General features: G+C 40.1%; 1 protein-coding gene and 1 long non-coding RNA gene across 2 annotated transcripts; both read left to right on the plus strand.

The window, feature by feature from the left end:
- Positions 1-889: 889 nt before the first annotated feature.
- Positions 890-96,718, plus strand: LOC309593139 (mucin-5AC-like; the record flags this gene model as incomplete). The annotated part of the gene is made up of 57 exons (XM_082317295.1): positions 890-985; positions 1,158-1,229; positions 16,213-16,411; positions 54,863-54,934; positions 56,547-56,618; positions 57,605-57,866; positions 58,888-59,002; positions 59,480-59,570; positions 60,256-60,380; positions 60,594-60,810; positions 61,157-61,282; positions 62,345-62,462; positions 63,312-63,450; positions 65,168-65,278; positions 65,701-65,770; positions 66,560-66,697; positions 66,784-66,948; positions 67,691-67,785; positions 68,794-68,920; positions 69,494-69,749; positions 70,365-70,414; positions 71,061-71,161; positions 71,290-71,441; positions 71,985-72,123; positions 72,225-72,338; positions 72,670-72,849; positions 73,356-73,595; positions 74,185-74,341; positions 74,931-75,059; positions 75,377-75,518; positions 76,778-76,821; positions 76,921-77,124; positions 78,413-79,813; positions 80,114-80,344; positions 80,645-80,875; positions 81,176-81,406; positions 81,707-81,937; positions 82,238-82,468; positions 82,769-82,999; positions 83,300-83,530; positions 83,831-84,061; positions 84,362-84,592; positions 84,896-85,126; positions 85,427-85,657; positions 85,961-86,722; positions 87,044-87,274; positions 87,578-87,808; positions 88,643-89,407; positions 89,732-89,962; positions 90,263-90,493; positions 90,815-91,249; positions 91,458-91,681; positions 92,536-92,710; positions 92,892-93,142; positions 94,596-94,779; positions 95,166-95,364; positions 96,355-96,718. 57 exons carry the CDS (start codon positions 890-892, stop codon positions 96,716-96,718), a joined length of 12,543 nt encoding a protein of 4,180 aa, XP_082173421.1.
- A 438-nt stretch (positions 96,719-97,156) lies between these two features.
- LOC309593050 lies at positions 97,157-98,555 on the plus strand. Its single transcript, XR_014228712.1, has 3 exons — positions 97,157-97,230; positions 97,601-97,632; positions 98,474-98,555. It is a non-coding gene; the product is annotated as an uncharacterized lncRNA (long non-coding RNA).
- Positions 98,556-144,179: the final 45,624 nt, after the last annotated feature.

Genomic DNA, 144,179 nt, shown 5'->3' on the forward strand with positions numbered 1-144,179 from the left:
TGGAAGAGTTTAGTTTCACTTGGATTATTGCACTGACAGGGTCCATGAGCAAAACAAATGAACAGACAAAATGTACCCAGAGCCAAAATGCAGATTCAAACACTCCTGGCTATGATTTGGGTTAAGACGACATCATCATCATCATCATCATCATCATCATCATCATAATGCCAAATCCCCAAGTGCTCTCAACTAATGCCATTCCTGTGAAGACGTCCAGCAAAGTTTCTGATTTTCAGTCATTGTCCAGAAAGAAAAAAATGGTTTACCTCATGTAGGTATTTTCTCACTGCACATGAAATCAGAATTTTCTTGACCAGTTTCTCCTGTCTGGACAGAAATTAGTCAAGGGTAATGAAGAGCTAGGCAATGATTCTGAGTATCTTCTAATATTATAAATGTACATAATTCCTTGTTGTACTAAAACATCATGTTCATAGCTCTTCTGTATAATAAGAGATTGAGACAATTCATTGTGTAAAATCTCCGTTTATACGGAGAGAAAAACAAATGTGTGCATAAATGGACTTGTACATATACATATGCATATGTGACTATAGATATAGGCAGCTTAATTTCTTTTCCTAGGTCTTTCACTTGAACCTTCACTTGTCTGATCTGCTCAATCTTTCTCTTTTTCTATAAAATACATGTATTTAGCATTTTTTTCTTGAGTGTCTGTTGCTCAAAATGATTAAGGACTATAAAGTAGTTTATTAAAATAAGTTAAAAGAACATAGCTTATTTAGCCAAAGATTCAAAAGGGGTTATGACATTTCTTTGTATACACAAAAGATTTGAATCTGAAGTGGGGAGAAGAACGATGCAAAGAGAATGATGCAAACTGGAAACTGAAGTAGGCAAAATATCAGACAGTGATAAACCAATCATGACCTCGAAAGTACCAAGTCTGGCATTGGTCCAAAAGGCTATTAGAAAACTAAATAACTTGAAGATGGAGCTCAATCCCTACAGAAGGGTTGAGGTAAGTTTGGAGGAGAAATCCTGGAAATAGACTTTACAGATGTGATACCTCCTCCCTCCCCCCTCCTCACAATAGCTCCAGGGAGAAGGAGAGTGTTGAAGGACGGAGTAGGAAGCAATCGTTTCCCCCATGTCCATTCATGCATGATTTGGGTTCCATGTGTGTTTTTCAGATTCTGAAGTCCTGGATACTGGGCAGAGCTAAGAAGGTGCAGCAGTGCTCGTGTGGCATTCGCCTCTCACAGGTACCCAGTTGCTGTAACCTGTTTGCACACAGAGAATTAAAACAGATCTTGAGCAGAGAGGAATTTTTTTCTCACTGAAGTACATTGGAAGTGGTTGTTGGGTTTGGGAGGTTTCTCCTCTTTTCTCTGATATGGGTGCGATTCGTCAAAGTCAATGTACATAGCAAAACCTACATCCCATTCTTTTCTGTATCTTTTGCTCTGTTCCTCATTATAGGATGTCTTTAAAGGTATAGGCTCTGGCTAGGCTGTTTTGTTTATGCTTTCCTGATTTATGACCTCCAGGTGAGTTTCCGCTAGGAAAACAGTTTTTCAAAATTATGCCTTTAATGTGATATCCATTCAAGAGGCAAGGCAAATGTTTTTAGGAAATAAAATATAGTAGGGCACAGTGACATTTGAAATTTATGCCATCTCCCCTATGCAGCAATAGTGACAAGCAGACATCTGCTCCAGCATTTCCATGAGGTCTTCTGCCTACATAGCACTCTTTATTTTATTGACAGCTCCATGCTCACTTTAGAGCTTTATCCTGCTATCACTGCATTGAATGAAAAGTTGAGATTTTCATGCAACCTGTCAACATCAGCTATGTTTCCTTTAAGACAGGCATCAGAGGACTCTGAGGCTTGTCATGAAATAGTGAGTGATGACAAGCCTGGCTTTAAGTGTATAGGTTCTTTCACATGAAGAAATTTTATGCAAGTGGAACCTATTCCCTGTTTTCTTGGTGGATTTCTGATAGGTTCACTGTGCCCTGATTAATTTGTCTTTTCTTGTGTGTAACAGCATTACATGTACCAAACTGGCTAGCCTCTACAAATCATTTGCTACATGTTCTTGGAAAGATATCAAATCCAGAAAGAAGTCTAATTAACCTTTGCGGTCAAGCTGATAAGGCACAAACTTACCTGAAGCAGTAACACTGGCTAAATACAGATGGTTAAGCTTGATGAGGACATGAGTCATCAATATGTCCTTTAAGATTTTACTTCCCTCTACATATCATTTTGGCAGTCACGTTTTATGATATCTCCCCTGCTATGAAATTTTAGATAGATGCAAATTCCTGGGAGGTCTGTGTCATGCAGTTTAAATCTCTGCATATTTCTACCCAAGGAATGAGAAATTATCATCTGATGCGTTTCTCTGGCCTCATTTTGCTGTTTGAATCATGGTGCTTCTGGCATATATGTACTGGTGAATCCTCTTGGGAATCCTTTTGGATGAAAGATATTATCCAAATGTAAATTTTAACTTGTTAGAAATACCACTTCTAAATTTGTGTTAGGAATTATATGAACAGATGTTTGAAAAGCATGGCCAATTCCCTTTGAAGTGCAAGACATAAGCAAGTGCTGTTGCCTGCCTGATTTGAGCCTAGAATAATAGGAATTCAGGGAGCCCAGGAGTTAAAAGCAAAGAATACTGGAAAAGATAGGCAAGGTCTGTAAGAGTCCCCACCCCCTACCTTCTCTTTTTTAGAGTTTTTTTTTCACTTTCTCTTTTTTTTAGGAAAAAAGAGACATCATGAAAGAAACTAGTTGTTGTCTTCTTTCAAAGCCTATCACATTCCCAAAGAGTCTGGCCACTACCTTCATCAGCTTTGTTTACAGCTTTAAATTTCCCATGTACCTCCACTGCTTTCTTGATAACGCAGCCTCCAGCAGTCTCCATCTCCGTCCACCCTAAGAGCTGCTGCTCATCAAATTCACTCATTTTGCACTACTGAGAACAGGATGCTGCTGCATCTGCTACATGTTTGAAAAGACCTGACTTGTCCCAAAGACTTGAGTCATTTTTACTATGTTCTTTAAGGATGCATAAACTGATTTATAAACACAGGTCTAGAAACAATCTGTGTGCCAGAAATGTTCAGTCTTGTTTTGGAAGTAGATTAGAACCTGCCTTCAATGTACAACATTTCTGCAATTGCCAAAGAATGAAGATCACTTAAAAGTTGTCTCTGCTGATGTTCAGAGTTGTCTTGTTTTGCCTTCTACCAGCCACCCTCCCCCATTTACATCGGATCCAATATTCTGTACTGAACCCATACATACTATGTGCATTTCTTCAGGCAGCACCAAGATTCCTGCCAAAGGCCACATGATGCCAAAGGGGCATCACCTTGCCATGTGATCTCCATTCCTGTGAGGAACACCTCTGCAGACACTTGCTTCTCCTCCATACATCTCTCTACCCCATGCAGAATGCGAGAGATGGTATGATGACAGGTCAGAAGCCAGGAACAAGGAATTATGCAATTCCTGTCCATCGGCTTTCTGTGTTAAGATCTGCATGTGGGTAGACTCCAACCCCGCAGACACTGGCTGGAAAGTCAGAAGCAGCCGGGTCAGTCTGCTATGTGGAAGTGACCAGATCTTCCACTGTGGTCAGGCTACACTGCTGTTTGAGGTCAAGTAAAAAAACTTAGGGTTGCAATGAAAGGCAGATAGTGGCCCAAGGCCAACATTAAGGACAATGTAATTTTGATTACAGCTACAGCTTTACTGACATAGCAGAATTATGCAAAACCGGGTAAGAACACACGTACACAGATTCTTCACTGAATGCATTCATTGGGTCACCCCACTATTTGCAGTGGTTAAGCTTTAGGCAAAGCAGCAAGGTGTTGGTCTCCTCCAAAAAAGTTTTCCCCAGTGACAGTCTCTACTGTTGACATAGCTGGAGAAAAAAATGCTTGTCTTTCACTTCCCTTAATCCTGCCAGTTTGTAATGCTACACAGTTAGGACAAAAATGAACCAGAATGAGAATGAAAACTACTGGAATAAATGTTCTACTATCTAACCTGCAGCATTCTCTGCACTTTAAGCACAAACACACCCCCAGTAATAACACTATCTCACATTAATTCAGGGCCTTTCGTCCTCTACAGCTTCACAAGCTGTTTTAAGAATATTGTGTGGATAGGTGGTTACCATTTGTAGGCAATGCAGAGCACAGAGAAACACTGCAGAATAGAGGATAATAATAGTACTATGTTTAGTTGAAAATATGAGGCAAGTTTTCCACCCATGAAAATTCCTCCAAACTGGAATCAGACCACCATGGGCTTAGTATCTTCTCCTTTACTGAATTTACCTCTGATCATCAATTTTTATCTGTGTAATTGTTCTTTCAGAAAAGCATCATCTTCTAATGATATGCATCATGGATGGGAAACAATGGTCTCATGCTGGGATAAAAGGTGAACGAGTCACCTACTGAATTGTTTATGCCACCCATTAAGGGTCTCTGAAAGGTGCTATTACAATACAAAATGGCTGACATTACACTATCAGACTCTATCCAGCAAAAATAAGTACAGGAATCACAGATACCATGCATACTTGGTGGCACTGAAAACTAAAGAAGCAAAATGTCAGAATCTTTGCTAAATTCAGATATGCAATTGTTCTCCGAGTTACTTTCCTGAAAGTATAATTACTTCCCCGAAACTATAATTACTTCCCCTTTACTAATGTTTTTATCAAAACTTCATGTCCCTCATGACACTGGGAAACTCATAAATACACACACAAATGAAAAGATATCCAAAACAAAACTCTTATGGGCTGGTCTTAACAATCAACATCTGAACATATCTCTCAGGTCTTTGTTCTTGTAGAGTCCCTTTAAAAACCTTGTGTTTTTTGACAGTTATTATCATAGCAGTTCTGCTCTAAAACACAGTGAGGTCAAGTGGAGCCTTTCCATTGATTTTATTGGCATTTTTATCAAGATCACCATGCTGTATTTTCCATTGGAACAAATCAGGAAGTATATGATTTTGTACGTACATTACTGACTTTTCAATGGATATGAGCCAATGGCCACTTCTGCTTTGCTTACCCAATTTTTGATACTTTAGAAGTCAAGACTCTTGGTATTTTTAGCTGCTGCTTTAGTATCAAACAAACAAACAAACAAACAAACAAACAGCTATGTGGCAAATTACTCTAGAGGTTGGAGTACGGTTCCACATCTTTTTAAGTATTACTGGTATGGTAAAAGTACACTTAGGAATGTAGAGATCATCTTGAAGATATCAGGTGTTACCCCACTATCTTCAGTGATTAAACGTTAGAGACCCCAGAAGAAAAAAGAGCAATATGGTCAAAACTTCCTTCTAAAGACCTTCCCTAATCTCTACTACTGGCATTCATTTTGACCAACACACACTGCCATATAATCTCTATCAATATTTACTTAGGCCTTGCTGTTGGTTCACTGTTTTTACCTAGACAACAAGATTCATGGCAACATTCACGTATCATAATCTAATCACAGATGAGATACTGTAAACGAGGTTTACGTGACTGTACTAGAGTGGCTCAACAGGTTTTGGTCCATGTCTAGTACACTTCTGAGTGCTTTTGATTTACAGTGACATCCCATCAGATTTCCATCCAGAAGGGCATCTAATATCTAATATTGGTTTGGAAACTTCCTACAGCAACCAGTTCCTACTTTGCCTCAGCAAATTCCTCCTATAAAAGGTTTATTTATTTATTTATTAATCACATGCAATAATTGGTGTTTTGAACAATTTGGAAGATCCTTTATTATTTGTTTTGCTTTTTTGTTTTCTCAAATCAAAGTAACCTGTCAGTGAATTAACTGGATGCAACTTTCTTTACAACTCTGTTGACCTGTTTTCACAATAAACTTTCAGGTGCCTGCCTGTTGTTGGCCCAAGGGTGAGAAACTGAGCTTTACTTCCTCAGGTGGGACATGCTCCAAAAACCAGTTACTGTGCATCTTTCCATTGACTTCAGTGAACTTATTGTACATCGCTCATTCTTTGGCCACATGTCTACTTATTGATCAAGGCCTTTAATATGTTATCAAACCAAAAGGTGTTAGCAGGTGTTCTGCCTACATCCATACACAGATTGACCTGCTAGCTGTGCATCAGGAAGATGAAAAGGGATTCAAACAGCCAATTTTTTGTTGAAGTTAACGAATGCTGCAGTATTATCTATGTTAGAGGAGTTTCTCTTTTCTGCCAATCAATTTCATTCAATGTTGCTCAAGACCTAACTGAAATCTACGAGGCTGAAACAAATTCAAGGAAGGCTGATGCCCTGGAGAAATTACTGACGGATTTGTTTGAGGAAATAGAAGTTTAAGCCCCTTTGGAGATAATCTCAAAAGTATGAAAAAGATTTTATGCAATTAGTCAAAGATATAAGCATATATGACTATGCCCACAAACACTGAGGAAGCTTGGGTCTACCTCTTGTGAAAATAATATTTTTACTGTGGACTATTAATCATCAAAAAGAAGAAATAAATCATCATCAGAACAAACTAGATAATTGCATATAAGTTATCTCAGTTTGTTTCTTTAGCTGCACTTTCAGCTAATTCCAGTTTCTTGGATTATGTGGAAAAAGGACAAAAGTGTAATGAGACTGTACAATTTTCGAGAAAGTCTAGCAGTACTGCACTCCTTACACAATCTCTTTTCCATGAGCCCTGAGACCACAACTTTTATGATAAAGTTAATCCAACTTTCTTTCAGTACTATGTTATGAATCCTATTATGTGAATAGTGCTATAAAAGAGCCCGTTTCTGTCCAGACATTGCAAAAGGAGGCATAGGCATCCAGTACAAACACTGCAGATATCCAACAGGGGGTACGATGAAGCCCACCTTTTTTCTTTTGTCTAATTAATTACATTCTAGAAATAGTAGCCATATCTATAAACTGTTATCATTCTTACAGATCTATTGGGAGGCACTCCTTTATGTCATACCCTTTCATTCAATATTGTTAACATAAAAATATGCAATACAATGTAGTGAGGTTTGTTATGGTTACTAAAGATAAAGATCTACACATTCACCCCCTGCCTTTTCTGAGGCAACTTTAGCCTGATGGTTTTGTTCCTCCATGCATGGGTACAGTATCTCTTGGTACTAGTAAGTCAATGGAGTAAATACTATGCCAAAGGGAGAATGATTGTTATATGTGGCTATCTTTAAGTGTCGTGCACAGTCAGAGAAGCAAGGGAGAAGCTGTATTTCCCATCTACACTCCTAGCTCAATGGATCACAAGGTCTGAATCTGGCTGATCTGGGTTGCAACAGCACAGAGCAATCTGTAAATCCCCATATTAAATCACTCTGTTAGGAAGAATTTTGACAAATATCCGAAAGTCAGTAATGCACATATGTCTTCATCACATAGAAGCTGAAACATGGACTACATTGATGGTGTGGTGCAGAACAAATTTTCAGGATTTTCTTGGATTATGTGAAACATGTTCCCCTAATGAAAAGTAAATATTATAGATATAATAAAGATAAAAATCCAGTGCCCACCTCAAGGGTTGGACAGTGAGGAGTAAAGATATGCCAGATGGATGACTGCCCAAGTGAACTGCACTGCAGCCTCTACATAGGTGAAAATTCATTATTCATAAGTATGTAAAATCATTTGACTTTTTTATAAAACATTGGTTCATCTGACTTGTGGGCAAGTTCATGTGGAGAAATACCCATCACTTCAATTAAGAAAAATAATGGGTCATATTCTCCTGTGGCATGATTTGTCATTCCTGCACCAGTACAGTCCATTGTGTGACCATGATGATAGCAGTATAGAGGTATTACACTCTATTGTAAGTGGTCCCCCTTAGTACAGAAATAAATCCTATAAACACACCACATGTATACTGCTCAAATTATAGCCATTCTGCATTTTCTGTTCTGGTAAAGGTGTACGACTTCTACATACAGACAAAGCAAATCTGAAGCAAAACCAACCAATCAAAAAACACTGTCTACTTGGAAGGATACATGTAAAATTTAGCAAAATAAGCAAGGTTATGAGGAAAAAACCAACATGTTGCATGAGCTGTGGAACAAGAACGCCTGGTTTCATGCAGATCTGCATTATTGGTGATTAGTTCCTGGCTTCTCTGATTACAAGGGTTGAGCTCACACAATGGCCTTTCCTTTAATAGGGACATTCTTTCTTTTGCATGACCCCCTATTTTCATGGAGCTTGCAAGAATCTAGGGCCTCTGGGATTGCATACCTCTGTCAGATTTCACTGAAATGAGCCACTGACCTCAGGTGTTGTCTGGGAACAGCAGGTGAATAGACAGACAGACCCACGCTGCGTCACTGAATGACCTTAACTCGCACAAAAAAGCCAACTGAAATAAGAAGAAAAAAGATATTTTATTCAATACAGTAGACAGATGGAAGCAGCAGGTTTTTATATTCACTTAAATGTGCATTTGCCCAATATTCTTTTCTGTTCCTTCTTCTGTTCCCAAGCCCAGTACCTCAGTGAAATGGAGCACCATAACCTGGGGTAGAAAAAGACCTTAAAGGCAAAGATGCAAAAATGCCATTAGCACAGCTGAATCTCCAGAAAGGCCCTGTGGCTTTCAGCAATCTGTTTCCTGACAGGTCCTGCAGCAGACCCAAGGGAGGGGTGACCAGTGCTGAGCAGTGAGGTGTAGCACTGATGCACAGCTTTCTTGGCAAGCCTAAGGCCACCATGTAGAGCAGCAGGGTAGAGAACCCTAGAGGTAGGCTGAGGAGCAGTGAAACAAGATAGCTATGAAAGGTTTGTTGCTTTGCCTGTGCAAGAAGGGAGCCCAAGCTTTCCTCCCACACCAACTCTTTGTACACTCCTGGGCAATGAACTTCACACAGCTATACAAAGAGTCCCTTTTCCTGGTAAATCACACAGGGACCTTCCCGCTCCCCCAGGATCAATTGTCTTGTAAGCACAAAGGAAAGGTGTAAAAAGCCTTGCTGGAGAGAGAAGGAAATCCTTGAATGAGACTCCCCAGCAAAGGATGACCACACAGTCAACTCTGTGCCACGTGCTTTGCACACCTTGTGGGTGCATCTCTTCCAAACTCTCCTTGTTCCCAGACAGTATCTTGACTTGCAGTGACAAGGATCAACTGGCATACGTTGGAGCAAAATACATTGGTTGTAATGTGGCATTTCCCTCCCAAGATCCCCTTCAGTCTTGTGTGACACAGAAGCAAAACAGACCCAACAATGAAGACCACTCTTTTCAGCCCATCCTCAACAAATAGCTTCAGTTCCTCATTAATTTCCAAGATGTAGAAGAGACAACACCTTCCATGCGGGAGCCACATGATATCACTTTGTGTTCTGCCACCTGGGACTGTTTCAATTGCAAATCAATTAGAAGTATTTAGGTTGTTTAAAAAAAAAAAAAAAAAAAAAAAAAAAAAAAAGTTACAACTTTAGCCTGCCAATGTTTTGTATCTCTTTAGAGTACAGAAGTAGCCAGTAACCCTGTGTATCCCATGCCAGTTTTAGAGCAAAAACTTGCAGCAGCTTTCCAGATGCTGTAACAAGGGACACAGAGTACAAGTTACTGAAGTTGGTCTTGCTGAATGAGCCCACTTAAATCCAAATGGGATATAAATCCATAAGATCTTGACTAGGTCTTACCATCCTGCAACACACTTTCCATGAGCAATTGCCTCAGTATCTTACAGCTTTCTGGGGAATAGGCTGTAATTGCTGTAATTTGATTTGAGGACTGTCAATGAGCAGCTTTAGGACAGAAGGGGTGGGGGTGGGAAAATTATTTAAAAGGTCTGTTGTCATTACCTTGATTTGGGATGTTGACTTAGAAGAATTGCAGCAGATCTCAAGGATGAAGCTCTGCAGGGGCACTGAACCTACTGACTAAGGACATGTTTATTACTGGGGTGTTAGATTACAGTTAATAGAAAGGAAGGAATGAGTTTTTCTGGTCAATACATAACAACCTTTCTACTAAGACATAAACAAATCCTTGTGCAATTGCCAAGTGACTTTTTTCTTTTTCCGTGTCTGTGAAAGCATTTTGAACATTACAAGTGGCCACTTTGCTGACATTAAGAATGCATCTCACCGAAAACTGATGGTCACTGCTGAAACAGCAATCAAAGTGTTGCTTGGACTTCTATCCAGTGATAAATAAAACAGAGGAAACAACCATATGGACAGCATGGCTCTATTTCTTGAACAATCCAAGTCTAAAAATGACATCAAAAAGGAGGACTTCGGGGAAAGGATCGGAGTATAGACTAATTCAATGTGACTGTACCAGGTCTATATTTTCTTCCTTGTGTACGTATTCTATACAATAACTTACAATAATAGTGTTCCCAGCTTTACTACTTTACTGTCTCTGCTTTTCAGCAAATATAACTAAACTATGACTATTTGCCTTCAGCTGTCACCAGAACACAAATACTTTAAGTTAGTATCTGCTGTATATACCTAGTTACAGATTTAATTAACACAGTAACTGAATAGAAACACAGAGCAACCACTTTGCAGAAGGCTCTTTTCACCTAACTTTGGGAATCTGAAGTCTGGGCAAATAAGACCACATAAACGCCTCACTTTCCCTATCCTAGTCACCCCGAGAGAGTGATCATCTTCTAGAGGTGCTCTCTGGACTAAGGGAGGTCTGTATGAACCCCTACGGCCAGAGAGCTGTCTTCAGATGGGTCAGGTTAAGTGAAAGGAGTCCTGCTTAACATGACAGCATATATCCTTAGAGATTTTAGCTTATGTAGAAAATATAGATACTTTTATAAATCAGCTTCAGCAGTACAGGCTAATTTAGATTAATTTTACATAGGTTTTGTGGTATGCCTGCACTTTGCTGCTGTTGGAGTGGCAGCAGGGTAGACATGCCTTTAGGAAATGGGATGTCAGTTTGTTTGGTGATTTGTGCAAGGTGTTGAGAGTCCTGAAGCCTTGACAGTGAATATGCTGAGTGTAGGCTGGGTACCACTTGGTGTACGCTGTTCAGTACTACTTGAGTGTACTACTTGTTTAGTAGTTTATAATGCTTTTTTAAAGTAATACAAACAACAGAAAACAAAGCCATGAAACAAACCAGACACTACATAATGAATATCGTCATGTTCTAGGTTCTTTCTGAAATTCTCAGATCTCTCATTTAAAAAAAAAAAAAAAAAAAAAAAAAAGCAGCTGGTCTCTGCACATCAGCAATATTTTCTTAAATAAGTGCTATGGTCTAAAATGCAGCACAAAATCTTGAAGGTATTGTTTCCCTTCCTTCTGCACTATGTAGAAAGAATTAGAAACTATTCCTGTTTATCTGGCATTTATCTCAAACATGAGTGAACTACCAAAAGTAAAAAGAAGCTATTTGTAGAGAACAAATATCTGTTTCCTTATCTACTTTTTCTTCAGGCCACTGAATTTTAACTGGCAAACAAAAATCGTTTTGTGGCTCTGAGACTTATCAGTCTTCATCGGAAACGTTTATTTACAAGCAGTTTCTCAAAGTTGACTGTATTATATGGTAAATTCAAGTGTTTTATAAACTAAAAGTCAGCACTTAAGCAAACTGATAAAACAACATTTACGTGAACAGTAGCACATCTATGCTTTTGACCCAGCATGTTTACTTACAGATGGAGTATTAGTCTCAACCTAGAGGTTTCATTACACTACAGTAGCAGAGCTATTTCAGAGATTGACAAAGCTAGCTCAGTCTAGCCCCAGGGTAAAAAATATCAGGGATTCCCTTGGTTCATTAGAGGTACATAGAGAGGTTCATACAGAGCATGCTGCGTCTCCACCCTTACTCACTCGTCACCCTGAACTCCACCAGAATTACCAACCCCTGCCACAAGCTTGTCACCCTCCATGTCTCTACTGCTCTACCACATATTTTCTCTCTTTGGAATGTCACTGAAGCTCCTTTACATAGGGCAGCTACGTGGCAGCTACATCCACATCAACAGCAGTAAACAAAGTGGCTAGTTCACCCCGAAGCCCCTAACCCCATGCACTGGGTGGCCAGGTCTCTCTGGCCAGTAGACAGATACTGAAGATACCCTTCTACAAACCTTCAGGCTCCATTCCCTGAGGAGAGGTAGGAGTAAATTCCTCTTATTGGTGAGCTATTCCTTTTTGTTGTCTGTTGTGAGGTTTCTTGCACTTTCCTTGACAGCTTTCTTGCACTTTCCACTTGGCCAATCATTGCCAAAGGCAACTTACAGGATTTGCAGGCTTAGCTGCTGGAATTAGTCTGATGCACCGCTTTGTAAATGTGTTCTTGGTGTTTTCCTACCATAACTGCTTTGCAGTAATTCCCAAGAAATCACAGAAGGGCTTCTTGGACTGCCAGCACCAACCAGACTGTACGTGGAATCTGCCAGCACCAATTCCTTCTTATGCCTCTTACCCCAGAGAGACGAAGAGGCAAGAAGGTCCTGGGAGGCCAGAGCATGGATAGGAGAGACAGGCAGTTCCAGCCTGTGGAAGACTGAATCCCTGTGAGGGAGGACATCTCCCTCTGTGAGCACTGAAGATGACTTTGGATTCAGATTAGGGTTCCTTTCTCCTCAGTTTTCTTTAAATCTGAACAATGTCTAACTTAGAGAGCTAAAGGATAAAAAATATCTCTTTCATAGTATATCGCCTTAAAAATATGCAGATCAAAGGCATATAGACTGAAATTAGTGTGCAAACTGACGTCCCTTAGAAGCTTTGCCTGTGCATACAGTTTATTACAAACACAGATCCAAATCTATCAAGACATTGAGATTTAAAAAAAAAAAAACATGAGAAAATGAAAACTTAGCTTGAAAAATCAATCTAACAAGAAATCCCAGTGTCTTCCAATCTTCACGTTTGTTGGCTTTTCAGTAGAAAAGCTTATTCATATTTCTCCTCCTTACCTATGTTTACCTTAAAACCCATCTCCCTACTCTTTCTTGGGGGATGCTTATATTCTCAAATTCCAACATAAATAATTGGTCTTTTTGTGCCCATGTAGATGTAGTTCAGTAGTGTTTTAACATGCTTTTCAGTCTGTCAGCACTGCCTTGTGAGCACATTTGATCTCAGAGGTAGATGGCAGAGCCGCTCCCCCACTTAGTCTTTCTCTTTAGTCAATGCAATTCCTAAGACACATGTAATATCTATTAGAGACAGTGCATATCTTCGTCTTGCAGCTGTGGTTGGAACTTACCTTAACAATCACACAAACACAAAACTAGAACCAGGAAAGAAGTTGCACTTTCCTGTTACATAGTTTCTCCATCGGTAGCAAAGCCTCACAAAACCTCTCAGTGGGGAGTTAAACTGTGACATGGAGCATATCTCCATGAAACATGTAAAGTTAGAGAGTGAATAGACCAGGTCCTCCACTGGCTAAAGCTCAAGGTAAGCCTAGTGAAACCGAAGCAGCTGGGGTTGCTGACAACAATTGCAGATACAGCCTGTTCAGGTGCCTCCTTCAAGGCATGCCCATTCTTTCTTACCTTTTTGACAGAAATGAGGTAGAGAGGCCATATAAGCCAGGAAGGATCTCCAGGATTCCCATGTACCAAATAATTTTATTTCACTGTGGCAGAAAAGAGTCAAAGGACAAACTGCATAAGGGTTGTAGAGTTGTATCCACCTAGGCATCTGATCTGAATCTGAATTCTCTCAGTGCCAGGAGGCACACAAGGCGCGAACATCGTTCTTCCACTTTGATTGGTCTGCAGCTGCGTGCTCTGGAGTCCCAAGGGCCACAGCGCAGTCTTCTGTTGGTTTTTTCCTCAAGACATGACCGATCCAGTTCCATCTCCTCCTCCTCACTTCATTACTGATTTTCTCCATCTCCGAGTTGATGCTCGTCGTTTCTGCAACTTTTTTTTTTTTTTTTTTCCGGGAGGAGGTAGTTGGCCTCCTGCCCAACCCCCATGACTTGGAGGGCCAGTGGTTTTTCTGTCAGGGTGGCCTTCCCTTAGGCTGCGTTGGTTCGCGGCACCTTCTTCAATTTTATCCGGTGCACCCTCCAGAGAGGGATCCCCTATCCACCACCCAGGGGACGCGCCTTCTAGCCGTGCAGCCCCAGCCGAAGGTCCACCTAGGCATGCTGGAGATTAACTCCTGTTTTACATATCTTTATGTTTCTTGTGTTTACTTCTGTCATGTAATTTTTGCAATCTTGATCTGTTGAACTTGTTTTCTGTTTGGTAACTTTTATGATGTGTTGTCACCTTGGCTAAACATATAGATAAAATAAAAAGTTGGGAGGAATAATATAAATAAGGTTATTACCATTTAATAAGTGAGTCACAGTTATATGAAATACAGGGGCATGGGGCATCAGCTATGTATAAGTCAGTAAGGCAAATACAATCTTGGGCTTCATTACACTAACAAGAAAAATAGTATTAGTCACCTCTATCCTACCAGAAACAGAAAGACATTATTTCATATCAAAATGAAACTCATTTCACTATTAATTTTCCAAATTTTTTGATAAGCAGAAGGTCCTTTTATTGAAAACCAGACTTTTAACTCTTCCATTTACCTTTCTCAATCCCATTTTTGGGAAAAAATCTTCCTCACAAAGTCCATAGCTTACAAAAAATCTGAAATAGGGAAGATGGAAGGAAACATAATCAATTCTAAGGACAGCTCTTGCAGGCTGCTCTTCCTCTCTTCCTCCCAAAGCCGTGGTCTTTTTTTTTTTTTTTTTTTTTTTTTTTTTTTTTAACAGTCTTACTCTTTTCTTTAAATATGAGTGATCCAGAAGAGTTATCCAGGACAAATGTGCAGAGGGACCTGTATCTCACTCTGTGAAACTGCAGACTTTAGAATTTTGAAGCTGCTCTGGGAAAGAGAAACACACAATCCATTTGCTACAGGTTTTGGTCTCTTCTTTCAATTCAAATCATTTTTGAAATGGCTTTCTTAATTTTTTAAGCTGCCTCTGAATTTGTTGCATCTGTCCTCACTTACCTGGTCCCCAGCATGCTTTACTCCTTGCCTGTATTATCCCAAAGCAGAAAGACCAACAACCCTTGTTCATTCCCTGTTTGCCCCTTCCCACCTTCTAACACCACAGGCTGTCACACCATACTCTCTGCTACTATGCTAATGCTAAGGGAGCTCTGTTTTAAAAAGAAAATCAGGATGCCAGATCTGGAAATGTCTCCTGTAACACATCTTTAATAAGTTAACTGGAGACTAGGAAGTGAACTGAAGGAAGCTGGAGCTGAACATTACCCATGCTGAAGTTGTGGAGTTAAAATAGTCCCTCAGGCAAATGAAAACAAAAAAATTGTATTATTTCCTGTATTGTGTTTTCCAGAAAACCTTTTTGTTGTGACTGAAACGCAACTAGAGACTTCCTTCTCAACTGCTGAAGGACTTATTGAGGCGGCCCTTACAAATGCATAACTTTGCAGAACCAGGAAGAGAATCTGAATCCCCATGTCACACACAGTCTACAGTAAAATTTACACTGATATTAAGGCAACCCAACACCCCCTCTCCACCATCCCATCACATTACTTGACAAATCCACCAGAAGGACTGACCCTCACATAGCACTTTGATAAATCATTCATGAACAAATTTTCTTTCACCTTTACATGTGGATTAGGAAGAGGGGAGGAAAGGGGAAAATGTGGATGTCGTACCAGGAACAACACAAATGCAAATACTGTCGCATGGAGAGCTGAAATTGCCCAGCCTGCTTTCCCAATTTATCTAGGAGCTATACATGCATTTGAGAAGGTGTGTCTGTTTGCTGCCTTTTCTGCCTAATACATCAACAGAAATGCCTGCATCATGTCTGCTCTCTATCAAGCATTTGACTGAGGAAATAGTACTTCTTCACCTACAGGCATTCAAACCTAAGTTCCAGAGTGTAAAGTCATTTCTTGTGCACTATGGGGACAACAGAGCAGTCTCTGTTTCCTGAAAATGTTGGTCAATATGACTTAACTTTCAGATAGTAGCATGTTAAAGGGGACTATTTCTTGTACAAGGCTGAAGACTGGCAGGAAGTCACCTATGGGACTGCGCTTTGAGCATGTGACAAAGCCAAAATACTGTCCAGAAGATGGACTAACTTCAGCAAGGAAGGGAGACCCCAGTTTGCAGGGAGACAAGAAGGGCTGATGTAGAACCCTTGTGTACAACGCTGTGTTGTGCAGGTTTTTGTTTGGGTGAATGTCATGGTAGTTATGTTCATGGATTCACCTGGGAAAAGCTGCCTTGGAGATCAGCAGAGGCTGCAGAACCTGTATGCTGTTCCCACAGTTCCCCCTGTACCAGAAGTATCAAAACTTGTGCAAATAAAGACCAAGCTTACCTCCAAAGGTCCCAAGTCCATGAGAAGAAACCTTGGACCAGGTTTGCAACGTACTTATCTTGGGAGGAAAAGCAGCTGCTGAGAGCTCCCTGGCTCAACACACGTCTGTAAGAGGAAGCAGTGCTCGTTCTCTCCCACAGACAGGCCTGAGGCAGCATCTTCATGTACGAATTAGGTCCATCATTATTATTTTTACTACAGTGTGCACCCTCATGGTAATGCACTGGATTTTGCTCCTCAATATTTCACTTTGAAGCCCATCCTTGTGATTTTGTGCAAACGCTTGCTTACTTTCTGTGCAGAGAATCTGCTATGGTATTTCTGAGAAATGCACATTTCAACACATAGCTTAAGAAACAAAAAAGCTGAGAAGGGGCATGACATCTGAATTTGACTGTAATTGGGTCTGAACTGTTTCCCAAATAAGATGCATAGTGAAAAATACATAGAAACAAAAGAAAGTGACCCCATTGGGGAAATGGAGTGGTAAGATTCTCTATAAAAATGAAAGAAGAGATTTCAGGAGCATTTCTCTCCATAGCTATAACTGATGAGTGACAGTGGAAAGCAAGACAATGAGAAAGCAGTCTTATTTCTGAGAGTGGCAAGTTCTGATGCACCGTATGCAGCACAAGCTGGCTCTGAAACTGTATTGTTTTTTTTGTGGGATTCCTCAAGTTTTGTATCTCTCAAAATAACCTCCTAAACACACTGGTTTTAACCTTGTGAGCCAAAGAGAAAACTGCAAAAGAACTGACTGAATACTGAAGAAACAATTTTGAAATTAGGAGTTAAGAATTAACCACAAAGAGTTTGCCAAACAACAGAAAAATTTGAAGTTCAGACTGAATTTATAAAGGAGGAATAGCAGTTCAATAAAAGTACCAGGAACAAAGACCTGAAAGTAGGAAGATGAGTGAAGCTCTCGAAGTCACAGACAAGCAAGAACATTACCTTGGTGTGCACAGATGGCAGTAGTGCACGATGAGGGATGACCACAGTGGATTCATTCAGTTCCAGGGCAAAAAATCTCCTGAACAGTAGTTGCACAAGCATTGCACCTAATAAAGTCTGGTTTCCTAGAGGGTTCTGTCTTCTTGGTCCACTGAAACTCCAATTGTGTTACCCTAAAGGGAATTTTAATTGAACTACACTAACATTATTCATCCCAGCTAAGAATGTTATGAAGGTGCCAGTCAGTATATACATCTTAGTAGACATCACAAAATCCACCTGTCAGGTCAGAGGTTTTTAAGGTGTGTGACAATGAAGTTTTGTTTCCAACATATAAGCATTTTGATGTTAAGATGTCATGTTGATTCCCTGTGCAATAAGGGGTAAATTAATATTGAAGCTTCTCCTGTAGTGGAAGGTCTTTAACAGAGATATCCTAATCGAGTTTCTTTCTTTTACTTGGCTAATTTCTGTAGCCTTACAGAAACTTGAGACATCTAGCCATCTGCCAATTTGATTGAAATTGGCCAAAGGTCCTGAAAATGTTCTGGGAAACAGACAGATGTTTACACCAGCGGACACATTATTATTGTATAACACATATTGCATAGATAAGAGGTCGTTATTTAAACAGGGGATCTTTTCTACTAACTCCTGACGGTAAAGGTTGGAGTGATTTGACTGACCAGGATTATTTCTCTTTTCTGGATATATTCACAAGGCTTTGGCAAGTGCCCTTAGTAAAGCAGAGCACGTGTCTGTGCATAGTCACTGCTGCTTCTGGAAAACACTGTTTCTGCAGACACAGGTTGGCTTGTGTTCAGCAAGGCCAGAAAATACTATCAGTTTTTGAATGTTCACAGGGTCAAACATTTGCATAGCTGCCATATTACTCCAGGGAGGGGAAAAAAAAATGAAAGCATTTCCAGGAGAAACAAAACTGCAGGACAAGAATGGGGTGTGTATAATTTGTAAAGATCTCCACAACTTCTGGACTCCCATCGTCTAGTTTTGATTAAGCATTTCCTTACTGCTTAATTCCAGAGCTAATAAATATGGTCTCAGTTCTCTATGATTTCCATTTGCTGCTGCTTTTGCTATAAATGTACATTGGCCCTCATTTGTTTGATAACAAGGTCCTATCCTGACTCTTCCTTGATATTTACTTCTTGCAAAATAGAAACTTTTTATGTCTACAACATTCCTAGTTCACTTTACACTAGAATGTTTCTGGGATGGGTTTATCGTCCACAGCTGATAACAAGTGAAAGGTATGCCATGGATGGCTCATCTAACTTAATGTGCCACCACCCCCTCTGGACACTTTGGCCAGGATAAATCAGATAGTACATCTTCTACCAGTAATGGCTAATGACTGCTTTTCAACGCACTATTAAGCATTTTGGGATCCATGCAGACCCATTGTATACCTGAAGGATTTCTCACTGCTACCAGACTATAAAATTACCAGTGTGACCATGCTAATTGGGGAAGTCTTCCTCTTCTTTACAGATTTGCCAGTACAATCCTCCGTGCCTTTGTTTGTACATATACGTGTATATATATTTACATGTATCTATTACATATGATATGGTATGATGTGATATGATTAGTATAATCTCAAAGGTGCCTGGTCCTAACTTCACCAGACTGCCTCCTTGCCATATGTCCTTGCATCCTGGTACAATTCTGGGCAGGGCTCATCGTTATGGTACTCATGCCTCAGGTCTTATATTGATGTCCTGAGTTTTAATCCAGTTTCTGTTGTGTTGCTGCCCAGTAGTGAGTGGTACTCTCATCCAGAAGGGGCAATGTGAGCTATCCCATTAGCTTTCAACTGTATTTGCCCACTGTCTCAGAATGCTTTTATTGTACATTGTCCCACCTATCCACGTACTGCCAGTACTATTTATATCTTATCAACCTCCTGGGCTGCATTGGGCAGAATCTTGCCAGCTGGTTGAGAGAAGGAGGGATCTTTCCCCTCTACTCAGCACTGGTGAGGTACCTCCAGAGTGTTGTGTGCAGTTCTGGGCTCCTTGGTACAGGAGAGATATGGAGCTATTGGATCAAGTCCAGCAAACAGCCACAGAGATGATTAAGGGACAGAAGCATCTGTCACGTGAGGAGAGGCTGAGAGAGCTAGGACTGGTTAGCCTGGAGAAGGGAAGACTCATGAGGTGCCTTAGCCTTGTGTATAAATACCTGAAAGTTTATTTTCTTGCTGTTTTTCATGTTCCAGGAAGTTTCTAAACTGCTTATTGTAAGGTATGGCTGAGATATCCCAGAAGAATAATATATCTTACACATGCCCTGTTCTCACAATATTCTGTAAGTATCTTCTGCTATTCACCTGGTTATTCACACTTTTTAGGTTCTTATATTTTCAGTAGAATATTTGTTGGACCATAGTGTCCACATTCTTGGTGTAGGTCTCTGTTCCACTTCTGGAGATCCTACAGATGTTCCCTTGGTCTGCACTTCTGCCAGCAATGGCAAGTGGCTGTTTTGATCCCACACCTGCCTGATCTATCTAGATTGTAGTTTGTATCTGACATCATGCTCCCCCAACACTGCAAGTGCTTTTCTAGGCTCTTTCTTCCTTCAAGGCCTGCTGTCACTTTTCTGCCTTCAGGCTCGCACATAAATTATTCTGAAGACTTGTAAGATTATGTACTGTTCAAGCATTTTACTGAGGCATGATTGATGTATGAACAGAGAATATTTAAAGATTATTGTATAGTTGTATATATTGTTGTATATATCGTTAGAACTGCTACTTGTTTGTTAACAACTGCTTTTCTGATCAGCTGAGTCAGCTAAGGGGGTTTTTGTGCAAGAAACAATGATTCTAGTGTCAAATGTCTGCAGATACCTATTCCACCTAAGCATTGCTTGGGCAGTGTGACATTTAAGTGAATATACATAGTTCAGGAGACCTGAAAATACGAAAGGGACCAGAGGTGAAAAAGAAGGCTCTGATTTAAATGAAGGACATGACCTAATCCACACTTAATCTAGGAATGGACACAGGGCTTTGATTGAAATAAGGAGGTCCTGGAAGGACCGAATTTTGATCCAACAGTCTTTGCCTAAGAGAGGGGATGTTTTTTAGTATCTTCTAAAATAGTTGTGAAAGGTTGCTATCAGAGGAAATACTCTCTAAACTGGGTCTCAGCTCATGAAGTAAAACTGTAGTCATCCTAACAGTAAAAGCCAGCTTAGTGACAGGAAGGTTTTAAACAGATGGGCTTGAATCTTAAAAAAAAAAAGAAAAAACAAACCACCAAACAAACCAAAAAAACCCCAACAACAAAAAAACCCCAAAGTAGCACGGTGCTTTCTGGTTTGCCTGAATGTTGTTAGGCAGGGTGGAGGATGTTGTTAGGCAGGGTGGAGGTAGGCTTATCCCAAGCCCCAGTGCTCCACCAACGGCTTCCAGAACCCCCTGGAACTCCTGCTGCCACCACAAAACACTGCTGGTTACTAAGGAGCAAAAACCTCACTGCCATCTACATCAGTGCTATCAGAAGTTTTTGTTGTTTAAACTGAAACAGAAAAAAGGGACACATCTCCTTTCTACACAGGTGCTTTGTTAAGGGCCATGTTAGTAAAAGTTCAACACTGATCCTCAGATTAGATTCCAAGGGAACAACAAAAGAACCAAACTATGAAACAAACTACATGGGATTTTCCCCATAGGTGTTTCCACCCTTGGAAATGGGAACGTAAGCCCTAAGTATGTCTCACAATACGTATCAAATTTTCCATTACTTTGTGATAGTGATGTGTGACAACAGTTTCACAGAGGGAAGGGCTTGGCCACGTTGTGGGAATAATGAATATATTTTATGATCTACAGTTACTGGATTACATAAACAAGGAAAACCTTGTTTCCAGTTACAGGGAATTTTTCTCAAATTTGGTATAAATTGCTGACATTTCTGGTCAGAGAACTTATAAACCAGCATGTACATCTGTGATCTTAACACTCAAGTTTCTGCATTACCTTTTTTTTTCTTTTCCTTTTTTGACTTCTAAAGATGGCAAAAATACAAAAGCCATAAGGATACTCGAAAGGAAAGTGAACCTTCTGATACCAAGTCTTTAGAAAACTGATCCCTACAAGCAGATGGGCCCCACCTTGCAGCAAATTGAACAAATAAAGAATAATTTATCTTTAGGTGCAATAAGCATTATACGAAAGTTTGCCGAAGGCTGGATAATTCCATAAAGCTGCTCAACAAGAAGCCAGAAGTGATTAGAAATGAAAGATCTCACAACACCACCCTAAGTACTCAGCTTTTAATCAGATTATCAGACAGCAGGGCTTTTCTTAATTGATATAGCCTTTTATCGAATGAGGGTGTTATCTCATTGGTGAGGTCATAAAATATGAGTCACACAGAGTCAATAGGATAACTAGCACAAAGGCGACACTATGCATTATAGAGGCTAAAAATATTGTAGGTCTTGTAGGTGCTGTTTACTTTAAGGCAACTGGTGAGAGTTGTGGCCCTCTTTGACCTTCAGAAAAAGCTGTTTTAACCTCGTTTTAAGCTATGTCTACTGTTCAGAGTAATTCTGCTAGTCATGATTTGATATTGTTGCCTTGGGAATGCTGTGTAACATTTTGAATTCAGGGCATAATTTCTCATAAACAACTGTAGTTCCACTGATTTTCAGTTGCTACATAGCTGAGATTTTGATTTAGCTAAGCTGAATGCGTTCTCTGAACACTGAGTTTTGTGTTGTTAAACTGGCAACAAACTCACTCATATTAGGTAAAGAAAAATGAACATTATGAATGAAGTATTTCACAGTTTTACCAAAATTTTATCTTCAGAATGTCTGCCAGTCAGCACTGGACTTATTACATTGGAGATCTGGCTGTGATGACTCCTGGTTTCATAGCTGAATTCTTGTATGACTTTTGGCAAGACTCTGGCTTTGATTTTGTACAACGGTTAGGTACCTAACTCTTTGGTGTTGTACTCCTGCATGAAAACCAGTGCCTTAGAGTTTTCTTAGCTTCCTATTTTTTTTTTTTTTTTTTTGTCTATAAATTAAAGAGAGAATGAGTCCATAAACAAAACCAAGGCATTCAGCTAACACTTAGGAGAATCCTAGCAAAGCCCGCTGATAAAAAAATACTTCCAAACTGGTGCCATCACCTAGCTCCTAATGCTTTAAGTCAGAGAAAACAATGAACTGTGTTACAAGAGCCAGTCACAAGATCAGCATGCAAACAACTTTCTTTCTGAAATTATTTTTTAAACCAAACCAAAAATCTTTGTTTAAAACATCTTGTGTACATATTGGAAATGTTTTGTTTCACTTTCAGGCCCTTAATAATGCTTTTAAACATAGAATTATGCAAATATAAAAGGCAGAAAGAAAGGGGATTTTTCTTATCGTAGAATATCTCAAGTTGGAAGGGACCCATAAGGATCATCAAGTCCAACTTGTTGGTGTCTAATTCATCGGTGGTGGTAGTTAGACACCCATCTTTCAGGAATTAATTTCAACCTGACAAATACACACAGAGCAGAAGTGCCCAACTTCTTGTTACAGTGTGCTGGATTTCATTGTACAGCATCCCTAGCACATAGAGTACAGAGCAACTCAGCTTCACTGTTTCATTACAAACACCATCAGGGGTTGGCTTACCAGGCATACTGAGACTATGACTTCTCCCACCTTTCTTTCCACTTAGTTACTTAATGCAATGGCTTAATGTCAGCCACATCAAGTGTAATGTTTTGTCTTATGCCAGAAATGGTGTTAAACATGTCCAATGGATAAATAACTTTGTTCTGTTAAAAAGGAGCAACAGCAGCTTCCAAGCAGCAATGCAACAAGAATGACCAGAAGAACAGAAGGTATCAGCTGACACAGGAAATTAATAAGCCTTAAAGATGAAACAAATTACGTTCATTATAAATTTGCAAGGAAAAAAAACCTCCCAGTGTACCCTACAAAATGACCTGAAGCTTCAGCTTCAAGTAAGGTAAAAACCGCAAAAGACCATCCCACACACTACTAAAGCCAACAGACTGCAAAGGAAGCATTCACAGTTAACATAGGTGCCTCAGATCCCTAATTGTATTATCAGAGAATCTGAATGGTCTTAAGAGAATCAGAAACCCTAAGCAAAGAGCTTCTCCCTGCCACTGACTGAACAGCTTAAGATTATACTGAACAAATTTCTGCCCTCCTAGACAGAAGTAAATCCCAACTACCACCTTACTGCCATTAGACCCATTCTGTGCATACTGCCCTCAACAGATCAGGTAGTAGAGCACTGCTTAAGTCAACATTGACATTATTGATGAAAAGATTGTGTGCAATAAAAAAAAGAGATCATTCAGCTAAGAAGCCGAAAGTTTAATTTGAATGTCGATTCTTAGATTTGAAAGCTCCACTGTCCTTACAAAGGCACTCCAGCAAAGCCAGAAATCGATTCCCTGTTTCAAGACATATGCATATGCACAGAAGTTCATTGTATCACTGGGTAACTGTGTCATACTAAAGACCAGTGTAGTAATAAATTTTAAAGAACATTAGTTCACTTAGTTGGTGTATGTGAGATAATAAATAAACAGTATATTGTCCAAATGAGAACTGGATAATCTCAAGTTACAGAGGTTTATCCTAATAATGAAGTACAGGTACTGAATGGCTTAGAGAATTAATACTGAAATGTGAAGTCTTATTTCTACCACACTGAGACAACTCTGAGCCTTAGCTCCATTGACTGTGATTTATCATCTCCCAACTGCTATGTGGTACAGTTCAACCTATGCTGTAGTTCAGTGGCTTCCTATTAGGACAACTGCTATCAAACCGCAACATTGCTAACAGCCTTCCAGAAAGGCAGCTCTTTATACGGTCATGTAGAATGACCTAATTTCCAGGTTTCCAAGGAGGTGAATGCAGCTCAGCTTTTTAGGTATGTTGCTCAAGCCTTATGCAGATTACACTGAAAGAAGTACTCAACCCACAGATTTTTATGATAGCATCTTTATGCCAGCAGGGAAGCAATGGGTGTGTTTCTGGAGAATTTCAGGCAGAGTTTGAGCTCATTGCCTGACTGGAAGTCACATAGCCTGTGTTAATAGCCCTTGCAGTGGTAAATAATACAGGTGATACCAAGGTAAGACAAGAGCAAACAACCCAATCAATCTCTCTTTCACCTCCTCATTCCACAGGCTTGAATTCTTCTCCCACTATCAATGGGACAAAGTGAGCCATTGCTGAGGGCTATGGCAATAGTGTGGCTGGCTCAGTTGTACAGCAGTAGCCATCATGAGGTTCTAGGTTTTCTGCCATCTCCCAACTGGCGAACTCTGCAGCAGCAGTAAATAGTCATAAAACTCAACTTCAGGGTTGCAATACAGACACCTGAGCTGGAAGATCACGTTCCCTCTAAAGTCAATGGAGGGAGTCGAGCTCCTCCAGGGGAATATTTACAGCATCAAACTTAGCATCTTGCTATTCTCCCCTAGCGGTGGAAGACGTTGGATACTGCTACATGAACACATGCACCTGGTGCCCTTCACAAGTATCTGGCATTGCCTGTGGTTTCACAGGTAGAAGGACACAAATTCCCCTGTTCATGCATCACAGGTATCCTGGGCCATTTAAAGGGCCACAAGGCTTTTTCATTGGCACTATATTGAGGCAACTAAATCCTACTTCTGGGGTCTAAAGAAGGATGTCCAAAATCAGGCTGTGCCTGGGAGTCCCCAGTTCTCCCAAGTGGAAAAAAATGACAAAGTGCTGAGGGAAGGAAGCATTTGTTCTCATTCTTAAGTAACAGCTCCTCAAGTAGTTTTCTTGAGGGATAACATGTTCCACTTTCAGCCCTGTTTGGAAAACAGAGAGGGCACAAGAATGTACAAAAATGTAAAGGACAAATATGATGTGATGCATCATCTATAACCATAAAAATGGTGCATCATCCATCCAAGCCCAGTCTTTTCTGGCCCACTGTCAACAGAGCCCATGGAAAATTCTATCTCCTGTTTTCAAGCCGTATAGACAATAACAGCCTGAATTTCCAAGCCTAAGTTATTGGTAGTCACAGGTACAGAGTAATTAAACAGATATATCAAGAGATAATATTTTTTAGTTCATTTGTCAAAGATTAAAAGGGAGAATTCTTGAAGAATGAAACAGGGACTACCCTTTTTCCAGATTATTAACATGTGATGTCCTCCCAACATGCTTGCTAAGATGAATACCAAATATAAATTATTGCTGCTGAATATTTATACTTTGATGGAACTATATTTGCTGTACTAGAGGGTGCAGCAAGAGGAGGAGTCCTGCTCTTGGTATTCTGCCTCACTGGAAGGTATTAGGTGTACAAGCACAGTGAGTTTCTATGGTCTTTGAAATCCACTTTGGCTTGGACAGTTATGTCAATGACTCATACCTGCTGAGGTTGAATTCTCATTGCAAGTATAAGCCCACTCCCCGAACAGTCTGGGAAACCCCTTCTGTAACCCCTGACAGAATTGCAATAGTATCCATAGTCTCTTAAATTATCCCATAAAAACGTAAATAAATTGTATCTACATCAACAAAGCTTGCAAAATGAAATGATAAACAATCATTCATGGAAAGCAAGCTGACAACCAATACATTTTCCCTTCTCTTACACCAAGAATGTAAGAATATACAGTGTTCCATTCTTTGAGCCTGTTGAGTCCATTTTAATATTACAGGAAATAAACTAAATTGAAGTATCTTTTCCATTCTTTGGTGTATATTAAAATTTACACCGTTAAGTATCTAGGAGGTGCTACAGTGGTCTAACAAATTCAACATCCTGGTGCAAAAAATCTCACATCAGCCAAGTAAACAATAGCTTAACCACACTGTAAGTTTCTATCTAATTCCTGTCAATTAATAATCAGCAAATGACGTATGTAGCTTATCTAACAGAACTGAAGACATTCATTGTCCATATAGCTGAGCAATTAATGTCTTTCTGAATTTTACCTTACTTGTAGATCTCCCTTTTCTATCATTACAAACATTTTCCAAATCATATCTGGCTTCATGATATGAGAGGGAACTTTCAGCTGGCTACTAATGCTTTAAATTCTCTGTGTTGGTGAATAAAATGCAATGTTTTCTTTTAGATTGACTCTTATAAGTGTACTTTAAAAAGGAGGAAGTCACATTTTATGGATCTATAACTTTATTTTTCACCAGCTTGTTATTTTTCCCTTATCTGTGTTTATTCTCTTCTTTATGGAAAAAGATCTCATGAACTCCATATAACCACTCTGTGACAACACCTTCTGATGTGATGACAAACCAATGTACTTGCTCTTGGAACCGTAATGATCCACTGTATCATCAGAAAAGCCAGTCACATAAAACAAAGACAGGATTCCCATCTCTAGATGAAATATAATGGTTTACTAAAGATCAATCCAACCAATTTTCTACCAAAATGCAGCAGCTTCAGCTTTTAGAAACCTATCCACGTTTCAGAGAGGTCTTTAATCCTGTGTTTACATATATCATCTTGGGTCAATTGGGATCTGACTATGAACTTTTCTCGTCACTAAAATAAAGCCTGAAATCCACTGCCAGGCATGAACATTGCAAGCACCCCAAGCTTGAAAATTACATGAAGTAATAAAATGAACATTCTCATTAAAGAAAAATAATTTTCTCCTGTTTTCAAGTCAACTTGCAGGTAAGTTAAAGAAAAGAACTCAAGCTAAGAAACTAAAAAAGAAAAATAAAGTCACAGTAAATGACTGGGAATGAGAACTGCTCACTTGAAAACTACTGTATTATTGAGTTGGTATGTTTTACCACATCTGCAGCTAGTAAAAAAAGCTACAGGTATGTGCACTGTAAACAAACTGGATCTTACAAAATATGTCCCTATTTGCCACCTCACATCTCATGCACTTTATAACGAAAACTACTCAACCTTTTTTGAGTAAAACAGCATATGTTTCTTTACTAACAATGATTCAGAGCAACAAGCTGTTGCGAGAATCTATAGGATCTCATTTTCATGTTGCTTCAAATATTTGTTCATACTTCAACCAAAAAGAAATAGGGATTTCCAGGCAGAGAGAGACTGCAATAAACAAGACCATGTTTAAGGGTTCAGTGTGTTTGTCACCTGGACAAAATCCACCCATGGATTGGAAAGCCCTTAATTACAGTTCAGCCTAGAGACTAACAGGGCTCTGCAGGCCAACAAAAGTTGGCAGGTGAGCAATCTGCCAAAAAGTTCAATGCAGAACAGAAGAAAAATTAATGTTGAAAATATATACTGGCAAGTCTAATTATTCCACATCCCTGGTGCCATTAACCTGGGAAGTCAGATGTTAGTTCCTCCCTTACAAGAAATCTAACTGAGTTTCTACACCCTCATACTCATTGCACTCACAGCCCAGAAGGCCAACCGTATCCTGGCCTGCATCAAAAGAAGCATGGCCAGGAGGCTGAGGGAGGTGATTCTGCTCTGGTGAGACTCCCACCTAGAGTACTGCATTCAGCTCTGGAGACCTCTGTACAAGAAAGAAATGGACCTGTTGGAGCAGGTCCAGAGGAGGGTCACAAAAATGATCAGAGGGATGGAATACCTCTCCTATGAAGAAAGGCTGAGAGAGTTGGGGTTGTCCAGCCTGGAGAAGAGAAGGCTCTGGGGTGACCTTATTGCAACCTTTCAATACTTGAATGGGGCTTATGAGAAAGATGGGACAGACTTTTTAGAAGGGCCTGTAGCGATAGGACAAGGGGTAATGGTTTTAAACTAAAAGAGGGTGGATTTAGACTAGATATAAGGAAGAAATTTTTTACAATGAGCGTGGTGAAACACTGGAAGAGGTTGTCCAGAGAGGTGGTAGATGCCCCATCCCTGGAAACATTCAAGGTCAGGTTGGACAGGGCTCTGATCAACCTGATCTAGTTGAAGATGTCCCAGCTCATTGTAGGGGGGTTGGACTAGATGACCTTTAAAGGCCCCTTCCAATCCAAATTATTCTATGATTCTATGGTTCTTAAGTCCTGGTTTCAATTGCTCACTCATATTGCATGTATGCCAGCTTATTCCCAGGCTCTTTTCGGAAACAGACTGAGTCCACCCAGGGTGAAACCTGAATTTGACAGATACCTCCATTTGGGAACTTCTCTCCCAAGGCACAATGGAGAAACCCATGTTAGGACGAGCCCCCTGTAACCTACATGGTCCTTTATCATTATCCAACCAGGTCTTAAATCATCAAATGTCCTAGTCCCATGCCCAAGGTTCACAACTCAAGTGTTTGGCATCATGCTTTAAGACACCACTCACCCCTCTCGTTGATTTGTGCACTTTAAACTGAAAAAGGCTCAAACCAAACATAGAATGATTATGTTTTAGTAACACAGAAGCCCCACATAGCACCCAGAGGAAATCAAGATCAAGACCTTCCCAACATGAATGTGGCCAGTCTGCTCCAGAGGAAATTAGCCTTGGCAGTCAGAGATTGTTTGGATAATGTCTTTAGCTGTGAAGGCTCACATCAGATTTTTGTTTCCTCCTTTGATTTCTCCAAGGGCATCTCCAAGCCCTTCTTCTCTTTAGGACAAATATAATAATAAAAAGACAGAGGCTCTTTTACTTTCATATTTTGTCTTGTACTTTTGGGTTTATATCCTGTTACTTTTCTGCTCAGTGTTGGCATAGGGATGTGGCGCAGAAGTAGTTTCACTTTACTTTCGAAAGTTCAGATGAGTGGCAAATGGAAAAATCAATGAAGAAACAACCCCACATATGATTAATTTTAGAATAATCAGTGGACAGGGGCTTAAAAACTTTTTACAATGGAATTAAAGTAAGTAACTGAAATTTTTTTACATTTTGTTAGAAAACTGGAACTAGCTGTTTTCAGATGAGAAGAACAACCCCCTTTTTTTGTTTTGCTCTGTGGGGCTGCTGCCTAAGAGATGGATATGTCAAGTTATCATTCACAAGCCTCTGCAATATTGGCATCTGTGGAGGTCAGATGGGACATCTCCAGCCTGCCCATCAGTTGTGGCAGACCTCATTTGTTGTCATGTGATCATGCACATGAGGACAATTGATTCCAGCACTGCCGTGCGTGCCTTTAACCAGGCTGTGTTGCTCACCATTTGTTTGTACAGGAGGAAGCATTAGGTGGTGTGGGCACCACTTACTTCCTGCACAGCTGCTCCTCGTCTCTTCAAGGGAATGGAGCCAAATAGGAACAACTGTGAATGTGGACCGTGCCAACAGGATACAAGCGGCCCACCTCTGCGGACACCATTTCTTTTTTTTTCCAGGAGCTGATGTGTAGTCAGTGTTATCATAAAGGAATATGGCTTGCCACTGGCCATGGGTGCACACAAGCTGACCGACTGGCCCCATGGGCTCTGAGTGCTGATACCAGCCATGCAGAATTGAATCCTGTAGTCTCCCAAAAGATTTCCACCTCCCTGTTAACCCTGAGTGATGGTGGCTTTCTGTTGGTGGGCATGCCCAAGGGTATCAACGTAAAGATTCTTACCGACTGCTTGGACAGAGACCCTAAACGTATCATCATGAAGGTGAAGCCTTTGCTACTTTGGAGTTAATAAGAATAAGTAAGAGTCCTATTATTGACTTTCCCAAGGCCTCTCTCTCTTGAACAAGTCAAGTCAATACTTTAGTGAGATGATTTTATATAGCTGGTTAAAAAAAAAAGAAAACTAATGAAAACTTTTATCTTCTTTTTGTGACCACAGATGTCTATTTCTTGTAATACATTCTATATGTTGTCAGGAATACAGACTTTTAAAAACTGAACTGAAAACTTGATTTGGGGCATAAGGAAAACATCTGGAAAACACTAACTATTCTGTCCAAAGTGGTGTGGGCTCATCACCTTCTCTAACTACACCATTTGAACATGTGAGAGGTACCATGTACCTTTTCCATGCTCCCACAATTTCCCCAAGCAGTTATTTTCTCTGACGTATCTGAGTGCAGACTGTTATTGCTGATACTCTCCCCTTGCTACCAGGAAGAGGCTGAATCATCACACAAAAAATAGCCTAAGTTGCATTCCTCTTTCACCATATCACTTGCTTGGTCAGACTATGCTGCAAGAGACAGAGTGTGGGTAATAAAACCATGTAAGTAGCAATGGCGAGTAAAGGGGGGGGTGGGGGGTGGAGGGGAGAAAACGCATGCTGGTTTTTTTATCAGTTCATCTAGCCAGGGGCATCAGATAAACATAACCATTGACACAGAGATTTGTTGAGTTGGAACATCACCCAGGCTTGGCTTTTGGCACCAGTACAGGAAGAAGTAAGATTGTCCGACTCAGTAACTTCGAATGGGTTTCTATTTCTCTGGTTATTAACTGGCATCTGAGAGCTGCTAAATCAGTGAATTGTTATCATATTTGGGTCTGAACTCAGCAAGCTTGACTTGCTCATCCAGTTACTGTTGCATGTGCTTTGACATCAACTTTAGTAAGGAAGAGGATCTGAACCAGGAACTCCTATAAACAATTTTTCTTTCAAATCAGATTAGCAAGTCAGAAATACCAAGTGACGAGAAGGCTTCCTTCACAGACTTCCTTTAGCAGTCCTGAGCCAATGACATCAGGAGGACACAGGCCTTCATATCCACCCAAACAGGTAGAAAAGTTGATTTACTGTCATCATGAAAGCTACAGTTTTACCTTCACTTCAGCAAGCTATGGAACATAATTAGAGATGTATTAAAGTCAGACATACCTTCCTGATTTTAAAAAAGAAAAGAAAAAGGTGTTTGGAGGAAATGTTCACCCCAAATCTGGATTAAAAAAAAAAAGGGAAAATATATGGCGGAGGGAATGAACCTGTAATGACTTTGCTTGCTGGTTTTGACATTAAGGTTCTTCACAGGCAAAAAGTGAGCTTTCCAAGCAAGCAGATGGAGAGCTGCTTCTTTTGGCTGGGGGTGAAGGAGATATAGGGATAGAAGCAGAAGAGTTGTATCTTTTTTGAAGTGGACTGGTTGCTAGAAAGATCTTTTTAGCAAAATTATCCTGGCATAATATTCCTGACCAGTTCTTCTAGTAGCAGCCCTTGTATTGATAGGAATCTAGCAACTTAGAGATGCTCAGCAAGAGACTCAGAAAGGTCCATGCTTTGAAGTGTGGTATGCTGACTGTATAGCTGCACATAGGCATCACATCTACAAAATATACTCTTTGAAGAGCCAGATACACTGAAGCCTGTGGTTCCTCATCAAGCAGGCATGCAAGACATGCTGAGGAAGGAATATTTGGCGAACATATGGGAGAGCAGTTTCTCTTCTAAAAATAACAGAACAGTTTCCCTTTCTTTTCTTCTGTTGAACTCTGATGATACTGGCCCATCTCAGGATCTACATCCTTTTTTTGGGCTGGAGCTCCAGGATGAAAAATCAGAGTGAAAGCAGGAGGATATTATGAGCAATTTAGGAAACTGCAAGTATCCAAACTGCTCCCAACTGAAGAGAGAGCTGTCCAGCCTAAGAATTTTCATCCTTATGTCTTTTCTTTTCCATCTTTCCCCCAAAAATTTACCTTACAAATATCTTCAGACCATTGCCATTACAAAAACATTACTGCTACATTTTAAAATTTCTCTATATAGCAAATATGCAATAATAATAATTCCAAAGTGTAGGATATTTCTACTATAGGCATCACATTAAAAGCTCTAGCATCTATAAAACTGGATGGGTTATTTTCCAAAAAACAGTTTACAGAAGGGATTTCACATGCATTCTGGTTTACATTGGTCTAACACAACCTTTCACACCTAGCCCATAGCATCCTACCCAAAGTGGAATCAGGAATTACACAGACGAGGTGAAAAACTTGGTGTGAAATGCACTTAACTGAGTCTCTGAAATCCAGCACTTAAATTCTTGCTCCTTCTCTATTAAGAGTGGAGAGAGGCTCTCCCAGGAGGTCATTCAGCCCACCTAAAATCTGACTGGAACACGAAGTATAGCTAGACCTGAAGTTACCATTCTGTAGCAAACACCGTTAAAGCAGCATTCAGAACTGGCTTCTGACACCTGACCCAGGAAGATCAGTGTTGCTCCTTTGACTTGATCTATTTTAACTCACATTATACTGCTGGAAAAATAGAACTAAGCCCTGTACATCCAGTATTTTCATGCACAAGCTCTAGTTAGGGTTGTCATCTGTCATCAGTGTGGTGGGTCATTACCCACAGGTATGGTGTTTCTTCTGTCAATATTTGTTCAAGTCTGCAAATAAGTGGATTACCTGCATGTATATGTTTTTGTGATGGTTTGCATGTTAAATTTGTTGTTATCAGATCACAGAGGGTGTAACACAAATTTAACTACATTCATTTCAAAGAGATAAGCTCCTTTCTCACCCTGGTGATTTACCACAGACTGTTCACAGTAATATCATCTCTGGGACAGAGACAAGATCAAAAGACAAAATAAATGACAGAGCAGGAAAAAATTCTACTTCTTTTACTTTTCTAGGTATAATATACAATAACATAGCCAAAAGATTTTTCATCAGAATAATTTTTAAAGATAAAAATGGCTTTTTGAGTAAATGTAAAAAAAAATTCCAAAGGAAATGAAAAGAAAAAAACTCAAGAGAAATGCCTTTTTTTCCATTCTCATTTTCATAAACTTCTGAAAGGTCAGGGAGAAGAATGCGCTGAAGATGTTAATTTGACACTTCTCACACATCTTTATTACATATCTGGTGGAAAGGTGATTTTCCACCATGCTTTCACTGTATGAATTTTCTTACAGCAGTGGTTCCTACTTTAAAGTGAGCAGAGCTTTAAGGGAAAGAGTCACAGAGGTGAACAGAGGATTACACACTTTTCTGTCATGCCTGGAAAACAACCTATAGCACCTACCTTACTAAGCTGTCATGGAAGTCAAAATTGTGTTGAGCCATTAAATCAGGATCTTCCAGTCAATGGGAGAGTTTAGGTGCCTTTGAGGTTCCTGGTTCAGCATTAACCTCCATTTTCAGACAGTAAATGGTGGAGGTTCCTGACTTCAAAGGAAATAAGTATTTGCATTCATATCCTAGTACAAGAATGGTATATTCCACTGATGGTGAGGGAAACTTTATTTGGACTTGGCTGTGAATATTCATTCTTTTGAACCTATAAAGGGGACTTTCAGAGATGCTTACAGTCTAAATGCTTTCTTGAGCAACACCTGCTCTAACTCAGAAGTAAAGCCAAGGAATTTGCCAGATACAAGGACACTGAAATGCTGCACATGAAATGAGCAGCACGTTGAGACATTAAGTTCCAAGTGGGCGATGAAGTCCATTTTTAATGCTACACAGCACTACAGTAAGAGCTACCAGTAGTGGGCATTCGGAGAAGCACTTGCACGTGCTTGCACTACATTATGATAGCAATGAATATGAAAAAAAAAAGAAAAAAATATGTACTTCAAAAATAATCAGGTGAAAGGGATGAAAGAATGGGGGATTTTGCAAGTCTATAAAAGAAAAATAACCATAATTCTAACTATCATCTTTACTCCTGTACCTTATATTTATATATTTGCTTTTAATTTTTCTCTGTTTCCTGTTAATATGAAAATAATGCCTTTCACAAGCCACTTCCATTAGTTTTGTTCCCAAAGGAGTTTATTTCAAATTAAACTATATTTCTGCTTCTTTTACCCTTATTCCTTCTTCTGTCCATATTTTTCCTTTAAAAAACTATGAATTTCTTTTTCTAATTTATTTTAAACCAGGCAACTTTCTGCTTGATATTTTCTTGGCTAATGTCAACTGACTTTTTTCCCCTTCTTTATAAGTCCCTTTTTCTTTTTATGAGCTTCTGGCTTGCTTTCTTCTGATATACATATACCTATCTCAAGCCCTTTATTGTAACATTTATGGATTTCATATACGTGCACTCTACTGTCTTTATATGCTTTTTGTGTTCTCTTTAAAGGAAAGTACTTCCCTCTTTATTTTTCCACACACTGCTAACATTTTTATTGGCCAGAGATAGAAAATATCCCTTTGACACATTAGTGTGTCAAAGGTAAGAGTAAATGAGTTTGCTTTATTTTATTAGATATTAAAAATGGTTTACCTGTTTCTTAAAAAAAGTTGATTGATACTTTTTTTCTCTATACCGCAACCCATTACAATTATCATCTATGAAGTGTCCATGCTGCTATGGCTTCATACCTCTTCTGATTTTGGCTGCAATTCTAACATGCAAATAGCCGCACAATCAGCTTATTCCCAAAAATCAGGTGAAACAACCATAGCTGGTAGGCAGCATAACTTCTGTCTCTTTAGAAATATTTTAGCACATCAGCAAAAACAATTGTTCAGTGGAGGGCTTACATGCTTTAAGATTTTTTCCGCTTTCTCCCTTCCCACTACTGGTGATGCAGCTATCCCTCCTCCCTGGACTCACACACAAAATCCAAAGAGCAGGCCCAGATGGTGAGCTCTTATAGGTAAGCTCCACAACCTCCAGGACAGCAGGAACCTGTCACTAGATGCTGTGCCAGGTAATAGGCTGAAGTGTTGCTTCTGCTCCTCTGCACAGCAAGTATAGAAATACAGTGCAGCCCTGCATCCTTGGGAAGGTAAAACTGTTTTATCCAATAGCTTTGGGCTTTGGATCTGAATTTTGGGAGGAGTTGCTGGCTAGGAGACTCTCATTTTGAGAAATGCAACTATGAAATCATGGGGACTTCAGACATAGTTAAACTGGGGTGTGTTAAATCTGTTAAGGTCTACGCATCTTTTTGTACCATGGAGCATTACCTGGGGAGGGGTGATTAGTGCAAATTCCAAAGGGATAAACCACTTGCATAAGCTCAGCTTCTTCCCAGAGATCTGCATATGATCCACCACCCATCTGCATATGCACAGGCCTAATAGGAAGATAAAGACCTGTGTTGACATGGAGCAGGGATTCTTATTTAATCCTAGAAGTGACATAATGTTATTTCAGGAAGCCACTGAGCAGAACAAGGATACCATACAGTTAATTTGTGACCTCTGATTGTATATCTGTATACAGATGGAGATGAGTTATTTCTTTATGAGCCGTTCTTGTAATTACTCCTTACCATCAAAAGGTGTTGTCACCAGTGAACAAGGTCATTGCATCTGAAAGAGCTGAATGCAGGTGCTGAACCAAAGTTAGCTGTGCTAAGACTCTGTTAAGGTAAGAAGTTACTGTCACAAAAATTCTGGACTAGGAGGGGAAATGAGAAGTCATGTCTGGAGATATCTTGAGATTTGACATAGGGACCATGAAGAAAGCCAAGGGAAAAGAGGAAGAATATGTGCCATTTCTTGACTTCTATATTCATGATGTATATTACATATTGAGAACTCTAAACATTATCCTGTGTGCTTTGTTCTGAAATATCTAATCTTTTTTTTTTTCTTTTGATGAGAAACATGTTGTGTAACTGGGCTCCATAAAAGAACACATAAAAGTAGTATGCAAGGCTTGTGCCTAGGAGCAGCTAGCTGAATACTAGTCTCAAGCCAGTAAGAAATGTAGTTAATTACTAGCCAAAGATCTGTGATTTTGAAATATTTAAATACATGCTATTGTGAAAGGCAAGAATAATTTGGAGTAAGACCTGCTTAAATATTAGTAATCCACCAAACTTTAGAAATTAATCATAAACCCTCCCTAACACTAGAACTTTTCCTCCTTTACAGTGTGAGAAGGATAGAGTAGGATATCAATAAGGAGTGGAAATTCAGGAAATTATGTAAACTAGTGGCTGTAACCACACTAGGAAATCTGCAGTCCCTCCTGAATTCCACCACAGACTTTTGTGAGGGCAAAGAACAAGCTACCTGACTGCTCTTTCTCAGTATTCACATCTATTCAGAGTGTGAGATGGACTAGGGAGGGACTAAATTTCACTCTACATGTGTGTGATGCTCAGCATTATGGGGTTTTAACCCGCAGGTCTTTGAAATTATAATAACAAAAAAAAATCACATACTGTTATCCTTTTTACCTGAACTGAATTCTGTTCTGTTCCAGTTGCTGTTTCAGATTACTACCCAGCAAGATCCAAGAGCATGGCCTTGCCTCCATTCACTTCTTTCCTTTAGGCTGCTGCTTTCAGCCTGGCAGTGGGAGGATATGGGGTCCCCTTGATCCTGAGTATTTTCTTTTTGGTGCTCCTGTTTCTGTTCCAGGGAGGGCAGAGCTTTTCAGCAATTTATTCAGAGCTTCTCCAAAAGATTTTCACCTGTTTGCCACAAATCAAAAGCACCATGCTACTAAAACACATGTTCACAACTCTTCAAACTACCTTACATGGAAAGCCAGCAATTCCATTTTCATTGTAGCTTTTGAATCCTTTTTTTATCTGACATCATAACTAAATGTTTAAAGACTTATCAGTGAATCCCACTACACTTAAAAAACCCCTAGCATCTTATCTGCAAACTTGCTTAAATGACATCACCCCAGTATAAAAGCAGCTATTTTCCAGCCTTTTTCATTGCTGCTATGTTCTTCTCTTTCTTCTTACTCCTTTCAACCCAGTCACTGCTTCCTTCCTCCCTCTCACCTCCTGGCTGTCTTCCTCTCAGCCCAGCCCTCTCCCTGCTCCTCTGACCTCTGCAAACTCACCACAGCAGAAATGTCTGGAAGCCTGGGATCAACCTCCCAGCCTGCACTGAGAAGACCAAAAGTGTTTATGATGAGATTGTTCTCTGCTCCAAATCTCATTTTTCCTGTTGGCACAGCAAACGTTGGGAACTAGTGATCTGCGTAGCACTGTCAAATCTGCAATTACAAGCATTATTGCAAAAAAAAAAAAATAAAAAAAAGAAGGTCAGTGTCAAGACTATTCTTCACTCTGAACATTGTTCCCTATTGACATGGCTGCTGAATCAGCAATAAACAGTGGCTGTCGGTGTGAGCACTGGTTGAGAGCCTCTTCCTACAGCACCATGATACAGTGAATACATCTTGAAGAAGGTCCTTGTGGACCTCTTTATTCCCTGAAGAGCTGTTTCTACAAATGGTACATGTCTTGTCTCGCTCAGGTCTGTCATAACAGAGAGAGAAAAAAAAGGAGAAACATTAGCTGTGGGTGACTGACTGAACACAAATAACTGGAGGGTAAAGAGGTTTAAAATGCAGCTCATTTCCCTCTTTGACCTAGTCCCAGCCCTAACTATAACATCTTGGAGGTAAATGTTCAGAGGGAGCAGAGATTTTTCCTGCAGGGTATTTTCATTTTGCACACAGTTTCATTAATTTCTCCTTTTATGAGCATCTTATGCAATGCCGTGAGCCTGGCAGAATGGGCTGTGGCAGGGTGTTTTGGCATTTCAGTTTCACACTTGCTCCTTCCAGTCAAAGGAATGCCTCCAAGAGAACAGGTGTGTAGTGGCTGAACTGATCAGCCAATTTCACACACACATCCACTTTCATTGGACCTGGATAAATATCTGCAGTCATTCTTCGCTAATATTTACTCGAAGAGTTGTCCTCTGTGCGTACTCCATGGAACAGTTGCACTATACCCTGCTTCCACACTTCCTAGACTTTGCGCTTGCTTTTAACTAAGACCATTTTCCCATACACTATTACTTGCATGCGATCCACAGCCTGTTTTGCTGTCTATTGTTTTGTTCTTTGGTTGCAAGACCTTTGTGGCAGAGAGAAATATTTTGCCCTGTAATTACATGCCTGGCAGAGCAGAAGTTTGGCCTGAGACTAGAAGATAGATATATATATATAGAAGAAGAAGAACAGCAGTTCAGCTTCTCAGTGAACACTTCAGCTTCTCATGAACAGCATGTTCACAACTTCATACCACCTTCCACAGCAACTTACTCAAGACTGTCTGTAGGTAACCCAACTCCTTCTCGTTTTTTCTCAGTTCACTGCTCCTGTACTGGGCCATCTTCACTCAATTCCCAACACTTCATTTTTACTAGACACATGGCCTGAGCCATGTCTTATGAAATAACATACCTTTACCAGCCATAAATGTGGAATATGCAGAACCCAGTCTGTAACCAGAAGTAAGAGAAAAGACTGTGATCCAGATCCAAACTTTCTCAGGCTTTTGGAAGATGTAAATTATGGTTTCATTGTTAATGGTCAGGTGTACATCTGAATTGCCACAGTGGAGGGCAGAGAGTCCTGGTTTAGCATCTCTTTTAAAGGTTAGATCTAGTGGATGTGTGCTCCTCTCTTACAGTACATCATGGACCAGACTCATAATTAAATCAACAGAGCTAGATTTAAATAAGTAGAAGAGGGCTGGTTTACAGTACCCAAGAATTTACCTCCATTAATTTTTGGTAACAGAATAGAAATTTTCCAGACGGGTACTTCCGAACAATGGTTTCCTATGACATTTGATGTAAATATTTATTCAAATTAATGTCAATTTTTCAGTTTTTTTGGCACAATTTGTACCAGAACAGTATTACAAAACTGCAGGACTGTCACAGGTGTAGGAATAACACATGCTATTGTCTTTGGCTTAAATTTAGTTTTCATGGATAGACAGCAAAGAATATATACCCTGCTAGAATCCTGCTTTAACTTAAATATTTAGAGGGCTTAAGTGTGAGACTGAAGTGTAGCACAACCTTTGTTCTGAATTCTCATTTAAGGGACCAATGTAATCCCTGGTTTAGGGAGATCACATATTAGAAATACAGGTCTTCTATAGCTAGGTGTTCTATATATCTTTTTTGAGCAGCTTAAAAATTGTCTATACACTGATATAATAATCATTTCCCTCTATGGAGTAGGCTAAATGCAAACCTAGTTCTATGTGCTTGTAAATCAAAGTCAGTGGATTTATGCCCATTTATAAAAAAACTGAGCTAGACAGTAGTTACTCTGCCAGGTCTAACTTGCAAATTTAACTGAACTTTACCTCAAGTCCTAGTTTGACTTACTTTATATTTTTTTTTCCTTTAGAAGAGAATTTTTCAGTCTTTCCAAAGGACTCATCTAAGTTATAAATATCTTTATCTTATTTTTAAATACATTACTACACAATTAAAACCCAAATTAAAAATTGTCAGCAGGATTTCCTCTAATTCACTGTCTGTAAAATTCAGCAATTGTCTCAGAGATCACAGCTTTTCAAAGGTTACTGTCTCTTGCCTTGCTGGCTGCAGAGCTAGTGCGATGGTCAGATACCTCTGGAAGGCTGGTTATCAAAAGGGATATTAAATGAGATCAGCAAATGGCACGGGAAACAATTTTACAAAGCAGCCAGAGGGTCTGAGCTGGCAGAAAAAGCCAGTGTTAGCTGGTCTAGGACACTGCCTTCCTTGCTTCAGCTAGTTAAGGTTCAATAATCAAACAGCAGATGAAAACAGAAACCTTAAGAGTTCTGCAAAAAACCCTACTTCCACCCCACTATTCATATGAAAAATTGCATTTCTATGCAATGCATTTCTATGCTTTCATATGAAAACAGCATTTCTCTAAGGGTTTGCGTATTCCCTTAATCTTATTTGAGACCAAGATGATTTTCGTCTCCTCCAGCAAGATATCTGCATGACTGATGTGCCTTCAGGCAGCCTTTCTTGTTGTCTCACCTTTTGGGAGACTAGAGCTCTCCTTCCAATCTTTTGCACTACCGGTTGCTACATGCAGCAAGAGACTGAGGTGCCTTGCTACAAACACTAAGTACTCCATCATCTGTGTCCTTAATTGAGTGGAGAGATGCAGCACTTTCAGGCAATTCACCTTTTGCCTTTGAAATCTCTGCTGGGCTCCTCTGCTTCTTTCGAGTTGGATCTTACTGGCAAATCCTGTTTCCCTCTCAAACAGCATTGAACATGACTCTCCTATGTAGTTCCAAGATGGCATTATAGTGTGGAAAGCACCACTTCCACACATTTTCCCAATGTAAGAATCACATTAGAAATGTAACCTAAAATTTTTTCCATGATAAGGTAGGTATTATTTTCTGTACTTACCAAAAGCCACTTCCCAGCTGGCACCTTGAACAAATATGGAAACTTAAACAAATAAAAGTAGACAAATATTCTGTAGCTCCCAAAGATGGCAGATACAAATAGGTGATCTGGAAGCTGTTCATTGAAACAAATAATTGTCAGAATAAGCACCTCTAGCCACAACCACTGATCGTTAAGTTCATGTGAATGCAGAATTTCCTCATTCAGTGGTATTTGAAAATGAAATTGACTATGGTGAAAAGGGTCAAAACCTTCCTCCCTCATATTCTGACCCTACCAACTAGAAAAATGGCCTTTTTCCCCTTTGTGCCACAAAAGGAGTCTGTTTCATCCAAACTGCCCAGTTCTATCTCCCTCAGCAGCATCACTCTATTCTCATACGAGCTTTGCTCCTTGAATCCCTACTTCACTCCCTGCCAGTACAGAAAAACTTCTAAAGAGAGACTCTGCCTTTCCCCAGTTGCAGAGAGTCTTGCTGCCTCCCTGTACGTAGCAAGCCTGCCTTGTAACCGTGCTAGGGACATAGTCAGGACTCGTCAGGAAAATCTCTGCCAAACAAGTGGGAAATGAGACTTGGAACAAGGCTTGATTTGGACTGAATTTAACTGGGACAGCACCAGATTATTTTCCGAATTTAAAGTACTACTTTTCCAAGCAATGAAAATGCACGATCTTGTCAACAGAAAGTCACACGCTGCAGGTAGTCACAGAATAATTACACAGATGTTTGACATAATTAATTACAAGGACTATAGGGTCAATATATTTCATTATTTCAGCCATAGATTTTACTACAGATAAAGACAGAATACACTTCGCAATCTGGAGTTTAACCTGACCATGGTGTTTTGGTTCAAAATAGAGTTAAACTTCCTGACTGAAATATGTTGATCTGCAAGTGAATGTAATTATGGAAAAACCTGGGGCATATGCAGTGGCAAGGCAATAATAATTTATTAAACTAATATAGCAAATTATTAGTAAATATTATACTAATATCACAAATCATCCTAGTTCTTTGTATGAACATATAAATCGGTATGTGTTCTGAACATAGTTCCATTCAGTATTTAATTCGTGATTTGGATAATGGCATTTCTTGATGATACCAACCTTGGATGGGCAACAGGCACTCTGGAAAAAAGAATTGGCATCAAAATTAGCCAGATAAATTGGAAAAATCTGGAACATAAAAACTATTTGAGCAGTTGATTTTGGGTTGGCAAAGGGAATTTAGGAATTGCAGAGGTGCCAAAAAGCCGAAAAAGTGCCAAAAACCAGCCAGGAAAGTGGCACAGTTTGCTATAATTCCAGTTAGCATGTTAGTAAAATAGCATCATATTACTTCCATTCAGTTATTCTCTGTTTACCATTGAGGAAGTTTGAAACACTTATGCTTCCAGAGCACTTCTGCACAATCTTACGTATGCAAGCTGCCAGGAGCATATACTGCAGCTTCATCTTTATTAGAGAAATTCTCAAATCAAACTTCAATCTGTGACTACCAGTGGTTCTTGCAATGATTACATTTCCTGCTAGCAATAGTAGAGCGTCAGGAATCACCATCAGACTTATGGCTATCTTCAAATAAAGTCAAGGATGTACTAATAAGAGCCAAAGTGTGGGGGACATGAGAAGCAATTGCCAGTAAGCTGGATAGCTGCATAACTCTCTAAATACATTATTAATTGTAAGGGTAAACCCTCTCTTTAAGCTCGAAGATGTTACTTGCAGGTTATGGTAGTGACACATGATGGAAGATGTCTGTTCATAACACCTTCAATTCAGCTCAGCCCCTCTCAATTGCATTTCCAGAAGATGCTCTTTTAGCTCACCTTAACTAGTGTTACAATACCTTCAAGAAACAGTGTGCTGTAAGCAAATCTCTTTTGTAATTGTAGCCAGAGCTTAAGATGCAACTTTACCATTCTACAAGATACTACTAACAACTATCATTCCTTCCACTTTTCCTTCTTTATCTCCCAAAACTCCCATCAGAGGGACACAAGAAAATTCTCTGCACACCTGCCAGGGCACATTCTGTGGCAGCGCTTCCAACAAGGGTAGTTTTATTCTTTGTGTTTATTGGAATGAAGAGAAAAAGCAATGCAAAGGAGATCTTTATCTGGAGCTGTTTCTCCAATACTATGTATCACACCATTTCTTCCCTGGTTTGAATAGGCGCATGTCAAGAAGGCTGCCGACAAAAGCATTTTTTCAGATTTCCAGTATTTCAACAAATACTGTTTTCACATATGAAATGTGGCTCTGAGTTTTAAGTGCCTTGTTTTCAGGGAATGGCAAAGGGAAGAGTGATTGAACTCATGCACTCAGAGTTTGGGCACTTAAAATCTTTATCAGTGCCATAGCTCTGGCCTCCACCCTTACTTAGCAGTTAACCTGCTATCCTCTGTTATTAAATACTGAGCTTTGTTATACACTGCCCTAGACAGTGGCTAGGTTTGTGGTGTATTTAAAATTTTAATAGGATTTGTCCTAGCTAATCTTATATGTTGGAACTGTACAGTGTAAAGCAGTCATTGCTCTTTACACAGGGAAAGTGTTCTTAGACCCATTTATTTACCTAGTCATTTCCAGTTCTGGCTCTGACCAGGTTTCTCAGGTGTTTCTACTCTATTCCTTTATTTACCAAGGTGGGAACCAGCACAAATCACCATCCCTTCAATACCTCTGATTTTTAAACTTCTGAGCTAGAAGCCAACTGTGTATATCTATTTTTACTTCAGAAGTTAAAAAGACTCATGTTCCAAGCCCATGGAATTTCCCCCTATCTTCAGTAGCGGAAAAGTAGATTGTCAAAGTAGATTGCTTATCAGGGTGGCTCATCTCCCAGGACCGCTGAATTTAATGGACTGCACAACACAGAAATAATCATTACTGGCTGTAGACCTGAGGGCAAGCTGAGCAAAGGTTTTGCTTTTGGCTTTGAGAACTGCATAGTAAGTTTTGTGAATATCTGAGAAGGAATCCTTCAGTGGACAAAGTTTAATTGAATTATCAGAAGATTTTATAGGTCAGATACACCAAAACCTGTTTTGACTACCTAAGAATCTAGGCTATTAGAATGCTGCATGAGAGAAAATGTACAAAACTTGCATTATGAACTCTTAGTAATACTTATAAGTTCAGCTTGGAACCACTAGAGGGGAAAGTGATTGCAGTAAGAAAACATCTTGTATTTCCTCAGCTAGCTTAATCAGTGTAAATACAATGAGTTCATGTGAGCCATGACAAGCTGGTTCAAACAGGGGTCTATCTTGATGGAGCTTCAAACCATAACGTGCATAAATAGCTCAGTAATCATTAAGCATTATACAAATTGTAAGACCGAACACTACATCATTTAAGGCTTTTGATACACCACTGTTGCAGCAAAGTTGAAATACACCACAAAGTCTAAAAGAGTATGCTGAAGTGACCGTTGTACAGCTCCAATGTTGTGAAAACACCTTTGGTTACATGCAACCCAAACGATTCCTAATACACTGAATGGCTTCTCTCACTTTTTTCACCTACAAGCAGTATTTTGTCTTGATCTGATCCACCTTCACTTTGTGTGGTACAAAACTGGACTGAGTTCCTGGGAGCTGAAACTCTCCATGAAAAACAAGGCAGTCAAACCTATTTTAGCCAAATTTTAACATCAGTCTTTTAGCAAACTGACTTAGTGCTCAGCTGGGCAATGCTTCAGCTGCTGATGTATGTATGCTTACTCCCCTCGACTCTTCCCTTAGAAAAATAAGACTCTGTCATTTAGCAATGTTGAGTATATAACAACTAGAACAGCTTATCAACAGACACAGACAATTCTCTGTCATTGGGAATCTCTGAGCCAAGAGTGGATGTTTGCCTAAATGATTTGCCCTAAATCAAATGTAAATTGGTAAGTTACATGAAAAAAGTACAGAATAAAAAGTGTATGAGAGTGTAGACTGGGTTATAGAGGAGGTCTGGTTCAACAAAAGTGACCACAATGATCTCTGATGGCTTTAAATCTTTGAGTCTTGAAATGTACTAGAAGTTGTTTTGAATATCATTGAAAGAGCATGGAACTCACATGCAGGTTTACTTCTGTGCAGCTCAACTGAGTTATGCTGAACTACTTTGAAAGTACACCAGCATAAGAGACTTGAGTTTCCTGGAGTCTTGAATTCAATCCAAAACCTGTAAGAAAAGAAAGTGCTCCCCACCTGTTTGCAAGAATGATTCAGAGAGAACAAATGAGCATACAAAGGAGTTCCAAAACTGCAGGATCCACACCATAAAAGCAAACTTACTTTTCCTGTTTCTCTTCTTGTTGGACAGAAACAGAAAATGGAGGTGGACAGCCTTCTGGATTGTGCTTGTTTCAGAAAGCTTAAGAGCTCACTGTCTGCCATGAAACACATGTCAAATTTTTCTATTTCTTTCTAAGGATTGTAGCAAACTAATTTATTTGTTCCTTTTTGTACAGACAGAAAAAATGTTTCCTCATTTCATGACAACATTTTCTCTATCAAAAATGTTATTACCTTGATAAAGCTAATAACGGAAGACAACCCTTTGTGTCAATATTAATCTGAGATAAACTTCAATAAGAAACCCTACTTAATTTTCAATTTCCAAAAAAGTCAGCCTTTTTAAGAAATAAGTTTTGCAGCCATTTCTATGAACACGTAACTAATTCTACAACGGACAAGCATTCTTCAGATTTCTTCAGCATCCACTGCATAGAGATTGTAAGATTGTCAGTTCAGATCTGCCTTCAATGTATTCATTATTGCATATCTTATTTGCTTTAGTGCAGTGTTTTCTACCTGGAGTGTCCAAAACACTTTCCAGAAACAGTAACAACATTCCAGTTTTATTAAGAGGGGAATGGATAAGTGTTGAGCTTAGTTTGAGTCAACAGTCAAAAGCTTGCTCTCCACAAAATTACTTGAACTTATTCAACAACAGGGCTTAGTGCTTTCGCCAATAAGCAGGATCAGTCACGAAACTGAAACATAAATAATATATTGCAGCCAATAAGTTAAATACATTCTAGCACAAATTACTCTTGTTCTATCACATACCATATTCTCAAAAGAAGGAAAAAAAGCACTGAAGACACATAAAGAACTGACAGAGGGGTGTTTCCCTAAAGGTAGTTGTGGGGCAATGTAAACAGGAGATAAATGTGCTTTGTTGTGTTGCACAAAAGGAATCATAGCTCTTCTACTCTGTACCTGTATAATGGCTTCAGCCCACAAGCATGTATCAGAACTAATCACACACAGAGTAAGTCTTCAGATAGCATAATGTAGGACAAAAGTATCAGGAAGATAAAATTTGACAAAAGAAATTCCACATATTCCACCTTACCACAATGGCCACTGTATCAAGAGACAGGTGAGACACAAAAGAAGATCAAGTATTTGAAAACTGAGAGAAGCAAATGAAAAGGTAAATCTATCCTCTAGAAATGAAGTACTTGAATACCATTTTTATTATGAAAACTAGGAGAATTTGACGCTGTCCAGGGAATCTAGAAATATCATTATTTTGATTTCTAGGGCAACTGTAAACAGTTTCTAATTTAGTTTTACTTTCATAATCAGCTCCTCACCAAATTCTGCTTCAGATCTGAAGTCTATGTGTGATTCTCTCTGTTCACTTTATTACTAACAATGCAGACTCTGCCTGCATTCAGTCAGAAATATTGTTAGTACTCAAAGGAGCTGCAGAGTTAGAAAATGTACTCTGTCAAAATTAGACAATGGCTACAGCAATCACTACCAGCTTACAACATCATACTCCTACTGAAGACTGTTTGACAGTTGAACTGCCATTGATAAAGTTTGCCTGATTATGACAATAGAAAGGAGCAGAATCATCTTCTACTCATCCATAAATCCAGCAGTCATTGCAGGTCAAGGGAAAAAATTTCAGTCAATACAGTTCTTATGTACAAAACATGAACATGCAACACCAGTTTTCAGTCCCAGCAACAGATCAAAGCAGATAAGGATTTTCAAAGTTTTCAGATCAATAAAGCAAAAACCTAACTATAAAGGAGGTCAACAGACAATTCATCCACTGACGGATTGAATGTTTAATACAGTACAAGTCTCGCTGCTCAAGTTTGACAGCATTTTTGTTTTATATCATACTTTGGCATTCCAAAATGATAAGGAGGCTGACAGCTCGGCTTAGTAAACCATGCAGACCAATTAGTCACCTCCATGATGCATATTTAGAGAATATATCTAAAACCCACAGTCTGTGATAACTTACGACATAGAGCCCAGAGAAATGAAAATTTCTTATGAGAACTTATCCTCTACCTGCTCAGAATTAATGAGGAAGGATTACTTACGTGAGTAATAAGTGCAAGCTATCTGAAGTCATAATGTGCCATCTTTGTGCGTATGCAGTATTACACAATCTCTAAGTATATGATTGGATCCTGCTGTTCTCCACTGGGTTTCTATTTCACTGGGTACACATCAAGCACCTGCTGTAGGGAGGGTGAACCCTGATTCAAGGTTGAATGAGAGCATGTTGTGAGCGTGACGGTTGTCCACAGTCTGCCCTCTCATTGCCTGGAGAAATTTGCTGTTGTAGAGTGAATGTGGCACACAGATGTCAACATGTTGAAATGGATTGAATTTCTCCCTCAATTTGAATAGTTCCTTTTCAATGTTGCGCATATCTGTTCACACTGCAATTTTCACAGTCAGTGATTTGTTTTCTTCTAGATGCCGTGCTGGATACTTCAGCATCTCAGCTGCAGAACTGTGGCACCTTCACAGTTCTACCTGAAGTCTATATTTGAAACACGCACACTACCAAAATAAAGCTCAGGACTTTGAAAAATCAATCCTAAGAGTGTTAGACTGTTCACCCAAAATTACTGGATACCCATAACTTTTCTATGCCTCATCTAGCAATTTGTAAAACAAAGATAATAAACCCAAAGTATTTCCAAACATATTTTCAAAAGCAATATATTATTACTGATGAACTTCTCAGGTACTCCAGTGATGGACACCACAGAAAAGTAACTGAGGAAATTGATAAGTCTATATTCAGGGTAAGGTTTGAATAACACACAGTAACAAAGCGTTAGGACACATAGTTAAAAATAACTGAACAAATGACTGAAGAGATACTAATTATCGAAGCTCTGTATAAAAAAAGCAAGAATCCTCTAAGAAACATACTTCACTCATGTAATTTAAAACTATCTATCTCATGAAACTGCACTGATGGTTGTAACACCAATACTTCCCAGTGTACCCTTGCAAACTTAATAATATTTTATAAAAGTAAATAGAAGCTTTGCATAAAATTTACTAAACAGAAATAAAACAATGGGTGAAGACAATGTTAATATAAAGCATCATACCAATAACCACATAAGTGAACATCAGGATTGTCTTCAAAATACTTATGGTCCTGATCCCTGCTACTGCAATAAGGTCTTGCAGAACTGATGGTGATCCTTTGACACTTACAAACCTCATCCAAATTTCCAAGTGGATTTAATTTGTGGCCAATTTGTACCTTCCTGTATTTTGTCTAACATCTTCCATTGTTTAAGTCTTTATGCTGTACTATTATCTAAATTTGTAAACTGAAATGCTAAATATAGAAAAGCAACTTCTAAAAGTTATTTTACTACAGAGATTCAACACACACATGCATACCCCCAATGCAATACGTTCTCCCCTCAAGGAGGATGACATGATAGAAACTTTAATTATTAAAATGAATGGCAATATTTGAATTGAAATACTAAAGAGGTCTCTGCTAACTTTTATACCACAGCTATAAATTTAATTAATTTCTCAGAGGCTTGAATGATACATAGACTAAAGGATTTTGTTTCCTTCTCCATGTTTGTCTTTGTTCACATGCATTTGATTATATCTTCCATGCATTTTCGGGATAAAGAAAGTCTGCTACAGATTTAAACAGATTTTTGCAAGGGTCCAGTGGAGGAAGAACCATACAAATTCCACTAATAATAGGACCTATGACAAAACTCACTAGTGGTAATAGTATATGTATATCCACTTCTTACACAGTCTGTTGTTTATATTATTACAAACATATCTGAGTGTCATTCAGCAGAATGATGTCCACCAGAGTATTCTAACATGTAGACTTTTTTGAGGTTGCGCATCACTAATAGGCTCCTTTAAGGGTTTAGATACACTGCTCATCTCAGCGCTCTACCCCCTTTTTTGCTAGTTGCACCATTTATTTCTCTGAGCCTACAAACACCAATTGCTTCTAAAGACTGATTTTTTATTTTGGGGCACTATGGCACTACATAACAGAGTCCAGCTTTCAGCTGGCTTTAAGCAGTGCTGCTATGACCATATGGCACATTATAGCACTGGGTAGAGATATCAGCTCAGATCCCAAACACAATGTTGCAGTGTCAGTGCCTCAGAGAAAGGCAAATACTCTTAGCTGTAACTTCATATCAATGTAGTGACATTATTTCCTACTATAAATTTACTTTGGCTGTTGCTAACAGAGGGATCTCTGCAACATGCACCACTGCACAATGTAAATATGTCCTCAAGTATGTTTGTGTACATCAATTTTTTAGTCTACAATACCAAGTGCAAGTATTAGTATGCACAGTTGTGGTGTCTGTGTTTACAAGCTATAAAGAGGCTTAAGTGTTTATCACCTTTTTACACAGAGATATCCTGGACGTGTTCAGATAACATGGAAACCTTACCCTGGCCCCTATGTTCATACTCCTTATGGTACAGGATGCACATAATTTTTTTCTGCAGAACTTTCTCTTACTCAGAGCATTGCAGGGATCTTTTTGGTAAAATTGTCTTTAAGATTTCCTGCTTTGTTTGTTTATTTGTTTGTTTGTTGCAGAACTTAAATTTGACGTGACTGAATGAGGGAAACACTGAAAAGAGCAAGAGCAGTATCATCAAGCTGCTTGAGTGCCACAAAGTTCATTTGTGGTGCCTGTTAAAAGATTTATATCAAATTATTATCGTGGTTTTTAACTGTGCATTCTTCATTTTCTGGACAATCAGCTTGAAACACTGAGACTGAATGTGCAGACATGCTGAGCATTCAGCTACTGCTGAAACCAATGGGAGCCATACTCTGAATATATAGCATTGTATGTAATGCCAAATACTCTGAAAAAAAAAAAAAAAACCAAACAAAACCCCCCCAAAAAAACCCCACCAGATCCCAAGTTGTCTTGAAGTGGGTATGTCAAGAAGAAGATAGAGGACACTGGAGGAAGAAGAGGAAGAGAAGAATGCAGAGCAGTATTGATTGTAGGTAGATCCGAAGCAAAGAAACAGCAATGATACAGATGGCAGAAGCAGCCAGTCATGAGAAGGGTTATTCTGTATGCAAAAATCTTGGGAATGACAACCTGAAATTTGGCACTGGAATTGCGGAAAATGTGTGAAGGCAGGCATTCTCTAAAACAATGCTGTTCAACCTCTGAATGTTTTATTACAGGGAAAACACCTCATACCAGTGCAGGGTTACGCTGGGAACTTGTGGTGATCTTGCATTATTGTGCTAACCCTAATACTAATACTATTGTCCACTTGACCCAGTCCACACCAGTCATGACTTTCCAGATCTTTCCCAGGAAAAGAACTTGGTTAATATAAGAGCATGGGTATATTTCACATGCAATACTTATAAAATGAGGTCTCTCTACTAACTTTGCGTAGGTAGAATGTCTTAATACAGGACTCTAAGATGTTCTGTGACTGAATTTCTTCCCAAAGGAAAACGGTTAAATAAAATGAGAGATACTATACTCAATATATTTTTACTTCCTAGTCATACTGGTGTAAACTAGCCTCTTACATTGCAGCTAGTCAGCTTCCAATGCCTGATTTAACTTGCTATGCTTTGCTTGGGTTCTTCTAAATGACACTGCAACCTTTGAAATGAACAGATAATAGAAATAAAACCAGAAATAGAGCCTAACCATATTACATGTTACCTGTTTTACAGTAAAGTATAGAGGCTGCAGTGGAGATCAAAGCATTATGTACTTGGTCCTTTACCATGTGCAACTAAGAGACAGCAGGAGAACTATTCATGTTAATGAAATAGGGTTTCAAGTCTCAGGTATTAATGTGATTTGATTTTCAATCAATGAATGAGTTTTATTTAAGCATTTGGAAGTAAAGGAATGGATCAATGGCACCATGTTTGACTAAGATCTAGTAAAGGACATAAAAGGAGTTGTATCCCTATTTTAGTCTTTAACTATAGCTTTACTTTAGATAGACTATATTGTATCATACTATAAAATACCTACTGCAACTGTTTGAAATGTAGTTCATCTTCACTTAATTCGGAGAACACCTATAATGTTAATGAACAACTTTGAGTAGAAACTGATCAGTTGTCTCACTTTTCCATAGAAACTTTCAGATAAAAAACACAGGTTTGAATTTTCACAGATCAAAAATTAGGCACAACCAGAATGGTACTTCAGCTGAATGCAAAGCCTACTGTCCCAGCACCAATTCTAGAGCTTAAACTTGGCCTCAGAAGTGGGCAAATGACCAGCCAGTGAAAAGCCCAGCAGGCAGATCCATGTTAACTTGCATTTCAGTGCTGGCACAGAGGAAGTGTCATAGTTTCTATCAATTAAAAATGTTTTTCTCCTTCCCTCGAAATGAAGCTACTCCAATATAGCACTAGGTGGACTAGACACCTTCTGCATGTCTCTATGAGTCCATCATTCTAGCTCTTAGACATATAAATGGAAGCACTGATTTCAATCATTACTGCACCCAAAAGTTAACCAAATTTGCTATGACATTTTATTTGCATTCTGCAGAGAGGATGTATGAAAATGGTATACGACGGTCTCATTCGTCTTATCCTGATGGGTACCTCTGCTTGCCCTCGGGCTTCCCGGGCTCCGAGAACCCCCTTGCCTGCCCCAATCTAGTGCTGAGCCACAGGACTTACTCTTGCCGCCACTGTGCTCCTCACTGACTAAGTGAACTTTGACAGTAACTGTCAGAGGTGATAACATTTCCCTTAAATTTTCACTGCATGTATTTCTGTATATGCAAGTATCTTGTAGTCATCTTCTTTTCCTCATTTAAATAATACTAAGGTAAATTCTACAGACTTATATGTCAATGAAGTTGCCAGAGGTAAAAGTCATGACTGAAATAAATCAATTCTTTTCCTCAACACTTCCAATTTTATTTAGTTATGTCACTTTTATTTAAATATTAATAACCAGTTGTACTTTAAAAATGTTCAGGAAAGACAGCACCTTTTCTTGCTTGTTTACTGCTTAGGGAAAAAAAAATGTGCCTTTTATTTCTCTCTTAATGTTGAAGTTACTTTCTCAAATATAACTGCTCCAACAGAGAGAATACATATTATTTTTCAGAAAAAATCATAGAAAATCATGTTTGAAGGAATCTCAAATGGCCATTTAGTCTATTCCCCTGCCCCAGGGCACTATCAACAGCACTTACACCATTGTCAGGTAGGTGTTTTTCTAACCTGTTCTTAAAAACCACCAGTGATGGAAATTCAACAGTCGTCTTGGGCAACTTATATGAGTACTTCACCATCCTTGCAAAAAGAAATTTTCTCCCCAATGTTTAACCTAAACTTCATTCCCAGTTTTAAAGCTAATTATGTCTTGTGCTCTTGCCAGAGAATACAGAGACCATCCCAGTACCTTCTTATTTGCAGGAACCGTTTGATCCCATGTGCGATTATGGGATCCATCCTCCTACTGAAAGACTGTCTTTCTCTACACCCCAGGGTAAAACACTATAAAAGGTTAATTCACCAAAGTAATATAGCTGTAAATAAATATATTGACATATTCACAAAACATTGTTCACTCTCTCATTGTTCCTAAGATAAGGAACATTCCAAAGGACATTCTTGCAAATCAGTCTTTTTGTGTCTCTAGGAACAGCAATCACCAAGAACATCTATACTTTTTATTGCAGGTAGAATCAATCTAATTTGTTATGGTGAAATGATGTTTGCTCAGAAGGGAAACAGCTGAATTAGCACTAAAACTGCCCATATGAGAAGAAGAATCCCTCAAGGAAAGGTCCGTATTACTGACTCTCCAATGCTGAGGCATTTTCACCGCATAGTCCTGTGTTGTGTCTGGCCTGTGGATAAATGCTAACCTTAGATGACATTTGATTTATCCATTTTCACAGGCAAAGTAGCTACATAAAGAGGTGCAAACTCATTAAAAAAATTGGTGTCAGATGGAACTTCCTTGGGTTTTTTGAGATGTTAAGTTGCCATCATTTACCATAAGGAGGAAAATTTAAAAAGTGAAGTAATTCATTCCAAGCTCCTGTTCAAAAGTCACTCAGAAGTCTCTTAAATTGTATTTATCCCATAATATATAACAATTTGGGAAGACTAAGCCTGAGCAAAAATTCTTCCTGCTCACTTCTAGACAATCAAAAAGACATCAAAAAGACCTGTAGAAAGAAGACTCCTCCTAGAGTGCAAATACCTGAGGGAAAGTCAGAGCATCCTCTATTTACCTGTGCACCTGCAAAGGAAAACGAAAATGTCTGAAGCCCCACCTTTCAAGAACCTTGTGAAACAATCTGGGAACTGAGCCAAAACCTACTCTTTCAGTATATAAGACTCAGGAGCAGACAGGTATTTCCTCAGAGGCAGGTTGTTCGGTAGTTTCTACCGGACTTCCAGAAGATGGGCACAGGTTGTGGGACGCGAATACCACTATGGATATCAATACTAGCACTTGCCTTCATACAGATCAAAGGTAGGAAGATTCACTTGCTTGGCATTTTTACTGTTTTAAAGAATTTATAACTTGCTTCAAAGCTTGAAACATTTTTTTCTTGGCTTTGTTAAGCTAATGAACCTGTTACCTTTATGCAAGATTTTCTTTTCTGTTACAAATACTTTGCTTCCTAAGAAGAGGAAATTAACTGTCTTGAAAATTTATGTTGTAATCCATGCTCTTATCCTATTTTCTCCAGCCGAAATCTGGAATAGTTCCACTGAATTCAGTGGAACTCCCTTGGAACTCACATTTCTACCAAAATGCCTCAAGATTTGCATTTAGCTTTTCATGTCCACTTCAAGATGGTACAGCATTTCTAAATGCACAAACCAAAAGTTGCAAAAGTGGCTTTAGGAAGGAATCAGTGGAGTCTGTCTGCATGCATTATTAAAGATTTTGTTTGTTTTATCAGCTAATGACACAGTATTGAAAGAAAGGAAGAATTTTGCTTGAAAAACTTGGGACAACAGATTTTAAAAGTTCACATATTCTTGCACATGAGGTTGCATTAAAGCTTAGAGCACAGGGTTGGTTTTTGATGGGGTGAAAACAAATGGAGTTGCCTTAAATATTCTACGAGGGCACTTAATACTCACAGATGAGTGGAAATCTTTTTTTATGTATACTTCACCTGTTAATTTCCCTTAAAGTTTAAGGTAACAACGTTAGTTTTCAGTGTATTTTGATCTCAGACGCAGATCCTACTGTATTATTTTACTTTTTCCTACTTCCAGGTAATTCCACACTAACATATGTCAAAAAGTGGTAGTGTCAAAGAATAGCCCATCAAAAGACTAACTGTAGCATTACCACACTGTGCAATGGAAACAGGAATCTGCGATGCATATGGCGTGAGGTAGAGTGTTGGAGCCATATAGTGCATGGAGAGATAAGCAAAAAGCTCTCTGAGGCTAGGCAGTGGAGAAGAGGAGCCCAGAAGCACTTAATGGTTCAAAGCTTAAAGACAGGCACGATGTGTCCTTCCAACACTGGCTGCAGACTCGCAGCTGGTGTGAAAAGGAAGGGACTCACAGAGCTCCCTGCAGCTCTGATTTCGGCATTAGCCCCTCTAGCGGTGCTACCCACAGACTGCCCTTGTTGTGGGATGCAGCAGAGGGTGAGCCTGCCTTTTCGGTTTTCTCCAGCCAGCACAGCTTCCCCTGCAACCTGCCCTCTGACGAACTCTCAATAAGCAGTGCATTAAAAGCCCCTCTGACCCCTGCAGATTTTGTGTGTATTCCTATTCTGATGCTGCAGTGGAATGGAATGAAAAATGGTTTCTTCGCTGGAAACAAAAAGTTTTGCTTTGGGGCAAAATCAACAGTTCACAAATGTATCTGTGGGAAAGACCTATTTCTTTCTGTGTGGCTTGTGTGTTTATTTTCCTTCTGCTGCTTATTACAAAAAGTGCTTGAAACTGTAAAATACAGAGTAACTTTGGCTTTCAGTAAGAGAGGACAGAGATGTTTTTGATGGCTTCCCTGCAGTAATTTATTAGGAAAAAAAAAAAAAAAAAAAGCTGAAGAAGTGGTATATGGCCATCATGGTTACATGTAGCACAAGTCCTGATGCAAATCTGACTCCTGTACATGAACATAGCTTAGCTAATTTTTGATATACTGACTGTTGCATGTTTAAACAGATATAATTGAGAAATTATGAGGGAATTCAAGAAAATTAGACATTAATATTTTCCTCCTCCACTCTTTTTGATGCAGTTCAAGCCCAGGAGGATGAACAACAAACAAAATCAAACTATGTTTCTCCGTCCATCCTGCAGCGACAAAAACGTAAGTATTTTTATGCTGATCAATTTCTAAAATTTTGTCCCAAATTATACAGATGAATAATAAGATTACTAGGATCTTCTTATTCCTAGCTAGAACATACTTTCCTTTCCTCTGCTTCCCCCCCCCCCCCCCAAAAAAAAAAAAAGGAGCGACAAATCCTATGTATAATATATCCAACTTCCAGTCAATCTCTGACTGCTCTAAACTGGAGAACTTCCTCTGAGATCTGGCCCAGTGGATCTGGTCCACTGATATGATACAGTAATCTAATCTTTAACTTCATGAAAGGTACATACCTTCTATCTAAAAGTGTATTTTCAGAAGAGTTGTGTGTATATATACATATCACCAAGGTACTTGATAGTAGGTAATAAAAGATACATTTTTTTTATTCTGTGTCAAGATGACTACATCACTCACGAGTGAATAAGAAAACTGTAACTGCCTTAAACATTAGAGTAAGCACTATAAGATCATGCATGACACATAACTGTACAGAGCAAACAGCATAACTACGCAGAGGAAAATAAGGGTGGAAGGATATAACGCTGACTGGTATATTAGTGAAGACAGGCTGAAACAATTAGTCATTAAGCCTGCCCTGCAATCTGCAATTTATGAGGTCACTAGCTGGCAATTAAAATAGTGATAAACCGCAACTGGAAGTGTACCTCAAATTATTTAATAATAGTGAGTGCATTTAATTATTGGAACAGATTGTCAAGGAAGGTAATATGTGTGCTTTCCCTCAAAATCCTTACATCAAGACTAAATGAGATTGTCTTTCAAAAACACATACTTGTCTTAGTGATATTTTTGGGTCTAAATGCAAAAGCTGATGGCTGATATTGCACAATCTACAGTTTGGAAGTCATCAAATTCTACAATTTTGATACTTTCAAGGGAGAAACTGCACCAGTTCCTCAGACTCTCATCTTAAGAAAGTTACATTGCAGGTTCTCTAAGTATTCTATCCCTTTCGTTGCTGGATCCAAAGAGAAAACATTGGATTTGGACATGGAAGATTTAGGGCTGGATCCTAACAATAGAAATCATTGCATGAAAAGCACGTGACTAAAGTTTCACAATTTAAACTGCTTTTTAAAAAAATCTGCTTAGAGTTGGTTGTGCAAAAGTGCATGTCTCAGCACAAAGATAGATACAAGCTTCAGAAAAAAAACAGCTCCTCCTTCTCATCCTCAGCTTCTGACATTCTTCAGTAATTTCTGCTTCTAAGTGCACTGAGAGGCAAAGGTTCAGACATAGACAGTAGCACTGCTTTTTCTGCATCGCTATTACAACACTGTGCTCTAAGGACCAGATTGCTGCTTTTGAGTTTAGAACATCAGAGCCAGATGGGAGTCTTGAACAAAAAAATGGTGGAAAGCACTACAGCCAAAGAATATGGTCTTTGGGATTTGGCTGTTCATGAAATATATAGAAAGACAGAACACAAAGCACTGTGTAAAAACCACCAATTAAACCTTGTGAAAACTTCCCCCTAGAGTGTAACTATAAGTAGGAAATGTTAATCACTAAAGAGACTAGGCAATCTCTATCCATTTTTTAGGACTTCTAACAAGATTAAATTTGATTGTTTTTTTCCCCTTAGATTTTCCACCAGCTTTGAAATCCCAAGAAGTAACAATAATTCCACCTTTTCAAAACACACTGAAAGTAAAGGGTAAGTTAAACAAATGTCATGGCTCAGATATCTGTGTTCTTGATCACACAGGTAGAGCGTAGAGTGACTGAAGAGATTAATAAATTATGTAGGATTCTTTAACATCATAAAATAAAAAATGAATAAGAAAAGCATTCAGTTCATCAGGTAACAAGGATAATCTAAATGTGACCCCAGTACTCAGCCTGCATTTTGTTAATATGATGCAGCTGAAAAAAACAACAAAAAAAATTTTAAAAAAATCATGTACAATATTTCCAGTAAAGAGAGGGAAATATTAATGTGTTCAAAGCATTGGTGAGATACCTTATCTAGGGCACAGGCTACAATTCTGACTACCCGTGTTCAAGCAGGGTGAGTGTAAATCTGGAAGAGATGCAGAGAGGGACTGTGAGGACAATCAGGGAGTAAGGAGAGCCTGCTTCTAAGGAAATGAAGACTGAAGAGAGATAAGTGATTTCTATAATGGGTGAGGGGAGGAGCAGGGAGGTGGAACCCCTTCAAGGAGAAGTACAATACTGGCACAAGAAGAACCAGCCATACAATGAGACAGGAATACATTTTCGAAGATGCTGGCAAAGGTCTTCCAGCCATTGAAAGGGTGCAGCTATGAGTGGCCTTCCCTAGCAGAAGTACCAGCTAAACTAACTTTAAACTGGTTTTATGGTGAAGCTTTAGAACTTCATACATTTAGGAAAAGATTTATAGAATATGGCTGTCAGCAGAACCAGAGCATTGGACATAGTGACCCGGGAGGTCTCTTCCGATCTTAGGCCCTATATCCCTATGCAAAACAGATTAAACACAAAAGATAACAGAACTAAGTAAATAACAGATCAATTAACAAATAGCTTGACAAGAAGGAAAACAGAAGATGGGCTTTTTGGACAGAGGCTAGTGAAAGAAATAAAAAAGGAAAAGCAACTAAAGGGAGGATATCTACAGCAAATTACAGAAAACTCTTACTCGTTATTTTAAATCCACAGCTGGCAACCCCTCTCACAATGGCCGCGTGTGCAGCACATGGGGTAACTTCCACTTCAAGACCTTTGACGGGGACATCTTTTACTTCCCTGGGGTTTGCAATTACATCTTTGCATCCAACTGCAAATCTCCCTATGAGGACTTCAACATCCAAATAAGGCGTACAATGGTGGAAAACGCTACCATGATCACTCAAGTTGTCATGAAGCTGGAAGGAGTAGTGATTGAACTGACCCGTGGCTCTGTCCTGCTTGATGGCAAATCGTACGTTCGTAACTTGAAACTGCTATCACTGCTCTTGCTCCCAGTGGGCTCTTTGAGCGAGCATCCCTTTCCCTCATCTGATCTCACATTGCTCCCCAGTAGCTGGAGGGTTCAGGTCCTTCCTGAAGTATCAACAAAAACAAGAAGGCCTGACAGTGAGCTAAGTGCCACTTCTGCAGATTATCCCTGCGTCCATTTTGTTCAGATGAGCTATACCCCAGATGCTGCCCCACTGCTACAATTGTGTATGTATACATACAACTGAGTCTATAAGCTGGATTCAGTCAAAGTGTTAGGTTTTTACACCCTTTAAGTTTCTACTTTCCACTAATTTTATCAGAACAGGATCCTTGAGAGGAATTTTTGACAGCTTTTGTCCTTGCACTGAACAGTATGCAGTTAAGCAGTGACTGTATCTTGTACCTGCACTCATTTAAAATGCCTGGAAACTTGCCATCTATGCAGCAATGGTAGCACTGACTTTGGCATAGGGTGTGAAACCTGTCCAAAGGGCTGGGTTAAAATTTGGGCAGCTATCCCACAGTGAATTATGTATTATAGCAGCTATGTACAGAGAGCCAGTCTCGTGGTTACCTTGGGTACATCTTTGTGAACGGCACTCATGTCACAGAAAGCCTAAAGAGTCTATCCCTTTATTATCAAGGACTTTAAGAAGTAAATAGCAATATCCTGAAGCATACTGCCTGCAAAACAGAACCTCCCAGCACTTTTTTGAACAATACAACCAAAGACACATGCCAACATTTTATCTAGCAAAACACCATTAACAGAGATAGCCAAAAGGAACAGCAGGGAAAGCAAGGCTGATCCATTTGCACAATGAGAAGCAATTGCATAGGAAATAGCCTAAATGTTACGAACTTGTGTTGCCTGTATTCAGTTACTGCTCTGACTAATTTCCTCACCTATGCATGCTGAAGCTTCTCAAAGAGAATGAGAAAGGATATCAGTGTGGATATTCTGTCCCTGCCCCTGATGAATTATGGTAATCTTTCCCCAGGGTTCAGATGCCCTACAGCCATATGGGAATCTTGATAGAGAGAAGTAACAGCTATTTGAAAGTTTCTGCCAAGTTAGGACTGATCTTCCTTTGGAATGAAGAGGATGCCCTCCTGGTAAGAAAACATCCAAAACATGGCAGAAAGCCTGTATTTTGAAAACAGTCTGTTTACATCTTTGCAGTCTTAATCAGCCAGGCAGGCACTAGTTACTTTCGGATTTGTGTGCATTTTTAGTGCATTGTTCTGTCTTCCAGTCTTCTCCCAATTTCCCCTTTTTTTTTTTCCACCAAGCTCAGCTCACGATCAATAGACCCCCAATTATAACATCTCCACCTCACAGTGAAGTATTCCTCAGATTCCAGATCTCACAATGCACTGATGTTCACAGCCCTAGGGCTAGAATAAGACCAAGTTTTTCATGGTGGTCACTGACCTTCCCAATGGTGCCTACCTTGTTACCACACAACACAGTCTGCACAGCATACATATGTTAAATTTCAAGTATATAAGCAATATTGATGTAGGTTCTGTTCCTAACCATGAAGGTTGACATTACTATGAACCTAAGCTCTCTTTCCTCCTTTCTTTTAGGTGGAACTAGATAAGAAATATGCCAATCAAACTTGTGGACTTTGTGGGGACTTCAATGGAATTCCAGTTAGCAATGAATTTATTTCAGAGAGTAAGTAATAAAAAGCTTTATTAAGTATCGGCGCTTTTGTTTTTGCTTCCTTTAGCAGTATACCATAACATAGGGTGCAGGTTGTATTGATTGCAAAACTAGTGATACTTCTTTATGTATTTCTATGATGTCCGTTAGGTATAGACTCAGGGCTTTGACGTGTATTAGGCTGCTTCCACCACTGTTAGATCTCTTAAGACCTGCCACATGCAACTTTCTACTTGTTTTCAATAGTTAGGATCCAGTCCTTTTATACCTTCTTCATCTCCTTTCGCCTTTCATATTATAGTGATATTATTTGGTAATCACTGTTCATGTTATAGTGCGTAGTGTCACAAAAGAAAATATCTCCATGCAAAAGGCAATAAACTAGTAAATATTATTCTAATATTTGGACTGCTTTTTACAGAGACAAAACTGACTCCCATACAGTTTGGGAATAGGCAGAAGATGGATGGACCCACAGAGCAGTGTGCTGACCCTATTCCTCCTGCTGTTCTGATGAACTGCTCAGCTGAATTTGTAAGAACCTCTCTCTCAAAATTTGTTTTCTCATTGTAAAATGCATTCTTCCTGTCTTTGGAGAAAATTTGTCAGAATTGGAAAAAATATAGCATGAATATGACTCAACCATAAGTCTGAAAACAAAATTTTTCTAAATTTAATTTTTCATTCTTTGCTAAAGTGAATGCTAAAAAGTTGCATTCCCCTTCCAAGAGAAGACTAGATATTTTCATGAGAGAGACATTCACTGAGGATGTCTTAATAGAAAGAAACTGTATAATGCTTGGGAAGTCACCTGAGCTGAAAGTAACTCAAGATATGGGAAGATACAGGAGTTAATCAAAGGAGTTCCATGTGTACTTGCCCTATTGTTGTACTTTTCCCTAAACATCTGCTTACGGCTACTGTTGGACAGGTTTCTGGACCAGATAGACCTTTGGTTTGTTCTGCTGCATGCCTTAAATAATTAGTTTCATATTTTCTAAACACTTGTTTTATCTTCTTTATTTTCCCTCCTAGGCTTCTATCTGTGAGACAGTATTAACTAGTAAAGCATTTACAAGCTGTAATGCACTTGTGAATGTTCAGGACTACATTGAAACTTGCATACAAGACCTATGCCACTCTGATAGTTCTATGGCTGACTTCTGCATGTGCAACACCTTTGCTGAATACTCCCGGCAGTGCGCTCATGCAGGTGGACAGCCTCTGAACTGGAGAACCTCCAAACTGTGTCGTAAGTATCTCAGGAAAGGACTTTCGCCTGTGCTTACTACCCATATCTAGTAAGCTTCAAATATGTGAATTTTTTTCCTGAAGAAGACAGCTGTTTAAAGGTGCATGTAATTTGCATGAAATCAGTTTTAACCTGAGCATACTCAAGAGTTTGGGAATATGGAAGTTTAGAGGATTTTGCATTACTAAGGGTTTTCAATATATATCGGAAAGTCTAAAACGTTGCAGCCTCCATTTGGATCAGGAATCCCCATTGTATCTTGACAGAAAACATTCTAAATTGCAAATACTGTTTTCTCAACATTTCAAAGGAAAAGTCAGCATTATAATATTCTTTCTACTTTCAGCCAAATTATGTCCTTTCAACATGCAATACCAGGAGTGTGGCTCCCCCTGCTCTGACACATGCAGCAACCCGGAACGATCTGCACTTTGTGAAGATCATTGTACAGATGGCTGCGTCTGTCCTCCAGGCAAGCTTATTTCCTGCCCTCTTCTCACAGCCCAAACTGCTAGAACACTTACCTGTACTCATTTAACAAGTTTCCTATTCTGTGTCATTCTCATCACGTCATCGCTGTTATTATCATCAAAGTAATAACTACATTTCTTCATTGATACACATGAACCACTTCTATTCAGATTACTAAAAATGCCCTTTTAAACAACAAACGTGCCTGAGACATGTACATAATGACTGAACTGAGAATAAGATGCTTTGCTCCTAACAATAAGGGGAAGTCTTCTATTCTCAGCATCCCTATTCAGTTCACAGAAAGTATGTAAAGTTTAATCATATTTTGTCCATAATGATAACACCTGGTGTTAGCAAAGCTGTGTCTGGTTCCCCAGATTACCAAACCCTTCCTGTCCAGTGTTGTGTGTCTAAACAACAAGGACCTGAGAGAGCACTGGGCAGTGTGTAAAATCTGGCGCTTTAGAGAATTACACAGGAGAACTGAACATCAGTACAAGACAAACAATGCAAATGTGTTCTCTTTGTGCATGCCTACTTCTAGGGCTGAGAATTAGTGCTGTTGTGAGTGACTGCATGGTAGGATCTTTACCCCTTGCAGCTCTTCTGTGCATCCTCCATGGTGTCTCACAGAATTCAACATCACTTGTTTGTATAATAGCATTGGCTTCTCTTAGATAATCTTCTGCCTTTGGGTATAAAAATATTTACTGTACAAATATGTCCCTGGGCAGTCTTACAAATAGTTCATCTATTCCACCTCATTATCTAGTAATTTTAATCCTAATTCCAATCTAATGAAGTTCATAACATAAAAATATTTCCCTAGAGGTTTCTTTTGATCACCCTAAGATTTTAGAATGGAATTCTAATGGAATTTCAATGGAATATAGCCCTTCAATCCCTACATAGCTGGCATCCTATTATTTTAAAGTACTTTCTATTCATTTTCTGTGTATCACAGAAGAAATGGAACATGCTTTCAGGCATCTGCCAGATACTTGCACAAAAGCAGGTTTTGCAGTGCACAGAATGAGTAACAGACCATTTCTTTTCCTAGGAATGGTATTTGATGACATTAACGGTGCTGGCTGCATTCCCCGTAAAGAATGCCACTGTACCTATGAAGGTGAAACTTATGCTCCTGGTGCCTCCTTCTCATCTAAATGCAGATCATGGTAACATACTCCTTTTCTCATACTTCTTTTTTCAGGTGCATTACCTGAACATTTTGAAGACAGGGAAAAATTACTAATTACCCCTTAAAAAGAAATGAGGAACTACTTATCAACTGGAGTTCCTTGATTACACATTTTTAGAGGATACTTACATCTTTGTTTTCTCCTCACACCTGGAAGCAAAAATTTGAGTTTATATATAGGTACACCAATTTCAAGACCAATCAATTAAAGGAGACAATCAAATTTAAATACCGCAGGTGTTTAAAAATGTGAAGTACTGTGTTATGTCCTTTGCAGCACTACAGTATAATACTAGGATGCTCATGTAAATACAATGGAAGACATGACATTTAGGGACATGTTGCATTAGACAGAGTGGGAGATCACATTTGAGAGGCATGTTTGACAGATATGATATATATTTTTTCAATATCACTATAATTACTGAAGTATTATTGCATAAGTGTATGCAAATGCACCTATCTATCTATGAATACAAGAACCACAAACATGCATGTTATTTTCCAAGAAATACTTAACATGGTTGAAGTTTGGGCCATGCTAATGGGGACGAGGAGCAATGCTTCATATGTAGCAGAATGGATGCCAGGTTCACCAGGACTGAATTCTGTCCCAAGACTGGAAATGAACAGCAATATATAAAAATTATCACTAATATAAATGTGCATGCCCCATGCTTATTCTGAGATTTCAAAGCAATGTTGGTTTCTTTAACAATATGATCAATGCTTCAAAAGGAAAATTAAGGCATCAGCTGCCCTTATTGTCTCCTATTTCATTTACACTTGCATTACCCAATGTTACTGAATCCCCTCTTCATTTCAGTACCTGTGCTGGAGGTGAATGGTCTTGTGTCACCCAGTCGTGCCCCGGGACTTGCAGTATTGAAGGAGGCTCCCACATTTCAACTTTTGATGAGAAATATTATTCCTTCTTCGGAGACTGTAGCTATGTCCTAACCAAGGTAAAAATGAGTAACAATCCTTGCTAAAGAAATATGCTAATGGAAAATGTTTTCATTATATATAATGTTGTTTAATTAAAACTACTGGCAATCACATCAACTTTCTGAACCTTAGAGGGCCAACATGGAGCCTTAAATGGATTTCAGGGGGCTTTCTGTTTGGGTAATACTAACTAAACATATGGTAGCGGTTTTGTGTTCTTTGATCATCATTTAAGAATTCCACTGAGTATTTAGGTTCCATGAAACAATCTCCATGCTTCCCACTAATTTTTTAATTAGATATTGTCTGTCTGATGTTTTATAACTACTTCTTTCTGAGAAATGTGTTTATACATCCATTGGTACCGTCCTTTTTGTCACAGTTAATATAGTTCAATGGCTAATTTGATTAACAGTATTCCTAATGGAATTATTATTATACAGAATTCACGGGAGAGGATTTATTTCATTAAGATGATCAACCTTCCAAATATTCTTTCCCAGTAAACATAGAAGACTCTAGAAATTAAAAGCTAAGCAGTCATACATGTATTCCAAAACCTGAATTAGAAATTGAAGGCTTACAAAAACACCTAAGATTTACTGGAGTTTTTAGATTAGTAGAGACTGAATTCTGAGTAGGTATATCTAAAATAATGACTACAGATTTGCAGAGTTCAGAACCCTAGGTATATTTGTTGTTTATTTGTATTGGATGAGTGATGTAAACAATTTTCATGAAGAATTCATATTAAATAAAATCTGTTCTCAAAAAGTTCAAACTGAATGTTACCAAGAAAGAGAACCATAAAAACTTAGAAATTAGCTAGAATGAGGTAATTTAGAAATAGATTAGACTAAATCAATGAAACTTTTTGGTGAGATTCACAAGCACTGGGCTTGATCCACAATGGGAGCATAGATCAGACTTACATGTTAAACTCCCCTTTTGGCATCAACACATAAAATTAGATTCTCAGAGGCTCTGGAGGTACAGAAAACCCCTAAACTTGGACACAATTTTAACATTACATTTCCAGATGGCTGTAATTCTGCGTCTCAGCTGTCCTCAATTTAACCTTCATTATGCCAAGTGATAAGACATGTTCAGAATCACAGCCTTCTGCGTGTTTCCCTATAACATCTTGGCCATTAGGCGCACTTTGAATATAGCCCACAGAACACAGTTCAATGAAAATCAGAACCAAGAGAAAAACTGAAATTTGCCTTTATCCAGTAGTTTAGTGAATAGTGATTTTAGCTTAATTTTCTCATATGAGGGGATATTTAAATGCACATTTCCTACCTGTCAAAAGAATGTCCAAATCACCAGGCATCTATTCAGTGCAGAAGAGACTGGAAAGAATTTCTCTCCTCTCCCAGGTAAACACCATAACCAATGGGCAAGAAAAGCACACTTCCTTCTTCTTCTCTAGCATATTAAACTAGCATTACCTAAACATTAGGAAGTTTTAATGTCCAGCTTAATATGTCTAACTTGCCCTTGAATGTCAGAAGCAATGGATAGCTTCCACTGTGCAGACTGCATGAATGCCAGCTTACTTGGTGACTGTATACATATATGTAAGAACATATGAGCAGGAAGAAAAGGAATAAACAATATTTTAAATGACTCACTTTACTAAGAATGCCATTTGAGTGTGAACCTTTTTAACATAACAATATTTTGATATAACAAATCCTTTTAGCATTATATTTTGTTTTCTTCTTCTAGCTCTGTGACAGCAACGAATTCACTGTTCTGGGAGATATCCACAAGTGTGGCCTGACTGACACTGAGACATGCCTCAAGGGTATAGCCGTCAGCCTAAGTGGAGGACAAACTGTAAGTAGCAGATGTAGACACCTAACATTCTGCAGGGATGTTTTCAAAGCTTAATAGACAAGTGGCTTGCAAATGACACATAACAACACAGACAGGAAATCTGCACTGATTTTTTGTTTTATCTCATTTGAACATCATTCAAAGAAAAATTAAGAATAAAGTAGGTTTGATTCTATGATTGGAAGGCAAGATACTAGTAATTTTCTGTCATTTAGTTATTTTTGGGCTTTTGCTTGTTTGTTTTGACAGTCAATGGACCACAGTAATAAAGAGTAAAGAAATAGGATAGGAATCAGAACATCATCACAGTCTCTCCCCACTTTTTTTTCCTTTATCCTGAACAATACTAGAGAGAAAATATTTGGAAAGTGTTTTACCTTTCCTAAATATGCTTGATAATCATTGCCTTTTTTTGTGGATAGAACATTGTGATCCAGCCTTCTGGCAGTGTATTTGTCAATATGATCTACACACAGCTGCCATTCTCTGCAGGTAAGTTCCTCTGGAAGACTTCTGTGACATTTCTTATTTTTTTTACTTCAAAATTTTATTACATTGGTTAATCTAAAGCCAAATTCTGCCTTTGGTTGCACTGCAGAAAATCCAAGGTACTCTAATAGAGCAGTCTCTCATTTTTGAAGTAATAGGGTTTGCCTATTTAGGTCTTATAATTTTAGCCAAATTATGGTCTAATTTTAGCATATCTAACTAAATGGAGATTCAATTCAAGCAAATAGTATCATTGCACATGTCTAGATCCAAACATTGGCGTAAGAGAGAAAAGAAAAATTCTGATATGCGATGGGACACCAATATCTCAAGTTGTTTAGTTCCCTGTGTTCCCTCTGTCCCTTTGCTTGGTGAACGTTCATCACTGGAGAGTTTCTCTCATGCTGGTTCTTCTCAGATACTACTGCACCTGAACAGAAAGCAAACCATGAAAGGATAGGATAGGTCCAGGTTGGAGTCTACCACTAAATCATGCTATATAATTTTCATCAAGCAAAGGTGATCTATTTAAATGGCAACAGAAGTGTGTGCTCTTCCCCTTACTTTAAAACACCTGTCAGAAAGTGGAGGGTTTTTATACATTTATTGTTTAGGGCAAAGATAGCCTGTTTTGGTGCTGGATTTGAAATCCTATATGGATCATTTTTCCTCCAGTTATTCAGAAATTAGGATCATATCAAACACAGCTGTAGAATCCCTCTATATAATGAACAGTTATTTCAACTGCTCATCTCATATGAAATTATAACTATTATATTCTTATGTCCCTAGCAAATGTCACCATCTTCAGACCATCATCCTTCTTCATCATTCTGCAAACAACCTTTGGTCTTCAGCTACAGGTTCAGCTCGTGCCTCTGATGCAACTTTTTATAGACTTAGACCCATCGCATAAAGGGCAGACCTGTGGTAAGTGATCTTACTGTAACAACTGCCTTCATCAGTACACATTTCATTCTGTAGGAGAATTTCACAGCCCATCTGCTTCCTTTTAGGTCTCTGTGGAAACTTCAATGACATGCAGACAGACGATTTCAAAACCACCAGTGGTGTAATAGAGGGTACTTCAGCTGCCTTTGGCAATACTTGGAAAACTTGGGCTGATTGTCCTGATGCCAAAAACACCTTTGAGAACCCCTGCACTGTGAGCATACAAAATGGTAAGCTCAGCATATAGTAACCTCTTCCATTCTCTTTTAAGATGGAAAGAAGGAATAAGCAGATCAACCACCAAGCATTTAGCCAAAATAACAGTGGACCATTTGCACACACACTATTTTCCTCAGTTGACACTAGAAGTCGTCAATTAATAAATAATAACTAGGATAATATTTTTGGATCTTCAAAAATATTGCTTTGGGTAAGGAAAGCAAGTGTTTTTGCCAACTTAAGGGAAATTGGAACCACATGTTATATCAGGGAAAGGACTGATTATCCTATGGGAAAAAAGCTGTGCATAGCCCCACTGAAGACTGGACTCACTGTGGTCCTTCCAGTGTTAAACTGAGAACCAGACTTACAATTCAGAAATTCATAGCTCTCAGAATCCATTTCAGCCAATGAAATATGTAATTTTTGAGCATTCACAGCCACTCTTCCATTTTCTGAGATGAATTAGTGTATTTTTAATTCACAATGTGAACCTCCTTTTTCAAAATTCAGCTAAGGATTTCTGAGTTTATTCCATGACAACTACCATGAATTAAGAGCATTCAGTTTATGAAGAGTTCATATTTCTGTATAGAGGAAGTGAAAGACCTTTTGTGTTTCAGCAAATGCAGAGCTGAATTCCATTGTAAAGTTAAGGTTCTGCAATTTCCCTGCAGGAGGTATAGTTACATTGAGACAAGAGTTTAGACAATTAAATGCAATAGAAATTCTTATCATGTTTTCAATTCACAGACCAGTATGCTCAGCACTGGTGTGGACTGCTCTCTGACACCATGGGACCCTTTGCTGAATGTCACTCAACAGTGAATCCTGAAGTTTACCAGAAGGTACTTTCCTCTTAACTTTTTCCCATTTAAAAGAAAAAGACTCAGATTTCTGATACTGTCACCAATTGGGAGGAGATACATTCATAATAGCTCTTTTCAAGCCAAGGGCTCATTTTTATCTACACATCATAATAATTACTCCTTTGTAAAGGTGTCTTTCTTTCCATTCCCAGGAGGATAAACTTACAGGCATATTCCTGCCTGTATTTCTAGGTACTAACTTAAATGCCTAAGCTAGGAGCTTGGACTCCCTGGACTCCTTATCAGGTCAAAGGACAAAAGCTGTCCATCCTGAGATATAAGGAAAGCTTTAGTCCGAATCTTAACTATCGCTTTTCTTAGTTGCTCTGAACTGCTCTCAGAAGGCTTTTGCATATATCCAAGGACAAGGCAAGAAATGTGTGTAAGAAGCAGCAAAAAGATTTAGATAAGATATGAACAAAAATATTCCAGGAATTCAAGGTGATGAAGCTTTGGAACAGACTGCCTGGGGACTTTACAAAGTCTCTCTGTTATTGGAAATCTGTAAGATTATGTTCAAAAAACATCTTCTGGAATGATAACATTAGAGTGACCTTGCCCGGCATAGCAACACATTAAATGACTTCTTGTTTTCTTTGTTCCTCTGATGCAGAGAGCCCAAGTCCTAAGCCTAAGCCCTAAAAGTTGGGTGGCATCAAATACCCTCTACTTGTTCTAAGTATATATGGCACAGTGGCTACAAACTGGAAGTAGTTGGGAAACCTACTAATACTTGAAAAAGTAAAAAAGAACAAGAACAAGAAAAAATAGTTTAAAATTGTGGACCTCTAATTACTCTCTCTCCTTGCAAAGAATCTTATTTGAAAGCACTTAGTGAAATCTTTAAATGAAAAACAGGCATATGTTTACTTATGCATATGGATTACCCTCACTTTTAGCTCTAACAAACATGACACTCTAAAAAGTATAAAGCACCATGGCTTTGACAAGACAATCTGATGATCATATGTCATCCTCTGTCCCTAGAACTGCATGTTTGACACGTGTAACTGTGAGAAGAGTGAGGACTGCATGTGTGCTGCCCTTTCCAGCTATGTCAGGGCCTGTGCCGCTAAAGGTGTTCTCCTCACTGGATGGAGGAACAAAGCCTGCAGTAAGTTCTACTTCCCTTTGCCTCTTGAAAATGATCATCCAGAAGGCCCCACACAGCAGCTCTCAGGGATTCCCATAGTAAATTGTGTTAAATTGTGTTTTAAGTATAGCATTGACTTTCAAGAATTTGAGGAGGAAAGGAATACCACAAAAGACAAGCAGTAAGCAGGGAGAAATATAAAAAAGAGGCTTTGTTAGATTACTTGCTCAGAACCAGCAGAAGCAACATGGACCTCAATACCCTTGCAATAGGAATAAAATAAGTAGGGTGTTTCTCAGTTTACTTTGACAAAAAATATAAAAATAACAATGAAGAAAAAACACGCTATGCATTAATATAATTGAACTTTTTTTTTTTTTTTAACCTGGACAAAATATTTGTAATCATCACACATTTATAGGGCAAAAGTCTGCTCTAGCAGTACAAAAAAAAATTACATTATTGAGGATATCAGTAAAGAACATGTACTTACATTGCCATGTTTATCATATATACTTTACCTCAAATACTGCATTTATACCTATATTGATTCTTAAATGAACTACAAATGTAACTCACCTTTTTACTCTCAAGCAAAATACACCACCTTGTGTCCGAAATCCTTGAAGTACACTTACAATGTTGATTCCTGTCAACCCACCTGCCGGTCTCTGAGTGAGCCTGATGTCATATGCAGCATCAAGTTTGTCCCAGTTGATGGCTGCACCTGCATAAATGGAACCTACATGGATGAAAGTGGCAGATGTGTGCCTGCTTCTAGCTGTCCTTGTTACTACAAAGGAATGCCTCTGTCTTCTGGAGAAGTTATTCATGATAATGGTGTTGTCTGGTAAGAGATTTGTAAACAAATGAGATTGGATATAGGCAATCATGAAATCATATATTCATTATGCAGTCTATTAAAATCAAATGTATTTCTCTGCCTAATAGCTTCAATACAAAAAATCACGGATCCTTAAAAATTGTTAGGGCTATTCATGTTTGGAAGATTGTACTTAGACTATTACAGGAATTCAACAGACTATACTGTGGTGGGTTAGCCTTGGCTAACAGCCAAACTCCCATCCAGTCACGCACTCCCCACAACACACACTTTTCTTATCCATGACTGTAAATGACTTGTTCAATGGTGAAAGATGCTTGATAATCCCATTACAGATTATTCCCATTATGAATGGAATCTGAACTATTCTGAAGGACAGTTTTTAACCAGGCAAATGGACAGAGCAAACCTGTCTTTATATAGAATATACTTGTATTTTGGTCTGCTCTAATATAAAATATTTTTGAATAGTACAGACTATTCTGATAAAGCACATGTTTTCTCTGTTTTATCACAGAGTAATTTTTCATTATTTCAAATTCATTAGGAAACAAGCTGAAACTTAACAAGAAAAAGCAAAAACATATCCATTCTCTCTTTTTTTTTTTTTTTTTTTTAAAGCACTTGCACCTATGGAAAGCTGAGCTGCATTGGAGAGAAACCTGAACCAGGTGACATATAACTTCAGATTTTCTTTAATTCTCCCTTTCCATCTTCATCCTTTCCAGTTCTCTCTTTTTTTTTTTTTTTTTTTGTCATAATGATGCAGATTGTACAAGTCTGAAATCAAACAAGAAAATGAACTGATGACTTCTGTAATGTAGAGGATATTCCCAAAATATAGAGAAACACTGTCTTACCTTTCAGATGGCTGAAACAAGTTATAAGCCCCTGGGTTACCCAGGAGAAAAGAATACTTGGTCACCTCATTAAAAGTGAAGTAAAAACTACCCACATTTTAAATAAAATAAAAGTACTAAAAGCCTAAAAAAATACAAAGCAAACCAGGATCTTTGTTTTCTTGTTTTTTTTTTTGGTTTGGTTTGGTTTGGTTTGGTTTGGTTTTTCTGAAAGGAAGTGTTTCACGAAGCTAACTAAACATTAATTTCCATGAGTAGTCCAAGCATAAGCACTAAAAACAGATGAGCATGACTTCAAAAAAATATTCAGTTTCTCTTTCTGGTCAAATGCATTATACTAAGGTATTTCACAAAGGAGTCTTTTTTTTTCTTTTTTCCCTTCAATCTGCATTAAGGAAACACAAAGATATAAATACATGGTTGATCTCACATTTCTCATGGCTTTTCTCTCTTTCAGTCTGCATACCTCCCATGGTCTATATTGACTGTGGCAATGCCACTGCAGATGTGGTAGGAGCAGGATGCCAGAAGAGCTGTCAGACTCTAGATACGGAATGCGTAAGTACAGACTCTTTATACCCAGTTGAAAGCATATTAAACTAGATCTTGTTTACAATTATCAGCTGCAGCTGGACTCTTCCATCACGGAAATGTTTCAAGTCATGTTTTCTATATGGTCCTTACAGTACAGAACCCACTGTGTCTCTGGCTGTGTATGTCCTCATAACCAAGTGTTAGATGGCAAAGGTGGCTGTATAGCTCCAGAAGACTGTCCATGTGTTCACAATGGGAATTCCTACAGTCCAGGAGAATCAATCAGAGTTGGCTGTAACAACTGGTAAGAGCATATTGAAAAATATTCTTTTCAAGCATCTGAAAGGGGATAGTTTAAGCTCTGGGTGAATTACAGCATTTCAGTCTAGCAGTATCAAGATTTATAGGAAGGAATCCCACATAAGATGATCCACTTAGTACCTAAAAAGCAAGCTCTGTCTGCCTTTTACAATGGCACACAGCACAGAAATTGCAAGTGGTCAGAAGAACAATGTGGTTTGGATGTTGTCATATTCATTTGAGTCAAGAAAGTTTTTTCCTTGCAGGCAATCCCTACATTTCAATACCTCCAACAAGATTTGGAAATGTAAAGATTTAAAGTATTTTCTAACCCAAATGATTCATGACATCATGAAGTAATACAGTCTTTGGTCAAATCCCAAAGGCTCTTGAGATATGCTGCATTTCTGAGAATAAGCAAACCTTATTTTTTCATTATAAGCTTAACACATTTTAAAATCAGACTGATGTTCGTGCAGGAATGTACCCATAGTTATATCATGTGTATGTCTGGTTTTTACATTTGAGTGCTTTTCGTCTTATGTAGCACATGTAGAAACAGAAAATGGCACTGCTCTGAGGAACCTTGCCTGGAAACCTGTTCTGTTTATGGAGATGGGCATTACACCACCTTTGATGGCAAACGTTTTGATTTTGAAGGAGACTGTGAATATGTTCTGATCCAGGTAACAGAGTCCTTCCCAGATTTTTGTACTATCGAAGTACCTTGTGTTTTACATATGACCATGTAGCATAATTAACACTGAATATCATTCCCCTGTTTCAGAACTACTGTGGTCAACAAGGTATGAATCAGGGAACCTTCAGAGTCATCACTGAGAACATTCCATGTGGCACTACAGGAACCACCTGCTCTAAGTCTATTAAAGTTTTCCTGGGAGTAAGTATTTTCTTAAATAAGTTGTGCCCCAGGCCTAATGTGCCAAAAGGACAGAACAAGCTGTTCCAGATAGACTGCATTGTAGAAGAGTCCTCCAAGACAGTGAAAATGTTACTACATTTCTTTGCTCACTGCCAACAATTCTGCTCTCTGCTAGAGAAGGCAAAGGAGGGAATTCTGAAGAGAAATTGCTTAACATGAGGTTGTTGAATTGAATCATTTTGATGATAATAGAGTTATTATTTCAATAACGGTTACTGGCAATATATAAATCTCTACCCAATAGGTGACTTGTTTAATTGGCCTCTAACTTTTTCTTTTCTTGTCCTAGAACTATGAGCTGGTACTCAGTGATGGACACTCTGATGTCATCCAGAGGACACCTGGAGGAAAAATGCCATTCCAAATCCGTTCCATGGGCATCTACTTGGTGGTTGACACTACCGTTGGCCTGATACTCATGTGGGACAAGAAAACCAGTATATTCATCAAACTTAGTCCCAGCTTTCAGGTACATTTTAAAATTGAAAAAACCTGGACAAAATGACTTCTGAAACATATTCATGTTATCTCTCAAAGAAAAAAATGGAAATTTAGACTGTAACTGGAAGACTGAAAGAGCAGCAATTGCATATTATTACTCTTGTAGTGTTGACTTAGTGTTGACTTACACATTTCCCTTAAATTACATTATTCAGTAATGGCAAAACAGCAACTACATCAGTAGCTTTCTTCATGAGAAGTCCTCACTGAAGAGGTATGTTCAGGATTAGATAAAACTAGTTAGCTCAATACTAAGAACAAACACCATGAGTCTACTCTGTTTCCTGTCCTTATCCTTCCTAACAACAAGTTAGAGATACATCTTCATGAAAGATATTTTATTAAAATGTCCAAGACTGTTACTGAAGAGGCCCAGATAATCTTAAATAAGATTCATCCTGAGGTCTGTTATATGCAGATATTGAGAAACTGTATCTTACTGATCTTTGTCTTTTTGTGTTGACCCCCATGCAGGGACATGTCTGTGGACTTTGCGGAAACTATGATGGCAATGGAAACAATGACTTCACTACTCGCAGTCAGTCTGTGGTAGGAAATGTGCTGGAGTTTGCCAATAGCTGGAAAGTGTCTTCTAGTTGCCCAAATGCCAATCGTACCAAGGATCCATGCACTGCAAACCCATACAGGAAAGCCTGGGCACAGAAGCAATGCAGCATCATTACCAGTGAAGTGTTTGCGAAGTGTCACTCCCAAGTATGACAAAAACTTCAGTCTTAAATTCTCTTGAGCCAGAGATTACATTAATTTTTATGTTGGATAGCTGAAAAATACACTAAAATACACTTTGTCATGCTTAACAAAGTGAAGTCAGGCCAAGTTCCAGGGAAACTGCATAAGAAGTATTTTCACTTTCATTTTCTCAGCTTGTGCTTTGAACTAGTATGCTAGAGAAATTGATAGTTGTTTTTTTTTTTTAATAGAAGGGACAATCACAGATAAATCTCAGGATATGCTTATTTTCTAATGGCATCATTTTCTACTAATATAAATATCAGCCACCTGATATACATGATTGTGTGCTAGCTTGTAGTAATGCAACAGTATTCTTTCTGCGAATGTATCTTCAACATCAAATAGTTCATAGCATTATGAGTTATTAGTAATAGATTTATTCTACATTTTCCTCTTGATTTTTTAAAGCATTCTCATGGTTTCCTCCTTTCTTATCTTTCTCACACATACAGAGTTGTCAGTTTCAGATATTTTATTCAGCTTTTTTAGGACAGTGAATGCCTTTTCAAAGAGGACAAGTGCATGAAAACTCAAATGTTTTCTCCAACAGGTTGAACCAAATGAATATTATCAAGCATGCGTGGATGATGCTTGTGCCTGTGACACTGGAGGAGACTGTGAATGTTTCTGTACAGCAGTAGCCGCCTATGCTCAAGCATGCAATGAGCTGGAAGTCTGCATTTCATGGAGAACTCCATCCATTTGCCGTGAGTCTCACCCTGCTACTTTTTGAAAGGATCCGGAGGGAAAGAAAACAGAGAAGAAAAAAAGAAAAAAAGTAGAATGAAAAAAGAAAGAAGGATAAAATTGTATTTGTAAGACACACTGCCGTATTCTAAAACCAGCAAAAAACCTACAAAGCAAGTTGGGTAAATCACTGGAAGCCAATCTATCTTCTTAAAGCAAAACCATTGAAAGTAACTTTAACAGTGGTGTCATTAGCATCTGATTTACTCATCAGTCATGACACACAACTGGTGAACTGTAATATTATATTACACTCCCACCTGTCTACATCAGGCTCAATGTAAATAAATATTAGTGCATACTAGCTAAAATCAGTGACTCAATTAATTGATTTTTCATGCTTAATGTGTAACTCTGTTCTATGCTTTATAACTTTATTGGTGCCAAAAGGTGGTAGAGGTGCAACAATTGGGTTAAATTAGAGATAAGAAAATATACTGCTCACCACCTGTGATTATGGTGATCATATGGGATTTCTACCCAGTAAAACTGAAAGACTGTAGAGCAAAAAGATCAAAGGTCTTTTTCTGTCATTTCTCCTTCCTCTAGCTCTGTTCTGTGATTACTACAATCCACAAGGGGAATGTGAGTGGCACTACAAGCCATGTGGAGCCCCTTGTATGAAGACCTGCAATAATCCAAGCGGGAACTGCCTTCATGAGTTGAGAGGTTTGGAAGGTAAAAATAATTATGCATATCTCACTCTACTTATAAAAAGCTAAAATGCAATATACTTAACAAAATTTATATTACTCAGTATATGACACAGAAGTTATAAGAAGAGATTTTATAATTAGTATCTTACTACCTAATGGATCATGAACTTGTTTGGAGTCAAGATGAGGACCAAATGCTCCAAAGGGATAGCAATAACAGAGTCTGAAATTCTGCTTACTATATGGGATAATTTGGGGAAAGCAGATATAGGCAGAGTATAGACTTACTTCTACTTGTGAAAGGCCTAGTGTCAACATAACTCTCATTTTTTATCGCAGGCTGCTACCCGCACTGTCCAAAGAATAAGCCCTATTTTGATGAAGAAACCATGACTTGTGTTTCTAATTGTGGTTGTTATGAAAATGGAAAAAATTACAAACCAGGAATGCAGATGCCTTCAAAGCAGAATTGTGAATCATGGTAGGATTAGTAAAGATTTTTAAACGTTGAGTTTAAAGTTGTGGAACATAATTCATCATGCATTAAGCTTTTTGTTTGCCGATAGGAACTAGGCCAGTCATAGGCTGCTGAATAATGTCTAATTTTCTTCCATTCCCAGGAACTTAAATGATGACACAGTGAAACCTTTTACCATAGAGAGACTAATTTACTACTTATTCTGCATTTTTATTGAAGTACTTTTAAATTATTATTATTATAATCATTAAATTAAGTAAAAACAAATTAAAATAATAATAACTATGGTAATAGCCTGAGAATTTTTATTAAGATATCCCTAAAATCATTATGTGAAATTATTTAGAAGCAGCAGGCAACTAATCTTCATTGGTTTGAGCTTGTTTCTGTTATTGCACCAGTACTTGCATATTTGCAACAATCAGCAAGTATTCCCACACATTCTGCCAGAATTGATGACATGTTGGGACAAGTGTTGCTAAGCCTTCTATCAAACAGCATAAAGTTAGCAGAACCAGTTGTGAAGCAGTTAACACCTGTCCTAAGATACCTTTAAAGTAGCTACACTTGAATGCTGGAAGCAGTGCAGCCAGAATGGCTTAGCATGAAGCCCATCTGACCTAACCCAACTTTCATGGCATGTTTTGCAGTTCATAGACAGCTTTGCCTGCATTGTCTATGTCATTAACAGCACTAAACCTAACCTGTTAAATACATACCTATAGTTACTTGTTTATTCAATGTACAGATGCCCTTAGTCACTGCAAGTAAATATACCGAGATTCAGTTAACAGATAATAGATACATTCCCTTTAAAACCAGAATGCATTCTTGCATCTTTTGGAAGTCTGATGGAAATTCTCTGTGTAGACAGTCTCAACATATGGATACAGTGATCCTTTCTCAAATGATACGTTTATGACACTTTCCCTTCCAAAAAATAAGTACACATATCACGGAAGTAAGACCATTTCAAATCACCCTTCCCCATGTCTTTGCCCAGCCGCCAAAAGCACCAATAAGGATACTGCATGTTTAGTATGATAGCACAGAAAAATTGCCTTTCTTGCCACAAAACTGAGTAATCCTACCTAACCTGAATTTGTACAATAGAACTGAACATCTAACTCAGAGAAAATAGGGTCTTTCTACATTTAAACACACAATGAATAGCAAAGGATTGATAGAAAAAATTGAAACAATAAAACAATGTCATGAACCAATATATTCACATTCATCATTTCCTTTTTTCTCTTTTCCAGTGAATGCACAAGTCATGGCAAAAAATGCAGATATGATGAATATGGTATGTTGACAAAGTTGGTTTTATCTGAATAGGACGCATTTGATGTACTCTGCTTTGTGTTTCAGATACCAAGGAATAACACTCTCTTTTGATTTACAGAATGCGTCTGCATTTATGAGGGACAGAAATACCACTATAAAGATGTGATCTACAATACTACAGATGGCACGGGAGGGTGTATTGTTGCAACCTGTGGTCCCAATGGAACGCTTCAAAGGGTTGTCTATGAATGTCCAATCTCAACATCACCCACAACAACAACGTTTCACTTCAGCACTACGCCACCTGCCACTACTTCCACAGGTACACACTTTACAGCCCGTAAGAGTGTATTCTGTTCATTAATGAGTAAAATACAGCTACAAAACCATGCCCACACTCACAATGTAAATGAATTAATACAACCTCAAAATAAATGACAGTAAGTCTAATTTGTTATAAGCATTTGGTTTCAGTCAGTATTTGGTAACCAAATTAAAGCAAGGAAATGAACACAGAAAATAAAACCAGTTCTGAAACTCCAAAATAGAAACCACTGCACACTGGTTTGATACTATTATTTTGCTTATCTTCATAGTGAACAATAAAAAAAAATGTATCAGATTTATTATCTGTAATTGTAACTATTTCCATACCTGGAATAATCTTTACTGAAGGAATAATTCATTGTTTTTCCTATTAAATTACAGAATGATTACGTTCTGTAAAATTCCTGGTAGGGTTCATAGTATTTATAATAACAGTACTAAGTGGGTTGCTCAGATATTGGCATTGAGATACTGAAATTTTCATTTCTATAACTCCTGTTCAGCATTTTTCAGGTTGGTAATCTCTACTATGGGCACATGTTGTTTAATGAAATAAGTACTCAGTATAAAATTTAGAACTACAAGTTTTGAAATTACAGAAACCATCAGCACTGCTGGAATTCATTAGCCATTTTCCAGCCATTTCTCAGTGAGAATTCACCTGCAAAAGCTTATGGACTCCTCTCCAACCGATAAATGGTTTCTTAAGACCAGAGCTGAAGTACAAAGTGTAGGAGTGTTAATAATGCTGCTTTAGACATCTTTTACTTCAAATGGAGGAGCAAAGACAATTCAGCATATTACAGGAGGAGTCAACTCATTTGCAAGAAAAAAGTACCTATGAATCTTGATGCATAGACTAAACGGTATTCTTCCCACTGGATTTGAATCCAGGCTTTGACGTTGCAGAGAGACTAATAAATATTGAAGCAAGATACAAAACAAGCAATTACACTGAACCAAATGCAAAAAAATGTGAGATGTTTTTTTCCCCAATGTGTATAAATTATGCCCAAGACTTATTTCAGCACTTTGTAAAAGATAATTGGCATTCTCTTGGGAAGTGACAGTTCCAAGCACGTCAGTACATTAAATTGGTGGGTGATGGATTTTCTGTTCTACTTCATATTAAATTATAAGTACACTAAACTGGTGCACTACAGGCTCACAATGCAAGCAAATGACCTTAGGAAAATTTTCAGCCCATTTAATATAATAAAAAAGAGAATATGTATGTGAATTTATTCTAAGTTTCGTGGACTCTTTCTTTTTCTCTTTCACAGTGTCACCAACTACATCAGTATGTGTTCATGAAGTCTGTGAGTGGTCAGAATGGTACGATGGGAGTTTGCAAACCCCTGGCTATGATGGTGGAGATTTTGAAACCTTTAATGACTTGAGAGCTAAAGGTTATGATGTCTGTAAAGCTCCACGGGCTGTTCAATGCAGAGCAGAGAAATTCCCTAATATACCACTGAAAGACCTTGGCCAAAAAGTAGAATGCAGTACAACAGCTGGGCTTATATGTTATAACAAAGACCAAATTTCAACAATGTGCAACAATTATGAAATCAGAATCTTATGTTGCGTTTTTGTACCATGCTCTTCCACAACACATTTCAGCATGTCAACACCAATCACAATTCCACCTAACAGCACAGAACCATCAAGTTCAACTGAAGAAACTACACCACTTTCAACCACTACAACATTACCAGTTACTACAACTTCTGAAAGTACACCATTCACACCTTCAGCCACTGAAGAAACAACCACAAGTACAACGACAAAGACAATTCCTGTCACCACTTCTCCTTCAACAACTCCACTATGCATTAAAGAAGAATGTCACTGGTCAATGTGGTATGACGTCAGTTATCCAGGGTCCGGATACGATGATGGAGATTTTGATACAATTCAGAACATTAAAAAAAAGGGATACAAAGTCTGTGATAACAGAAAGGCTGTTGAATGCAGAGCAGTAAGGTTCCCGAATACACCATATCCCCTCCTGGAGCAACACATAACATGTAATACAGAAGAAGGGTTGAAATGCTACAATAAAGACCAACTACCACCCATCTGCTACAACTATAAACTAAGATTTAAATGCTGTACAACTGTAACAGTACCGTGTGAGACACCTACAGCGCCCCATATAACTCCTCAACAATCTAAAACAACTCCGATATTTACAACAACTCTAAGTATATCATCCACAGAAGAAACAACAACACCACACATAGAAACCAAACATAAGACAACTACAGTATCAACAACTCCACCAGAAACAAAACATATTCAAACCAGAACTACACGACGACCAACAACACACACCCTATATGAAAAAACGACAATGACAACCTCAAGCACCACTACGCTGACCACTACCCCATACTTCCCCACCACAACCTCCACCACCCCACAGCACACTCCTCCCTGTGAACCCGAAGCGTGCTCCTGGAGCGAGTGGTTCGACGTCGACTTCCCCTCCTCGGGGCCCAGCCAGGGAGACTTCGAAACCTACCAGCACATCCGCGCCGCCGGGAAGGAAGTCTGTCAACATCCAAAGGAAATTGAGTGCCGGGCGGAGGACTACCCCGACCTTTCCATCCAAACCGTCGGACAGGTCGTGCAGTGTGACGTCCGCTTTGGACTGGTGTGCAAGAACGAAGACCAGAAGGGCAAATTCAAGATGTGCCTCAACTACAAGATCCGTGTCTTCTGCTGCACCCCGAACTACCACTGCCTAAGCACCACCCCCTCCTCCACCACCAGCCCCACCACCATCACCACCCACACAACTCCAGCCTCCACCACAGTCACGACCTCCACCTCCTACCCCTCCACCACGCTGCCCACCTCCTCAGAAACCACATCGCAAACCTACACCAGCACCACCAGTCCCACACCGACCACTACCCCATACGTCCCCACCACGACCTCCACCACCCCACAGCACACTCCTCCCTGTGAACCCGAAGCGTGCTCCTGGAGCGAGTGGTTCGACGTCGACTTCCCCTCCTCGGGGCCCAGCCAGGGAGACTTCGAAACCTACCAGCACATCCGCGCCGCCGGGAAGGAAGTCTGTCAACATCCAAAGGAAATTGAGTGCCGGGCGGAGGACTACCCCGACCTTTCCATCCAAACCGTCGGACAGGTCGTGCAGTGTGACGTCCGCTTTGGACTGGTGTGCAAGAACGAAGACCAGAAGGGCAAATTCAAGATGTGCCTCAACTACAAGATCCGTGTCTTCTGCTGCACCCCGAACTACCACTGCCTAAGCACCACCCCCTCCTCCACCACCAGCCCCACCACCATCACCACCCACACAACTCCAGCCTCCACCACAGTCACGACCTCCACCTCCTACCCCTCCACCACGCTGCCCACCTCCTCAGAAACCACATCGCAAACCTACACCAGCACCACCAGTCCCACACCGACCACTACCCCATACGTCCCCACCACGACCTCCACCACCCCACAGCACACTCCTCCCTGTGAACCCGAAGCGTGCTCCTGGAGCGAGTGGTTCGACGTCGACTTCCCCTCCTCGGGGCCCAGCCAGGGAGACTTCGAAACCTACCAGCACATCCGCGCCGCCGGGAAGGAAGTCTGTCAACATCCAAAGGAAATTGAGTGCCGGGCGGAGGACTACCCCGACCTTTCCATCCAAACCGTCGGACAGGTCGTGCAGTGTGACGTCCGCTTTGGACTGGTGTGCAAGAACGAAGACCAGAAGGGCAAATTCAAGATGTGCCTCAACTACAAGATCCGTGTCTTCTGCTGCACCCCGAACTACCACTGCCTAAGCACCACCCCCTCCTCCACCACCAGCCCCACCACCATCACCACCCACACAACTCCAGCCTCCACCACAGTCACGACCTCCACCTCCTACCCCTCCACCACGCTGCCCACCTCCTCAGAAACCACATCGCAAACCTACACCAGCACCACCAGTCCCACACCGACCACGACCCCATACGTCCCCACCACGACCTCCACCACCCCACAGCACACTCCTCCCTGTGAACCCGAAGCGTGCTCCTGGAGCGAGTGGTTCGACGTCGACTTCCCCTCCTCGGGGCCCAGCCAGGGAGACTTCGAAACCTACCAGCACATCCGCGCCGCCGGGAAGGAAGTCTGTCAACATCCAAAGGAAATTGAGTGCCGGGCGGAGGACTACCCCGACCTTTCCATCCAAACCGTCGGACAGGTCGTGCAGTGTGACGTCCGCTTTGGACTGGTGTGCAAGAACGAAGACCAGAAGGGCAAATTCAAGATGTGCCTCAACTACAAGATCCGTGTCTTCTGCTGCACCCCGAACTACCACTGCCTAAGCACCACCCCCTCCTCCACCACCAGCCCCACCACCATCACCACCCACACAACTCCAGCCTCCACCACAGTCACGACCTCCACCTCCTACCCCTCCACCACGCTGCCCACCTCCTCAGAAACCACATCGCAAACCTACACCAGCACCACCAGTCCCACACCGACCACTACCCCATACGTCCCCACCACGACCTCCACCACCCCACAGCACACTCCTCCCTGTGAACCCGAAGCGTGCTCCTGGAGCGAGTGGTTCGACGTCGACTTCCCCTCCTCGGGGCCCAGCCAGGGAGACTTCGAAACCTACCAGCACATCCGCGCCGCCGGGAAGGAAGTCTGTCAACATCCAAAGGAAATTGAGTGCCGGGCGGAGGACTACCCCGACCTTTCCATCCAAACCGTCGGACAGGTCGTGCAGTGTGACGTCCGCTTTGGACTGGTGTGCAAGAACGAAGACCAGAAGGGCAAATTCAAGATGTGCCTCAACTACAAGATCCGTGTCTTCTGCTGCACCCCGAACTACCACTGCCTAAGCACCACCCCCTCCTCCACCACCAGCCCCACCACCATCACCACCCACACAACTCCAGCCTCCACCACAGTCACGACCTCCACCTCCTACCCCTCCACCACGCTGCCCACCTCCTCAGAAACCACATCGCAAACCTACACCAGCACCACCAGTCCCACACCGACCACGACCCCATACGTCCCCACCACGACCTCCACCACCCCACAGCACACTCCTCCCTGTGAACCCGAAGCGTGCTCCTGGAGCGAGTGGTTCGACGTCGACTTCCCCTCCTCGGGGCCCAGCCAGGGAGACTTCGAAACCTACCAGCACATCCGCGCCGCCGGGAAGGAAGTCTGTCAACATCCAAAGGAAATTGAGTGCCGGGCGGAGGACTACCCCGACCTTTCCATCCAAACCGTCGGACAGGTCGTGCAGTGTGACGTCCGCTTTGGACTGGTGTGCAAGAACGAAGACCAGAAGGGCAAATTCAAGATGTGCCTCAACTACAAGATCCGTGTCTTCTGCTGCACCCCGAACTACCACTGCCTAAGCACCACCCCCTCCTCCACCACCAGCCCCACCACCATCACCACCCACACAACTCCAGCCTCCACCACAGTCACGACCTCCACCTCCTACCCCTCCACCACGCTGCCCACCTCCTCAGAAACCACATCGCAAACCTACACCAGCACCACCAGTCCCACACCGACCACTACCCCATACGTCCCCACCACGACCTCCACCACCCCACAGCACACTCCTCCCTGTGAACCCGAAGCGTGCTCCTGGAGCGAGTGGTTCGACGTCGACTTCCCCTCCTCGGGGCCCAGCCAGGGAGACTTCGAAACCTACCAGCACATCCGCGCCGCCGGGAAGGAAGTCTGTCAACATCCAAAGGAAATTGAGTGCCGGGCGGAGGACTACCCCGACCTTTCCATCCAAACCGTCGGACAGGTCGTGCAGTGTGACGTCCGCTTTGGACTGGTGTGCAAGAACGAAGACCAGAAGGGCAAATTCAAGATGTGCCTCAACTACAAGATCCGTGTCTTCTGCTGCACCCCGAACTACCACTGCCTAAGCACCACCCCCTCCTCCACCACCAGCCCCACCACCATCACCACCCACACAACTCCAGCCTCCACCACAGTCACGACCTCCACCTCCTACCCCTCCACCACGCTGCCCACCTCCTCAGAAACCACATCGCAAACCTACACCAGCACCACCAGTCCCACACCGACCACGACCCCATACGTCCCCACCACGACCTCCACCACCCCACAGCACACTCCTCCCTGTGAACCCGAAGCGTGCTCCTGGAGCGAGTGGTTCGACGTCGACTTCCCCTCCTCGGGGCCCAGCCAGGGAGACTTCGAAACCTACCAGCACATCCGCGCCGCCGGGAAGGAAGTCTGTCAACATCCAAAGGAAATTGAGTGCCGGGCGGAGGACTACCCCGACCTTTCCATCCAAACCGTCGGACAGGTCGTGCAGTGTGACGTCCGCTTTGGACTGGTGTGCAAGAACGAAGACCAGAAGGGCAAATTCAAGATGTGCCTCAACTACAAGATCCGTGTCTTCTGCTGCACCCCGAACTACCACTGCCTAAGCACCACCCCCTCCTCCACCACCAGCCCCACCACCATCACCACCCACACAACTCCAGCCTCCACCACAGTCACGACCTCCACCTCCTACCCCTCCACCACGCTGCCCACCTCCTCAGAAACCACATCGCAAACCTACACCAGCACCACCAGTCCCACACCGACCACTACCCCATACGTCCCCACCACGACCTCCACCACCCCACAGCACACTCCTCCCTGTGAACCCGAAGCGTGCTCCTGGAGCGAGTGGTTCGACGTCGACTTCCCCTCCTCGGGGCCCAGCCAGGGAGACTTCGAAACCTACCAGCACATCCGCGCCGCCGGGAAGGAAGTCTGTCAACATCCAAAGGAAATTGAGTGCCGGGCGGAGGACTACCCCGACCTTTCCATCCAAACCGTCGGACAGGTCGTGCAGTGTGACGTCCGCTTTGGACTGGTGTGCAAGAACGAAGACCAGAAGGGCAAATTCAAGATGTGCCTCAACTACAAGATCCGTGTCTTCTGCTGCACCCCGAACTACCACTGCCTAAGCACCACCCCCTCCTCCACCACCAGCCCCACCACCATCACCACCCACACAACTCCAGCCTCCACCACAGTCACGACCTCCACCTCCTACCCCTCCACCACGCTGCCCACCTCCTCAGAAACCACATCGCAAACCTACACCAGCACCACCAGTCCCACACCGACCACGACCCCATACGTCCCCACCACGACCTCCACCACCCCACAGCACACTCCTCCCTGTGAACCCGAAGCGTGCTCCTGGAGCGAGTGGTTCGACGTCGACTTCCCCTCCTCGGGGCCCAGCCAGGGAGACTTCGAAACCTACCAGCACATCCGCGCCGCCGGGAAGGAAGTCTGTCAACATCCAAAGGAAATTGAGTGCCGGGCGGAGGACTACCCCGACCTTTCCATCCAAACCGTCGGACAGGTCGTGCAGTGTGACGTCCGCTTTGGACTGGTGTGCAAGAACGAAGACCAGAAGGGCAAATTCAAGATGTGCCTCAACTACAAGATCCGTGTCTTCTGCTGCACCCCGAACTACCACTGCCCAATCAGCACCACCCCCTCCTCCACCACCAGCCCCACCACCATCACCACCCACACAACTCCAGCCTCCACCACAGTCACGACCTCCACCTCCTACCCCTCCACCACGCTGCCCACCTCCTCAGAAACCACATCGCAAACCTACACCAGCACCACCAGTCCCACACCGACCACTACCCCATACGTCCCCACCACGACCTCCACCACCCCACAGCACACTCCTCCCTGTGAACCCGAAGCGTGCTCCTGGAGCGAGTGGTTCGACGTCGACTTCCCCTCCTCGGGGCCCAGCCAGGGAGACTTCGAAACCTACCAGCACATCCGCGCCGCCGGGAAGGAAGTCTGTCAACATCCAAAGGAAATTGAGTGCCGGGCGGAGGACTACCCCGACCTTTCCATCCAAACCGTCGGACAGGTCGTGCAGTGTGACGTCCGCTTTGGACTGGTGTGCAAGAACGAAGACCAGAAGGGCAAATTCAAGATGTGCCTCAACTACAAGATCCGTGTCTTCTGCTGCACCCCGAACTACCACTGCCTAAGCACCACCCCCTCCTCCACCACCAGCCCCACCACCATCACCACCCACACAACTCCAGCCTCCACCACAGTCACGACCTCCACCTCCTACCCCTCCACCACGCTGCCCACCTCCTCAGAAACCACATCGCAAACCTACACCAGCACCACCAGTCCCACACCGACCACTACCCCATACGTCCCCACCACGACCTCCACCACCTCACAGCACACTTCTACCTGTGAACCCGAAGCGTGCTCCTGGAGCGAGTGGTTCGACGTCGACTTCCCCTCCTCGGGGCCCAGCCAGGGAGACTTCGAAACCTACCAGCACATCCGCGCCGCCGGGAAGGAAGTCTGTCAACATCCAAAGGAAATTGAGTGCCGGGCGGAGGACTACCCCGACCTTTCCATCCAAACCGTCGGACAGGTCGTGCAGTGTGACGTCCGCTTTGGACTGGTGTGCAAGAACGAAGACCAGAAGGGCAAATTCAAGATGTGCCTCAACTACAAGATCCGTGTCTTCTGCTGCACCCCGAACTACCACTGCCCAATCAGCACCACCCCCTCCTCCACCACCAGCCCCACCACCATCACCACCCACACAACTCCAGCCTCCACCACAGTCACGACCTCCACCTCCTACCCCTCCACCACGCTGCCCACCTCCTCAGAAACCACATCGCAAACCTACACCAGCACCACCAGTCCCACACCGACCACTACCCCATACGTCCCCACCACGACCTCCACCACCCCACAGCACACTCCTCCCTGTGAACCCGAAGCGTGCTCCTGGAGCGAGTGGTTCGACGTCGACTTCCCCTCCTCGGGGCCCAGCCAGGGAGACTTCGAAACCTACCAGCACATCCGCGCCGCCGGGAAGGAAGTCTGTCAACATCCAAAGGAAATTGAGTGCCGGGCGGAGGACTACCCCGACCTTTCCATCCAAACCGTCGGACAGGTCGTGCAGTGTGACGTCCGCTTTGGACTGGTGTGCAAGAACGAAGACCAGAAGGGCAAATTCAAGATGTGCCTCAACTACAAGATCCGTGTCTTCTGCTGCACCCCGAACTACCACTGCCTAAGCACCACCCCCTCCTCCACCACCAGCCCCACCACCATCACCACCCACACAACTCCAGCCTCCACCACAGTCACGACCTCCACCTCCTACCCCTCCACCACACTGCCCACCTCCTCAGAAACCACATCGCAAACCTACACCAGCACCACCAGTCCCACACCGACCACTACCCCATACGTCCCCACCACGACCTCCACCACCCCACAGCACACTCCTCCCTGTGAACTCGAAGCGTGCTCCTGGAGCGAGTGGTTCGACGTCGACTTCCCCTCCTCGGGGCCCAGCCAGGGAGACTTTGAAACCTACCAGCACATCCGCGCCGCCGGGAAGGAAGTCTGTCAACATCCAAAGGAAATTGAGTGCCGGGCGGAGGACTACCCCGACCTTTCCATCCAAACCGTCGGACAGGTCGTGCAGTGTGACGTCCGCTTTGGACTGGTGTGCAAGAACGAAGACCAGAAGGGCAAATTCAAGATGTGCCTCAACTACAAGATCCGTGTCTTCTGCTGCACCCCAAACTACCACTGCCCAATCAGCACCCCCTCCTCCACCACCAGCCCCACCACCATCACCACCAGCCCCACCACCATCACCACCCACACAACTCCAGCCTCCACCACAGTCACGACCTCCACCTCCTACCCCTCCACCACGCTGCCCACCTCCTCAGAAACCACATCGCAAACCTACACCAGCACCACCAGTCCCACACCGACCACGACCCCATACGTCCCCACCACGACCTCCACCACCTCACAGCACACTTCTACCTGTGAACCCGAAGCGTGCTCCTGGAGCGAGTGGTTCGACGTCGACTTCCCCTCCTCGGGGCCCAGCCAGGGAGACTTCGAAACCTACCAGCACATCCGCGCCGCCGGGAAGGAAGTCTGTCAACATCCAAAGGAAATTGAGTGCCGGGCGGAGGACTACCCCGACCTTTCCATCCAAACCGTCGGACAGGTCGTGCAGTGTGACGTCCGCTTTGGACTGGTGTGCAAGAACGAAGACCAGAAGGGCAAATTCAAGATGTGCCTCAACTACAAGATCCGTGTCTTCTGCTGCACCCCGAACTACCACTGCCCAATCAGCACCACCCCCTCCTCCACCACCAGCCCCACCACCATCACCACCCACACAACTCCAGCCTCCACCACAGTCACGACCTCCACCTCCTACCCCTCCACCACGCTGCCCACCTCCTCAGAAACCACATCGCAAACCTACACCAGCACCACCAGTCCCACACCGACCACTACCCCATACGTCCCCACCACGACCTCCACCACCCCACAGCACACTCCTCCCTGTGAACCCGAAGCGTGCTCCTGGAGCGAGTGGTTCGACGTCGACTTCCCCTCCTCGGGGCCCAGCCAGGGAGACTTCGAAACCTACCAGCACATCCGCGCCGCCGGGAAGGAAGTCTGTCAACATCCAAAGGAAATTGAGTGCCGGGCGGAGGACTACCCCGACCTTTCCATCCAAACCGTCGGACAGGTCGTGCAGTGTGACGTCCGCTTTGGACTGGTGTGCAAGAACGAAGACCAGAAGGGCAAATTCAAGATGTGCCTCAACTACAAGATCCGTGTCTTCTGCTGCACCCCGAACTACCACTGCCTAAGCACCACCCCCTCCTCCACCACCAGCCCCACCACCATCACCACCCACACAACTCCAGCCTCCACCACAGTCACGACCTCCACCTCCTACCCCTCCACCACGCTGCCCACCTCCTCAGAAACCACATCGCAAACCTACACCAGCACCACCAGTCCCACACCGACCACGACCCCATACGTCCCCACCACGACCTCCACCACCTCACAGCACACTTCTACCTGTGAACCTGAAGCGTGCTCCTGGAGCGAGTGGTTCGACGTCGACTTCCCCTCCTCGGGGCCCAGCCAGGGAGACTTCGAAACCTACCAGCACATCCGAGCCGCCGGGAAGGAAGTCTGTCAACATCCAAAGGAAATTGAGTGCCGGGCGGAGGACTACCCCGACCTTTCCATCCAAACCGTCGGACAGGTCGTGCAGTGTGACGTCCGCTTTGGACTGGTGTGCAAGAACGAAGACCAGAAGGGCAAATTCAAGATGTGCCTCAACTACAAGATCCGTGTCTTCTGCTGCACCCCGAACTACCACTGCCCAATCAGCACCACCCCCTCCTCCACCACCAGCCCCACCACCATCACCACCCACACAACTCCAGCCTCCACCACAGTCACGACCTCCACCTCCTACCCCTCCACCACGCTGCCCACCTCCTCAGAAACCACATCGCAAACCTACACCAGCACCACCAGTCCCACACCGACCACGACCCCATACGTCCCCACCACGGCCTCCACCACCTCACAGCACACTCCTCCCTGTGAACCCGAAGCGTGCTCCTGGAGCGAGTGGTTCGACGTCGACTTCCCCTCCTCGGGGCCCAGCCAGGGAGACTTCGAAACCTACCAGCACATCCGCGCCGCCGGGAAGGAAGTCTGTCAACATCCAAAGGAAATTGAGTGCCGGGCGGAGGACTACCCCGACCTTTCCATCCAAACCGTCGGACAGGTCGTGCAGTGTGACGTCCGCTTTGGACTGGTGTGCAAGAACGAAGACCAGAAGGGCAAATTCAAGATGTGCCTCAACTACAAGATCCGTGTCTTCTGCTGCACCCCGAACTACCACTGCCCAATCAGCACCACCCCCTCCTCCACCACCAGCCCCACCACCATCACCACCCACACAACTCCAGCCTCCACCACAGTCACGACCTCCACCTCCTACCCCTCCACCACGCTGCCCACCTCCTCAGAAACCACACCGCAAACCTACACCAGCACCACCAGTCCCACACCGACCACTACCCCATACGTCCCCACCACGACCTCCACCACCCCACAGCACACTCCTCCCTGTGAACTCGAAGCGTGCTCCTGGAGCGAGTGGTTCGACGTCGACTTCCCTTCCTCGGGGCCCAGCCAGGGAGACTTCGAAACCTACCAGCACATCCGCGCCGCCGGGAAGGAAGTCTGTCAACATCCAAAGGAAATTGAGTGCCGGGCGGAGGACTACCCCGACCTTTCCATCCAAACCGTCGGACAGGTCGTGCAGTGTGACGTCCGCTTTGGACTGGTGTGCAAGAACGAAGACCAGAAGGGCAAATTCAAGATGTGCCTCAACTACAAGATCCGTGTCTTCTGCTGCACCCCGAACTACCACTGCCCAATCAGCACCACCCCCTCCTCCACCACCAGCCCTACCACCATCACCACCAGCCCCACCACCATCACCACCCACACAACTCCAGCCTCCACCACAGTCACGACCTCCACCTCCTACCCCTCCACCACGCTGCCCACCTCCTCAGAAACCACATCGCAAACCTACACCAGCACCACCAGTCCCACACCGACCACGACCCCATACGTCCCCACCACGACCTCCACCACCTCACAGCACACTTCTACCTGTGAACCCGAAGCGTGCTCCTGGAGCGAGTGGTTCGACGTCGACTTCCCCTCCTCGGGGCCCAGCCAGGGAGACTTCGAAACCTACCAGCACATCCGCGCCGCCGGGAAGGAAGTCTGTCAACATCCAAAGGAAATTGAGTGCCGGGCGGAGGACTACCCCGACCTTTCCATCCAAACCGTCGGACAGGTCGTGCAGTGTGACGTCCGCTTTGGACTGGTGTGCAAGAACGAAGACCAGAAGGGCAAATTCAAGATGTGCCTCAACTACAAGATCCGTGTCTTCTGCTGCACCCCGAACTACCACTGCCTAAGCACCACCCCCTCCTCCACCACCAGCCCCACCACCATCACCACCCACACAACTCCAGCCTCCACCACAGTCACGACCTCCACCTCCTACCCCTCCACCACGCTGCCCACCTCCTCAGAAACCACATCGCAAACCTACACCAGCACCACCAGTCCCACACCGACCACGACCCCATACGTCCCCACCACGACCTCCACCACCCCACAGCACACTCCTCCCTGTGAACCCGAAGCGTGCTCCTGGAGCGAGTGGTTCGACGTCGACTTCCCCTCCTCGGGGCCCAGCCAGGGAGACTTCGAAACCTACCAGCACATCCGCGCCGCCGGGAAGGAAGTCTGTCAACATCCAAAGGAAATTGAGTGCCGGGCGGAGGACTACCCCGACCTTTCCATCCAAACCGTCGGACAGGTCGTGCAGTGTGACGTCCGCTTTGGACTGGTGTGCAAGAACGAAGACCAGAAGGGCAAATTCAAGATGTGCCTCAACTACAAGATCCGTGTCTTCTGCTGCACCCCGAACTACCACTGCCTAAGCACCACCCCCTCCTCCACCACCAGCCCCACCACCATCACCACCAGCCCCACCACCATCACCACCCACACAACTCCAGCCTCCACCACAGTCACGACCTCCACCTCCTACCCCTCCACCACGCTGCCCACCTCCTCAGAAACCACATCGCAAACCTACACCAGCACCACCAGTCCCACACCGACCACGACCCCATACGTCCCCACCACGACCTCCACCACCTCACAGCACACTTCTACCTGTGAACCCGAAGCGTGCTCCTGGAGCGAGTGGTTCGACGTCGACTTCCCCTCCTCGGGGCCCAGCCAGGGAGACTTCGAAACCTACCAGCACATCCGCGCCGCCGGGAAGGAAGTCTGTCAACATCCAAAGGAAATTGAGTGCCGGGCGGAGGACTACCCCGACCTTTCCATCCAAACCGTCGGACAGGTCGTGCAGTGTGACATCCGCTTTGGACTGGTGTGCAAGAACGAAGACCAGAAGGGCAAATTCAAGATGTGCCTCAACTACAAGATCCGTGTCTTCTGCTGCACCCCGAACTACCACTGCCCAATCAGCACCACCCCCTCCTCCACCACCAGGCGTACCACCATTACTACCACATCTGTACCATGTTGCACCAGCACTTCTTCTACCCCTGTATCAACAACGTGTTTCTGCAAAATTGGGGATGTTATTTTTTCACCTGGTTAGTTTTCATATTATTATCAGTTTTTATATCTCGTATTTAATGCTTTTGCTTATTTTTCATCACAATTTTCCTAATATTTATTTTAATATCTTCACAAGTTTTACTGGGAAATATTGTAGTGCTGTGTTGAAATTTTGAGCTTTTTTTAATCTGTTGTTTTTTTTTTCCCCTTTGTATCTTACTGTATTTTCTTTTTTTCCTTCAGGTGATGTGATTTATAACAGAGTGGATAGTGATGGATGTAGATTTTACGCCCTCTGTAGTCCAACGTGTACAGTTGAGCGACACACTGTTTATTGTAACGTTACTACTCCTATAACTACTACTTCCCCTGAATGGTCTACTTTAACAACATCAGTTCCTCTGCCTATCACGTCTGGAAGAGTTCCTTTTCATGGTTGTGTTTCTGCTGCTTACCCTCCTCTACAGGTATGTAGTTTCTGTGTTATGATTGTTGAAATAACATCAGTGTTTTGTTGTTACCAGAAAGGAACATTTTGCAGTCTTTAAACCTTATATGTGCAGATTGCCAGAATAATTGTTGCTAGTGATATATACATGACATAACATTTTTATGTGCTTTCTTTATAATTTTTTTCATACTGAGAACCAAGCTGCAATAACGTTTTCTAATTACTTTAGTGCTACTAAAACACTTCCTGATGCACTGCATTGCATAAATAACAAACCTTCTTACTTAAATAATAGAGAAAATTTTCTTGTGCATTTTGTTTCTTCACTAAACAGAAAAATTTAAGCTACTGTTGAGGCTTGTATCTGTTTCTGTTCTCCTACCCTCTTACCTGTACTTCTGTACACATTCTTCTGATAGTGTTGGTCTGTGCTGGTAGTGAAGTACAGTATACATAGCTAGTATAAAGGTCATCAGGTTCCTTAACCTAAGACCTATCCCCCCAAACCTCAGAAGAGCTCCTCATGCAGAAGAAATAGCTGGAATTAAGGTTCCCACCTCCTTTTAGCATAAAAAAAAATGTGTAGAATATTGACAACCTTGTACTATCAGTGAAGATTTTCATTTTAGCCTTTCCTTCAGATTTGGAAAACAAAGCAGTTTCTTATCCTCCATATCATGGTCAGAATTATGAATACCTCTGGTCAACATTACAAATCATTAGTACCACAAATTGAAGAGAAGTAACACATATTAATTTCTTTTCCAACACCACTGTTACTGGAAGCACTGTACCATTAAACTAAAAATATGAGTAAAGTTCATATCTGCTTGTAAACTCCTGTGACAGCAATTTTTGTTAATTTTGCAGCCTGGACAAAGATACAAATTATCCAACTGTACAGAACTCATCTGTAAGGGAGACAACAAGGTAGAAGTAATTCCAATGCACTGCCCACCTGTAAAGGAAATTACCTGTGCGAACAAATATCCGGCAATACTGGTACCTGATGAAAATGGCTGCTGTTACCACTATGAGTGTCAATGTAAGCACCAGTAGATTAAGGAATAACCTTTTTTGAAAAAATCAAAACTTTGCACAGATTATATGGGCATTTTGTTTTCTTTGACTTGCTCTGTAAGTAGTAGTATATTCACTTCAGTTTCTAAATTCTTTCTTCTACACTAATTTTCATGTTAATCTTCTAAATATTTTCTCTCTACCAGGTGTGTGCAGTGGATGGGGTGATCCCCATTATATTACTTTTGATGGAATCTACTATACTTTCCTCGAAAACTGCACTTACGTCCTAGTGAAACAGATTGTACCTAAATATGACAACTTCCGTGTTTACATTGACAACTATTACTGCAATGCAAGAGATGGACTTTCCTGCCCTAAATCCATTCTTATTTTCTACAAATCTGCAGAAGTGGTGCTGACCCGTACACTCATGAATGGTGTGATGACCAATGTGGTAAAATACACATTCTTTATTTCTCTATTTTTGCAAAAAAGAAATAAGGTCTATAGGCCTTACTGATTCTCATTTGAAATACAGTCTGTTAGAATATCATAACATGGAGGTGATGAGGGCAGAGGTTATTATCAGGAAAAAAAAAGATTACATCAGTTTCTAAGAAAAAAATGTCAGAAACAGCATAGCACTACGCAGATATGAATATATTATGTGCATGTATGTGTATATATAAATAACACTAGGAAACAAACTAATAGAGCTGATAGAGAGAGAAGAAGGAAAGAATGCTTACACTGGTGCTTGACGCATGTTTCATGAAAGCTAGTACATTGTGCCATTCACTTATGTAAACAAGCACATTATGAAGCAACACAAATGTAAATCACAAGCATGGCTCCTCTCTCCTGGTGAAGATGGGTATGTATCCCTTATCAGATGGATGACTAGGGACTGCTTCCTCTGCACAGGGAACTTCAGGCAGCAAACAGGCTGGGACATGATTCCCCCTCCAATTCCCTGCTGGGAAGAGAGGTATAGCTAAAAAAAAGTGGTGACCGGGGGTGTCACTTCACTTTTGTAATCCTAAACTAGTGCTGGCAAGCCAGTGAAAACAAAAAGTCCATCCCACTGTTACACTGGGGAATTTATGAGTCGATTAGAGAACACAAAGATGTGGGAGGAAAAGTTTGTCTTAATATACGCTTTCCCCCTACAGAGCCATGCCAAGTTCTCCTTACCTACAGTCAGAAAAGCATGCTGAAACAATTAGTCCGGTGATTCCCTGTGAAAGAAAACAGTAACTGACAGTTTTAACTGTTACTTTATCCCAATTCAATGAGTAGAAATTTGCAGAGTAATTTCTGACAAAAAGTTATTACGCAAATATGTCCACCTTCATTAGCTCATATAAGATACAGGCTGCAAATGGAACAGCTTAGATTAACGAATAAATATGACCACTACATAAAACTGGCACCAGGGACATTTGACTTGATTTTGAATTCAGACAACTCTTCCAGTGCCAAGCAACATGTAGTATAGGGACAGTGTGATTTTGCAGCAAAGTTATTATGGAATAATGGCAGGAATATTTCTGTAGTTAAAGAAAACTACCACTCATTTTCATATGAAAAATGTTTACAATTAACAAAATTATGAGGGATACAAAAAAAATACTTGGATTTCGAATGCTATGCATTAGCACACCATCTGCACAAACACAGCACATAGAGGACACCGATTATTATCACACTGTAGCAATATAGTAATATAAGCTGAGATATTAATGCATATATATGCTGATATTTTTATGTCAATGGGCATTGGATGTGATGCACAACAATATGGAGTTATGCATGATTATGAAGATTAGAAAATACATTATTTAAAACAATCAGGCAGAAACAGCACTTATTCTGAAGTTGTGGTTTTTTTTTAACCCTGCATTCAGATGTACTTCAACCAAAAGATTGTCAAACCAGGCTTCAAAAAAGATGGCATTACTTTCTCCACACTTGGCATCAATATGATTGTTGAAATACCAGAGATTGGTGCAACCATCACCTTTAGTGGGATGATTTTCTCGGTGAAACTCCCATATAGCAAATTTGGCAACAACACCGAAGGACAGTGTGGTAAGACAGATGCACTAATTGGAGGTGGGACTCTTTCCCCACCCTACCGTGGTTATTCTCACCCACTCTGGCTATGCAGTCTCATGACTGACAGAAATTTTTAAACAGCAGTAAAATGGAAACGAAAACAGTTCTGCTCTTCTGTAGGATCAAAAGCTCAATAATTCAGCAACCTGATTTTTTTCTTTGGGTCTGTGGTTTTAAGGTTTGTTCGTTTTTCCCTAACCTAAGTTAAAGTTCATATAACTGTAAAGAAAGCACTCCCTATGAAGCAAGGCACCTTATACATTTCATGAGTACATCACGTCTAAACGTGATATCAGTACAATAATGTATTGTGCATCTCTGATGTAGCTTATGAGACTTACATAGCTTGTCTCTTCCAGGAACATGTACAAATAATAAATCAGATGAATGCCGCTTACCAAGTGGTAAGATTATTTCTTCCTGTCCCCAAATGGCTTATCACTGGATCGTTGATAACAACAAGTCATGCCATGGAGTACCAATAAAACCAGGCGTAACCACACCTCCACCAAAGCCTCACTGTGAAAAGCCTCATCTCTGCAAGCTTATCTGGAGCAAGTAAGAAAAAACCTGAATGAATTCACTCTTTCTAGACAAAACTGTCTGAGTATCTTACAAGAAGAGCAAGAACTATAGCCCTAGCATGTGATAATAGCTGAAAATGTCAGCTTAATGGCAGGATAAATACAGTAAAAGGCCTTTGCAAAAGAAACGGCTCTTCTTTAATGACTTGCATGCCAAAGATAACTGAACCAGGAGAGGTGAAGTCAGAAAATCAGGCATGCAGCAAGCACTAAAATCCATACTCCCTGGGTTACAATCTCACAGATTTATGTTATCTTCCTTCCTACCTTCCAGGGTATGCTCACTCACTCTTAGTTACACCTTTAAGTAAAGACTGAACTCTAAATTTGAAGTAGGCCTTCAGTACGAACCATAAAGAACCTGGTCACCAACCAGGTTAACAGAGCAGACAGAAACGTCTCAGCCAAAAAGCATCCTTCATTCTTTGTACATTCTATGTAAAACATGGAGCTCCAAAAGCACAAAGGCTTGTTTCCTGCCGTATTTCCTATACTTGTGTGAGCTCTGACAAGAGCTTTTTTTCAGCTGGGTCACTTATAAAGGCCCTCTTACGCATGCTTGCTGTAGTGTCTAATAAGTAATGAGCTATTGTATGTGCAATTTTTCTATCTCTTGGCTACTTTTATCATCCACTTTTCCTCAATCAGATGCAGTTGCCTTGTTCATTAAATTTCTGATGTCAGACTGATGAAAAGTTGTGTACACATACAGAAACACTATGACCATTAGCCTCTTTAAAAAAAAAAAACAAAACAAAACAAAAAAAAAAAAACAAAAAAAACAAACCAGAGCTTCAAATTTCCTAACCTCTCCTTTCCTGACTTTATTGGCCATTCTTAGGGTTTTGTTTCTTGTAATACACTCCTTCCTGAAGCAGAGTCACGTGCCATTAACTGGGAAGTGCTGGATTTTATATAATGACTGGTTAACATAAAAGGGGTTTGGTTTCTTCTCTGTCTGCAGGATTTTTGCAGAATGCCATGCTGTGATACCACCAGAACCATTTTTCGAAGGCTGTGTTTTTGATGGATGTCGCATAGCCGATGAATCCATGCAGTGTTCCAGTTTGGAGATGTATGCTACAGAGTGTGCTGCTAGAGGTGTCTGCATTGACTGGAGAGGAAAGATCAACAATACATGCCGTAAGTATTGCAGAACTCAGAAATGTGTGAGAGAAATGGTAGTAATTAGTGTTTTATTCAGTAAACACATCTTACATCTAACACTTGACTACTGTCTACAAAAATACAGCGATGTCCTTACAGAAGCTGCAGATGAAGAAGGCAAAACTGTAGTCACTTTTGCTGCAAAAATGCATCTACTGTGAATTTTTGATCTTTTTTCTTCTTTTTCCATACAGCATACAACTGTCCAGCAGGCATGGTATACAAGCCATGTGGGCCCATTAATCCTGCTACCTGTGACCCACGGTATGGAAAGACAAAAAAACCCCACCCCAAAACAATGGCTTATATATTTTTTTTCTATTTTTACCTATCTACTTTCCTTAGAAAATGGAGTTACTTCATAATGAAATGTTTCTTGAATTTGGATAATTTATTCAAGATTAATAAATATCAATCAGCTCCATGAATATGCACTTCCTGTTGCACTTCAGAAAATGTAAATTCTTTTGTCTCCCTTGTATCTGACATGGCAACCTTCTACATATCCTGCTCTCTCTCCTGCTTCACCGCAAAAACGTTGTACTCAAATACATATATTCCTCCCACTCTAGCTTTGTTGAGCGTCCTGGCTATGGAGTAACTGAAGGATGTTTCTGTCCCGAAGGAATGACACTTATGAGTGAAGACAGTAACGTCTGTGTCTCTGAATGTTGTAAGTGATCTGTAGCTAGTTTGGGGAATAAAGAGAAATCAGGATTGATAGTCAGGAGGCCTGTCTTCTACTGCTGTCTTCTACATGGGCAAATCATGGGCAAATCAGCCTCTTTAAGCAACTTTAGTCTCCCCATCTAAAAATCAAATAATAATCAATATTACCTTTTTTCCATCTTCCTTCCTTACATGAGACCTACCAAGATGGTAGAAATCTACATTTCAGAAGAACTAGTCTGCATATTCATTTCCTTGTTAGTTTTATCTTCACAGTATTTCTATTTGAAACTGAACAAATTTACTCCTTTATGTCAGTTTTCAGTGGTGTAAATCTCCATTTGTTTTCTTTTTTTTTTTTTTTTTCTTTCCAGCTTGTAGGGAACCAAATGGAGTATCCAGATGGGTGAGTATCGCAATCAATGTGGTTTATCAAGCACAGACAAGTGAAGCAAGAGGATATTTAATGTTTCACAACAACAGTTTTGCTTAAGTTGGGGGAGACTTTAGTTTTTTTTTTCAAATGTTCGTTCCCCTTTAGTGTTAAAAATAATTACGAGTGCCAGAGCAGAAACCACATTACTCCCTAAGAAATTTAACAGAATGTGATGGGATATTCTTTCAATAACCATCACCTCACATACTGAAAAAAAAAGAAAAAAAAAAATGAAAGAGAAAAAAAGAGATAGATGGTAGTAGTGGAACTTTGGCATATGTGCTTCTTTTATTTCCACAAATTTGGCTCACTAAAGTTATTAGAGAATAAGGGACAGATGGATAACAAAGTTTACCTGTTGTTGATAATGTTGATAGTCTGCATTCTTAGTTCCTCAGCTGCATACAAATTATAGAAATTTCTCTCTGTAACCTAATGTGCAAATGAGTATGGCATATGATAATTTCTTATTCAAAAATGCATGCAAAGCTCAATCACTTCTCCTTTAAAGCTCTTGTATCCCTCATACTAACACTACTAATAAATAGGAAGCGATAGCTGTGTGAACATGCTCAGAACCTTCAGTGGCCTCCAGTATCTTCCCTTAATTAGCTTTAGTTCAAGGGTTTCTTATAGAATCTAAAATTACTAGAAATATAAAAAGGCTTATGTACAGGTATCACTGTATCCATTAAGAAGTCAACTAGAAACAAATAGAATTATTTTGGTTTGAATTTATATATAAATTTTTATATAATTTTATATATAATTTTTTTCTTCCATTTTTTTTTCCTTTTTCTTTTTTATATAGCCAGGAGAAAAATGGACAAAAGATTGCCAGGACTGTGTCTGTGACAAGAACACTCTTAAAGTGCACTGTACAAAACACAAATGTTCTCTGACACAGCAGGTATTTTGTGATGAACCAGGTTACATGCCTGTTCAGATACAGATACCAGAAGATCCATGCTGTAGCAGGACTGAGTGCTGTAAGTACTGTCTTAGTTCTTTATCATGGGGAATATACTATATTCATTTTGGGGAACTACAGCAATAATTCCTCATTTTTTCTATAATTTACATTGATTTCATAATGCTTTTCTCCCTCATCCCACTTCTTAGGACCTTCTTGCAGAGCATTTACTGGATGCCTGAAGAGAACAAATTTAAAGATGAAAAGATTTTACATAGTTACACACAGAAAAGTAACTGGAAATCTCCTATAATTTAACACTGAAAACTTTTAATGCTGCCACCACCTGAAACAATATTCAAAAACCTATTCAAAGCATTTTCTGTTTCAAAGACCAGTATAAAAAAAGTTTTCTTAAAAAAAAAAAAAGTCTTGAACATTTAAAAATCGCTCAAGAAAGTTCTTGAACCTTCAAGATGAGAGTCGTCAGATTCCCCAGTTGGTACAAATTTCTCTTTGGAAGTATCTCTTTCCAGCAATCACCACTCTGTTCTGCTCACACAATGCTTTGTTTTACAAAGGTTATGGAAAAGCCCTTTCACTTTAAAAATAGCTGGGCAAATATACTGAATTAGCCATTAAGCTAGCTTGTGTAAACAACACCGTATTTGCCCCATGGGAAAACTTCTGAAGTTCATGCAAAACAAAATTATTTTCATTTTAAAATTCTGAGTTCATTGTTTTCTATGTTCTTTTACATTAAACAGACTGCAACACTAGCCTCTGCCCTGAGGTTACACCCCAGTGCTTAGAGGGACAGGAAGTAGTCACAATAATGCAGCCTGGAAAATGCTGTCCTACCTTCGGGTGCAGTAAGTACTATGTACCTTTCTCATGTGTTATTCACAGCTATATTTTTCTAAGTTTATGAATACAAAAACCTTAAAAGAGAAAGATGCAAATTATCTGTGTTATCATATTGGGCCAACAAAGCAGAAGTTTTTTCACATACTGCTGCTTCTTAAAACTTACACCTCTATGACACCATCTTTCTTCCTTCTTTACAGGACATGGCTGTGTAGTCAATGAAACCTACTATGCAGTAAGTACACAAAGTAACTCACTATAAAAATATACCTTCACATATGTTCACAATGCAATATTTTTGAAACTCCTATCATGGACTATATTTTGCAGAAAGGCCTGAGATAAAACATTATGAATTATTTAATCAAGGTCAGCACATCAACACCCTCCCTGCAAGCAAAAGCATTTTCTCCTCTCCTTTCTGCATTAGCAGAATTTAATTCCAAAATGGATATTACCAACAACAGAAACTCTGCTTAAATAAAACAATGAAAACTGTATTTAAGGATAGTTTAGCCCATACATAGTTCAGCTTTGTATTTTCTGTGACATACATACACAAAGTAACTTACTTTTACTGACTAATAATGACTTTTTTTTCTGACTTCCCCTAGCCTGGAGCTGTCATTCCATCAGGCCCCTGTGAGGAATGCACCTGCTCTGAATCCTCTTACTCAAGCCCTCACCACACTACTGTCCAGTGCAAGCCTGTTATCTGTGACACATACTGCCCAGCTGTAAGTGCTATTTTGCTGTCAGTAATTCCTACCCCACTTAGCTCAAATATCCACCAGTTAAGGTCAGTGTCCTGACTGAATGTAATTTCCTCTCCGTTTCTTTCAAAACAGGGTTATAGGTATACAAAGAAACCTGGACAGTGCTGCGGCACGTGCAAGGCAGCAGCTTGTGTAGTGACTGTGGGAGACAACATTACACACGTGCTCCAAGTAACTATCCCTGTTTCAGTTCACTTTTGTGGAACTCTGCTAGTTTTTTCACTCTTTTGTCTCCTTGTCTTTGTTGCATTTATTTGCTGCATCTTTTCTCATGCTAGACAAATGCTTCTTCAGGCAGGGAATGGACTGTCTCACACAGTTTGAACAGTACCTTGAGCCATGAAGCTCCAGTTCTAAGACTTCTGGAAGCATCTGTGATACTGAACAATGGCTTTCAGAAATCAACATAGAAGAATACATGGGTGAAAGCAATGAGCCCTTATTTGCCTTCAGCTCTGAAAATAGAGCACGCATTTTGCTCAAAGTATAATTTTATCTATGGAGGCAGTTTTTTGCTCCAGCCAGTCTCAAGTTAGCTGACAGGATGTCCTAAAGATACAGAGCTTTAGGACAGGATGAGTCAGTGAAACCAGCAGAAATTCTGACATGTATCTGAATGGACATACCCATAAATTCTGATGACAAAACCATTGAAACACAAATTAATCTTTCCAAATGAGTCCACATGCTTATAAAAAGCATGTCCCTATCCAGATAAAAATGCAGCCTCTTCACTTGGTTAATGAAGACGACTTACAACAGTATGATAACATGACAAGTGACTATCAGCTGAAATTCGAGGAAATTGTTCAGACTAATCAAACTGCAGTAGGCAGCAATGATAAGGCACTGGGGTGTGTGGGGGGGGGTGTGGGGGGGTGTGTTTCATTTTTATGTAAGAAGATTTTTATTCACTTTAATTTTAACTTTCAGGTTGGAGAATTCTGGAACCCACCTGGTGATAACTGTACAACTTATACATGTGAAAAATATGATGACCAGTTCATTCCAGTTGTCTTACAGAAAAGATGTCCTCCCTTAAACCCTGATGACTGTGATCCAGTAAGTACTCTTCTACCAGTTCTCATGTTTGAAAATGTTGCAGTGGCTAACACCAGTGATAGAAGGATCATGATGTCCAAGGAAAATACGTAGCAGAAGCATCACACAGGACGTAGCTCTCATTTTATCCTTTCTGAATCTGGTCCCCATCAAATATCATTTCAGAAAAGCAAATCAAAATTAATCTTATTGAAAAATAATGGGATTTTTATTCCTAAATTATTTAAGATTATAAATTTTTTAGAATTCACTTATTAAGAGCAAAGGTGAAGGAAAATAAGCTACTTCAGTTCACAACATCATTCAACTTAATACAGCTCAGGGTAGATTAGAACCAACCCCACACATCTGGGGAGTCAGGTACTTCATTAATTGTGTTACCCTGTCTGACATAATCCTTCACCTGTACTGACTTTTGTCACTGAAAATATCCCACAGGTGCTACAAGATTTATTTCTGAAGTTTTACTACTGAACTCTGATGACAGCAAAGCAGTTCCAGTCCCCCTCAATGTCAGCTTTCAAAGAACTCTTATTAATATTGAATTGAAGTAGTTATGTGCTCTTAATATTTAGCCTTGCTTGAAATTAGATTCCACATCAATACAAAGAAGTTCCTGGTGCCAGAGAAACTTAGGAAGCAGGGAAAGTCTCTGCTTTAGTATGCAGATATGAAACCTGAGTTATCTTTTTCTGTTTTCCCACTCAAGGACGACATCAAGCTATCTGACGATGGCTGCTGTAGAGTGTGCCACAGAAAACTGGAGAGTAAGTAATGATAGTATGCGCCTTATTAGGTATATTAGTCCATCTTGCATGGTAGATTCATAGACAGAAGAGGTGAACAGACCAAGGTTGGGACCACTGCCTCACAGTGGGGTGTGAATGGAAACAGGTGGAAAAAGAAAGGAAGAGAAGATTTCCAGCACGCGCTTTAGGGCCTTGGAAAACATGGATATAGTGAACTTTCCCATTCCCTACTGTTAAATGCTAGCCCTCTTGTGGGAGGGAGAGGACTATAACTATTCTCCAACTTCCATAGATACACTCCCTTTAAGGAAGAAAGCGAAGACAGCCTTGGGAGGTGGGTGTGCATTGAGCAATTACCACAGTACTGCTCTTTATTTCTGCATCCTGCACCAAATCTGCATAAGCAAAAGGGAATTTTTCATTCATTGATAACACAAGCCACAAGAGTCATCATCTGGCCTTTAGCAATTAAGAGAAATGTAATGTGACCTAATTTCCTATTACAGCTCCATCCATCTCAGTTTTCTACTACAAACTGTCATACACAGACATCTATTTATATGCACATACATTTTAACCTATTTTCCCTTCGCTTGTGACAACCTCAGGTTGTATGAAGCACAATACTACAACTGTCATCAAATATCATGGATGTGTATCTCCTGCACCTGTTGAGATGACATACTGTGAAGGCAGCTGTGATGCTTACTCACGGTAAGTGGTATAAAAGATAATTGTGATCTCTTGCCTTCTACTCTTTACACTAGTTACATAAAGCAAATTGCAAGTTGTTTTCTAATATGTCCAACATCCACCTAGTCATCAGCAGTTTCCATTGTGCTAACTAGAATTTTTGAGAGATGTGAGGTCGTAATAGCTTAATTACCTCAAGACTCACAATGTTTTAACAGCCTGTTCAGTGTCATAGTGAATAGACTCAAGTTTTGATTTTGCCCATGTAAAAGTGAGGTTATGTGTTTCTCACTATTCTCTCATTTTGGACTGGCTTAACATGTGGTCTGGATCAATTAATTTACTTTTTCTGTGCCTTAATGAAGAGTTAGATCCATCCATTTTTACAATGAGGAGCAACTTACTTATATTTCACCACAATACTGTAAGAATGGTAATATTGAGCAATAGTCCCACATGCAAGCACAAAACTTCTGGTTATATTTAGTGATGGGTGGGAGGGGCAGTGGTATTTCTCACATAATTTCTGAATCTTTGATTTTTGTTGGTTTTGCAATCAGATATTCTCCAGAGGCAAACACAATGGAACATAAATGCTCGTGTTGTCAGGAAATCAAGACCAGCCAAAGAAAGGTGACACTGACATGCAGTGACGGAACCTACCTTGATCACTCATACACGTATGTGGAGAAATGCAGCTGTGTGAGCACTGAGTGCATTCCCCAAGTCAGCACCCAACAGGCAACAAAACAGATAAAAGCCTCTCAGGAACAACTGAACCTCTAAAATTAGAACTAGGGGGAAGAAGTCAAACAAGGTTTGAACATAAGACTAAAAAAAAAAAAAAACCCAACAAAAAAAAAAACCACACACACAAAAGTGTCAAAAGCAGCTAAAATTTTGGATTAACAGATTACATTTTCTGCATACAAACTCAATATGCCTGTCTACATTATTTCAGTTTTCATTACCAATATATCTCCATTGTTTTTCATGACTCTTCTTTTTATACCTTGAGAGGTACAGCATAAGGTCATTTTGATATATTCTCTTTGTTTGTTTGTCTTCTCAGAAGTGCTGTACTGTTAGGCTGAGCTTTCCTTACACTTGAAAAAAGTCTATTATGAGAAAAACACTCTTTTCTGGCTTGAAGCTTGCCTGTGGTGCCATAATATAGATGCTTGACAATATCTAATATTTCCATTGACAGAGACTGACCTTTTTAATAACATTTTCATTCCAGTTCATTGAGACAAATCAAAAGCTAAAGTCCAGAAAACAAACAAACAAAACCCAAGGAAAACTGTACCTCTCTGTTTGTTTATTTTCCTTTTTGCATTAAGGAAAACTTAAACTGCAGAAAGCCATACCTTCTCAAAACTATAAATTTCAATATTTTGAACAATTTATGATGGGCATATTTCCCTGTATATTCTCATGAGATAAAGAAAGATATCCTATCATGAGAAGCTGCTGCACACTACTCTCTGTTTACATAACACCATCAGCATCGTAACTGTGTGAAAATATGGATTTTTTTTTTTTGTTTGTGCTTAACTGTTTACAGAAGAAGTATATATATATATTTTTGTCAACAGGGGCATATGAAGGATTTTTGTAAACAAAAGATAATAGTAATAATAATAAATGTAAATTCTTTCCTAGGAACCTTTTAAAAGTTGAACCATTGCTATTTATTTTGTTTTTGGAAAATTGATTTATTGGGTCATTTCTTTCAGAATTAATGTTATCCCATCTCTTAGTCATGTTATCTGGGTGTAGTATATTTTCCTCTATTTTGTTTTGGAATATTGTTTTATTTTTGTTCCTTATGAAGAAAAGTAATGATGATTAATAAATTTTAAGCATTTTACAGCGTGTTTCCTTTGACTTTTCACTGAATCTGTCACATGAGAGCTGCTGGCCTTGTAAAATATTTGCTTCTCATCCTACTACTGCCATTTCTCAATAGCTCCAGGTCAAATGTCAATCTAGTCTGTAGTACCTAACCCCCTATAGAGCTTTGATACTGCTTTGAATGAAAGGCACTAAAAAGCAAAGTGTTCCAAGCACATCACTTCAGATGCTATCAATTAGTGACCTTCCAGTAAGCAAGCACACCTTTGAGTCTGTACACATTTTGCAGCTCTGAAAGTTCCTTATCTGACAGAGAGAAACTATCCAAACTATTCCAAAACAGTTAGTCTCATATTTTAGTTGCCCACTGCAACGTACATAAATCTCAAACCTGAAATTGCACTGTTATAAATATACAAGTTTTGACAGGTTACTGTGCAGCTTTAGTTACGCTGTACTTTGAACCGGCCACCACAGATCTGACTGTAGAATGTATAACATCAAGTAACATATTTTACACAGTTTACAAATGACTGCTCTAGGATCGGTAGGGGGAACAGTAAAAAATTAAAGGTGAGGACCTTTCTCCTCACCTACAGTTTGGACAGCTCAGTAGAGCAAGTAATAGGGGAGCAACATCGGCTTTCTGCAGGTGCCCTGCAGCAGCTTAGGCTGCTTTCTCACCCATTTTCCTTTCACAGCACGATAACAACCCATATACTCCCCCACTCAGAGGTGAGTACTGCGGATCACAAGTAACATCATACTTCCTGCTAGCAAAAATCCCTACCTCCTCTCAACTTCCTGTTGACAAATTGTTACTTCACTGTCTGTTTTTTCCAGTCCTCAGGTTCTTCTGCTTCCCAATGATGCCCCAGGTGGCATACTGCTCTGCTCCCTCCTTTCCACCTAACCCACCCGGCTTCCCAATCTAGCACTACTACTACTGAATTCATGACCAGTTCAGTGAGTGACAGATTCTCTGGCCTTCCCAGGAAAGCCAGGAAATTATTCTTCTCCCACTCATTCTGCAGAAGGAAAAAAAAGGGATTGTCTATAATATAAAATCAATTATTATGCATTTCTTTGATCCACAACAGCTCTTTGTCCACAGTTAACCCACTGAAATAACAGATTCCCTGCATGTTGCTTCAAGATCATTAGTTGTTTTCCCATGCAAAGCCTGTATCTCAGCATCCCAGCAGCTACCTTCTTCCCTCAAAAACTCTATGTGTATTAAGTTTGTGCCACCAGCCACTTTGTAAAACTCACTTAAAGAGGAAAAAGGAATATGATGAGGAAGAAGGGAATGAGAGACACATAACATGTGGCACATGGGAAGACTGAGAGGTGATAATGACAGGGACAGCAGAGGCCAAAACCAACCTAGAGTTTGGTGACATAAGAAGAAAAAAAAAAAAAAAAAAAAAAAAAAAAAAAAAGAAAGAGAAGCAAAGGAATGGACAGACTTTGGTCCTGGCATGGGAAGACAAGAAGGCAAGGAAACAAGGAAGAGAAACATAAGCCAAGGCAAACCATGGAGGCACACAGAACCTGTGGCTGAGGACGCACTGGAGATGCTGCCTTGGAGAAGGAAGGATCTGTATCACTGTATTCAGTGCTGGGAAAGAGCAAATGGGAAACCTCAATTCAAGAAAAGGAGAACGGGAGCAACATGTTTTGGGCATGAAAAACCAAGTGGAAGGACTTTCAGGGACTCCCTGAAACAAGACACAAAGTAAATGAAAAACAGGGAGCTGCAGTGGATGTAGTAGACCAGCCTTACATGCTTCCTAAATTTTCCTTTACATAGGACCTATCTTTGCTCTGAGTTTTTGCTGATGCAGACTGGGTAATAGCTCCAAAGTAAACTTTCCTAAAAACTGGGATGAATGAGATGGGTTATATCCCTCAAAAATAAATCGCCAATTTTTTAAACCATAGATAAATAATAAGGTCAATAAACAATTAGGTGGAAGAAAGTGATTGGCTTGGTAGCTCTCTATTGACACAGGTCAGAATACTGTGCAGGTCATACTGAACTACACTAGTGTAGAAAATTAATGTATATTACACCAATGCTAACACCAGAGGGCTCTAGACTCACAGTTTACAAGCATGTATGAAAAGGTTTTCTGTCAAAAGGGTTTCTTTCAAGGCACTTCAAAGTGAGACACATAATAACTATTGCCTTACTTTGAAATCATTAAGATAAACTTGGCTCTTAACTTCCTGTTGTATCTACAGGCATCCATTCCACTTAATGTATCAAGACTTGTTTATATATCACTTTTTATTTTTTTCTTATCTGATCATCATTGGAACACAAATAAATGGCAGCAGAGAAATCATTCACTTAGGACAGAACTTATTCCAGCTGTACAAAAAACATTCGAAGGTTTTGGGTCTCATTTCAATATTGGCTGTCAGCAGTCCTTCCTTGGGCATTCGTACACTTCCTCTCCACTCAGGACTACCGTTACATAGCCTAACTACTGCATGACTAGCTTATTTTTTCCCCTTTTCCACGCAGCACTTTAAATCTCCGTAGTGTAAATAAAAAATTGCTAATAATCGCTATTCAACTGTGCTTTGTAATTATCAGTAACATATAAAATACAACCTGAAATTATGTGTCTTCAGATTTACTGCCTAGGAGTCCACTTCAGGTAATTCATGTGACTGTTAAAGCACAACAGCCAGCTTTTAAGCCGCATCACAGTCTGAAAGCGGCTATGGAAAGACTTAGGATTGTTTGTGGCACAACCCAGGATCAGGGCTGATAAAAGACAACTCAAGAATGGAAACCACACTTGATAATAGCAAAACCCAACTCAAAGGAGGGAGCTTTCTTCCTCTTCAATAGGTTTTGTTCTACCATTGCAAAAAAGACTACCTCTGTTGCAACCAGCCAATGTAAAACAAAGTTTTATAATAGAACAGGAGACTAGTTCTATTTGAACATTATTAATGTAATAGTAAAACAATTATAAGTGCACGGAAAGTACATTTTTGCAAATGATGCAGTGCTCATGACTGTCACATTTTCTTTTGCTTCTTACCGTTTCATAAATTATCTTCCTTCTTGAGTCTCTCATTTCTTTCGGCATTCATTATAATTCTTATTTATAACCATAATTTGGTTATAAGGAACCAGCAAATGTTTGCACTGTTACAATAATTGTTGTTCCTAACAATTATTCACATAGTTAAAATCTTTTAAATAGACAGAAACTTACTCTGTCTGCTAACTCCTCTCCTGCTGTTACAGCCATTCCTGCAAATAAAATCCCACTTTTGCTTCCCTCTGTTTTAAGAAAGCAAAGGCTGTCCAGGCAGTCAAAAATGAAGCCATTAAACATGAGGAATTATAGACATCTCATGCACTAAGTCTCACAAAATGCTGTGACAACTGTATGAGTCTAGTAGCCAATCCTGAAACTAAATCATTGCTTCTGTACTTGCACCAGTTTAACTGCAAGGATATCCCCATGGCTGTTATTGGTTTTCATTGACTTCAAAAAAAATAAATGCCAGAAATATTTGAGGGGACCCTGATTCCAAGGCAAATTTGGAACTGGCCTAAGTTTTGGAGAATATCAGATGTGGACTCTGCAGCTGTTCCCTCACTCAGCAAGGAGCCGGTCAAAACCTCTCATTCCACTTTAGCTGATCTCTAGGGAGGTTTGGGGCCCAAACTGAGCTTTATCGCATTGCTCAATGTCACACCTACTGAGGCACATGACTGCCAACTGCAACACAGGCACAATGTGAGAATTCACAGACAAAATATGACAGTAGGTGATATAGAATCTGTGCAAAAGGCATAATAAACACCATCATGGAATGACCTCCTGCCACAGCAGAACTAACTCTTTTATTCACGTTAGCTGGTGGTTGCTCTGTATTCTGGAGAATGAGATTATTCTACCTGATGCAGTTCTATCACTTGCTTTTCTATGAATGCTTTATGACCTCATACTAATGGAAATTTGGGTCCATTATTCAGATATCTGCTATTTTACAGGAAATGAGCATTGTAATTGCACTAAATTCGTGTTGACTGAAGATAATGCAAAACAATACTAAATCACATACCTCATGGCAAGGTGCAGTTGCATAACATTCATAATAGAGAAATTGTCACAGTACACTTGATCTAACAGAGACATGTAAAAAACTTTTACCTTTAGCAAGGAAGCTATATGATTAATATAATCCACCCCTCAGTAATCCTAGACAGGATTTTAATGACCAGTATTTCAAAAAACAGTCTTTCAATCTCAGTTCAGATTCCATCAGAAGTAATTTTTCAACCTAAACCATTCTCACATTTCCAATATACTCTGGGCTGTTATAAAAGTGTCGTGGTTTAACCCCAGCCAGCAACTGAGCACCACACAGCCGCGCGCTCACTCCCCCCACTGTGGTGGGATGGGAGAGAGAATCGGAAAAGTAAAAGTGAGAAAACTCATGTGTTGAGATAAGAACAGTTTAATAATTGAAATGAAATAAAATAGTAATAATAATAGTAATAATAGAATATACAAAGCAAGTGATGCATGATGCCATTACTCACCACCCACCAATCGATGCCCAGCCAGTTCCCGAGCAGTGGCCCCCCGGCCAGCTTTTCCCAAGTTTATATACTGAGCATGACATCATATAGTATGGAATATCCCTTTGTCCAGTTTGGATCAGCTGTCCTGGCTGTGCTGCCTCCCAGCTTCTTGTGCATCTCCAGCCTTCTCAGTCAGTACAGCATGAGAAGCTGAAAAGTCTTTGATTTAGTGTAAGCACTACTTAGCAACAACTAAAACATCACTGTGTTATCAACATTATTCTCATACTAAATCCAACAGCACTATACCAGCTACTAGGAAGAAAATTAATTCTATCCCAGGCAAACCAGGTCAAAAAGAAAAAAAAGTTTGTTAGTCACTGTAAATGTATATTTTGTTGTTATAGATTCTACATTTATTTATATATACATGTGTACAGACTGGAAAAGTTATATATAGGACAAACTCATCAACAATCCTACCTCCCATTTTTCTTCTATCTTCAGTCTGAAACGGTTAGCACCAGAGGCTTCACACACACAGCCTGTTAATTCAAAGCCATTACTAACCAGAAATAACAGAGTAGCCCGCAATTTTGTTTCAACTTAGCAAGCTGGAGGTCCTGAAGAAAAGGCATTTCTGAAGCAAGCTTTCTAGCAGAATACAAACATTTAGCAGAAAATTCACAAAATCTGGCTTTTTACATAAACAAAGAATAGCCCGTTGCCATGTTAGCTTATCATTGATTTATTAGATCTGCTCTTAAATTCTTTCCTGAATAATTCCTGTATGTCACTATCTTTGTGAGAGGAACAGTGGGCTTGAGGGAAAAGGAGGAATGCTACCAAAAAGCGTATGAACTTCAGTCAGCCATCAGACCACACAGATTCACATGTGCCTTTCCTTCAGTGCAAGAACTCACCCATGAAAGGAAACCCTTCCATAGCAGAGGGCAACCAAGGCCTCAGTTGTATCTATGTAAAACCAGCACAATCACTGCTGAATCACACCCTGGAAAAGAGAGAAGACTTCTGTGGAATCACCAAAAAAGCCAGGGAGGAGAGAGAACACAATAAAAAAATGCACCTCGTGGGAATACTTGATCTTACAGGTTGCCTTTATATGTTAAATGCAGAGATTTATTTGTGCAAAAAGCTGGGCCAAACCTTTGTTTATACTTAAACTCCTGGAAGTTCTCCTGTGACACAACTGCACTATAAAATTGATTTAAATTGCCAGCCACTTATTTGGCACAAGGAAGACTTCAGCTGATTTTAAAAGACTACATGATCTACTCTAATCCGCCCCTTCTCAGCTCTCCAGGCTTGGAGTACACCGCAGGGATGGGGCGAAGAATAGCTCAGGTCTGCTCAACTCCTGCAAACCTGGCAAAGCTCACGAGCTCTTCTACCTCAGTATCAAAGAAGCCATTTTTGCACTGCCGAAGCAGAAATTCACACAGAACAGCAATCCTAAGCCACAAGGCCATCAAAGCTAGCCTGCGCTCCAAGAGACACAGAAAAACCTGTCAGCATTACACTGAGGTAACTACAGTGGACGTGATAGCAGGATCTCAACTTATCTCACAGGAAAATACAAATATGCACTGTGACTAATCTCTGAGACTTAGACTTTCAGGAAACTATGAAAATGGCTTGGAGACTTTTTTACAGTTCCTCTGCCCCAACTGAAAAAATTACTGAACATCCCAAATGCCTCACTAAGCACACCTCACTTACCCAATTGAGGAAGCATGTTTGAGCAGCACACAAGGGTTAGAAATGAATAAATAGATAAATGTTACCAGAGACAGAGACTTTCTCCTACCTTGGTTCACTTACTCTGGTATGGCCACACTGGTGTTATTCCATGATTTTTCTAGCACACGTGACATGAGCATCAGGCCTTCGTATGCTGGGAATCAAACACAAAGCAAAGCATGAGGATTACGCTCTTTCTTGCATTTATGATAGCAACAATAAAGAAGAGGCCATCTTTCTAAAGGCAGGTTTATTTTTTCAAGTTGTCAATTCACTTTAAGCAATTTGAGATCAATCTGATCTGGTGATGTGGCCAAGCTAACCATTTGGAAACTGCACATACTAAAGCCTCCTGGTAGCAAATTGCTTCAATCCTGGCGACTGTGTTTTTTAAAAGCTTATATCAAAGGTAGAATTAATGTAATGTATTACAAATAATTTCTCACACATAATTTAGTCACAAATGCCATTAAATAATAAAGACTCAAACCACACTGTGCCCCACACTGCTCTTTGAAAACTCCTTTTACAAGGGCTCAGAGTAAACAGTACAGGATGAAACAAATTTATCTGAATGTGCCACAACCTGTTCATCCATGATATAAGAGCATTTTGGGAGTGAGGAAAGAGAACAACCACCCACTGCCTTCAGAGAGCTTTTCCCACTCAAAACACCACCACGGCTGTCACAAACTGTTGAAGATAATGCTGCAAAAGGGTGGCAGCACAGGAGCTGTCAGGGGCCCGGCAGAAGGAGGTTGTGTCCTTCCCAAGGTCTAACTCCAAACTCACCAAGCTCCAGGAATGTCCACCTGAGAAATGCAACAGAGAGAGGACCCCCTTCCCCAGGTGGCCTTCAGGTACACCATCTTAAACTTACAGGACCACCACAGGATGCAGGGCCCCAGCAGCAGGAAACACTTTGCTCCTGGGTAGCTAGCAGCTGAGCAGCTAAGGTGGCCGGCCTGAGGTGTGCCACGCTCCCTGGCTGTCATCGAGGCTGGGTAAAGCCCCCAGAGATGACATCCACCAGAATGCAAAGTGTCACCTGCCTCCCAGAGAAAGTGCAGCTCTTCACAGGGGCTGCCAGGCATAGTTTATCTCAGCACAGCCCCCCAGATAGAGGGATGACTGGCACCACCCGGGCAGCGCCCTGTACCACACACGCAGGGCGCCTGCAGCTCCAGAGATGGCAATTCACCATCATCACCACTTCTTTGGGAGAAAGGCAGTGAGGTATGTACCTGCAGTGCAGTACTCCTACCTCTTCAGCAAACCTATTCCTTTTTTTTTTTTCCCCCGACAGGAATTTGGGGCGGAACAACCCCATCCTCTCACACAAGCAGGCACCACAAACGAAATCACAGGCTTTCCACCCTGAAACGACTTAGTGGAGCGCAAGCTAAGCCGCCTCAGCAAGGTAATCTGTTAACTCATACCTGAGATTACATGTAAAGCACTGGTGGCAAACTGTCCCCCAAAGCCCCCCATGCCCTGGTAGGCCTGCCCTGGCCCTGCTGCAGCCCCAGGGCCAGCCTCCCTTGGCCCCTGCAGCCGGGGCACAGCAGTGCCCTAGCTCCCTCCTATATCCTCTGTGGCAAAGCACACACCATGCAGTATTTATACACGTGGTATAAATACACAGTATTTATATACAGGTGAACAAGGCAAGCTACCCCACCGTTTTCCATAAAATCCAGTTTCTAACATCACTGGCATTTGGTACGGTTTTAGCTTTTTTAAAGGTTAAAAGAGAAGAGAGAAAAATGTCTCTATCTGATTTTTGAAAGTATATCTTTTGCCCAATCTCTTTGGTTTTATCAGCAAGTTTTGCTGGTTGATCCTGGTTGCCTGGCACAGCAAAGTTGCATAGGTACTGCATTTTACAGCCATCTGTGTGCCTTAGTAGATGCTCCCCTGTCTCTGCCTGGTGCACATTTCTGCTCTGTTTACAGGGCCTTCAGGCAAGGCTGAGGATTCTCTTAATTTAGACAATGGGCTGAATCAGGACAATTATGCTCAAAGCTGTACATATTCCTCTCCATAAGGTGTGCCAAATTGTGGTCTGGCACTGCTGAGAATCTGATGTGTCATACCAATGAACTCAGGTATCCTGACTGCAAAAGTAATGACTGTCAAGATCAAACAGGTTGCTTACAAGGAAACAGCAGAATGTAGGCAAGGACAGCCTGTTTGCCACCTTACTGAAAGAGCAATTCTATCCTCACTTATATTTCTTGAGTCTGTCTTGTTATTTATTCTTTGTTTCATTCTTAATATCCAGTGTGTCATGCATCTTAATGCATATTTGCACTGATAATTATATTGCATTTCTTCTGTTACATGATATAGGCTACTGACTGTTTCATTTTGTTTACTGACATGTATATGTTTTCTTAAATATATTTTGAAATAAGTATTTTAAGCATATTATTTTTTAAACAATAATGTGTATTTATATTTTAAATTAAATCCATAAGCTTTCACTCTTCTGAAGAAACTATGTTACTAGTCTCCAGAAAATATAGCTAGCTGCTTTCAAAATTACACAGGAAGTTTCACAGTTATGCATTTGATTTATTGACCTATTAGCAGTTGCTTAGAACAACACTGGTCTATCTTGTCAAACTTAAACTTCTGTACAATACAGTATTAAACAGAGTGTTTTGCTTGAGGCAACAGGTTATTTTGTTCTTTTCTCAAAAAAAGTTGTGTGTCATCTAGGATGTGACTCAGATATTTCAGCTCTGTTAGGCAATCTGCATGGATATATTTATGAACTCTCACATTAAGAGTACTTTCTGTGGTTAGTGCACAAGGACCCCAAAGGGGAAAGGATCTACACGGAAAGTGCGGATTTGTTGTCTATTGTTCTTTGCTATTTCAACCAAACCTTTTTGTCTTATTTTCAGTAATCAGTCTGGAGCTACTTGTACTATTACTTCTCTGAAGTCCATCCAGCCTTCTCTCTCTCAAATGAAGGTCACAGGTAATATAAGGTTTGTAGGTAGAGATAATGTTTTATTGACTTTTTTATTAGAAAAATTAGGCAAGCTTTTTGGCACAGAAGCCCTCCAGTCAGCTTCAAAAAAAGGCAACTAAATATTTTGCCATCAGTGAGTTATTTCTTAGATAAGTCTACCTAAGGAAGTGGTGAAATCCAGCCAAATCCTACTCTCCTAGCCCATTCAGCTGAAGCCAGGAGGACTGGATTTGCACAGTCAGGGCAGAATTTGGCCCACAGTCAGCTTCAGGAAAACATTTGCATCATTGACATGAATAAAAATCCTCCATTATTTTAGTGGTATGTTTAAAGGCTTGCTTTCTCCATATACTTCTATTCCACTATAGACACTCTAAACAATTAGTACTACTACTGTAACATATGTATGTTGCTAGATGTAAAAGAGACTTGTAGGACTCACTCCCACTAGCTGTACCGGTGCAATTGTTTTGTTACTTCAAGTAGAGCATACTGTAGTGTTACATTTACATGTCTCTACACTGTGTATAAGACGCATACATATGCAACAACCATGTAGACAAATTCTAAACAAGTAGTCAGTATTTTACCTGTAAATACATCCCAGGAAGGCTCCTGGGTCTTGAGGAATTGTTCCCAGCAGAAAGGATTGGTCCCTCTAGTATTAACATTGGTGTGTTACGGGCGGTGGCGGTTGCTTGCTTTACTGAAACTGGTTTTGTGATAGGTTGTTTCAGGGTCCTCCACTTCTATCCATGTGTGTGACACCATTAGCTGCTGGTAGCAGGCAAAGTCCTCCTTCTAACTGGAAAAACTGCTTTGCCCTCGAGTTCTGCAAAGGTTGAGAGTAGTTGCCATTTTATCCCTGATAATAAATCTCCTATTCATTTTGACAAAGGCTTAGATATTTAACAGGTGTCACACAAACTGAATCCATACAGAGCAAACAGTCAGACAGAGACTGCCATTGTGGATGAGTGATGTTACCTTCATCCTTGTGCCTAAAAATGTCATTGAGGTGTGGTCTTGGCTCTACCCCAACACAATGCACATGCTGACAGATCAGAGCTTTGTAAAATAATTGCTGGTAGATAAATTAAATCCTCATCAAAAATGTACTTTGATGAAAAGATCAATATAAGTAATCAAGACAGTCTGTTTGGAAGCCATATGAAAGCTAAAGGAACACAGAACAAGGACAGAGTTTTGGTTGAAATATTTCTGTAAAAATCATGCAACAGCATGAGTAACTTTCCTTTATAGGAGGGAATGAGTGCAAGGAAAGGGTGATCCTACTCTGTCTCTCTCTGTTTTTTCTTTTTTTTTTTCCCCCTCCATTGTCTGTTGTTTTTTTTTTTTTTTCTAGTTTTCTGATTGCATTTCGTTAATAATATTTAAGTTTTGGGGCTATGGGGTACTCATTCTTAGCTGTCAACTCAGCAACATTCTTGAGAATTTATGAAACTCTGAACTCATGAATGGCTGTGTTGGAACAACTGGGATTACTTATGTCTGTAAATCAGATTCCACTTAATACCCAATTCCATTCCACGTACTTATTCAGAAAGGTCACTTAACATATGCATTTCAGAATAAACTAAATGCTTGCTTTGTTGTTAGTGTTACCCTAACAGCTAAGAATCCCACTCACATGGACAAGGATTTTCCTGTGCTGGGCACTATAATATACTATGGTCTGTATAAATTCTTTGAAATATGCACATACGAGCTTTGCCAAACTAGATTAGAGTTTCATTTTGTTTACATCTCTCTGCATTGTCCTATTATTATTTATCTGGATATTTATTAAGCCATGGTGGTGCTTGTAGTAGAATGGCATAGAATTACTCTCTGCTGTGCTGTACAAACATGAAACGTGAGAATTCTTAGAGATAAAAGGTAATATAAAGACACGGAAGAGAGGAGAGAGAGAAAACAGTAATAGGCATCTAAGGTTACCTGTGCTATTTATGAAGCTTAAAGGAAATAGACAACTGCTTGAAACTGGGATTTTGCTAGTTGTTTCTGTAGTAGCACGGCCTCTGCTCTGCTAGTTTTAGGACAGCAGTCGCAGTGTTCATGGAGTGAACAGCAGTCATTAAACAGAAGGGAGGGGTCAAAGCTGACTAGGGACAGAAATTTTTCTTAAACTCCAGCAAGCAATGTCATTTAAAGGAGACTCTGAGATACAAGGATGTCCGCGCACCACCTCCAAGACAAATAAAATTCAGAAGCATGACGTCCTTTCCATGGTTTGCCCAGAACAGTACAGAAAGGAATTCTTTATACCAAGTTGTTTGACTCTTTCAGTCACAAAGGCCAGCCAGTATCTTTAGTTGTATTTAATCTAGTTTACCTCCAGGATCTGGAGGTACAAATAGATATATTATCCTATTCATTTTTTCACTTGCTACCTCACACATGTTCTCAGCTTCCTCACGCATTCATACATACCCAGTTCCGTCTGAAACATATCTGCATTGTCTCCTCGCTCATTCTTTCTAGCCATTCTCCCTTTATGATCCTCAAGTCCCGCTTTCTTCCTCTCCCCTCTCTCCCAGTCAGTGCTCCACTTTCCATCTCTCTTTCACTTCTCTAAGAGGAAGCTGTCACACTCGTAGCCCACTAGCAGCAACAGCAAAGGGCAAAAAAAAGGGGCAGTTGAGAGGAAGCTCATCTGCTGGCAACATCTGAGCTAAAACAGAAAGTCATGAAGAGAATGAAATTGGTCAGTCTTCAAGGTCTTTTAACTTGTCCTTTAAGTTTGCTTCTTCTCCATACTGACTGCAACCGTGGTCCATATGCCCTTTTAACTTAATAACAAAAAACAACAGCAACAACAAAGCCATAGAAATAGTGAACTCAAAGACATCACATCAAGATCCACTAAGCCACATATTTGTAGATTATAGGAGGGTGTTCTTCAGAATTATCACTTTGTGCTTGCTCAGCTCTTTCCTTGACATGCTATGTTGGCCACTGCCACAGATGAGGTATTGGGTTGGATGGGCATTTCCTCTCACCTACTATGATCATTCTTATACTACATGAACAGAGTAGAAGTAGTTCTCATCTGGGTAAAACCAACACCAACTTACGTACTGTTCTTGTTTTACGTTAGTGTTGGGGGAAAAAAAAAAAAAAAACCCAAACCAAAAACCTCCAACATATTAGCAAAGCAAACAAGTATTTATCAGAAAGGTTTGTTTCTGTTTCCCGGTATCTAGTTTACTTTTCTGCTGAAGTGCAGAAAGGTTAAGAGTTTGATTTGGCATCCATTAAATGCTTTAACACGCAACAGAAATACTGGGATCTCTCTGAGTTAAACATAACACCCTAGGATGGCATCAGCAGTTGTATGAACAACTTGAATTCTGGTAAATTCTACACTGTTCATTAGAAGACATTACTTTTTAAACAGAAGCAAGATCCCCTCAAATTCCCTTGTGCTGCAACATGTTGAATTGTTAAATTTATTCTCTCAAGCAATTTATTTTCTTTTCACATTCTGAACAGCTGGATCATTGTGATTGAAATATTTCCACCTCCTCCTTCCAGAAATTCTTCACACAAGTAGATCAGAAGTCTGTAAAATGTCAACTAAATGATTAAAAGCTTGACAAAGTCATAGCAATTGGAAAGAGGGTCTTAGCATGGAAAATGTAGTATGATCACATCTGGCAGTGCTATAAGGTAAAGATATAAGAAAGATTCAGGAACAAATCAAAACTAGAGTCGGTCATGTTGTAGCTAGCGTATAACTGATAGTTCAAGATAACAATTCATGTCAGTAAATACGCAGTCATTCAGCTTCTACAATTCTGCATTATACATTGCCGTGGGATAGGTAGCATTTTGCTAACTTAGCCAGCATGTGAAAGGATACAATCAAAGTATACATTATTAAAGGATTAATGAAATTTGTATGATCTTCCACAGAATTCTCCTTATTGATTTCAGTGGGAGGTGAATAATGTTCTACATATATTGAATTCTTACCGAACTTTGAAGAATAGAGGATATCTAAGGTTAATCATTAAAATACAAGTGCAAATTCTTACATTTTAACAAATTAGCACAATTTAAGAAAAATACGAACTTGCATAGATCTTTGTCATCACTTTCATTATCTGGATCTCTGGACTACAGAAAAAATATCCAAAGAGAGTTCTTTTCCCAAGGTGTTCTTCACTAAATCAATTCAGGTAATCTTCCTGCCTGTAAGCTCCCAGGAAGAACTTTCCCACATTAACATTCAAGGGCCATTGAATAAAAAAGGTCTGAGGAAAATAATTTTTAAATAAGTTTTGGTGTAGAATGACTAAATTACATGCATAAATATACTTACATTCCTTTCTCTTTAAGAGCAAATATTAGCTAGAATAGTGACTAATTAGCAGGTACGCTCAAAAGAACAACCATGAGAGTTTCCTGACATTCTATTCTATTCTCCTTGGTTTCAAAATAGCAAACATTTTGCTCCATTCAGAACTTTTAGATGGTTTTGATCCACAAATATCCTAGCAAATAATTCTCGATCCAGATGTCTTCTTGGGTACAGCTAATGTGTCTGACATACAGAATGAGGTCATTCAGTTCTTTCATGAGTGGTCAAACCGGAAATTCTTTCCCAAAGTCCTACTTGTCTTTGATCTTGATGTATACAGGATGTTGCTTCTGTTAGGAGCAAAGTAGCACAAAATGAAAAAACCCACTGGATTGTCCAGGGTGTATATACAGCACACTCTGTGGTTGAGACCACCTTAGCCTTCACAATTAAGGTTTGTCTGATGTTTGTCCAATAATACATTTTATTACATACAAGAGTCCCAAAAGGTTACCTCACAGGTGACATGATTATGTTCAAACTGAATACATTGGAAAAACTCCTTATCAACTTGAAAGGAGGCACAAGTCAATTTATCTCTCAAATGTATAAAATATGCATAGAAAGTCCTTGAGTTGGCCAAGTTTGTGGCTTGAAACTTTACACATTACTTTGAAATTATCTTTTGAAATGTCATGGAACCCCTGTACCAAACTCAGGGCTGCTGTGATACTGACCTGTGAACAACAAAGGATATATATATAAGGCATTGCATATGCCTCCATGTATGGAAAGACATGGCAGAGCAGATGTTTGGCTTCATTTGAGCATTACTGAATACAGTCAAGGATCTTATTTCCATGAAGAGTCAGAAAGCATGAGATGCTCTTGTGTGGAGGGGTTTACGAAGCAATAGGCAGAGTGAATAGTGGAGTATAAGTAGTGGTGTTGCAGGCAGCACAGGTTGAGTTTAAAAGCAAGTTGGAAGGCCATTTGGTAGGACATTTAGGTGAGTACAAACAGCTTGGAGTTACAGAGGATGCTGTTTGCTGTCTGTGGGTAACAGTGGGGTTGAAGAGTTAAGCACAGGAGTAAGGGCTGCTGTAGAGTATTCAGCTGAAGTGCATGGAAATGCATCAGCAAAGGAAAAATAAAGTAGTAGAGAAAATTCAAAGCAGCGTGTAGCCCTTCACACCATTCTATGCTGCTTCCCAAAAGAGAGCCAACAAGTTGGCAATGAGATGGCAGCAAGATTTTTATTCCCAGGAATTGGTTTTTGTATTAAAGTCTACCCTTCCTCCATAGGATCCAAACAGTTCATACCTTAACCCACAAATTTGAAAAGATCCTATGTGCAGGGACATGAGTTTCATAAAGAGCCTGGGTGGGCAGGTATTTGGATGATGACCTTGAGGATGTCAGACCATCTCTTCAGCATCGTATAACCTCCTGTCTTCACTAAGCCATTTTAGTACTACACTATCTGCATTTAATCTGATTCTCAAGCTTCTTACGTGTAAGCAGGGTACCTGAATACCTTTGGCTGTGACATACAAGAATGTAAAAGAGATCAGATTCTTCCTCATTGTGTTCAGAAAGCTGCAAGAATAGTTTCTACTGTACTTTGCAATGTTTCTACAGATCACTAAGCACCTTTAATGAATGTGGTCCTAAAATACAGTTGGGTTTGGATGAAATAAAATTGCTAAAGTTGTGGAGACTCCCTTCTTCTTTACAGATGTATGTCACGGAAATGAGAAGAAATGAAGCCTGGTTCATTTCAAATTCTCTTTGGGAATTTGAAACTGGAAGCATGTCCTGGTTTCAGCAGGGATACAGTTGATTTTTTCTTCCTAGTAGCTGGTATAGTGCTGTGTTTTGGATTTAGCATGAGAATTATGTTGATAACACACTGATGTTTTAGTTGTTGCTAAGCAGTGCTTACACCAGTCAAGGACTTTTTAGCTTCCCATGCTCTGCCCAGTGCACAAGAAGCTGGGAGGGGACAAAACCAGGACAGCTGACCCAGACTGGCCAAAGGGCTATTCCATACCATATGATGTCATGCTCAGTATATAAACTGGGGGGAGTTGGCCGGGGGGCAGCGATTGCTGCCAGGGAATGGGCTGGGCATCGGTCAGCAGGTGGTGAGCAATTATATCATGTATCACTTGCTTTGTATATTATTATTGTATTATTATATTATTATTACTACTATTACTACTATTCTATTTCATTTTACTTCAATTATTAGACAGTTCTTATCTCAACCCATGAGTTTTCTCACTATCACCCTTCCAATTCTCTCCTCCATCCCACTGGGGTGGAGGGGAGTGAGCAAGTGGCTGTGTGGTGCTTAGTTGATGGCTGGAGTTAAACCACGACAAAGTGAAGAAATAAACCCCTTTACAGCTGTCAGGATCATCTCCCTCATCATTTGCAATATATTCATTATGGTAGACTAGCAAAACAGCATGCATATATGTGCATACACCAAAAGGTTATGATGTGCAAATAATAAATAGAATGGGTAACTTGCAGCCTCTCCCAGAGCAAAGCCTGACTGCATGTGATCCATCAACATTCTGCTTTGACTGGCCCTGAAATACCACATGCAGAATGGCAATTCAGTTAAACCAAGTGCGAGTTGCTCTGCATGTTTTTTCTGTTTGTAAAGAACAATACTTAAAATTAACACTCACCTCAGCAGTAAAAGAGTAACAGTAATTAATACAGCTCTATTCCTCTGAAATCTTTTGCTGCAACTAAAAGCAGTCAAACAGTACAGTCGGAGAAACATCAAGATTCTTACCGTGAACTGTGTCCTATCCATGTTCATACTCGGACATAAGCAGAAATACCCAGCTTTTGTTTCCTAAGTACTTTGGATGAGTTGCAAGTAGTTTGAAACTCAGTTCAACTGCTTTACCTACCCCAGCAGTGGCAGGCAGCACTTTGCTGTCCCGTAATTCTTGCTTGGTCTTAAAATAAAGCATAATGCTGCAGTCTGTGGAAAGCAGAAGCTTGCTTACCCCTATTCTTGCCTAGCTTCTTTGCCTGATTAGACTGGGGCAAGAACAATAACATCAAATTCACATCCATTCTTTGCCTCTCTTATTCTGTTTGCTGGCTGCAGAACATACTCAGAGAGCAGGTGCTGTACTCACCACCGGCCTGGACTGTGTTTTGAATGTCTAGTCCTTATTAGTGTTTTTGACAAATAAGATACAGCGAGCATTGTAACAGGGTGATATAGCCACAACTACATGGCTCACGGCCCCTCTTGTCCATGGATATGTCAGCCTTTGTGATGTCTTACGTACAGGACAATGCCTAGGGATTCAGAAAATCCTAGTTTTAGGAAGCATTTGATGGAAGATAACTATAGATAGGAAAAAGAATTAAACTAGAACGCTGATTCCTTGTCCCTGAGCAGACAGAAGCACATTTAACAATCTCATGGTGATTTTTAACCATTAAAGAGGAGCTCTGAAATTGAAATAGGAACAAGTAAGGAAGAGAAAGACTGAAATAGAATTAGTAGGAAGGGGAAAAGGTTTACAGGTGCTCCTGCCCCATCTAGATGTGCTACGAGAAGACAAGGAGGGCTTGTATGAAGTCCCAGAAGCTCCCTCCAAAAAATTTCAAGCTGCAAATATGTTATCTATAAAAGAGGTGTTTTCAGTTCATGTGCCCAGGAATTTGGAGAAACAATAGATCATAAACCACAAAAAATGATTGATTCCTATAATTGTCAAAACTTTAGAAAATAATTAAATTCATAATGGGTAATCTTGCACAAAAGGGTGATGTAATTTTGGAGCCAGATCATTCACTGACCTGGTTCACTGTGGGGGTCATAAGAGTGACAAGGCTGGAGCTAGGGAGGGAGTGGACATGAGTAGCCAGTGTAGGGGAAAAAGAGATAGCAGCTGCTCTGCTTTAGGTGGGTTTGAACTTCTTGGGAACCGGATCTTAACTAATGGGGTAGAACAGGATGTCACAGAGGAGAGCAGCAGGAGGAACCACTGTGGTTGTCTGCACTGACCATTAGCATCAGCCTTCCCAAAACAGATGGACTCTGCTGCACACCTGGTAGTCCACAACACAACTATTATGTTGAGCTTTTATTTGCAAATTGGGCTATTCCAGGAGTTAGTCTGCGTAAAACTTTTCTCAACTTGTAGATTTGTCTCATACTCTCTATTGGTTATAGAGAGGGAAAGAGGGAGCAAAAGAGCCATGAATTGAAAACTGAATTGTTGCATTGTTGTTTTGTGAGCTCAGGATGGATGCCAGGTAACTTCCGTTAATCTGAAGAATAGGGCAGACAAGGAGATAAGGGATGATAAGCTTGACTCCTTGGGCAGAAGTCCAGATGAGCTTCTAGTCTAACTCAGTCAGCACTGCAGACAGGAGTTAAACTTAGAGCCTGATCCCCACATACAGTCTTCAGACTCAACTTAAATTTACCTACCAATATGGGCATACACTTAGTCTGTCAAGCATTGAGGATATGTGCAGCACGAATGAGCATACTCAAATCTGAAGAGTTTTTTGTGTAACAGATGCAGAAATGACTCATCAAGTGTCACTGAGAAAGCCTCACAATACAAGGAAAAATACACCAAAATGTGTTCAACAGCAGATTCTGAAGCAGGCAAAGAAATGCAAATGAAAACTTGAGAGTGCTTTGGAAAAAAAGAATCTTTAAAATGAGGGGCTACATGCAGTTACTAGGGCAGGAGAAATAATTATGCCAAGCTTGTGGAGAAGAAAAACAAAGGAAAAAATGAACTATATTTAAATCTCCCATCAAAGATTCAAAAGGCCAGATTTGGCTCATGTATGTTATTAGTCTCCCACAGAATAAATAATTTATGAAAAGAAGAAAAGATGCACAGGCAAGGCAAAAGCACAATAACATATAGGACAGTGAATTCCAAACAGATAACAAAGCATCAGTGGCTATTAATATTAGTCTAGAAAGGCATACTCGGCACTATGCAGAAGATGAAAACAAAACTGAAATCCAGCCAGGCAAATTGAATGAGAGCTATAAGCACCATTCTAACACTGTGAGAACAAAGCAAATACCAAAGGTGAAAAAATCTACCAACTGAGTTTTCAGATAGCACGTACAATGAAAAAGTTATGCTTTCAGCTGAATTAAGTGCACGATGAACCTAAGGACATTAAACCTGGTAAAAATTATTCACCGCATACATATATACATTCTCCCAACTTAAAAAAAATAGCAGCCAACAACCAAAAATACTGAGATAAAACAAGGCATGGCAGCCTTCTGGCAGCAAAACTATTAAAAGTCTTTCCAGATATTTTTAAAGGATGGCAATTACATTAAAAAATTATTCAGCCAGTACAGCTGAATACTTGCACAGTTAAAGCCCAGGAGCAAGAATCACAATAAGAAAGGGGTTGTGCTCACCTGAGTTATATACTGATCACATAGAAGTCAAGCAAGCTGTGCGCTTAAGAAGAGCTCTTACATTTGAAAACCACAACACAAATGACCACATTTCATTAATTCAATTTGAAATGTGCAAAAGCCATTGTTGCCAAGGTATTAGACGTGAGTTTCATTTATTTTTCTTGCATCTTTCATTTGCCTTTGTTAAGGTGAGCAGAGCAAGAGCTCTGCTCTTCCTTGCCTGCCAAGAGTTCAAGACACCAGTTACAGGCTCCTCTTCCAAATCCTTTAAAACAGAATCAAGAAAAGGGAAGACAGTACAACTGTGCACTTAAGGTGTTACTCTGTAATTAAGGAACTATGACCAATGTCACTGACAAATGAAGCATGTTACTTCATTTCTTCTAACCTCCACTGCTCTTAGCTCTCACCTGTTTTCCATTTGGACAATTTAATCCCCACAGCCAGAGTTTTCTTCCACATTCCATAGTACCTTGCATAACCAGTTCTAAAGTTACTGTAACAAACTAAAAAACGATAACAACCATATACAACACAGAGCTCACTCTCTCTGCATGTTTTTCACCAGGAGGCTGTGTGTAGCTTTGTTTTCAATGGAGAAACCCCTCTGAGATTTCTCAAGTGGTGTGACATGTTATACTAAAAAGAAAATAGACTGCATCATCTGTTCCAAGAACCAGGGAAAGGAACCTATAGCCAGAGTGTGTCCACCATTTTCTTCCACAGTGGCAGTGCATGTATTTATTAGGGGGAAGTTAACAGGCCATTGAAAAAAAGGTGGAGAGTGTGCATGAATCCCTGGGTAGGGCTGGAAAGCAAAACCCTGGTGAGTCACCTGTAGACTGGCAGAAGGAAAGAACGATTGAGGCTGTTAAAGAAAGGTGCGAAAAGCATGAGCGGAACAAGCCAAGGAGAGCAACTAAACCTCTACAGAGCTAGGTAGAAAGGGTGTACCAGATACTCTGCTTAAGTTAATGCCAACTTGGTTTACGTTAATTGCAGACTGTCATTACTTTACATTACTTTCCACACCACAATAAATATTCCTTTCTCTGACCAATCCAGCTATTCATCCATTTTCCCAGTGCACATAGCAAGCAAGTACTTCACAGATCTGAGGCACAATGCAGCTTTGCCCAGGTCCCAACTACCTCTGATTTATCACACGTCTGAGGAGGTAGAAGTTCTTAACACTAGCAGAGTTGTAATCTGAACACAGAAGGCAGATAAATTCTGGTTTCATTAATAACCTTAATGCTACCACTTCCTAACTTCTGAATGCTTGCCTTTGCCACCCTCATGTTATATGATCTACTTTCAGGTTGTAATTACAATATTTATAGTATATATGATATCCACATTTTATCTGACATTTGAAATTTTACATTAAATTGGTATAATCAACGTCTCAAATTTTGTCCCTACTTCTATGCAAGAAGCCAAGAAGAAAAGGTAAAATTGAGAGATTATATCCATTGTCAGAATTAAGGGTCAAATTACACATATCTTGGATTTACTGTTACAAGAGGTACTTTTAGTGACCAATCCATTGGCACAGATTTTTGATACAAGATCAAAATAAGTCAGAAGAATATTTGTCAGCCAGATCCTTGGCTGTTTTAATTAATTTCTAATAACCTCCTATAAAATAAGCTGGTCTATATCAACTCTACAGATCTATCCTAAATTAATTTCCATGTTATTTGACACCGAGATGTCAAGACAAGCTTCTGGATTTCACACAGAGTTAAAACTGAGAAAAACAGACAAAAATGCAGGAAAGAAACAAAAATGCTTTCAACACTTCCCTGAACATTCCCTGCTGCAAACAAAAGTGCTTTGTTTTAGTACCAGGTAATACCAAAACTGTGGTCCCTTAGTGGATTCCTGGTATACATTAACAATAAAGACAGCTGCTTAAGTTTCTGTTATTAAAATACTTCAAAACTTGCTTCTGAGGTTTCTTTCCCCTCATACAATTGAAGCGGACAGATTGCTTCTCCCTACCTATGTAGGTAGACTCTTTTCACTGTACCATCTGGGAAACTCAAAACTACTCCAACTACTTTTTTTTAGTCTACAAGAACCACTTGGAGCAACCACCCACGTGACCAATGAACATGTTTACTTAAACCCTTCTGGTTTTTGTGATATTCTCATCTACAGATATGATTCCCCCAGCAATCAGTAAAATCTCATAGCCTGATAACTTTCAAAATTTCATAAGCCACCTAACAAAGTGACCTCAATTTCTTCTGTACCTGTTTTGTTATTACTAATTTCACCCACTCCTTGTGGTGGAGAAGGAGGAAGAGCCTGTATAGTTGGATAAGCTGAACACTAAAACATCATTTGAATGTCACTACTCTCTGCAGATCAAAAATTTCAGTCTGAGCAGTAGCAATCATAACAACTCCAGAATACATAAAGTTTTGAAAAAAATATCTGAGCAACATACTTTGAAGAACACCTTCAAATTCAACCGGGACAACCTTCATAACAGCTATAAATACTGTGCACTGGTAAATGCTTAGTGAAGTAGCATATTCAAGTTTGACATGCATTGTTCTAGTCACAAAGAGTTATAATGAGTGAAAACTAAAAACTCTCGTAGAAGAAGAAAGAAGTATTTGTTATTAGCATTCTGCTTAGCAACAACTCCTGTAAAAGAGACAGGGCAAAGGAAAAAACAGCCTTGACCCCACTGACATACCTACTCTTCCTAGGTACAGACACCCTCTTCACCTTCACCAGATGAGTATCAAAAGCACTAATTGCCCCCTCAGAAAACTCCTCCCTTTATCAGCAGGCCCTTGCTCTAGTATATCCATTGGGAAACAAGAAACTCTCTCCAAATGTTTTAAATTAACACAAGAGGATCCTGGTATTCTGTTATTCCTCTCATGCAGAGGTGGGTGTAACTGAGAAGGGAAGCAAGCTCTGCTACTTCTCCCCATCACATGTAGCCCATTGGTAAAGGTATGTGCACGTTAGTTGTTGAAAGCCTAGTTTGTTGGGTGGCTTGTTTAATCGCTTAAGACTAGTGTATGTTTATTTAATACAGCTAACTGGTCACGTAAAGAAGGTATCATTTGCCTTCTCTATGTACAGATGAATTTACATTCATTATGAGTACTGGCACAGAATAAAACAACCTTCTATGGGCAGGAAATCCAGTCTTTTCTTTTCTCCTGGTCTGCTGAAGCATGAAGATAGAGATCTAGGGTGTGTAAACAGCTTACTACTGATTATGAAGATGTAACTTCATTAAACATCCTGGATGTTTTGACAGGGAACATGTTTCATGTTATAGCAGGCCAATATGTTGACTTAAGTACCCCAACCTTGCCATAGTAAGCTATTACTGATTTCAGTCCAAAAATGAAATCCAGATAACACTTCATAAAGGAGCTCTTTTTTTGTTTATTTTATAGTACTAAATGAGTAAGGATCTGATATATTTAGTGCTAAACAAAAGTGGAAAGCTGACTGACATAAATTGAAAAAAAATGACACAATTCAGTTCAGTAACATCTGAATGGAATATTGTACTATAGTCTCCTATTCTTTTACGGAAATACTTTTAAATTTATAATTGCAGGGTAGGATTTTGATAAGAACCCAAGGGAACTGGGCATCCAGCTGTGATCACATTTTACAATTAGGAAACCTTCCTGACTTTGTCTCCTTCCCCTGCTTCAGCAGAAATGACAAACATCAGTAGAGACTGCTGAACTGAATCTTACCAAATATGCAGAAGATAATACTGTCCCATTATACACAAAGAAAGTCCTTTCTGCATCTCTACGCATCCTAGTATACATCTCTTTTTTTCTTTCTTCATTTTTTTTTTTCTTCCTCCCTCTCCTACTCCTGTGGCTCCCCCACCCCAATTATATCTCCCAGATGCCTCTTGCTAAATCCCTCACTGAGCAGCTCTCATTGCATTTCTTATGATGAAGATTTTTGGATACAACAGCTACCTTCATTCTCGTAAACTGGCAGGAGGCTGAAGATGAAGATGAACTGAGGGCAAACGTTATGCGTATAGCAAGTTCTGGACTGAGGGTAAATGTTATGCATATACCAAGTTCTGGGCTGCACATCACTTTTATCAAACCTAGCAGTTTTAAAAGAATGGTTTCACTAACATTGAACATTTTTGTCCATATTTTACCATATTGAAGTAAGGTCTATTGACCTTGGAAAGAGACAGAAATCTGCCCAGAGCAACTCATCCTACCTATCTCTGATGCCAAGCTAAAAAAGAAAGATAAAGTGACATGAAGTAGCAATACTGTCCGTGTTTATTGCAGTATACATTCATTCCCACTTTTGAAATGATAATCCAGTAGAACTGCAAAAAGCCAATGTTCAGAAATTAAAATACATTAAACATTTACTGGGAAGCCTTATAGGCCTGATTCGTTGCCTGTGTCTCTAATCTGTAGTCCTCCTAACTCCATGGATGTGAATGGAATTACATAGGAATGATACTGAAACAATGTGATCATGGTCACAGGCCATAATAAATGTAAATTTTTTTTTTTTCTCCTACAAAGCTGGTGTAAGGCTGTCTGACTGTCTGAAATGACTCCTGATATTTTCTATGAGAAGGCAAAATCAGATTATGCAGAGAATTCAGAAGCAGATTTCAAGGTTTAAGTCCATCTCTAATAAATATAGGATACAATCTAGGTGAAGCTGGCTCAATGTTCCTCAGATGGGTGCCTAATGCTTGTTAGTGCCCCACAGAAGGGTTTCCATGGCATACACTCAGTGTGGCCACGTGATAGGGCAGGACCCTTCAAGGTTATTAGTCTGTTCTTTTTACAAGAAGATTAGCTACCCCAAGAGGCACAAAATTACCTCCTAATGCTGGGTCCCTACATATGAAATACTCCACACCTCCTCAGTCCTCAGAAATCAGCAGGGCTTTTTGCCAAGGAGCTGCCTGGCATCAGTTTCAGTATTGAAAAACTTCAAATAGTTACTTACATGCCATCTGCATAACTATAAAGAAACACCAAATTAAATTTGTTCCAGGACCTGTTATTTGTGGAGGAGGAGTTGTGTTTTAATTGCAATCATGTTATGTTTCTTTATTAGACTGAACCTTAACAAAATATACGTAGGTATATGTCTATACTCCTCCTAAAATGCAAATACCATTGGCTAGTTTCTGAGGAAGGAATAGCATCCTCTATTTACCTGCTCATTTGCTAAAATCCCCCAAACTCCACCTCTCTAGACTCTCTGAATCAATCTGGGACTGAAGCCAAAGGCACCTACTATATAAGACGGACAGAGCACAGGTGAAGTACTCCTCCTGACCAACTTTAGACCTGACATCCTTGTGCCAGACTCCACTCAAGATGGGGTTTGGCATGGGGATACGGGTAGTAGAATGGGCTTTCCTGTTAGCAGTTTGCTGTATCCATCAGATAGGTAAGAAGTTCTCTTTTTTTACTGGGAAAAGAAAAAATACTCTGTTGAGATCTAGTAATATATCTTAAACTACTGTACTCATTTTATTGTTTCACTTAACAGATGATTACATTTAAAACAAGATTTCTTTGTACCTATTTTTTTCAATTTTCATTAAATATTTAATGTCTGCCTATTAACTGGACTGATTTAATTTAATATTGCCTCAAACTACTGCATACAACTACATTTGGAAGGTAGTGTTGAAGATCAAATCAAAAAGAATCATTATTCATGTCTTAAAATGTCAGATTTTCAGTATTGCTTATGCCTTACAAAAGCATTTTATTCCTGTTGCATTTTGTCTGAGGATTGATTATGAATGTTATGGGTTTTTATGAAATTTAAAACACTACATTTTCCAGTTGCTAGATCAGACCACTGGTCAATCTTTTCCAGTATCTTGTCACTTACCAGGAGCTAATACCAGATTCCTCAAGATTTCTTGCAACTTCTTTTGCAAAAGAGACTGGAAGGGAATATTCATGTGGCAATGATTTTCAGTAACTGATTGTGCATTGATAACACCCTGTGCAAAATATTTATATAAATTACTGATATTGAGTGTGAGCAGGACCGGGAGGTTTATCTGACACATGCAATCCATAATTTTGGATGCTTTTTTTTCTTCTGTCAATATTATATCCATCAGGGCTGGTCTTGGCAGTTTTTCTTAATATGAGTAGCCCTATTATGTCAATGGGACCACTCAAATTGAAATTACTTGCATGACTACAAGCTTGCTAAGTCAGTCCCATTCATGTACAGTAATTACTGCCCTGTCAGCTAACATTTTTAAATCTTCAGATTGCCTAAGTAAATTTATCTTGCATATAATTTTCAAAACATTGACAAGTGCAAATGTAATTTTAGGCTACTTTATAGTTTGTGAAATAAACACTAAAATATTGGCAAGTTGATTTAAGCACAAAATACAACAGTGAGAGTATAAGCTTACGTTTAGTCAACGTCAGTCAAAAGTATCGCTTATGTCAGTCAAAAGCATCTTCAGCCACTTATTGAGCAAGAAAGTTATTTGTACTGTGCAATGTTAATCTGATAAATTGCTTTGAAAAATGAGTAGTGGTTAGACAGTGTCCAGCAAACTCCTCTTTATTTGAATCACATTCTGTGGAAAATATTTTCAGGTGTCCTGAGCAACTAAAGAATATTGGCCCAGTCCCATGCCATCTCCACAAACATTCTGTGCCTGACTTTATATTTTGGGTCAAATACTAACTTTCATAAATTGATTGTAACGATAATTGCATATGTGGATTGGCAGCTGGATAATAGACATAGCAAGGTGCATCCAGAAATATTCTTGATAATTAGGTCTGTTCCCAAATTATCAAATAGTAAATTATCTTGACTATTCTTACAACTGAGAGACACTTAATTTCATAATGGTCAACAACGTTGTATTGTGCAATTGCTGAATAAACCAATGCAGCTAGAATTTCCTTGGGTATGATGTATTTGCTAAGTAAACAAAAGCCTCTGCTATTTCCTTGAGAAAAATTAACAGACCAAAATCACAGAATCATAGAATGATTAAGGTTGGAAAGGACCTCTGAGATCGAGTCCAAACATTAACCTAACCGCCTGCTCCATCTCTAAACCATGTCCCTAAGCACCACATCCACACGTTTTTTGAATACTTCCAGGGACTGTGATTGCACCACTTCCCTGGGCAGTCTGTTCCAATACCTAATACATGTATATGATATTTTTCTCTGTTATAAAGGTTCTCATGCTAAAATAAACAAACATTCTATGATTCTATGCCTGCTGAGATTCCTATAGATGTGTTGGGTGAGAGCAAATTCTGGACTATTATTAAGACTTACAGAGGCATTTGTCTCATCTGATCAGTATCAATTTTTCTCACCTTATCAGTATAATTTATAATGATATGTATGTATTTACCTAATGATATTATCTGTAATACTGAAAGATTAATAGGAAATGGAAAATGGTTAAACTCTGTCCTACATTACTTCTTTGTACATCACTAGTGGTCACACATGAAGTTAAATAGAAAAGAATTAAAAGCTTAGGTCTGAAAGAAACTGCAGACACTGCAACAACTCCTAGATATGGTGAGGCTGCCCAGAACTCTCTCCTCCAAAGCCAGCAGTCTCTTGGGGACCTCTTTGGGAGTGGGGGCTCGAATCCCTTCAGGCAGACATCCTTCAGCTCTGGGATCAAGTACTCAATTGGCTTACATTGTGGGCACAGCCAGAAGTTACATTAGAAAAATAATTTTTTTAAAAAGGTGCTCCTGATCTGGTTATTTTTAAGGCAAAGGTAGTTGTCCAGCTTTCATGGAGGTATCTGGGCTGAGGTTCCTACGTGGAGGAAATGCTCAGCAAGGAATGTAAGGACCAAAGGGGACTGGGATTTATGGCACACCCCGGACTTGGGCATTTCCCCTTCTTCCACCAATATGGCTCCCTGTTCAGTGAGATAGATGTTATGGATCCAATTCTGAGTCAGTGAAGCCTTCCCACCTATTGTATAAGGAAAAGGGGGGATTAATTTAGGACTAAATTACACAAACAGTTTCTCTGACTGAGAAATTCTCTAGACACCTAGAGTGCTCATTCATGTAATTCTGATCAGGGTTCAGATATTAGTCATTTCATCACCTAAATACTTTGAGGATTTAGACTTGGCAGGTTATAGGAACATGTTAGTCAACATGTTCCAAGCATGGTTATCACATGCTGACAGGATTCAGCCTTCACAAAATAAAGTTTTAGCCATTTTTCTCTTACAGGAAATGCCTGCCATATTTACTTCTAAAAGACAAGAGCTTAGAGCACCAACCTAGGATCTCAGGTTCAGTCTTTTTCTAGGCATGAAAGTGTTCAGGTCAATATTTGTCATCTCTCAAAATTTGCCAATACCTCCTCTAGTATGGTATTGCTGCGCCATGCATGGAAAGGAATTAAAAACTTATGGAGTCATGATAGAGAGAAGAACTCATCCAGAAGACAGTTCATGTAGTTGATCCAGTAACCGTTTAACTGGAGGTGCAAAAATAGTCCTTGAAGCAAGGCACAAGAATAGGACAGTTTTGATGTAGCTGAGTGCCCTAGTCATGATCACATGATCATGGCCTATTTTTTCCTCCTTTGTCACTGTCCCACTCTTTTTGGCACTGTGTCTCAGCTTCAGGTGGGGTAGCAAGAACCCTTGGTCAAATAGACTTGCTCTATGATGCTTAAGGCTTTCTGCAGAGATGATGTGAGTTTGAACCATCTCAGAGTGAGAAGAGGGGTAGAACAGGAAACCTGGTTCTTTTGGTTACTTCTCCTGGGTTACTGCTCAGGCTGTGGGCCCTTGTATTGTCACTCAGAGGTACCTTCTTGCATCCAGCTGTAAAGCAAATCTAGATCCCTGATTGAGGCTTTAGATTTGCTCCAGAAGAAAAGGCCCTATGCTTAGGCACTAAAGAAACAGGCATATAAATATCTGCAGCCATTACTGAATCAAGCCCTAAGTATCTTGTTTCTTTTAACCAGTTCTGAGCCTTTTTTATTATTACCTAGCTACTACACAGCGATTTTAATAACTGACTCTCTTACATTTTGTGAATTCTACCTGTAATTTTTTCACATGTTAGTGAGATTTAGTGCAGCAATGAAATGAGGGCTGTGATCCAGTCATTAGAATCCCTTGTAGTGAGTTCTAAGGGAAACAAAGAAAGCAGATATACATTAAATGTTATTCGGATTTCAAACTCTGTGTATTTGTAATAGAAAGTCTCTTTCTGTAATTACATTTTACCTTTTTTGAGGGCCTGTTTCATTTTTTCTGTTGTGATAAAGGACTCTCCCCTTTGTCTTACAGAGATGTATCTGGGTCCCTTGATCCTATCTAAATGCTTTGCTTTAAAAGTTCAGATACAGGACATTGTACTTAATATGCTTTTTACAATTTCTTCACAGGAGCCCAGATTGAAATCCAACAAGAAACAGGAAGCAAATACACTGAGGCTGTTCAGCAGAAACAAAACAGTACGTTCATTTATACTGTGTGTTTGTATTTATTTGCTACATCTCTACTAAATAATAAAAATGTGTAAAAAAACCCTCCTTAGCGTATTGCCAGTAATGTCAAATAAAGATAAATGTGTGTTAACAAGCCTTTCTCTAGATAAGAATAGTAATATCTTTATTAGATACCAATTACTAAACACACACAGTATGGTTATATTTGTATAATAATAGGTAACTAGGAAAACAGATGTGTGTTTGTAGAGGTTGTATGCATATGTGCATGAATATGTATGTATAAAATCAAAGTGGCATATACATGCGGGATGTTTGGTTCCTTATAAACAAGGATATCAGACCACTTTGGCAAGCTGTAAATTCCGTGGCTGATGTTAGGAAATCAAGATGACAACACAACTTCATTGATTTTTACCATGTAATGATTTGTGATCATCCCGTACAATGGATTTTTGGTCATTTCTAAGGGTTTTCAGCCCCTTAATAGAAAAATATTAAACAGACAGCAAAGGGGATAATTAAAGGCTTTATTCCCTCCTTAGAAAGAGGAGGTGTAACGAGAAGGCAACTATGCTTTTGTACCAGTAACAGGCTAATTCAGTACAGCTTAACCCTTTGTATTGTTTGGTGTGTCTGAAGCACTCCAATATGCAGAGCTGTGAATTTCTGCCTCTCCTAACACAATAGAGTTTCATTAAGGGGTCAAAATTAAAAGACAGAAAATGCAGATCATCATAGTCGAAAGCAATTTCTTATGATTTAACTATCCCAATTTTGAATTTTAGTATTCACTTTTAACCTGACCCATGGCCTGTGTAAAACAAAACAGGCTTAACATTGTTTCACTGAATCTGGCATATTAACTTTCTAGTCTTTTCTCAGTCAATTTTAGGTGCAAATTTTGGTATTGTTATACCAGTTTTTGTTTTCTTTCTTACTTTTTTCTAGCTTCTGCTCCAGTTTCATCTAAGGTGAACATCATCCAGCCAATGCTGACAAATCCAGTAATAATACGTAAGTAAAGGAAATGAAATTTATTCAATAAGTTATCAGTTTTAGAGGATGTAGACAGAGGAATCTAATACAAATAGGGATAGGCACTGGTAAGGGAAGTCATGGATTATTAAGAGGAGAAAGAGGGTGGTTAAGAAACATAATATTGAACTGTTATCTTAGCTGAAATGTGGACAACTAATAAAGCTCTAGCTGAACATAACTGTAACCATTATAAGGTATATATAAGGGTATATAAGGGTAATAAGTGTATATAATAAGGTAAGGGTATATAAGGGTGTATCATAAGGGTAATATAAGGGTATATAAGGTATATAGAAGGGTATATAAAATGAGTAATGGATATAAGATGAATGAAGAATGAATACACAGTTTTATAATGGATAGATGGACAAAAAATAACAAATGAAGGTAGGCAGGCAAAAACTATTCAATGACAAAATGAAGTCTTGGATAAGTTGATTTTCACCATATTAAGGTTAGGAATTTTAAGTCATTTTTTTACAGTTAGTTTTAATTCACAGCTTCCAATCCTGCTCACAATGGCCGTGTGTGCAGCACATGGGGCAACTTCCACTTCAAGACCTTTGACGGAGACATATTCTCCTTCCCTGGGCTCTGTAATTATGTTTTTGCATCCCATTGCAATGCTCCCTATGAGGATTTCAACATCCAGATTAGGCGCACAGTGGTAGAAAATACTCCAACAATCAACCGTATCACCATGAAACTTGAAGGTGTAGCTGCTGAAATAACAAAGGATGTTGTCATGATCAATAGCAACAGGTAAGTTCATTCACACCACTTGTTTGGTAAACGCAGGCCTTTTTTTCAAACTTGCCAAGTAGTTTGGTGTATTTGTGGGGAAAAAATTGTGTGTTCTTCAATAAATCTGACAATTTTACCAACAGAAATTGTGAATAAGTTGCTATTAATTCCTTTCACAGTAGATCAATCCTTCCCTTAAATGTTACCTCAAAGACAAAATTTGGATGAAAAATCCCGAGAGATTGGATCCAAATTAAGATCCATATTTGATGATGTTGGACCATCTTATTTTTTAATCACTTTTCTTTCCACACAACTGCATTATTTTAGAATCCCTACAGATGCTGGTTACCACAAGCCATTTTTTTCTCTTTATCAAACATCTGGATCAGAAAATACCTAGCATTCTTTCTGCCTTTTCCCAGAGTTCAACTGCCATACAGCCAATCTGGAATTACGATAGAGAAAAGCAGCATTTATGTGAAAGTTGCCAGCAAAATGGGTATTGTGTTAATGTGGAATGAAGATGACAGTATCCTGGTAAGAACTGCTCCTGGACCTGTCTACAACTTCAGAGACCAGAGCTAATCTTTGATTAGGCCAGTCCCTATCTGTTTAGGGGTTTACTATTGCCTTACCATCTCATACTTTTGAGCAATTCTGTCTTAATAAAGGTAGATTTGCCTAAAGAAGATTATATGGATTTACTTCTAGTGGATAACAGATGTCTGCTTAAAATAGGGTGAAAAATCACTTTCATTGTATCGTTAACATATTGACATTGTTGTAGGGCCTACTTATCCCTTCAAATATCATTTTCTAGCAGAATTTCACTCTCTTAGGACTTCATTTTTGCTGTGGATTTGATTTTCTTTCTGAAGAATGAATAGAGAGAAAGAAGCTGAGACCAATATAGATATTGTCATGAAAAATTATCAGTAGCATCAATAGCTTGGACTCTGCATTGTAAATCAAATCCAAGCCAACTCTTCATTCTATCCCCAGGTTTGAATTAGATTGCTAAATAAAATTACACAGATCTGATGAAAAATACTTAGAGGCAGCAGGTGCAGGTGCTTTCAGTGGTCTTGAATATATTTTAGAATGTTTATACTAACTCCTGTCAACTTACTGTCCATCATTTTAGCTGGAATTGAATGAGAAATATGCCAATCAAACCTGTGGACTTTGTGGGGACTTCAATGGCTTTCCAATTTACAATGAGTTCTATTCAAACAGTAAGTTTTTTAAATAATAAAATTTGGTTTCTGCAGTCTCCAACGTGCTTTTTTTTGTATTCTCTTAACTCTAATATCATCAGCATTCTTCTTTCCTATCCTGTTAAATGATTTATCCAGAAGATATGATTCAACCTTTGTTGAAAAATATGTAGTAGAGAGATCAGATAATGTGATTTAATACTTTAAGTATAAATATAGTACCAGTGCTAACAACTAATTGCATATTTCTTGTATGCCATGGTTTTATTTACCTAATCAGCTAACCTGATAAGAATGAGCCAGATTTTGACTAATAACATAAATAAATATAGAAATATATTCAATTAAAAAATGTAAGTGTATTGTCTAGTCAGTACATTTATTGTTTCAGCTCTGTCTTAAAACTGGCATATCCATATTTGCCTGCTGAATTGCATAATCTTTATAAGATCTTATCTTCATCATTCTATCTATTCCCAGTTTGAGCTTCCTAAACTTTGTCTCACAGCAGTCTCCATTATCCAAATCCCTGTTTAGATTCTTTTCTCTCTTCCCTTTGTGGGCTCAATATAATCTGAAAACAGTTCGTTATTTTTCTGGTAGAAATCTTAGTTTGCATCTAGATGTAATAGGCTGAGAATAGTTTTCTAATGTTTACTTTTTCCACGGTGCTGTGCAAGGTAAATTGAGACAGTGATGTAGTGCTTCCTTTGGAAGGGATGATGATCAAATTTAAAGACTTGAGGGAACTAGCTGCCTTGACCAGTCTTGAGCAGAATTCTTGAGAGGAGAAAAAGATAACAGGCAGTTGCATTGAACAAAAAACCCCAACCTTCGTTATTAAATTTCTTTTGTACAGATATTAAGATGACAGCCTTGCAGTTTGGGAATATGCAGAAAATGGATGGACCAACAGAACACTGTGAAGACTCCACTTCTACCCTGCCAGATAATTGCACTGACAACTTTGTAAGGATCTTTTGACTATTCTTTTATTTTTCTTTCCAATTTATCTGTACCCTTCTACAGCTTCAGATGGGTCAACAGGCAAAGCCCTTGGGCAACAGCAAGTTAAAAAGGGATGTAAGATTCTATCAACGAATAATTATACAAAGTAACAATATAAAAAATTGCTCCTTTCTATTTTCTGGAAGTTGTTTAATTTTTTTTTTTCTCCCAAGGATGACATATGCCAGAAAACATTGACCAGCTCTGCATTTGCAGAGTGTAATGACTTAGTTGATGTTACAGAGTACATTATGGCTTGCCAAGATGACTTGTGCCGCTCTGAAGAGTCTAAAAATGCCTCATGTATCTGTGACACCTTTGCTGAATACTCCCGGCAGTGTGCTCATGCTGGTGGGCATCCTCTGAACTGGAGAACCCCAAAACTGTGCCGTAAGTATCACTGGCGATAGCTTTACTTTATGCTCAGTAACTAACAAGCAACAAGCTCTCAAATGATGCTGAGGATGCATGAGAATTTACAGGTCATTCAAGACTGTATTCTCCAGAGGGTTCTGATGGACAAGTTCCAGCATGACCACTTCAGCAGAAGAGCTAAGGGTTTTAATGCAAACTGGATTAAACACTGTCAAACACTTACATGGATACTCCAATTGAGAGTCAAAGTGTTATTTAATGAACTGGAGCAGTAAAGGAAGCAAATAAAGGAGAAAGAAGGAGAAAGAATGAGGGGTACTTGCTTGCTTGTATTCCTGTTTCTCTCCTGTTCTCATGGTGGCTACAGCATTTTTTATTCTCAATTATTAACTGATTGGGTCTTCACAGGTGTTTGGCTGGTTAAGCACTTATCTCCTCTTGCTTGGGAGTGAGTTTGTACCACTATAATCTTCACAGAGATTTGCACTGAATTAAACACATATTAGATTATGGGGTGTAGCTGTTGATATGGTCACCAGCATTTGCTCCAAAACAAAACCTCACAAGGTACTATTTGCCCTTCCAATGGTATCTGGAAAATGCAAGTATATTAAAGCTTTAGGAACTTAAGTCTTACATTTCACTAGCAATACAGGTGTTCATGAGAAGAGTGTCTTCAGTAGAAACACAGGCCTTGCTGACTTTGTGGGGTCATTACCTTGCTGTCCCCAGAAAACCAGTCATTAAGCCAGTTCAGCACCAGTCATGGAAAGCACATCTCAACTGTAAAATGTGGATCTAAGTGACTAAACCTGCAAATTTTGAGACCTGTCAGTGGATCTGCAGTTTAGTGTGGTTTTATGTCTAGCTGAAAAACTTAAATGAATATAAATATTTTCATATACAGTGAACTAGAAATACTTTTGACTGAAAAAAAAAATCTCTCCTCCTTTAAAATTTCAGCCAAGAAGTGTCCTTACAACATGCAGTACCAGGAGTGCAGCTCCCCCTGTGCTGACACATGCACCAATCCTGAACGATCTCAGTTTTGTGAAGAACACTGTGTGGATGGTTGTTTCTGTCCCCCAGGCAAGTTCTTATGTACTCATATCTATGATCTCAAAGAACAACAACAGCTTACCTGTAAGATTTGGGCAGGTTCCATGGGGTTTAAGCCTCCTGTATTTGCATTTTTCACAGCTGCAAGTGACAAGCATTTGTCATGTCTCAGCTGCGAAAAGATATCTGAATTAATTGCCAAAACGTGTGCAATATTCAGAAAGCAGGAAAGCAGAACAGCAAATAGATCAAGACCAGTCTCTCAACAAGCCACCTGTGCTACAGTCAGTCCCTCTTTCAAAGCAGGTGGAATTTAAGAATACAAAGGTTGAATCCTTCACTGTGCAAACTAGCATAGTCCTACTGTCCTCAGCATAGGTATGTCCATTCACAACAGCTGCAGATCTGTCTCTAAGATCATATTTAGGATTTGTAACAAACAAAAATGGTGTATAGGAAATGTGTCTTTAATTGATCAAGGTTTTGTCTTTTTTTTTTAATCTAGGGTATGTATTTGATGACATCAACAATTCTGGCTGCATTCCCCATCAGCAGTGCTCCTGTGTTTACAATGGCAACACCTACGCTACAGGAACTTCTTTTTCAGAGCAATGCCATTCCTGGTAACCTTTGTTACTTTTCTAACTTACTATTTCCTCTCATATATTTAATGAGTTTAATGATTTATTGTATGCAATTGCATCATTGGTAATTGATATGTGTATTTAACTGACCGCTACAGTTCCAAAATATCCCTAAAGAACCTTCTTTGTTTTATTTAGCAACAGCCTTAACTAGCTTTGCACTCTAACTCAAGGTGATCAAAGCAAGGATTTACAATGTTTAGATTTCTCACCAGTCAATTAAAATGATTCCTCTTTGTTTATTTTGTTCAAACATTTGGACTTCTCTAAGGGGAATGAAGTTGCAGCCATTTATGTATTTGCAAATATTTATTTTCTCTGGAGAAAGCAAGGGATGACACAATACAGCCTCGATTTCACAATTATTAATCCTGTACCTGTGCACTACCACATCACCTTAGAAAAGAGGTATGCTCTGCATCAGGAGTAGACATAGGGTTACATTTCTGTTAGTTTCTGATACATGTGTATAACAAAACAGAAGAGATTTTGATTTGTCATTGTGCTTTATATTAGCTGCAAAAACCAAGTAATTACTCACCCTATACCTGTTGCTGGAGAGTTCAGCTGTTCAAAGAAGGAAAACAATTAAATAAGCAAAGTGAACGCATGCCAGAGTCATTCCTTTTACACATGTTCACAATGTTTTGAAAAGTCTTAAACCTAGATTTAAGGGAAAAACAGTAGCAAAATAGTTGAACCTAATGTCACTGTACTTCCTTTTACTCTGGACCACTGTTACTAATTTCAGATAATTTTATTCTCTCTATTCCAGTACCTGTAATGGAGGCCAGTGGAGCTGCCAAGACATGTCATGCCCAGGAACATGTTCAGTAGAGGGAGGTTCGCACATTTCCACATATGATAAAAAACACTATGATCACCATGGAGACTGCACTTACGTCCTTTCTAAGGTGGGAATCAGATTTTACTAGGTTATAAAGCCTTATACATTTATGGAAAGAAAAGGTAATCTCAATCAACACTTTTGAAACTTACCTCTTTTGACATACAGACGTTAAATTGCCTCTCCCTTAGCCAGATGTTTACTAGAACATATGCTGCCATTCAAATGACAATCATCTGTTAACTATGAGGATGTCATGCAACAGTATATGGTGTTTACTGAGGAATTTCCAGTTCTGTGATGTAGTAATTGCTGAAGAGCATTACCTTTTTTAAGAACTTGCTTAGTCTACATTCTTCAGTATGATTAATCCAGCTTTCTCACTGAGATGCATAATTTTTACCATGTTAATGTATTGTATGGTATTGGGCCAAATGATACAAGTCTGAAAAATTACACTAACAGTTCTGGGAAAAAAAAAAAAAGTTTCATTTATAAGACTAACATTTTTATTTCATTTCTGGGAAGTTCAAATACAGGAAATAAGTTCAAGTCAACCGATATATTTCATTAAGGTTTTGAACACTTTTAAACAGATTTAAAAATAAGTGAAAAGAAATATAAAAATTAGAAGTTAATTATAATAAAAATATTTAATTACAGCAATGCGCAAGTGAAATGTTTTGCTCTTTTAGGGGCTTTTTCTGTTTCTTCATTGCTTTCTTTTTTCCCTATCTGCACAATTCAGTAAAAAAAAAATGCTGTATGTTACTGTTCTCCTGAAAAATGTTTTATCTGAAATTTTTGTCTAGCATTGATACCAGCTACAGAAAGATGAGAGATACAGTGGAATTGAATCGAACATTAGAAGTGGGCATGAATAAAAATTTAAAATATGGATATCATAAATAAAGTGCAAAACCAGATTCTAATTCTCTCCTTACATCATTAAAAAAGGCAAAACTGAATCTTAGGCCAAATAAGGCCTGGGATTTGGGAGAGTCTGCATCTTCTGCAGAAACAGAAATATTTTTTCAGAGTTGAGAGAAAATTTTACAGGGAAAGCTTCTGTAATTAGCCTTTCATTAAATAACTGTTGGCATTTTTTTTCAGCACTGTAAAGAAGAATCATTCACCATCCTGGTAGAACTACGCAAATGTGGCCGAACAGACACCGAGACATGCTTAAAGACAGTGACCCTCAGCGTGAATAAAGGAGAAACTGTAAGAATGCAAAATAAGCATGGGAAATGAGTATTGAAAATATGGGGAGCAAAGAAGCTAGGCCTTAATCAGTCAGGGAACTGCATTTCTCTCTCAAATGGTCAGTATATGCGATAAGTACATGTTATTTTTAATCAAGTGGAAAGAAATTGATTTTCTAATGAAAATCAGATCAGCCATGAATTCGGCTTTGTGGAAGTTCATTAAGAAAAACATTGTACTCACAAAGCAGAAAGAAGCTATTTTCTCTGCCAATTAGATGGAAAAACCATGAGCTTTTAGGTTAGAAACTGCAAGTACAACAGTAAGGGACCACTCAGTAATTCATCACAAAGATGTATTCAAAGAAACCAAGATGATGTCATTCTCTAAGGACTTGAGAAAGTCTCTTTAAAAATAATTCTTTTATGGCAGGGAAAAATTAGTAAAATGTACAAAGTGGAAAGAGGGAGGAGGTGAAATCACAAAAACCTACCCTTTTTATTTACTATCTTTTTAATTAATATCACTGGAGTCATCACCATTATTACTCTTTGGACTATAGTTATCCTTCACACAGTTACCTCTTGTTCCTCTTCCTTATCAGCTCATCGAGGTCAAACCTGATGGTGGTGTGTTTGTGAACTCAATCTACACCCAGCTGCCCATCTCAGCAGGTATTTTTTTCTCTAACAGTCTGTGAGCTATAAGCTCAGAACTTCAACTCCACACCTGCTTATTTTCTTAAACTATGGAAGATAAAAGGACTGTGAGTTGTTCAGAACCTGCATGTTCACACCTCGGTTCTCTTTGGGATAGTTCCTGACTCACACAAGTGCTTTTGAAGTAGAAGTGGGAAGTTTGGTGTCATAAAGAAATGGGAGGCAGTACAAGCATAGGCAAGAGTTTAAACAGAAGCAAACAGCATTTACACTCTCCTGATTTGATCACTGTAAGGTTTACTTCCTTCTCACTGCCCAAAATTGAACACAGAAGACATCTGTTTACCTCTTTTACCTCTGTTGGTTTGTTTTGTTTTTTGTTTTTTTTAACTTACCACCCCTGTGCTCACATTTCCTCAAACAGAAATCTGATTTTTGCTCTCTCTCTCAACAACTAATGACTCTATGCATTATCTCTGACCTCCAGACCTGCTTATTTTCCCTCTCCAGTGGAGGGAGAGTTCCAATGTATGCTGTACAAGCTTAGAAACAAAAACAGAAGTGTTCTTTTTAATGCTCAGTGCCATACAGTTACAAGCACATTCTGAACTGTAAATTTTTATTTATGTTTCTGATACATTTTCATAAAGATTGGCTTTATTTCACCTCAGAATTTGCAACAATTACAACAGAAATTCAAGAATAGTATAATTATGCACTGTTTCCAGCATTCGACCTCTTTCAGAAAGTCATCATTCTGTTTTTCATCTGTAGCTAATGTCACCGTGTTCAGACCTTCGTCATTCTTCATCATCATGCAGACAAACTTTGGCGTCCACCTTGAAATCCAAATCACACCCATCATGCAAGTGTTTGTTCGACTGGATCCTATTTTCAAAGACCAGACCTGTGGTAAGTGAATGAAATATAAGAACATCTTGTTTAATATCGTTTGTCTAATACAAACAGTATAAACTGTTCACTGCTTTTCAACAGGTCTCTGTGGAAATTTCAATAATATCCAAACTGATGACTTCAAGGCCGTAAGTGGAATAATTGAAGGAACAGCAACAGCATTTGCCAACACGTGGGGAACTCAGGCTTCATGCCCTAATATCCAGCGCAGTTTTGAGAACCCTTGTGCACTCAGCATTGATAATGGTGCGTGCTGCTTAGGATTTTTTGTAGGATTTTTTTGCTCATCCCTGAGGAAAACACATCCATTGGAAAGCAAAGATAAGAGAATAAAGACTTATATACTTGGTAAAAACATACATCTGAAATCAGAAGCAAATACTCAAAATGAAAGCACTAGGCATAAGTAACAAAGTAAAGGAAGAGTCACAGAAACATAACTGAAGGAAACTGTATAGTGAAAAAAAGACGGGAGAAGGAAAGATTTGATGTAATTTCAGAACTGGCTTCATAGACCAGGGCAGTGTGGTTTTATGACTAATGAAATACAAAGAGTAATGTGCATTTGTATTGTTTGTTCTCTTCACAGAAAAATATGCTCAGCATTGGTGTGGACTACTAACGGACAGCAAAGGACCTTTTGCTGGTTGTCACTATGCAGTGAATCCCTCTGTTTACCACATGGTACTTTGTTAGACTATTTTTCCCTTTACAAATAATAGAAATAGGATCATTACAACTAGCTACCAGAAAAGGACTGTTCCAGTCATGTCTTTTGTCTTATGTGATGCCTGTGTTTTCATTTCTGTACAGCAGCACTTCCTTCTTTCAACATGTGTTTCTGTTTGTGTTGTAACATTACCTTATTTCAATTGTCAGTCTTGGCTTCAAGATCCTGACTTGCTTGCAAATGAAAAGGCAGCTATTTACTCCTGGATGGATATACACATACAGTAGAAACTGTATGTAAAGGCATGTGAAATGCTTGTTTGAATATCAGTGAATTGCTGTCTCATCAGCCTCATATCTCATTAATAACTACTTGGCAGAGAAAGTCCATTAGCTAATTATCATCATTCTGCTCTCAATGCGTTGCCAATCTTTCTTCTTACTATGAATCATCCAGGCATGGACACTGGTGAAATGATGTGTCTAGACTGCGTACTGTGAATAGAGCTTTGTATGCTATTGTGCAGCATATTTGTAAATATGGTTCAGAGGAACATGAAGCTGTTAAATGTATAATAGACTTTAAGCCCACTATTTCCCAATAGTAAAAATAATACTGACTG

Source organism: Platalea leucorodia (assembly GCF_965183815.1).
Source record: "Platalea leucorodia genome assembly, chromosome: 7".
Taxonomy (NCBI): Eukaryota; Metazoa; Chordata; class Aves; order Pelecaniformes; family Threskiornithidae; genus Platalea; species Platalea leucorodia.